Below are 131,373 nucleotides of genomic sequence, written 5' to 3' on the forward strand. Positions count from 1 at the left end.
GAAGAAGAAGAAGAAGAAGAAGAAGAAGAAGAAGAAGAAGAAGAAGAAATTGAGTGTTTTTAAAAAACAAAAATAAATTGAGTACAAGAGAAATCAGACATTCTGTGAATGAATTGAACCATTTGTGTTCTCAAATGGGAGCTACATTATCGAAAGAGGCATTTCCCCAAAAATGCCTCCCGAAGGAAATTTCAGGCATTGGGAGGAGAGATAAATGTATTAAAACTCAGTCAACCTACATGCCTCTTTTGGGTACTCAGGAGCAAGGCTGTCTACTCGGCGCAGGAGGGCACGAGCTGGACACTCACTCCACAAGGACTCCTCCCAGGCCCTTGCAGGCGGCCAGCCTTGGATATGAGTCAAAAACAGTGTCCTGAGGACCCAGAGCTGGATGTTGTCTCCATTGCAAGCCCTGTGCTGACTTGGGGCTCCCAGAGGCTGGCCCAGGCATGCCCCAGGAGCACACATGTGGGCCCAGCCCTGCCAAAGCAATGTCCAGTGCTGTCACTCAGGAATGCAGCTGCCCAGGGCCCATTCATGCCTCATCAGTGCCCGCTGGGTGAACGTGCAGGAGCACATCAGGATGGCGTTGCCCTAAGTTTTATGTGGATAGCAAAGCAAGGACAGGAGAGGCACCATCAAGCTCCCACTGCCTGGGGGTTTGCTCCCAACCCAAAAACATCCAGGGCAGCAGCCTGGCTTATGAAACATGGGAGCAGCTTTACATAATCATAGGAAACCAAGAGACAATGGGTGTTCACAAAAATGCAAACTGCCCCTAACTTCACTGGCTATTTTTTCAAGATAGAATTTTATTTTGCTTTTTTTCTTTTTCTTTTCTTTTTTTTTTTCTTTTTTTTCTCTTTTTTGATATGGAGTCTAGCTTTGTCTCCCAGGCTGGAGCACCATGGAGTGATTTTGGCTTACTGTAACCTCCACCTCCCAGGTTCAAGTGATTCTCCTGCCTCAGCCTCCCGAGTAACTGGGATTATAGGCTCCTGCCAACATGCCCAGCTAATTTTTGTATTTTTAGTGGAGACAGGGTTTCACCATGTTGGTCAGGCTGGTCTGGAACTCCTGACCTCAAGTGATCCACCTGCCTTGGCCTCCCACAGTGCTGAGATTATAGGTGTGAGCCACTGCGCCTGGCCTATTTTGCTTTTTTTCTGATCGGCCGGGTGTAGTCGCTCACGCCTGTAATCATAGCACTTTGGGGGGCCAAGATGGGCAGATCACCTGCAGCCATGAGTTCGAGACCAGCCTGGCCAACATGGCGAAACCCTGTCTCTACTAAAAATACAAAATTTAGCTGAATGTGGTGGCAGGCACCTGTAATCCCAGCTACTCGGGAAACTGAGACAGGAAAATTGCTTGAACCCAGGAAGCTGAGGTTGCAGTGAACCGAGATCGTGCCACTGCACTCCAGCCTGGATAACAGAGTGAGAGTTTGTCTCAAAAAAAAAAAAAAAAAAAAAAAAAAAAAAAAGTCAACCATGTGCATTGCCAATAAATTCCAACAAAAGAGAAAAGGCTAGATAAAAAACTGAAAGTCCCCAATTCCCACTCTCTAAGCCTGCCACGGTTTGTGAACCTGTCCCTGCAGACTCTGCATGCACATGTAAACTTACACACACCTACAAGCATGCGCACAAGTGCACAAAGGCACACGTGTGCTTTTATTTATTTTTGACAGAAATAGGATCACCCTCTATCTGCTGTTCTCTACCTTGCTTTTAACCCCATTAACAACATATTACGGGCCAGGTGCAGTGGCTCATGCCTGTAATCCCAGCACTTTGGGAGGCCGAGGCAAGAGCATCACTTGAGCCCAGGAGTTCAAAACTAGCCTGGGCAACACAGTGTGAGACCTTATTTCTTAACAGCAACAAACATGTGAGAGGATGTGTGAGCATCTTCTGTGAGTGTGAGTGTGTGTGCGTGTCAAACAGTTCCTGCAATCTGGGATTCCTCATGCCCGGCCCAAGTGCAGCCCCCTCTGAGTCCCCAAAGTACAGGGGACATGAAGAGGTGGGACATGACTTCCTGACACTGCCAGTCTCTTATGCAAGGTGCCCCTGCCCAGTATGGCTAGACCGGTCCTGGAATTTCAGGCTGAAGGGCAATTCAGAACTCTCTGCTCCACATTCCACTCTAGGCAGCCAGTACAATCCATCAGCACTGCCTTGGTGATCCAAGCCATTGCCCAGGAACAATACTGGGTGGTACAGCACCCCTCAGGACCCCGACCCCCCTCAGGTCCCTTTTAGTGATCCTGGAGATCCCCAGGGAGTGGCTGTAGGGGACTCTTATGTGGGGACTCACACTGTCCTGGCTCCTCTAAGGGTGACCTTCTCCCTAGTGCTGCACGGGTCCTGGGGGACAGCTCAGATTCCAGCATGTGGCTCTGCTCTCAGGTCACTGTGGCCTCTGCTGGCACCTGATGCCGGCAGTAGGACATTTCTGCCACTTCCTACCCCCTAACAGAGCACCTTTGTGTCTCGGTTTCTGGAAAGGCCGGAATGAAGGACACCAGTCTGAGTGGCCAGATTCCCTCCCCTGAGGCCTCCCTGATGCCCTCTCGGCTTGGGTGCAGCCCTGGCACTTGCTGACTCTGTGTCCTCGGGCACATCACTTGACATTCATGCTTTCATTCTGCAGGCACTCGCTGAGCACCTATTGTATATGAGACCTAGTTGTAGTCCCTGGGGATAGAGCCAGGGACAAAAGACTGTATCCTGGCTCTCCCGGAGCTGACAAAAGATCATGCAGATAGGCAGAGAGCCCTGCAGAGACCAAGACAGGCAGTGTGATGGGAAGCATGGCTCTAGATCCAGGCCATGTGAGGAGCCTCAGGAAAGGCTCTGCTGGCTCAGGGAGCAGCCTGTGCAAAACCTCTAGGAGGGAGTGGGCTTGGTATTTTTTAAGGAATGTGAGGTCAGTGTGTGGCTGAGATGGGTAGGGCTGGGGGGCCTGAATTATATCCAAAGGGTGGAGGAAGAACATGGGAGTTAAGCTGGGGAGGAAGAGTTCTCTGGCAGCCATGGGGAGGGTGAACAGGAGGCTGAGAGAGGATGGGGTGTGAGGTCAGCAGGGAGCCAGATGTTAGCTGGAAGCCAGACAGGATCCCAGGGCTTTCTTCCAAGTGCCATGTGACTTCTGAGGTGTGAGGGTTTGAATAAAGACCCTGGGACCTGGGGACAAGGGAACCACCCTGGACAAACTGGGTGCTAGCAACACCTTCAGCTAGCCTAGGATTCTGGTTCTGAAGCTGACCTTCGTTCGGGAAGACCAAGAGCTCTTGAAATAAGGCTGAACCCTTGGGCCCTGTGAAAGGGAAAACACTCAAACTCTGTTTTTCCTCTATTCTCACACCACAACAATTAACACAAAAGACTTCTGTGATCAAATGTGTGGGGGTTTCTCCCCATGCACCAAGCAAGCAAGCAATTCTGCAGCAACACCAGCTGGGTGTCCTCCAACTCTATTCCATTCTGATGCTAAGTACCTGGAGATAGCCTCAGAAACAACAGGTTAAGGATTCGGTCCCCCAAGAGCACCTCCTCCTTCCCATGAGTCGCAAGATCGGGACTGACCAGCTTCAAGTTGGGGTTCCCACCACTCCCTCTTTGGGTTCAATTAATTTGCTAGCGCAGCTCTCAAAACTCAGGAAAACACATTTATCCGTTAGTTACAAAGGATATTTTAAAGGAGACAAAGAAACAGCTAGGCAAAGAGATACATAGGCGGTGGCCTGGAAAGGTCTCTAGTGAAGGAGCCATTGTCTCCGTGGAGCTGGAACGTGCTATCCTCCCAGCACGTGGATGAGTTCTTGTTCACCTTCCTGTGAGCCTCTATGTGTTCTGCTGTCCAGAAGCTCCTGAACCCTGTCCTCTCAAGCCTTTCATGGACATTTCATTGGATAGACATGATTGACAACCTTGTGGAAATGTGATTAGACCAAAAGTATATGATCTAATACTAACTGACTGAGTGGGGAAACCCAGGAAGACCTGTGTGTCCTGACTTTTCTTGGCCTCTCTATGAAGCTCACTGTCTGGTAAAAGGGCAGACCCTTGAAACCTTTTGAAAGCTCTGTGACTTCCAACTCTGTGGCCCTTAGGACAGTGGCTCCCTAACGGAATGGCCTCAATTTCCCCATCTGCCTAACGGGACTCATCCTTATCACTCTGCACCCACTCTGGTCTTCCCTCCATGGGTATGGGACAGAACCCCTTCTCATGGGGGTCTAATGACTTACAATTACACGAGGTAGGTGAGAGAACTTACTTATGGCCAGCTCCAAGACAGACTGGCAGGAGAAGATGTGATGAAAGTCCCCTCCCTAATCCCACTCTAGGGAGCCTCATCCCTCTGGGAACCATGGGGTCTGATAACAGTAGTGGTGGGTGTCCCTGGCCCTACAGACCTGGAAGCAAACCCAATAATCTCTCTAAGAGTCAGCAGTGTTTCTAGGCCCTAATAATTTGTAAAGGGTCTTCCCCTAGTAATTTCTCAGTTATCATCACCTGGCATTGTCATGGCTACCACTATCCTATTCTCATTTTCAATAATCTCCATCCCCTGTGCAGGGCTCTAAAGCCCTGAGTGGCTGGGCATGGTGGCTCATGCCTATAATCCGGCACTTTGGGAGGCAGAGGAGGGCAGATGGCTTGAGCCTAGGAGTTCAAGACCTGCCTGGGTAAAGTGGCAAAACCCCATCTCTACAAAACATACAAAAATTAGCTGGGTGTGGTAGTGTGTACCTATGGTCCCAGCTACTTTTGAGGCTGAGGCAGAAGATCACTTGAGCCCAGGAGGCTGAGGCTGCAGGGAGCTGTAATCACTCCACTGCATTCCAGCCTGGATGACCGTGGGTGACCCCGTCTCAAAGAAAAAACAATTTTTTTAATTATTTTTTTTTTTTTTTTTTTTTTGAGACGGAGTCTTGTCTTGCTCTGTCACCCAGGCTGGAGTGCAGTGGCGCAATCTCGGCTCACTGCAAGCTCCGCCTCCCGGGTTCACGCCATTCTCCTGCCTCAGCCTCTCCGAGTAGCTGGGACTACAGGCGCCCGCCACCACGCCCGGCTAATTTTTTTGTGTGTTTTTTAGTAGAGACGGGGTTTCACCGTGGTCTCGATCTCCTGACCTCGTGATCCGCCCGCCTCGGCCTCCCAAAGTGCTGGGATTACAAGCGTGAGCCACCGCGCCCGGCCTTTTTTTAATTATTAAAAAAAAAATAGGGCCTGGTGCAGTGGCTTATGCCTGTAACCCCAGCACTTTGTGAGGCCGAGGCGGGAGGATCACCTGAGGTCGGGAGTTCGAGACCAGCCTGACCAATATGGAGAAACCTCGTCTCTACTAAAAATACAAAATTAGCCAGGCGTGGTGGCGCATTCTTGTAATCCCAGCTACTCGGAAGGCTGAGGCAGGAGAATTGCTTGAACTCGGGAGGCGGAGGTTGTGGTGAGCCGAGATTGCGCCATTGCACTCCAGCCTGGGTGACAGAGCGAGACTCCGCCTCAAAATTAAGTCCTGCAGTCTCTTGGGCCTGGGGTTGGTCGGCTGGGGCCAAGCCTGGCACCCACCAGCCTTGCGACCTTGATTGCCCTTGCCAAGCCTCAGTTTGTCCATCTCTAAAATGGGATTAGCTGTGACAATTCCACAGAGGACTGTGTGGAGGAGGGAGACTGAGAGGCCTTCCAGTCAGGAGCCAAGTCTCGAACCTTGAGTTGTTCGTTGTGTTACTATTATTGGTGTGTGTGGTTAACTGCTAACCTCGCAGTCCGCAGCAGCCCAGCGCCTAGGGGAGGGGAGCGGGCAGGCGGCGGCCCCAGGAGGGGCGGGGCTGATGGCCTGGGGTGATCCGAGCCCCGCCTCCTCCCCCTGCCCCGCCTCTCCCTTCCCCGCCCGGTTCCGCCCGGCGTCTTAACGTGCCTCCGCCCCGCGCTCGGCCTCGGCAGCCGCCTGTCGCCGCGGGAGCAGCCGCTATTTCTGTGTGTCCGCGTGTGCGCCCGGTCCCCGCCCGCCGCACCATGGAGGGCTACCACAAGCCTGACCAGCAGAAGCTGCAGGCCCTGAAGGACACGGCCAACCGCCTGCGCATCAGCTCCATCCAGGCCACCACGGCGGCGGGCTCTGGGTGAGTGCGCGGCGCCGGCCGGGGGCGCGGCTCAGGCGGGGCGGGGGGCATCTGCAGCGGCCAGAGTCGCCGCGGGCTCTGGGTCGCGCTGCGCGCTGCCTAGACGAGGAAGGTGGCCCGGGCGCCGTCGGAGGGCGGAGACGCGCGCCTCGCAGGGCCCCGGGCTGCAGGCGGCTTCCGCTGCGCAGTGCACTCGCCCTACTGCCCGGGTTCGGCCGCGTGGGCCTCTGGTCCTCCATGCGCCCCAGGCCGGCTCTTCCCCACGCGGATCGCCGGCCGCGCAGCTGCATGGTGGCGCTGGGGATGGGCTCGCAACTCGCCAAGTCTCCTCTAGGGCGATGCCGGGAAGGCCACCATTATTGCTGTTCTAGAGAACGCGGCCCTCTTAACCCTCTCCACCACCTGGCTGTGTGGGCGCCGCCGGGAGTGTTCCCCCTTCCAGATGAGGAAACGGAGGCTCCGAGTTAGTCAGCTACCCAAAGTTACACACAGGGAGATCCGGCATTTGAGGCCCAGCAGTCCGACTCTAGAGAGCCTGTTTTTAACTCCTCTTGCAGGAGACTCGGGGGCCTGGCCTTCTCCCCACCACAGACTACGCTCCCCCACCCCTGTCTCCTGCCACCCCTGGGTTGGGTCCGAGTTTGGAGCAGGGGGCTGCCGAGACTCCAGGCAGCGGCGCGGCTGATGGGGGGAAGAGGAGAGGAGGGCGGTGGCACGTGGATGCAGAACCCTGGCATCCATTGTGAAAAGGAGGTCTAAGATTTGACCTGGGGCTGGAGGAGGCGGAGGGGAAGGAGACTGAGAAGGCTGAGCGCCGGCAGGACGGAGTTCCAGGGCCCTAGCGCCGGGAGTGAAGTCCTGGGGCAGGGCCAGCCACCAGGTGCTATATCTCCGAGGCAGGAGCTGGCGTGCTTATGCCCCAAGATCCTTCCCCGGCCAGCCCTTTTGGCCCAGAAGGTGGACAAAGGCAGTTGCTGATCCCAAGGAGCCTCCTCTGTAGCGGAGACAGGGATAATTAATGAGGGCCACCGTGCATGCAGCTGGAGGTGTACAGTGGGGTGGGTGAGGGGGTCAGCCAGTGAATTACTTCAGAGCCTGCTTCCCACTCTGTAAAGCGGGGACAGTAATGGCACTTACGACGCTGGGTGGTTTCAAGGACTCCAGTGCTCTACTTGGAGGCTGCTTTGAGGCCACAGTGCCAGCAGTGCGCCAGGCTTATGACAGGGTTGTGAGGGCTGCGTGGTGGATGATTTCCCGGGACCTTCCCAAACAAGCTCTATGTTTCAGACAGACAAGATTCAGGCTTCTGGCCAGTTTCATTCAGGATGTATTATTAAGTAAATCTGTTAACCTTTCTGGGTGGATACGCATTCACCCTTTGTGCCTTTAAGACACCCTGTTCTCAGAAGGGATTAGATGTCTTTCAAAAGCCCTTCCCCCACCCACTCCCTTGCACACTTTGGACCTGTTAGCTCTCCTGGGTTTGTATCAGTCTTACCACTTATGTGGGGTATCCCCTGTCTGGGCAGGGACCTGGCTTACTCTCAGCTCCCCCTTTGCCAGCCTGGCACACGGTAGCTCTGCAGGCCTTGTGTTGCTTGTTTGGTACTGTTGGACCTGCTACCTTTGGCCGTTTCAGGGGATCTGAGGTCTAGCTGGAGAGAGGCAGCAATTAGCCAACTAAGTAGTATTGCACATCTGAGCATCTTTCAGGGCTAGATAAAACATGCAGATGTTTACAGGGTTCCTGAGCTGCCAAGTAGGTATCTGGTATAACACAGCATCATCATTCGTTGCATCCTGAGAATAACCCTGTGAGATAGATTGTGTTGTATTCACATTTTATAGATGAGGACACTGAGGCTAGTGTGTTAAGTTACTTGCCCAAGCTGGTAATTGGTGGCCATTCCATACTGTCTGGTTGGGGCTCATGCTTCTTGGCAGGGCATGGTGGTTCATGCCTGTAATCATAGCACTTCGGGAGGCCGAGGTGGGAGAATTGCTTGAGCCCAGGAGTTCCAGACCAACCTGGGCAACATAATGAGACCCCATAGCTTAAAAAAAAAATTTTTTTTTTTTTTTTTTTTTTTTTTTTTGAGATGGAGTCTTGCTCTATCGCCCAGGCTAGAGTGCAGTGGCGCGATCTTGGCTCACTGCAACCTCTGCCTCCTGGGTTCAAGTGATTCTCCTGCCCTACCCTCCTGAGTAGCTGGGGACTACAGGCATCCGCCACCGCACCGGCTAATTTTTGTATTTTTAGTAGAGACAGGATTTCACCATCTTGGCCAGGCTGGTCTCTTGACCTCAGGTGATCCACCCACCTTGGCCTCCCCGAAGTGCTGGGATTACGGGCGTCAGCCACTGCCCCCAGCCAAACATTTTTTTTTAATTGGCTAGGTGTGGTGATGTGTACCTGTAGTCTCAGCTATATGGGAGGCTGAGGCAGAGGATCACTTGAGCCCAGGAGGTTGAGGCTGTAGTGAGCCTTGAACGTGCCACACGCTCCAGCATGGGTAACAGCGAGACCGTGTCTCAAAAAAAAGAAAAGCCAAGAAAAGAAAAATAGTTGGGCATGGTGTTACATGGCTGTAATGCCAGCGCTTTGGGAGGCCAAGGCAGGAGGTTCGCTTGAGGCCAGGAGTTCAAGACCAGCCTGAGTAACATTAGCAAGACTCTGTCTCCAAAAATAAATAATGGTTCGGCCAGCTGCAGTGGCTCATCCCTGTAATCCCAGCACTTTGGGAGGCGTAGGCGAGTGGATCACCTGAAGGTCAGGAGATCCAGAGCAGCTTGGCCAACATGGTGAAACCCTGTCCCTACTAAAAATACAAAAAATTAGCTGGACGTGGTGGCAGGCGCCTGTAATCCCAGCTACCCAGGAGGCTGAGGCAGGAGAATCACTTGAACTCGGGAGGCAGAGGTTGCAGTGAGCTGAGATTGCACCATTGCACTCCAGCCTGGGCAACAAAAGTGAAACTTCTCAAAAAAAAAAAAAAAAAAAAAAAATGCCTCTTGGGCAAGTGGTCTGTGCCAGGCTGGAGAATGGTGAAAAAGGTGAAAGGGAAGGCCAGGTACAGCCGTGGTGGATATTAGTCAGTTTGAAAGGCACTTGGAGAGAAATAAGATTTACAAATGTAGGGTGCTCCAAAAGAGTGGAATGTCAAGTGGGTTTCCTAGTTCTTTGTTAGGCAAAGTCTGATTTCCTCACTGCCTTTACCCCTCCGGAAACATACTGTGGTGACTGAGAGTTACACCATATTTACATTGTAATGTCTTGGAGGGGGAAGCTCACTGAACTCAAAAAGTATCCACTTGCAAAAGAAAAAAAGGATATGTAAAATACAGTGACTGTGTGTGTATATGTATATGTTTAAAATATGCAAAAAAGTAGGGAAAACTTATTTTTCAGAAGGAAATAACATTGCTATGCAACCCATATTTTGAAAGGTGTGTGCCGAGAGTATGTGTGTGTTTGCACCCAAAAGCTAATCAAGGAAGACTTGAGACACAGGTAGTGTCCTGTTTCTGGTCTACTGTTCCCTCTCTGCAATGAGGCATAGAGTGAAGGCTCAGTCCGGAAGCGCTGGCCCAATCTGGGCTGTAGTCACAGCCAAAGTGACAGTTTGTCAGAATGTCCCCTTTTCTGGGGGAGCTCGCAGGATTTTGATCCAGTCCTTTTTCTTTTCTTTTTTTTTTTTTGAGACGGAGTTTCACTGTGGTTGCCCAGGCTGGAGTGCAATGGTGCAATCTTGGCTCACCACAACCTCTGCCTCCCAGGTTCAAGCAATTCTCCTGCCTCAGCCTCCCAAGTAGCTGGGATTACGGGCATGCACCACCACACCCGGCTAATTTTGTATTTTTAGTAGAGACGGGGTTTCTCCATGTTGAGGTTGGTCTCGAACTCCTGACCTCAGGTGATCCTCCCACCTTGGCCTCCCAAAGTGCTGGGATTATTATTGGCCCCTTTTCCTTTTTTCTTTTTTCTTTTTTTTTTTTTCTTTTTTTAAGACAGGGTCTTGCTCTGTCACCCACCAGGTCTGGAGTACAGAGGCACAGTCATGGCTCCCTGCAGTCTTGAACTCCTAGGCTATAGCAATCCTGCCTCACCCTCCTGGGTAGCTGGGACCACAGGCATGTGCTACCATGTCTAGCTTTGGTCCAGTCTTTCGCTGGCCACTTACTGAGACAGGATTCGTACATTTTGTCAGTGAGGACCCAGGCTCGTTTCTCGATAGCTTTCCCTTTCCTGTGCCATCGCTGACCCGTGTGCAGTGAACCTCACCAGGCCCGGGAAGCAGGGACGCTGGCCTCTGTCAGGAGTTGGGCCTGGAGGTGAAGGGACAGACCTCACAGAAGGCTCTTTGTTGAGGCAGCGCCCACAGTGGCTAGAGCTTCTCTGGGGTCATCTCCTTCCATGGGCTGAAGGAATTGTGGCAAGGGTCCAGCTCATCCTGGCTTTAAAAAAACAAAACCCCAATGGCCTTGTCAGAAGTGGCCTGGATGCTGAGGCCGGTGGCAAAGATTTCTCAGTACTCACCAGGGCCAGACTGTGGTGTTATCCAAACAGTACAGTGTCATCTGAGGACTCCATCACAGTCAGGCCTGATTCAAAAGGGAAGGTGGTCTGTGCTTTCAACAAGTCCCCCCAGGGTTTCTGACCCACAGCTTTGGGGAGGGTAATGTCTGGCCAGTCCTGGCTGGTGGACACGGGAGATGAGTCTAACCCTGGCTCTGTTCCTAGTGGCTTTGCCTTTGTCAGAAAGGCCCTTCCGGCCAGGTGCGGTGGCTCACGCCTGTAATCACAGCACTTTGGGAGGCCAGGGTGGGTGGATTGCTTGAGCCTGGGAGTTCAGGACCAAACTGGGCAACATAGTGAGATCTCATCTCTACAAAAAAAAGAAAAAGCTGTGCATGTGCCTGTAGTCCCAGCTACTTGGGAGGCTGAGGTGTGAGGATCACTTGAGCCCAGGAGTTCAAGGCTGCAGTGAGCTATGATCATGGCTCTGCACTCCAGCCTGGGCAACAGCGAAACCCTGGCTCTTAAAAAAACAAAACAAAACAAAACAAAAAAAACCTTTCTATCTCAGGGTCTCAGTTGCCCAGGCTGGAATGCTGTGGCGTGATCTCTGCTCACTGCAGCCTCCACCTCCTGGGCTCAAATGATCCCCTCATCTTAGTCTTACAAGTAGCTGGGACCACAGGCATGAGCCACCATGCCTTGGCTAATTTTTGTATTTTTTGCAGAGTTGAGGTTTTGCCATCTTGCCCAGGCTGGTCTCAAACTCCTGGGCTTAAGCGATCCACCTGCCTCAGCTTCCCTAGAGTACTGGGATTACAGGCCATTTTCTCCATCTTGAAAGGAGAGGTTCATGGATAGGTGGTTTCAAACTGGGTGCCTCAGGAGTAGGGCTGGGGATGGAGTGAGTGGGCTCCGGGGTTCCACCACCCGCTGTTGCTGATTTTACATCTTGGTGCTCTCTGTGCCCTTGGAGTGGCTGGGATTGTATCCCAGTTTACCCAGCTCTGACATCCGAGGTGCTTTGGCTGAAGGCTTGAGGGCCTCCTGGGGTCTCTGGCCCCATGTGGCCCCGCCTCTCTGGGCCTGCTTCTGTTTTTGGGCTGCCTCAGGACCCATCCTGGCCCTGACTGAGGCAAGAGCATGGCCGTTGAGATTGCCCCAGCAGCAGCATTTCCCCACTCTGTGAAGACACTGGCCGTCCTGGGGTGGCTTGGTTCTCTGCCCGAGTGACCTCTCCTCTGCAGGGCTGGTGGTCGGTGTTTTAAGAAACTGGAAGTGAAGTACAGCACCTGGTTAGGATCTGACTGAGACTTTCTCGTGGCTTCGTATGGACTCTAACTGATGTCCGGCCCCTGTTGTGGCTCTGACCCCTCAACATTCATTGTTTCTTGAGGCAGGCTTGTTATCACTGTCACCTAGTTCCACAAAATCAGGAACTCCCTTCTTGCCACAGACCAGTTTGCCCTGGGTGCTGGGGACACTCCTAGAGGTCAGGGACCTGCACAGAGCTGGGTCCTCAGGCAGGCTCTGTTCCTGCCCTGAATGGAGAGGCAAGGTAGAGGAGAGAGGATGTGCTGGGAGCTGGGGTGAGCCCACCTGCAGATGGGGGTTGCTCCGAAGTCAGTTGCATTTGTGCACTGGGTGGCATCTCCGAGGACTACACAGCTGAAAGGGAAGTGTGGACGCCAAAGAGCTTCCTCTGCTGAGCTCTCCTAGCACCTTTTTCTTCCGTTTATTTGTTTGTTTGGCAGAGTCTCGCTCTGTCACCCAGGCTGGAATGCAGTGGGGCAGCAATCTTGGCTCACGGCAACCTCCACGTCCCAGGTTCAAGCGATTCTCTGCCTCAGTCTCCCAAGTAGCTGGGATTGCAGGTGCATGCCACTACCACCCAGCTAAATTTTGCATTTTCAGTAGGGACGTTTTCACCATGTTGGCCAGGCCGGTCTCGAATTCCTGACCTCAGGTGATCTTCCCGCCAGCCTTGGCCTCCCAAAGTGTTGGGATTACAGGCGTGAGCCACCGCTGCAGGCCCCTTTTCTTTTAAAACAAATTTTTAGGCCAGGTGTGATGGCTCATACCTGTAATCCCAGCACTTTGGGAGGCCAAGGTGGGTGGATCATTTGAGGTCAGGAGTTCGAGACCAGCCTGGCCAACATGGTGAAAGCCCATCTCTACTAAAAAATACAAAAAAAATGAGTCGGGCATGGTAGCAGGTACCTGTAATCCCAGCTACTGGGGAGGCTGAGGCACGAGAATCGCTTGAACCCGGGAGGCGGAGGTTGCGGTGAGCCACGATTGCACCACTGCACTCCAGCCTGGGTGACAGAGTGAGAACTTGTCTCAAATAAATAAATAAATAAAAACAAATTTCTAGCAGCTTGATTAAGGTATAATTGGCGTATCATAACATTGTAAGTGATTTTAATGAATTTGCAGAGATTACTACAAAAATTTACCACATCTCCTAAAAGATCTCTTCTGGACATTTGCTGTCACTCCCCATTTCCACCCCCAGTCCTGGGCAACCGCTAATCTAATTTTCTGTCTCTAAATTTAACTCTTCTAGAGTTAAATTTCATATAAATGCAATTATACAGAATGAGTTCTTTTGGGTCTGGCCTCTTAGCATAATTTTTAGAGGGTCATCCATGTTGTAACATGAATCAGTACTTTGTTCCTTTTTTGGGGGGTGGCGGGGCAGGGTCTCCACTGTGTCCCCAAGCTGGAGTGCAATGGCACAGTCATGGCACACTGCAGCCTCAACCTCCCGGGATCGAGCAGTCTTCCCACCTCAGCCTCCTAAGTAGCTGGGAGGCACTCACCACCATACACAGCTAATTTGAAAAATTATTTGTAGAGACAGGGTATGTTGCTGAGCCTGGTCTCAAATTCTGGGCTCAAGTCATCTTCCTGCCTTGGCCTCTCAAAGTGCTGGAATTAACAGGCATGAGCCACCACGCCCAGCCCTTCATTTCTTTTTATGGCAGAATATTCCGTTGTGTGGACACAGTGCATTTTGTTTATCCATTCATCAGTTTTTCTTAGCATTTTGCTCTTAACCTAGCTCTGCTGCTGGCAGGCTGTGTGACTTTGGGCAAGTCACTTACTTTCTGTGGACCTTAGCGGCCCCATCCTCCGAATGAAGCATAGTCTAATATTTACTGAGCAATTGCTAATTTCTATGCACGGTGCCACCTTCTATACATACACACTACATCATTCAGTCAGATTCTTCTTTTACCTCAGTTTTATAGTGAGGAAACTGGCTCAGAGAGGTTACAGCCCCAAGGTTACTAGGATACATCATGTATTCATTTGTGCACTCAGTTTGTGCCTGGTACTGTTCAAGCCTGTGGATACAACAGTGAAAGGCCCAAAGCTCTGTCCTCAAGGAGCTTGTATTGCAGTAGGGTAGACAGTCAATAACCACCTAATGTCAGGTGGCAAGCATGAGTGAGGGGAAGAAGAGCTATTTTAGATAGTGTGGTCAGGGAGGGCTTCTTGGAGGAGGTGACATGGGGCAGAGATCTGAAGAAACAACCTGAGGTCTGGAGCCAGAGGTTCTTTCCGGGCAGAAGCCAGCTCAGGTAGTTCAGGGCACAGGAAGAGCAAGAACTGCTTCTGATGTTCAGTTCCACCCTGACATCCTGGGATTCTCTCTTGAGTTTTTTTTTTTTTTTTTTTTTTCTGAGGTGGAGTCTGTTGCCCAGGCTGGAGTGCAGTGGTGTGATCTCGGCTCACTGCAGCCTCTGCCTCCCAGGTTCAAGCAATTCTCCTGCCTTAGCCTCCCGTGTAAAGTAGCTGGGACTACTGGCCCGCACCACCACACCCAGCTAATTTTTGTATTTTTAGTAGAGGCGGGGTTTTGCCATGTCGGCCAGGCCGGTCTTGAACTCCTGACCTCAGGTGCCTCAGGTGAGCCACTGCCCCTGGCCTCTTCTAAATTTTTTTTTTTTTTTTTTTTTTTTTTTTGAGGCTTTTGAGTTTCACTCTTGTCTCCCCGGCTGGAGTGCAATGGTGAGATCTCGGCTCACTGCAACCTCTGCCTCCCAGGTTCAAGCGATTCTCCTGCCTCAGTCTCCCGAGCAGCTAGGATTACAGGCACCCACCACCATGCCCAGCTAATTATTGTATTTTTAGTAGAGACGGGGTTTTACCTTGTTGGCCAAGCTGGTCTCAAACTCCTGACCTCAGGTGATCCACCTGTCTCGGTCTCCCAAAGTGCTGAGATTATAGGCGTGAGCCACCTGAATATTAAAAAAAAAAAAAAAGTATATGCATAAAGAAGAAGATAAATGATATACGCCTGTCATAAATAATGAACCTGTGTGTGGCTACTCCCAGGATTAAGAACCAGTACATTACAGTGATTTTTGGAACTACAGTGGGTCCCTCCCTCCTCATCTTCCCTTCCCCTGAGAAAGAACTATACCCTGAATTTTTTGTTCATTATCATTCTATTGCTTTCCTTTTTTTTTTTTTTTCTTTTTTTTTTGAGACAGAGTTTCGCTCTTGTTGTCGCAGGCTGGAGTGCAGTGGTGCCATCTCGGCTCACTTCAACTTCCGCCTCCCGGGTTCAAACGATTCTCCTGTCTCAGCCTCCTGAGTAGCTGGGATTACAGGCGTGCGCCACTATGCCCGGCTAATTTTGTATTTTTAGTAGAGATGGGGTTTCTCCATGTTGGTCAAGCTGATCTCAAACTCATGACCTCAGGTGATCCGCCCACCTTGGCCTCCCAAAGTGCTGGGATTACAGGCTTGAGCCACCGCGCCCGGCCTGTTTTCCTTGTAGTATATACAAAAAGACTTGTACATAAATCAATATGGTGTTATTTGTTAAACAGATCCTTCTGCACTGTGCTTTTTTCACACTATATTTGGGAGAGAATATTGATACCGGATTTGTGAAGTGTAGCTCATTCTTACTGCTGTATTGTATCCCATTATATTAATATATTCCAGTTAACCTCGTCTATTGATAGACGTATAAGTGAGTTCCAGGTCTTGCAATTGCAAACAATGTGGGGCAGCCCTGTTTGTGTTTCCTTTGTTTTTTTGTTTTTTGTTTTTTGTTTTTTCCTGAGATGGAGTCTCACTCTGTCACCGAGACTGGAGTGCAATGGTGCAATCTTGGTTCACTGCAACCTCCGCCTCCTGGGTTCATGTGGTTCTCCTGCCTCAGCTTCCCAAGTAGCTGGGATTACAGGTGCCTGCCACCAATGCCCAGCTAATTTTTGTATTTGTAGTAGATACAGGGTTTCACCATGTTGGCCAGGCTGGTCTCGAACTCCTGACCTCAGTTGATCCACCCACCTCAGCTTCCCAGAGCACTGGGATTACAGGTGTGAGCCACTGTGCCCGGCCTGTTTGTGTTTCCTGTAGAATGTGTGGAACATGTGTGTACATTTCACTGTATGTTCCTACTGGTGAAGTTGCTGGGAGTTAAGGAATGTGCATCTTCGGCTACTGATCTGGTTTATTTTTAATGCTTAAAAGATTACTTAGGTTCTCTATTTCTTCTTGAGTCAGTTTTGGTAAATTATTATCATTATTTTTTTTTTAGACAGAGTCTCACTCTGTTGCCCAGGCTGGAGTGCAGTGGCATGATCTCGGCTCATTGCAACCCACGCCTCCCGGGTTCAAGCTATTCTCCTGCCTCAGCCTCCCAAGTAGCTGGGATTATAAGCATGTGCCACCACGCCTGGCTAATTTTTGTATTTTTAGTAGAGACGGGGTTTCACCATGTTAGCAAGGCTGGTCTTTGAGCCGCTGACCTCAGGTGATCTGCCTGCCTTGGCCTCCCAAAGTGCTGGAATTACAGGTGTGAGCCACCGTGCCGAACCTGACATCCATTATCTCTTGAAGGAGCCCACCCGGAGGGTGAGGGAGCCTCTCTGGCCTTTTCTTGCATAGAAGCCTGTGAGCAGGTGGAGTGAGCACTAAAGCGATGACAGATTCTCCTGGCTAGGGGGCATCTGGAAGAATATATGTTATCCTGGAGGGGAGTGGAGAGGGGCCTTTTTTTTTTTTTTTTTTTTTTTGAGGTGGAGTTTTACTCTTGTTGCTCAGGCTGGAGTGCAATGGTGCAATCTTGGCTCACTGAAACCTCTGGCTCCCAGGTTCAAGTGATTCTCCTGCCTCAGCCTCCCGAGTAGCTGGGATTACAGGCGTCCACCACCACGCCTGGCTAATTTTTTGGTATTTTTAGTAGAGATGGGGTTTTACCATATTGGCCAGGCTGATCTTGAACTCCTGACCTCAGGTGATCCGCCCGCCTTGACCTCCCAAAGTGCTGGGATTACAGGCATGAGCCACCGCCCCCAGCCTGGAGGGGGCTTTAAGAGACTTTCTTTGGGCCTAGCTCTAAGCTTGCCACACCACTGTCACAGGTTGAACTAATTGGGGTTATAAGTGGACTGTTTTGGTCAAGGCAGGGTTTCTTAGTTTTTGTTTTTTTTTTTTCTTTTTGAAGAAACTGTCAAGTGTGCTTGTTAGCCATGTTTATCACAGAGTCAGGGTATACAGTAAGTACCCTGTAGCCCCTCCACCATGCTCCTCACCCCATCTCTTGCCAGTGTTCACCCAGAGTTGTCACACACAGCACCACGGGATGGGGCGTCCACCTGCAGTTGTGCAGGCAGTCTGGAATGGCAGGAAAAACTCTGGCCCTGAGGAGGCCATGGGCTTAAATGTATGCCTTTGGCCCCAAAGGCCATCTAGTAAGTTGAGCTTGAAAGTAACTGTCTCCTGTGTGCTCAGTACTTTACAGTGTGCAGAGCCCGGTCTCAATCCTTGGTTTATTTCTCCCCTCTTGCCTGCTTGTGGCCAGCAGGAGTGGGTGGTGTCACCATCCCTGCCTGTAGATAAGAGCTGCAGGTGCTGAGAGGGTTGTCAGTGGTCGCGGCTGCTAGAGACCTGGGGTACTGTGCGTGCGTTATCTCACTGTGTCTCCCAGACACTCTCCCAAGTGAAGAAGCTGAGCCCCGAGTTGACAAAGCACTTGCTCAACTCGGGAAGCCCAAGTGGCACAGCTCACCTCCCCAACCCAGGACGCTCTGCCGAGGGAGAGCCCCAAAAGCTCTGGGGAGGAGTGCGGGGACACCTGGCTCATAAGTGTTCTTCTTTTGTGCGTGTTTACTTGGTAGAAGTGAAGAGAGTGGCCGCAGCAGGCTGGATGCAGCCTTTGGAGGGAATGAAAGGCTGCAGGCCTAGCAAGGAAGGCTTAAGATCAGCTGCACGTTCTACTTCTCATCCTTGGTCACCTCGCAGCTGACCTTCCTCTCTCCACGTCTACTCTATCTGGGCCTGGGTGTGCCTCTGCCGCTCACAGAAAGAGCCTGTGCCACACCATTTCTCCCTGGAACCCCTTCTGGTGGCCAGTGGGACTGTCACCCCCGGGTGTCGACGTGGACGGGGCAGGTGGAGCCCTGCACTTACCGTCCTTATTCTTCCCCGGAACGGTTTGGCCCAGTGTCCACCCACATCCTTCTCCCACCAAGGATCCCTCCTAATGGGACCATGGCTTTAGAAACAGGACCCCTCAGGGCCGGGGCTGCCCTTGGAGGTGGGAAGGATGAGAGGTCAGCCTGACTGGGGTGGCCTCCAGTTGAAGCTGGCACTGGGAGCGTGGGATTAGGGTCCCTGCCAGGCAGAAAAGGTTTCTCGTTTACCATGTCCTCACCTCCCTCTTTCAGGTGTAGTGTCTTTTCCCATGACCAGGAGTTCATAGAAATAGTTAAGTATAAGATGATCGTGTGCGAGAATGTTGGTACTAAACCAGCATGGACAGTTTTCTGGATTTCTCTACTACTAACTTGTCTGCATTGAGCGTGACTCACCCCTAACCTGGTGGGAGCGCTGACTGGAGGGGGCGGGAGGCTGGCGGCGTGAGCTCCAGATGGTGCATGTGCCGTTGGGCTTGGCATGGGGCTTGTCTTCGTGTGAAGGACCTCTGGGAGCAGTGAGAGGGCTGAGCTGAGCTGCATGTGGAGGGGTCCTCCCGGGAGGCCTGTGCCCTGAGGCTGAACTTTTAACAAAACCCTGGGACCAGAGGGCTTCAGGGCTGACCAGGACCTGCAGCGCTTCCTGCTGGGAAGCAGGAAGCAATAGAAAGTTTACGCTTTCTATTGCTCAGTAGCCGCTCAGTGATTAAAACAAGTCTAAAAAGCCAAGGGGACTCTGTGGCCCCACCACTCCCAGGCTGGAAGGCAGGTTCTTGCTTTGTCAGCCCTTCCTCAGCCCTTGTCCATAGGCAGAAGGGGTTTTTATTAATACATGATTGTAGCCTTGTAGAAGATGAGATTGTGTGTCTTGCTTTGAAAATTCTACACAAAAGCCTGTTTCCTAGTTGCTACAGCAGCTCTCAAACTGCCCATTTCTAAAGCTTTCAAGTAGCCCAGTGATGCAATTGGAAAGCCCAAGGCCCAGTTTTTCGGGCTACCACACCCTGTGTGTGGAGGCTGCTGGGAGGTCTGTGGTAACTCCATGAGCCTCAGTCCGTTCCTCCCTGCCCCATGGGCTCAGAGGCCCAGCACCCCTGGGTGCTGAGAGGGCAGGGTGCCCTTCACAAGTGGGCAGTGTCCGGGCAGTCCTGTCAGGATGTGGGGTCAGTCGTAGGAATGCCGGCGCCCGTTGGCTGCTGAGTCCTTAGACTCCTGGGGACCACTAGGTGGGAACTGGGTTCTACCCGACAGCAGCTGCCCCCAGCCACGGTGCTAGCCTTGGGCTGAGTCTTCTGTGCTAGATCTCTCCTGGGCCCCTCCTTCTTACTCAAGTCCAACCCCAGATATTTTCAGTTGCCGTGATTCTGAGGATCTGGTGCCCCTGGAAAGGTGCAACAGTCCCCAGCACCCACTAGCTGGCCCAGGCCCCAAACTGCCAGGAGTGGCCTTCTTGAGACCATGTGTCACCCTCCCAGGGAACAAGAGCTCGTGGCTGTCTGATAAGCCAGGCCTGTGTGACTCCTCGGGACATGCACCCTTAGGTCCCTGTACAGCTGAGCACGATAGCTCAGGAGTGCAGGGCCATGATGTATGCGTCTGTCTTCTCTCCTGGGCCACAGCCACCCCACGTCATGCTGCAGTGCCGCAGAGATCATGGCTGTCCTCTTTTTCCACACCATGCGCTACAAGTCCCAGGACCCCCGGAACCCGCACAATGACCGCTTTGTGCTCTCCAAGGTAAGAGCTCAGCTGCCCACTGCCAGCCACACCTTGCCTGGGACTAGGGTCACACGGGCCCTGGAATGGTGAGTGGTCTTTGAGGAGGCCTGGCTGGGCCCACCTCTCCCAGGTGCCTTCTCCCTGCTCGTCCTGGCCTCTCCCTCAGTGTCCTGCTCTGTGCTGACCCAGCTGGCTAAGGAATACAGGACTGAATTGATGGGTTGCTCTGCCATGGAGCCCAGGTACATGAACAACGCTTTAACCCAAGGAAATGGAGTAGGGGACTATGGAAACGTCTGTTGTGTGTTCTGCCCAGTCTGGGTGTTGACAGGCAGGACTGGCATCTCGGTCTGGGTTGTGGCTCCCTGCCTGCTCTGTCTGCATTGTGCCGGCGCTCCCGAGGCCACGGCTTGTCCCCCTCAGGGGTGGTGGTGTGCTGTAGCAGGGTTTTGGATGGGGACCCCCCGACCCGCCCCTTCTGGGTGGAATCACAGCCACAGATCCCTGAAATCCACCTGTGCTCAGGCCTGCCCCTGTGGCGTTTGGTCTCTCGGGCAGGCTTTAGAGCTTAGAAGTCTGTCCAAGTTGTTCCCATGCCACAAACCAGGGATTAGGGCAGCCGGCTGCCTGCTGGGGTTTTGGCTTCGTCCAGCCTCACAGCTGTGCCCCCTGCACCTGTCTTAGTGCCTGCCCGGCCTTGGCAGTGGGAACTTTGGGCTGAAAACCAAGAGGCTGAAGAGGGCCGAAAGGGGAGAATTGGCCTTCACTTGCTTCCTCCCCTCAAATGGATGCTGCAGTTGGCCGGCTCGGCCGGGCCCCAGGGGTCAGTGTGCGGTAGGCACAGCCCGAAGTAGAACCGCTCCCCACCTGACCTCACCCCACTGTCCATCTCCCGGCAGGGCCATGCAGCTCCCATCCTTTACGCGGTCTGGGCTGAAGCTGGCTTCCTGCCCGAGGCGGAGCTGCTGAACCTGAGGAAGATCAGCTCCGACTTGGACGGGCACCCGGTCCCGGTAAGTGCTCCTGCCAGAGCCTCCCATGCCTCTGCCTCCACTTCCTGTTTCCCAGGCATGTGGGACGGGGGTAGGGGGTGCCCACTGAGAAGCCAAAGGTATTGAAAGGCGGAGGAGGCATTGAGATGAGGAAGGAAAGAAGCAGGTGTTTTGGGGACATGTATTCACCCCAAGCTGGTGCCAAAGGGGATGGCCTTCTGAGGCCTCAGCCAGGGTGCTCTGGGATGACTTCAGGGAGGGCCTCTCACCAAGCTACCCTTCTGCACTGGGCCTCCTTGGCTAGGTAGCTACAGCTCAGGAAGAGAGGGGACTCGATAAGGGAGTGGCTGCAGGATGCTGGCGAAATCCTGGGGAAGGGACCCAGTTTGTTCCTTGGGGTGCCAACTGGCATCCCTGCAAACGTTAAGACTTCATAGATTACCACAAAAACTGTCACATGGTCTGGGTCCCCATGAGGGCCAAATGTTCTGTGTCAATTTTTTCATGATTCTCTCTCCCAGCACTTTGTGAAGTGGGTGATGTGGGAACTGAGGCTCACAGAGGTTCAGTCCCTTGCCTGAGGCCTGAGGCCACATAGCTGGCTAGTGGGCAGGGCTGGGATTTGAACCTATAACTATAATTAGTTCATTAGGAGAAGAAGTCACATGCTAGGTAGAGGCCACCCTGGGGCCTGACCTTCTGCAGGGGAGGGGCTCGCTGGGCTGGGTGGGAGTGTGGCTCCCCAGGCGGGTGAGACCAGGATCCCTTCTCCTCTCAGATTAACTGTGGCCTTCTGTTATGACAGAAACAAGCTTTCACTGACGTGGCCACTGGCTCCCTGGGCCAGGGCCTCGGGGCCGCTTGTGGGATGGCCTATACCGGCAAATACTTCGACAAGGCCAGGTAACACGCCTACTCCCCACCCCCACCCTGGGTAGTTTTGGGGAGTGGTCCTTGGGTGACCCACCCTTCACTGCCACCCCCAGACTCTTCCTCTTTCCTGGCTAGGGCAGAGTAATACATATGCGTGGCCTCTTTTGCTCTTTAAACATCCGCTATGGCTGGTGCCATGACTGGCCCCCTTTACAAATGAGGAAGCACTCAGGAGTTAAGGGACCTGCCGTGGGTCCCTCAGCAGTGACTGGCAGGGCCGGGTTTGCACAGAGTGCGTGCTCCCAATCATGTGCTCTTCAGCCAGAGTGCCTAGGTGGAGGACTTCCTGTTTTGCCCCCAGCCCTGTGCCCAGACCCCAGAAGTCTCAGAAAGACCCACCCCCAGGCCCCTGTCTGACTAGGCACCAGGAGCCCAGGCCTGAGCCACTTGCCTTTATCTTGGTAAAGGGGAGGGTTGTATGTTCTGGGGGGTTCTGGGATACCTGTAAGCCACCTCGTATCAGCAGGGAAGAAACAAACATTTGAGAGATTGAGCCTTCAGAGGGTGGGTGATGAGCCTGACCAGAAAGGTGTGCTGCTCCAGCGCCCACCAGGTGATTTGTAGGAGTGGCCCCCCAGGCAGGTTCTAGCCAAAAGTTTGTCTGCGGGTGGTCAGATGTTGCCTGGGGGGATGAGGTTGTAAACTGTTAAGAATAATGGCCTGCTGAGGGAAGGATTTCTTGAGGCCAGGAGTTCCAGACCAGCCTAGGCAACAGAGCAAGACTCTCTCTACAAAAAATACAAAGCTTAGCCAGGCATGGTGGTGTACACCTGTGGTCCCAGCTACATAGGAGGCTGAGGTGGGAGGATGACTTGAGCCTAGGACGTCAAGATTATGGCTGTACACGATTGAGCCACTGCAGCCCAGCCTGGGCTACAGAGCGAGACTCTGCTTCTTTAAAAAAAAAAAATTTTTTTTTACTGTATTAGTCTGTTTTCACACTGCTGATAAAGGCATACCCGAGTCTGGTTAAGAAAAAGAGGTCTAATGGACTTACAGTTCCACATGACTAGGGAGGCCTCACAGTTATGGTGGAAGGCAAGGAGGAGCAAGTCACATCTTATGTGGATGGCAGCAGGCAGAGAGAGAGTTTGTGCAGGGAAACTCCCGTGTTTAAAACCATCAGATCTCGTGAGACTTATTCACCATCACAAGAACAGCATGGGAAAGACGTGTCCCCATGATTCAGTTATCTCCTGCTGGGCCCCTCCCACAACCAGTGGGAATTATGGGAGCTACAAGGTAAGATTTGGGTGGGGACCCAGAGCCTAACCATATCAATCACTCATCAGAAGGGTTCCTTTGCCCTTTGGGGGCTAGGCCCTGTGCTTAGTGCCTCATGTGCTGTATTGGGTTCCACCTTTAAAAGCCCCATGTGAGTTGGGTAGTGGTGTGAGAACCGTGGCCCGTCTTACAGGTGAGGAAGCTGAGGCAAGATGCTGACCTAGGCCATCTAGTCGGTGGTGGAGGTACCCAGAGTCAGTATTCAGCATTCCCAGGCTGCTCTTGGAGAGGCCGAGGGCACCACAGGAGCTGGGGGAGTCCTGTGGGCAGGAAGCCTCCTAGAGGAGGAAGGCCAGTGGGGCCAGCCCGCAGGGTGGGAGAAGGGCCCGGCTCTGCAGCTGGTGGCATCTCCACTGCCCTGTCCACCCCTGCAGCAGAAGTGCCATAGTGGGGTTCGGGATGACTGTGGGTCCTTGAAGGACAGGAGGCTGCAGGGAGCACCTTCTGTGAGCAGGCCCTTCCCCAGGACTGGCTCTCCAAGGAGGCCTCACAGTCCCTTCCAGACCCCCTCAGGCCAGTGTCACCTGACCACAGTTTGCTTTCAGTCCCTGGCTGAGCCTTGGGGCAGGCTTGGCTACACCCAGAAGTGATTCACCATGAAGTAAAGAGAGAGAGACACACAAAGAATGAGATGCATGTTTAAGAGCATTTTATTTGGCAGAGAACCAGAGATGTGAGTTAATTATTCCCTACAGTTGCTGGAAATAATTCCCTGTGAAGGGGCATTTCCTGACCCCTAACATAATGGAACAAGTCAGTGTAGGGAGAAGGAGTTTAGCTGGGTTCCCAGAAGCCAGGGTGGCTTGGGGCCAGGGTTGCCTGGAGCCTAGGCCCCCGACTGTACCTGGGGGAAGGGGCCAGGGCATCCAGGGATTATCATGTCAGGCCAGGCACCCAGAGGTAGCATCTTGATAGAGCAAACTGGTCGCTGCTCACTGTTTCTCCCTGCCCTCCTGTTTAAAAAGTACAGAATGATATTAAGAAATGAACGTTTTCCTTATTTTTTTATTTTTATTTTTTCTGAGATGGAGTCTCGCTCTGTCACCCAGGCTGGAGTGCAGTGGTACGATCTCGGCCCACTGCAACCTCCGCCTCCCGGGTTCAAGTGATTCTCCTCCTGCCTCAGCCTCCCAAGTAGCTGGGACTACAGGTAGGTGCCACCACGCCTGGCTAATTTTTTGTATTTTTAGTAGAGACGGGCTTTCACCGTGTTAGCCAGGATGGTCTCAATCTCCTGACCTTGTGATCTGCCCACCTCGGCCTCCCAAAGTGCTGGGATTACAGGCGTGAGCCACCACACCCAACCAACATTTTCCTTATTCTTAACACACTGCCTCCCACCCCCAATTTAAATCTAATGATGTATTTTGTCCATGTTATCATGAGAAAAGCTTACAAACCTGTCATCCCAGTGTGTGTGTGTGTGTGTGTATAATGTAAAACCTAGTATTACACTTTAAACCAAGCCTTCTATCATGAGCTTTTTCTCCTGACATTAACAGTGGAGAGCTGGGTTTTTTTTTTGTTTTTTTTTTTTTTGAGATGGAGTCTTGCTCTGTCACCCAGGCTGGAGTGCAGTGGTGCCATCTTAGCTCACTGTAACCTCCGCCTCCTGGGTTCAAGTAATTCTCCTGCCTCAGCTTCCCGAGTAGCTGGGATTACAGGCCCGCACCACCACACTCAGCTAACTAACTTTTATATATTTAGTAGAGACGGGGTTTCATGACATTGGCCAGGATGGTCAGTCTCAAACTCCTGACCTCAGGTCATCTGCCCACTTCAGCCTCCCAGAGTGCTGGGATTACAGGCGTGAGCCACTGCACCCATCCTGAGAGCTGGTTTTAATGATCACCTAATGTTCTGTTTTATGGAGATGCTATAATCCATCTAGCTAGTCCTCTGTTGTTGGACGCGTAAGGTAGTTTCCAAATCGTTCTGCAACAAATGTCGGCCTTCTGTTTAGGGTCCCCTCTCTTCAAATTAGTTCATGAATGGATGTTTGCAGCCCCCCACCCCTAACTCTAACAGCTCAGGCAATACCAAGCCTCAGGGTTAGCCCAGGCTCCTGTAGGCCCCTTCCCTGTTCACAACCCCTTCCTTGGCATCTCCTCGGGACCTCAGCACACCCTCTGACCTGAGCCTGATGGCCCCATAGGGCTTAGCCTTGTCCCTAGTCTCGAAGCCAAAGCTGTGCTGGGCCTCCAGTGCTAGCCTCGGTTCGACTTCCCTGGAAGTGGGTGTGGGCTTGGGGTGGCAGCCAGTTGGCTTCCCTGGAATCCTTTTCTGGGAAGTCGAGTTGGCTTCTCTGGCTCAGCCCCATCATGTGGCCCCTTTCTGTAGCTGCTGTACCAGACCAGAGCCCCTCCAGGGTCTCTGGGCCCCCTCAAAACCTACAGGGGAAAGAGGAGGCAAGGCTGGGACAGGATAGGGCCTCTGAAGTGTGTGCCTGAGGCTTTGTCCTTCAGGCCATGGTACCCCACAGGGGCACCACCTCCTGTGGTGGAGGCCGCAGAAGAGCAGCACGAGGCAGGAGAGGCTGCAGGGAGTGCTCCCAGCCTGCTGGCATGTGGAAGTGCTGAGTCATGCTGACAGCTCCGTGGCTGGCTGTCCCAGCCTCTTCCTGCTGCCCCTGCCTTGGCCTTGCAGCAGGGAGGCCTGGAGGCTTGGACTGCTGAGCATGCAGCGGGGTTGAGGGCCTTTTCCTGCAGGAGCAGAAGGGCAGCCGTGTCCCCTCTGAGCCCAACCAGGCACCAGCCTCATTTCCTGGGGCTACACAGCTAGACACTGGGCAGGGTAAGGGGAGGTCCCCAAGTCCTACCACTCCTCACCCTACATGCATGCTTACATGGCAAGGAGTGGACAGTCTAGGCTATAGTCAGACCTGCATTTGAATCCTGGCTCAGCAACTTCCTGACAGCGCGACCTTCAGACAAGTCCTGTGTCTGTTGCTGCCATCCCTCTGCTACCCCGATCCCCTCACGTCTCCCAGGCTGGGCTCAGAGTCCCTGAACTGGTCTCCCTTCCTCTAGCCTCACCCCCTCGCCCACCCTCCCCAGAGGCCTGGGAACGTTCTGAACTGGATAATTTATCCCAAGTTCACTGTTCTTTTTAACATGTCTCACTGTCTTGAAAAGATCACAGCTGCCTGTGTTGAGGGGAGGAGAGGGCCCCCGTGGTAGAGAAAGGGCCAGGTGCAGCTTCAGTCTTGGGGTCAAGAGCCAGTCTTGGAAGCTTGGGGAGAGCCTGTCCCATGAAGCGCCTGGTCCTCAAGGGCCCTCTGCTCCGTCCTCCCCTGAGCCCTCTTGCTCCAGGGTGTTGCCTAGAGTGCCTCAGGCCTCCCTGGCCCACCTCCCTCCTCCGGGCAGAAGCAGAGCTTGGTTCCCAAGGTTCACCTTTACCACTGGCCCACCCAGCCAGTCCCAAGGCCTCCTCCAACCTCTGGTTCAAAGCGGGGTCCGTCCCCTGCAGTAGGTGGCTCAAGCCTGTTCACCCACTGTTACTCACTTTCCTCTCGTTCCAACAACCCCCATTTTTCTAGATCTTATTAGGCAGATCCCTGTTGTCCTAGACCTCTGTTTCTTAACAACCAGTACTTTTTCCTGAGCTCCTGACGGCTTCCTTCATGGCCATTTTCTCTTGGGGTGTGGCTTGTGGTAGGCTGCAGGGACCTGGTGACACTGTTGCCCCTCGAGTGTAAATGCCGTCTGTTCTGCATATCCACACGTGGCTGCTCCTTTACCCAGAGTGCAGGCTTCTTGGATGGGTAGGGGTGGGAGCGGGGTGGGAGCCAGCTGGGTCCAGGTGAGGAGGACTGGCCTGACTCACTCTCTGTCCACAGCTACCGAGTCTATTGCTTGCTGGGAGACGGGGAGCTGTCAGAGGGCTCCGTATGGGAGGCCATGGCCTTTGCCAGCATCTATAAGCTGGACAACCTCGTGGCCATTCTAGACATCAATCGCCTGGGCCAGAGTGACCCGGCCCCGCTGCAGCACCAGATGGACATCTACCAGAAGCGGTGCGAGGCCTTCGGGTACGTACGAGGCTGTGGCCTGAGTCTGGTCACAGCACGGAGAGTGGTCTGTGATCGCAGCTTTGCAGGTGCAGGTGCAGGAGCTGAAGCTGGGACCTTAAGCACCATCTAAAGGTCCCTTTCTTTAGCATTTGACTCACAATTTCAAACTCTAGGCATTTGGACTTAGTGGCTCAGGATATGTGGGCCAGGCCCAGTTTTAAGTGAGTTTCCTTGTTCTTGTGGTTGTGGCATGGTGGCTCTCGGAGCTTCCACACACCATCTCACGTCAGCTCACTTTGTTCTTGAGGAGGGAGGGTTCTTGAGGGATGGGGGCTCGCTCGGTAAAGCTAAAGGACATATAGCTGTGGAGAGGTTTGAACCTCAGTTTGGTGGCCACGTCCTGTGCCCAGCCCAGCCAGCCTGGGGAGGAGGAACAGGCTCCTGGTGAAACGGGAGATAGGGTTTCCAGATGCCCCCTTCCGGCCTTGATTGGTTACGAATTCAGGGTCAGCGGGCACAAAGCAGGGAGGTCAATCTGCATGGGTGTCAGCCAGAGGGGCCCCACCTCAAAGCCTCCACCGGTGTTCCCAAACACAAGCTGTTCTGCACAGGGCCCAGCATTGGCTGAGGAGGCTGTGGAGGGGAGGGAGCAGGGCAGGCGCCGTGCAAGGCTTTGAGACTCAGGTCAGGCCTCCAGGGCTGCGTTTTGCAGATGAGCCCACGCCTGTGACTACACTAAGTAACAGGCTGCTTGGGGTTACCTTGCAGTAGCACAGCAGACGCAGGCCTGTGTTCCCTGTTGACTGACCTCAGAAAGGGAGAGGAGGAAGGGAGGAAATAATCTCTGTTGGACAGGCGAGGAAACTGAGCCACAGGGTCCTCACCCCACAGGCCTCCCCAAGGCCACATCTATCTGGGGACTCAGAGTACAACCCCAGCAGCACCCCCAGGACCTGTGTCCATAACCTCGTGACTCAAGCCAGATTCCTGAAGTCCTGGCTCCACCGCTAACTTGCTTTGTGGTGTGGGTCACGTTACTTAACTCCACCTTCAATGTCTCAGTTGATTTGTCTGTAAAATGGGGCCAACTCAACAACCAAGCATGGCGTGGTGAGGCTTCAGTGGGCTAATATGGGTAGTGATTGGCATGGCACTCAGTTTGAGAAGTGCCATTTTTATTCTTATTATGCCAAAGAGAATCCCTAAAAAAGATAGCTTTTCGAGAGAAAGGCTGCTCTGCCCCAGCTCTTTCCTGTATATTTGACAACATGGTTCATTTCAAAAACATTTCCAGCACCACATCCAGCATCTGTGGAGTGATCAAATGTGTTCCCCAAATAAAAACTGGGCCAAAAAATTCATCAAGAATCTAATAGCAGACAGATTCCAAACCCAGTGTGCTGACCCCAGAACAGATTTCAGGAGGAAATGAGCAGATCAGGAATGAAAGAGACAATAAAGGAACTGAGCTCTGGATTACTTAGGAAGAGGAGGAAAACCTGTTCAGAGGCAAACAAAAGGAAGTAAAATAATGTGAAAAAGAAAAGGATTTAAAAAACCCAAACTGGAAACAGGAATGTTGCAAGCTTCCTACTACTCCAGCTGAGGCCACAGTTGTGGGGTGGAGCCTGGGCAGACCCCCAGATGCCAAGGCAGACCTTTCCCTGGGAGGCTTCTCGGTGCTGTGGCCCCTGGGAATTGCCCCTTACTCTCTGCCCCCTGTCCCCAGTTGGCATGCCATCATCGTGGATGGACACAGCGTGGAGGAGCTGTGCAAGGCCTTTGGCCAGGCCAAGCACCAGCCAACAGCCATCATTGCCAAGACCTTCAAGGGCCGAGGGATCACGGGTCAGTATGCACAAGCCGCCCTCCCCACCTTCACCCCTGGCCCAGACCCTGTGGCTATATAGCTGTGACCCTCACATCCGGGGAAACACCAGCCCTTGCTGCTCACTGAGTGCACCAGGCTCCAGGGAAGGGGAGCGGGAGACGCTGTGACTCAGTGACCCCTGTGGCTGAGCCAGGATTTGAACTCAGATCCATCTGGCCTCTGCCGGTGGGGGCATGTACAGGCAGGAGAGGAGGAGGGACTTAGAGGGTCTGTGGGTGAGAGGAAGGTCTTGGAGAGAGGCAGCCCCCGTGCCCCGCCCTGGCTGGTGCCTTTCAGAGCCGCAGCTCTGTGTGCTCTGCCAGCTCCAGCCACCTGCTCCAGCTGAAGGGCCAACACAGAGCCAGGCAGGGCCTGGAGAGAACTGTTCCCTCTAGGAGGTGAGTGGGGTACTCCTCAAACAATGGCAGATGCTGAGCAAGGCCTGTGTGGGCCGAGAGCCTCGGGGGGTTTGGAACCTGGGTTCTGCCCCAGGCCGGAGAATGAGGCAGGCGTAAGTCACTCCCCGGCACCCAGGTGTGGGCTCCAGATTCCTAGGCCTGGGATGGCCTCACCCATTTTAAAGATGGGAAAATGAGGCTGCAAGTGGTCAGGGACTTGCCCGGGGACAGAGGAAGTCTGTGGCACTAGGGGGGTTGATCCCAGGGCCTGGGTCGGCTTCCCTGCCAAATGCCCCTGGCTGCCCACCTGCCTGCTCTCAGGGGTTGTGGCTTGTTCTGCCCATGTAGACTCAGGTATATGAGGGCGTTCTGAGTGGGGGTTTGGCAGTGCTGGGCAGTATCTGGGAGGGGGTGGATGTCGAGGAAAGGGCTCTGGGATATTGTCATGGCTTTGGTGCTGCTGCCTGGCACTGCCCTCAGGTGTTTGTTAATACCGGGCAGGATCTGGACCACTTGCAGCTTTTGGGGGGCTCTTGCTAGGCTTTGGGGCTGCTGGGTGCTACCTGGGAGTTCAGTCTGTTCTTGGCTCTGGCCAGACTCTAGTGACTAGTGAGGTGACCTCCAGGAAGACGGATATTCAGCCTTGCTGGCCCCACACAACAAGGTGCCATGGGGTGGGCACGCCTAGGTGCTTATAGACCCCTCTGCTCCTCACAGATGCATCGGGTGACCCTGGAAGCCCTGTTCTGGGCCTTGGGTTCCCCTTCTGATGGCCAGGGTCCCTTCCAACCCAGTCGACAAACTATTTCTGCAGCAGACACCTCCACTTGTGTGTGACCCTGCGGGCGGGGTTGCAGGGAGGAAGAGAATGGACACATTGGTGAAGGGATGGGGCAGCGGGCCCAGAAACACACACCTGCCCACGTCTGGCCCCTCCTTTCCCACTCAACTGTGAGCTCCCGGAGGACCAGGCAGTAGGCAGTGAGTGGTGGGCACATAGGAGTCCATCCTATTCACTGTGACCCTCCTTTCCTGGCCCCCGTGCCTGGCTGGGCTCTGCCTGGCTGGGATGATGCCATTCCTCCCTTGCCCTCGGCAGGTGGGGGGCCAGTCTCCTGGAGCAGCCTTCTGGCCCTCTGGGAGCTTCTGTCTTACCCATTCCTCTGTCCTCCCGTGTTGGGTCTGCAGGGGTAGAAGATAAGGAGTCTTGGCATGGGAAGCCCCTCCCCAAAAACATGGCTGAGCAGATCATCCAGGAGATCTACAGCCAGATCCAGAGCAAAAAGAAGATCCTGGCAACCCCTCCGCAGGAGGACGCACCCTCGGTGGACATTGCCAACATCCGCATGCCCAGCCTGCCCAGCTACAAAGTTGGGGACAAGGTACAAAGTGGGGCCTGTTTCTCTGGACCCGTAGTTCTCAGGTTCCCCAAGTCTGTGGCCCAGATACACCCTCTGGAGGGCGGGAAAGGGAGGAGAGCGATTCATTTAGGGCAAGGAGTGATCCCTGAGGTGTTGTTCCTGTCACTTCCCTCAGCAGGACAGACAGCTCTGGAGCTGACCTGTGGAGGCTCAGAACGGGCAAGGGAATTGCCCAGTTAGCAAGCTTAGCAAGCTACTGACAGAACTGGGATCAAAGCCAAGGACTCACTCCCAAGTCTTTGCATCGCTGGTCCACAAGGGACCCTTGGCCTGAGCTCAGGACCCCCCACATGACCTGGGAAAGGCTAGGCAGAGCTGTCCCGCTCCAGGTTTCTGTCCCAAGGGAACCCGTCCATGCAGCCTGCACCTGGCCTTGACTCTCAAGCCTTCTGTGTTCCCGTGCAAAGTGGAATAGGTTCATAGACCTGGTGCAGCAGGCGGGAAGTTGGGGCTGGTGGGTGTCTTCTGTAGCTTATACCTTTCACAGCCAGGCTAGGGGCGGGAGCTCCAGGGGCTCCCAAGACATTGACCGTAGTCGTTGGCAAGCTTTCAGCAGTTAAAAGCCTCTGCAGGACCTTGTGCTGCAGGGCTTCCATTTTTGGCCCCGTTTTAATCCTTCTCTGAAAGCAGGGCTGCAGGCTGCAAGTGTGCACTCACCCTCAGAGGGGTCCAGAGCCTTGCCACTATCTTCCTCACAGATAGCCACCCGCAAGGCCTACGGGCAGGCACTGGCCAAGCTGGGCCATGCCAGTGACCGCATCATCGCCCTGGATGGGGACACCAAAAATTCCACCTTCTCAGAGATCTTCAAAAAGGAGCACCCAGACCGCTTCATCGAGTGCTACATTGCCGAGCAGAACATGGTGGGTGCCGGGGCCGGCAGGGACAGGTCCACCCAAGGCTGAGGGCTGTGGTCTGAGGGCTGTGGGGCAGCCATGTTGGCAGAGCCAGGTGCCTGCTGTGGGCCAGCCCAGGGAGACGATAAGAAAAGCCAAGACCCAGCGTTAACCCCTGACCTTGAGTAGCCACAGTTTGGGAGGTTCTGCCCAGGTGCAAATGTCCTGGACAGGTGTGCACATGGGGGAGCCGAAGGGGACTGCAGGTGCTCTCAGGAGGAGCTGCGTGCAGGCCAGGCCTGATAGTGAATGGGGTCTCTTCCAGGTGGAGGACAGGCCCGGCCAGTAGGTGGGGCCGTGATGGGTTTAGCAGCCAGAGTCTGTTGAGCACCCGTAAGGCACACGGCTCTGGGCCCTGCCACCCTGAGGGATGCAGAGATGAGGGAACTCTGGGCCCCTGACATGTACCCATTTGGGGAAGCAGACCCTTGTCAGGAACGGAAGTTGTGAAGTAAAGAACAATGTTTTGTCCATTTTTTCAAAACATCTCCTCCTGGTGGTCCAGGAGCCCAGCCTGGCTTGCAGGCCCCTAGGGACAGGGAGCTTCCTCTCTCTGGAGGGCACTCACATCTCCAGAGTTCTTCCAACTGGACCTGAAATTCTCTCTGTGGTTTCCAGAGACTGCTCTGCAGGGTGTGGGGCTGGGGAGGCCCCAGGTACTGGGGAAGGAGGCCTCGTGTTGGCTGGCAGATTTTGGAGCCTTGAGGGGCAGCCGGTTTGGAACTGATGACTGTACTCAGTGCTGCTTCTGGATGGGTGATTTGGGGTCTGGAGCCTCAGCAGGCATGAGGCTACTGCCCTTGGACCCTAGGGAGGGGTTAGGAGGACCAGTCTCTGCAGAAGAAGGTGGTGGGGGACACATTCAGAAGCCCAGAAAGGATGGACAATCTATACACAAACTGTGGCCTTCTCCACGAAAGGGGTCCTAGGCTCCCCGACCACCCTCTGCCTTCCCCTTTGGGCTGACCCTGCCCCACCTGCCCCCAGGTGAGCATCGCGGTGGGCTGTGCCACCCGCAACAGGACGGTGCCCTTCTGCAGCACTTTTGCAGCCTTCTTCACACGGGCCTTTGACCAGATTCGCATGGCCGCCATCTCCGAGAGCAATATCAACCTCTGCGGCTCCCACTGCGGCGTTTCCATCGGTGAGTTTAGCCAGGGCATTTACACCTGGAGCTCCCTTGACTTTTGCACCAGGAGGTATGGGAGGGGGATGGGCCAGGATTCCAGCCCATGGATAGGGGGGGGTCTTATTTCTGCATATCCTTTCCCCACACCTCAGGGGAAGATGGGCCCTCCCAGATGGCCCTGGAAGATCTGGCTATGTTTCGGTCAGTCCCCACATCAACTGTCTTTTACCCAAGTGATGGCGTTGCTACAGAGAAGGCAGTGGAACTAGCCGCCAATACAAAGGTAGGTCGCATGGCTGCTGTTTCTCCTGCTGGTAGCCATCGCTTCCCAACGGAAACAGAAGAGGAGGCCAGAGCTGGTCACTGCTGCCCCAGGGTGTGTTTCCTGACCTTGCCCCTGGTGTTTGTGTAGCTTGCGGAAGTTAGACAAGAAAAAATGAAATACACGCCCCACTTACTGCCACGTGGCAGACACTGTCAACTGATTGCCACAGTATGTCTTTGCTGAGAATCCCGGCAGCCCAGGCTGGTCCGGCAGTTGACACCTGTCCACCCTCCTGAGTTGGGTTCTCTAAGACAGGCAAGGATGAGCTGAGCCCCGTGGTCCAGGCCCGGAGCTGCACACCACAGACCCAGTGCGTGTGGTTCCTGCCCCTCTGCCTGGTGCAGTCTGCGAGAGTAGCCCACCTGCAGCCAGTCTACCTGGTGGAAAGTTGCCTTCGGTCTGGGGCTGCAAGGTGGTGGGTAGTTCTCAGAGTGTTCAAGTGGGGTGCGGGTGGCAGAGGGCAGGCAAGGCCCTTTTCCCTGCTGGAGTAGCCAGGATGCAGTGACACTCCCATGGGAAGGGATGGCCTCTCTAGAAAGACCTTGTCTCTGAGGTTGAGTGTGCCACATCCTGTATCCTCAATTTATCTGTTTCGATCTCAGGGTATCTGCTTCATCCGGACCAGCCGCCCAGAAAATGCCATCATCTATAACAACAACGAGGACTTCCAGGTTGGACAAGCCAAGGTCAGTGCCTCGCATGCCCCAGGAGCCCACAGAGCTGCCTGGACCCTCCCTGCTGTGACTCCCAGCAGTCAGGACACAACCTGCCCCAAGGCCCTGAGCCTCACTCACCCTCTGTGTCACCCCCAGGTGGTCCTGAAGAGCAAGGATGACCAGGTGACCGTGATCGGGGCTGGGGTGACCCTGCACGAGGCCTTGGCCGCTGCCGAGCTGCTGAAGAAAGGTGAGGAGAAGGGGCCTCCAAAGTCATCAACTGAGCGGCCACTGCATGCTAGGTCTTGGGGTTCTTTCTTTTGTTCTTTCTGTTCTTTCTTGAAGAGCTAACAGCTAAAGAAAAAGAATTTCATTTCATTAAATAATGATGGCAATTAAAGCCATCCTTTGAGCACTTGTTCTGTCTGGCATGATGCTAAGTCCTGGGGCTGCAGTGCCCACAGTCCTTACCCTATGACTCTAAAGTCGAGACCCCCCCAGCATGGTGGTCAGATCAGTGGCCTGGAGCCTGCCAGCTGGGCCGGAATCACTCAGCCAGGCACTAGTTAAGGAAGTAAGTTATTCGCTATCACCATGCCTGTTTTCTATCTGTAAAATGGAGATATTAGCCCCTTGCCCGCAGGGCTCTCCTGAGGGTTACATGCATGTGACTTGGTATTCTATTATTACTGTGTTCTATTATTACTGCGAGCTCACGGTGTTGGCTAGAGGCATTGGCCTCTCCTGCAATAGAATCACACAACAGATGTCATGTTTTAGCACGAAAGAGGGGGCAGGTGTGGCATCTTCCAGAAAGTGGCTTCAGAATGGGTAGGAATTGATTAGCAGAGAGGAGAGTGAAGGGAGGCCGGAGCAGGGCCAGGCAGGAGCAAGATGGGGCTGGAGGAGCCAGAGGAGTCCATCCCCAGGCACGGGGAGACCCAGGGGGGTGAGCTTTAAGCAGGGGCTGGCAAGCATGGGTTTGTCCTTCTGAGAAGGTGCTTCTGCTGCTGGGGCCACACGTGGGCCTCTGATCACTCTGCGGGCTGCAGCTCCCCCATGTCACCGCATCAACGCTCACCTTCCATCAGGCCGGACACCTGGAGAGTTTTCTCACATTCCCTTATGTCTTCAAGGTTGTGGGAGGATGAGGGAAGGTGCTCAGGGCCTGCACACTCCACTCTGGGTTCTTGGATACTGCGGGCAACACAGCTGGACCAGATGCCCCAGTGCAAGGGATTGGCAAGCATGAGCTCAACCATGGGAACGAGGTGGCAAGTGGTTCTTCCTGGGACGCGGACAGGCCTGCAGGCTGAGCTCTTAGCTACACGCAGCCCTCAGGATGTCCCACCAGGCCTCCACCAGGGCAGACAGTGGTGCCCAGCCCTCCTTAGCCACGCCGTGTGCTCTCCCTCACAGAAAAGATCAACATCCGCGTGCTGGACCCCTTCACCATCAAGCCCCTGGACAGAAAACTTATTCTCGACAGCGCTCGTGCCACCAAGGGCAGGATCCTCACCGTGGAGGACCATTATTACGAAGGTAAGGAGGCCTGGGGCAGGCAGGCTGGGCAAGGGGCAGGGCCAGACAGCCCGAGCGTTGGATGTGCCTCTTCTATCTGAGCCCCAGGAGGGCAGCTGTGGCCCAGAACACCCAGAGCTGTCCCTCAGAGCAGCTGGGACGTGGTCTGTTAACAGGCCTCAGGGTTGGCCTGGGGACCCAGCTAACTCACAGCTGCTGATGAGCTCTGTGGAGCTCCTGCTGCCCAGGAAGCTGGTGAGGATTCCAACCTTGCTGCTAAATGGTGGATGGTGGTGTCCCTGAGGTAGCGTAGGGTAGAAGCTATGGTGCAGCTTGGAAAGCAATGCAGAATTTCTGGTATTTGTGAGTCCTTCACACAGCAGGCTCCCAAGTACACACCAGCCTCTCTAAGGAGGAGGCCCCAGTGGGAGAGATGGGCTTTGACTCTGGGGTCAAATGTAGATAATCAGACTGTGGGCGGTGGCTGGCCGGTCACCAACAATGGTGTTTGAAACATTTAGAGGCCATATTTGGGCTTATAAAAAGTTCTGAGCCATGCACGATGGCTCACGCCTGCAGTCCCAGCACTTTGGGAGGCTGAGGACGGTGGATTTCTTGAGCCCAGGAGTTGGAGACCAGCCTGGGCAACATGGCGATACCCGTCTCTTTAAAATAAAAAAAAACAATGAGTTATGTGATGGGCTCATGGCTACAGGTGGAGAAAGGCAGTGCGTATGCAGCCTCCTCCATCCTTGACTAAGGCTGACAGAGGGCTGGGCCCACCACTGCTCACCCTTAGGCCTCGTCTTCTGACTCCCCTCCTTTCATTTCTAGGTGGCATTGGTGAGGCTGTGTCCAGTGCAGTAGTGGGCGAGCCTGGCATCACTGTCACCCACCTGGCAGTTAACCGGGTACCAAGAAGTGGGAAGCCGGCTGAGCTGCTGAAGATGTTCGGTATTGACAAGGATGCCATTGCACAAGCTGTGAGGGGCCTCATCACCAAGGCCTAGGGCGGGTATGAAGTATGGGGCGGGGGTCTATACATTCCTGAGATTCTGGGAAAGGTGCTCAAAGATGTACTGAGAGGAGGGGTAAATATATGTTTTGAGAAAAATGAATTGGCCCTGAAATGTTTTCTTTGATGTGTTTGCAGCCAGTGCAGGTTCTGAGGAAGAAAGGGTGGAGGGTGCATTAGGGAGGCTGGTGTCCTTGGCCCTGGGCCAGGACCTGGGTGTCCCAAGTCCCCTTGGAATCACCTGCAACTGCCCTCAACCTCCAGAACTGTCGCTGCCTCCCATTCATCACCAGGTGACATTTGACTGCAACCTGCCTTCTAGCTGGGAGGCTGAGACCTACATCCCTCATTGTGACCTCAGTCCGCCTGGCCCTGAGCGGGCTGTGGAATTGCCTCGGTCTGGAAGCTGACCAGGCACTCTCAGGGCCGCCCCACCTCCCCCAAGTCCCCACAGCCTTGCAGTCAGGTCTCCTGGAGTAGGGAGGTTCACTTGCTTGTTGTCACTCGTCCTTGTCATATCCTTTTAACTAGGCATCTCAGAGAAGCAGAGACAGGGCAGCCTTCGTCCGTCCTGGGGGAAAAGGGACCCTCAGGATGGCATGAGAGGTCCTCAATCCCAAGTGTGGAACTGTCCCCCTCAACTTGTTAAAATGCAGATTTCTGGGTCTTGCCAATGGGGCCTGGGACTCCATGTGACAACTGGCCCAGGAGCTTCTGATGTCACACAGAATTCTGCAGTCCCAAGCTCCAGCCCCGGCCTGCTCTGCTGTTCCTGGGTGACTGCCCTCACACTGCTGACCACAGTGGATTTCTCCCCCTGCTGCTCGGGCTCAGCTGGGGTCAGCCCTGTTTATAAGGTCAACTGTGCAAAACCTTGTACTGGCCAAGAACAAACTAGTGCTGGGGGAGGAGGGCTGGGTGCCCCGGCCACTGGTGGAGTCCCCAGGAAATCCTCAGAGCTGTTGCGAGAATGAGACACATTTGTGGACATGTCCACCTGTCTTGACCGTCTGGAGAGAATAAACCTGTCAAAGCCAAGGTCAGGCAACTGCCCCCCACTTAGCTACCCAGCCAGGTCTAGCAGTGCCAGGGGCTGTGCCTGTGTTTGCCTCAACACCAATTCCAGAGGGAGCAGGCATGGGGTGATGTGGTTTGGTCCCAGGGAGGTGCCCTGGGCTGATGCCTGTTCACCAGTGTGTTGAGGGCAGACCTGGGATTGGAACCTGGGTCTTTGTGAGTCTAGAGATCCCACCTTCTGTACCCTACTGCCCCTAGGGCCCTCAAAAGAGGAATCATGCAGTAGGCTCCCTAGAAGGGCCCTGGTCCCACAGGATGATAGGAACAGCCCGGGGCTCAGGTCCTGTGCGTCTCCAGAGCCCACAGGCCCCTGCAGAGAATCTAAAGGCAAATACTGGGACAAGGACACCTGAGCCATAGGCACAGGCCCAGCCTGCAGCCTGGTGAGCCCATCTACACTGGCTAGCCATGCCCCAAGGACCTGGGAGGCCTGGCTAACCCAAAGCAGAGGGACAGGAGGGGCAGCTGCCCTCACCCCCAGCCTGCCCGGCCTCTCCCAGGCCCACACAGCTTGTGAAGAGGACGAGAGCCTGGGCAGCAGGCGCTGGGGCCTGAGCAGGATGAGGGAGGAGAGTCAAGACCCCTGACCCAGTCACCCAGACCCAGTCCTGGGACATCAAGACTACAGGAAGCTGGGACATTCAGGAATCCCAGGCCATAGTGAGCTCCTGAAAAACTCTGCCTCCTTTTTGGCGAGAAGACTTAGTGTTTAACGTGCTTAGTGTAGGGCGTGCTTGGTGCGGAGTGTGCTGGAAGCCATCACTGGGTCCTCATGGGAGCCTGACGAACTTGTCATTTCTCCCTCAGCCCCTGCTCAGGAAGTACAGGAAGCCAAGACAGTGCCGGAGGCCTGACTGGAGGCTGGTGTGGCCTGACCTGTCAGCTAGCAAGGCCTGGCGGGGCCTCATGGCATAGGCAGCTGAGCAGGAGGGCAGCATGGCGCCACAGCAGCCTAGGACAAACTTTCCTGGCACCAGGGAAAGCCCCTCCCACCCCTGCTGGTAAAGGGGAGGCTGAGGCTACAATCCACACAGCCACGAGCCGGGATGCAGCTGCAAGGAAGGCATGCTGGTGACCTCTCACGTCCCTACCCACTTGGGCAAAGGCTGTGGCAGCTGAGCCTGACAGGGGTGGGCAGGGCTGGGGGCAAACTCCCCAGACCAAAACTACCCCCACCACCCTCTGCTCAGTACATGGGGCAGTCCTCTCCCCAAGCCTCAGTTTCCTCATTTGTTCAGTGGGAATCATGACGGCCTCACAAGGCTGTTGTGAGAATGAAATAAGAGAAGTGTTAATGCCTTTAGAACACTGCTAGGCAGATACGGGCTCAGAAGAAGTTGGAATTCCTAACAGTTCACAGGCAGGGCCACTTGGCTGGGGGGCGCCTTTGTCACCGTGCATTGTGTGACTACAGACATTTAGGAAGCACAGACTTCTGCCCGTAGCAGGCCAGGCTGGGCAGTCGGGGCCTGGCTCTCAGGGGTGGTGGCCCAGCACACAGCTGTTCAACTGATCGTAACTGTCCTTGACACAGCCCTGACCTGTTGGTTATCAGCTTCATTGTGATATAATTCACATACCACACAATTCACCTATTTGAAGTATATTATTCAGGGGGTTTTAATATATTCACCAAGTTGTGCAACAATGCCACAGTCAATTCCAAAATATTTCCATCATCCCCAAAAGGAACCCTCTATCAGTCCTCTGCTGAGGGCTACACAGATGCCTCTTGCTGCAGAGCTGGGATCACAGCTGTCCCCCTGCTCCCACCAAAGGTCCCCTCCCAAGATGGGTGTGTGTAGGGCAGGATCTGGGTCCTGCCATGAAGGGAAAAAACCACTTCAAACAGCTTGTCCTGCTTTCCCGCCTCCAGGGCGAGGCTCTGCCTGCAGGACCTGGGGCCCATGTGTCCTCTCTGGTCCTCTTTGGGAGGAGGGTGAGGGCTGTTGGCCACCGCGCTGGGTGGGATTCCAGAAATCGACCCTCAGGGATTGGGTTTATACGGACACACGGATCTGCAGTATGAATCATGAAAACACCTACACACAGAAAGTGGGGAAAGGAACAGCACAGCAGAACAGAACGGTGCTGACTACAGGCTCCTTCCCCTGCTCAGGGAGGACCCAAAGCTAGGTCTCCTGCTGCAGTCTTCACTCCAGAGAAGGGGGGTTGCCCAGACATGGCCGTAAGGGCAAGATGAGGAAAGTTCCTGAGTTGGGCCCAGGGAGTGCTGGCAACCCAGGTTGGACACTCAGGGCCTGTATTCACGCTGGTTTTGGTGGTTTATTCTAGGTCAGGCACAACCTTGGGAAGAATGAGCCCTTTGTTCCTGGTTCAGCTGGCAAGACAGGAAAGGGCTGCCCTAGGGTCAGGGGTCCTGCCACTGCCCCATAGCCTGGACCTGAAAGCTGCTGAAGCCTCAGTCGGCTCAAGCTGCCATGAGACAGTACCATAGGCTGGGTGGCTCAAATAACCTAAGTGTGCTTCTCACTGTGCTGGAGGCTGGGAAGTCCAAAGTCAAGATGTTACCCCTTCAGTTTCCAGCAAGGCTCTCTGCTGGGCTTGCAGGTGGCCTTGCCTGTGTGGGGGCAGGAGGAGCGAGCCCTCTCCGGTGCCTCTTATAGTATAAGGACACTAATCCCATCAGATCAGGGCTTCACTGTTAGGACCTCGTTTAACCTTAGTTACCTTTTTACAGAACCTCTCTCCAAATATAGTCACATTAGGGGTTAGAGCTTCAAATTATGAATTTGGGTTTGGTTGGAGGCCATAGCTCAGTCCATAGCAGCCCTCAAATCTGCCAAGTTCACAGTTCACTTCTCTCCCAGGGGCACAGTATAAGAGAAAAATGAAACTATCTGAGATTTAAATGAGAAGAGGGGGCTGGGTGCAGTGGCTCATGTCTGTAATCCCAGCACTTTGGGAGGCCAAGGCAGGAGGATCACTTTTGCCCAGGAGTTCAAGACCAGCCTGGCATCATGGAGAAACCCCATCTCTACACAAAATCCGAAAATTAGCCAGGCAGCAGCATGTACCTGTGGTCTCAGCTACTCAGGAGGCTGAGGTAGGAGGATCACTTGAGCCTGGGAAATGGAGGTTGCAGGGAGCTGTGAGCACACTTCTACACTCCAGCCAGGGCAACAGAGCAAGATCCTGTCTCAATAAATAAATAAATAAATAAATAAATGCAAGCTAGAAAGAAGGAGGGTTCTTTGAAAAGGGAGCAGAGGCCGGGTGTGGTAGCTCACGCCCATAATCCCAACACTTTAGGAGGCCGAGGCAGGTGGATCACCTGAGGTCAGGAGTTTGGGACCAGCCTGACCAACATGGTGAAACCCCATCTCTACTAAAAATACAAAAATTAGCCAGGCATGGTGGCGTGCACCTGTAATCCCAGCTACTCGGGAGGCTGAGGCACAAGAATTGCTTGAACCTGGGAGGTGGAGGTTGCAGTGAACCAAGATGGCACCACTGCACTCCAGCCTAGCCGACAGAGTGAGACTCTGTCTTAAAAAAAAAAAAAAAAAAAAGCAGAAACCCATCAGCAGGCCACTGAGCACCCCTCCACACACGTCCAGGTCCAGGGCAGGAGAAAACCCCAATCCCCCTCCTTGATCTGGGTCTTACCTCCCAACCACAACAGTTTCCAACACTGGCAAATGCTTGCCCCCAAAATGTGGGTTTCTGCCTCAAGTCTTCATCAAAGTACCTCAGGTAGTCTTAATTAGTACAGCAAGTTGTACATGGTATGTTTTTATGTTTTTAGTGATTTCAGATCTGAACATTCTATACATATGTTTTACACATGTTTTCACAGGAGAAAGGGACAACCGGCCAGAGTGTTTTTGTTTTGTGTGTTTGAAGCAGGGTCTCACTTTGTGGCTCAGGCTGGAGGGCTGTGGTGTGATCTTGGCTCACTGCAGCCTCGGCTCCTGGGCTCAAGTGAACCTCCTACCTCAGCCCCGAGTAAGCTGGGTCTACAGGTGTGCACCACCACACCCAGCTAATTTTTGTATTCTTTGTATACACAGGGTCTCCCCATGTTGCTCAGGCTGGTCTCGAACTCGTGAGCTCAAGCAATCCACCAGCCTTGGCCTCCCAAAGTGCTGGGATTACAGGTGTGAGCTGCTGCGTCCGGCCTACTGATCAGAGTTTTAACAAAAACTTCCCATCCATACACCACACTTTAAATTCTGGAAGTTTCCATCTCCACTCCTGTATGTCCAAAAGACTGAGAAATCCCCACCCAATTCAGAACTGGATGAGGTGTTTTATCCCTTTAAGAGTTTAATTGGAGACAAGCAGAGACCTCTGCACATGCCTGAGCCCAGGTTCCCCAGCATTGTGGGGTAAAGGGCTTTGACATTTCCACCCCACCAGGAATTTCATTTGAGCTGATCTCTGCAACATAGATCTCAGCAATTGCCTGTCCATTCATCCTCACAGGCCCACATTGCATTGCTTTGCAGGCGGTAGTGGCCTGCATGGAAGAGGAGCCTGCAGCGCCACCTGTAGGGCTGGGGAGGGATGGTCTCATGGACCAGAGATCCTGGCTGCAGCAGTGCCTCCTGGTTGTTGTCACACAGAACTGAAACTGCAGGGTGCATGCTGGGACAAAGATATCAGGCAATGATTCACTCCCTGTGAGACTAGGCAGGGCTCTCTTCCAATAACACCGGAGTCCATTGGTTTTACTTTTTCCTTATTTTATTTTTTCTAAATTTTATTTTATTTTTTGAGATAGGGTCTCACTCTGCTGCCCAGGCTGGAGTGCAGTGGCACGATCTCACTGCAGCCTCGACCTCCTGGGCTCAGGTGATTCTCCCACCTCAGCCTCCTGAGTAGCTGGAACTACAGGCACATGCCATCAAACTTAGTTACTTTTTGCATTTTTTGTAGAGATAGAGTTTCACCATATTGCCCAGGCTAGTTAAATTTTACTTTTTAAAAGGCTAAACTCGAACTCCTGGGGTCAAGCAATCCTCCCACCTCAGCCTTTCCAGTAGCTGAGACTACAAACGTGCGCCACTGCACCCAGTTTGCTTTTTTTTTTTTTTTTTGAGACAGAGTCTCGTTCTGTCACCCAGGCTGGAGGGCAGTGGTGCGATCTCGGCTCACTGCAAGCTCTGCCTCCCGGGCTCATGCCATTCTCGTGCCTCAGCCTCTCCGAGTAGCTGGGACTACAGGCGCCCGCCACCACGCCCGGCTAATTTTTTTTTGTATTTTTAGTAGAGACGGGGTTTCACCGTGGTCTTGATCTCCTGACCTCGTGATCCGCCCGCCTCGGCCTCCCAAAGTGCTGGGATTACAGGCGTGAGCCACCGCGCCCGGCCTGCTTTTATTTTTTATTGACACATAATAACTGTATATATTTATGGGTTACAGTGTGATATTTTAATACATATATACAATGTTTAGTGATCAAATCAGGGTAATTAACATATCCATCACCTCAAATACTTATCATTTCTTTGTGTTGGAAAGATTCAAAATCCACTCTTTGGCTGCGTACGATGGCTCACGCCTGTAATCCCAGGCGTGAATTTGGGAGGCCGAGGCGGGCAGATCATGAGGTCAGGAGTTCAAGACCAGCCTGACCAACATGGTGAAACCCTGTCTCTACTAAAAATATAAAAAAAATTAGCCAGGCATGGTGGTGGGCACCTGTAATCCCAGCTACTCAGGAGGCTGAGGCAGGAGAATCACTTGAACCAGGGAGGCGGAGGTTGCAGTGAGCCAAGATCGTGCCACTGCACTCCAGCCTGGCCAACAGAGCAAGAATTCATTTCAAAAAAAAAAAAAAAATCCATTCTTCTAGCTATTTTAAAATATAATTCAATAACAATAAGTTGTTAATTATGGTCAGCCTATGGTGCTGTGTAACACTAGGACTTATTCCTCTGACCTAGCTGTACTTTCATGTCTGTTAACCAGCCTTTGGTGGTTTTACTTCCTAAATGATCCCAAACGTGCCACCTTCTGCCCTCATCCTGGTCCAGACCTCCATCACCTCTCCCGAGAGGGAGCAGTCAGTGGCCTCCCAGTTGCCTCTTGATCTCCCTGCTCTCTTATTCTCTACACAGCAGCCCAAGGGAAACTTCTAGAACCTGACACAATGGCTCTTCTGCTCCCACATCCCCACTCACACATGGCTGCCAGTGGATGAAGCCTTTTCCAACCCTTTCCAGTCTCATCTCAAATCTTCTCCTCCTCACTTCCCAGACCCCAGCTCTGGCCCAGCTCCTCTTAGTTCTTCAGTGGTCTCTCTCACTCCCTCTTCTGCCTACCCACCACCCCCCAGTCTGAGTTGGTGCCTGAATGCTTAGGACTGAGGAAAATAAAAGTTGGTTTGGCAATAGGAACAATGGTGACCCAAGATGGGAAAGAGAGGGCTGGACGGTATGGTGGGAAGGGGGCTCAGGAAAGGCTCCTGGGAGAGAGGGCATCCAAGCCAAGGCTTCAGGTGTGGACTGGGGGTCTGAGAGTGAGCTGTGGGGGGCTGGGGATGGAGTTGGGGTGCCCATTCCAGGAGGAGTCCTATTTGGGTAACAGCAAACATCTGGTTTGACTAAAAGGCAGGTGTAGGGGACAATGAAATGAGTGTGGGAGACGGAGCCTTGAATGCCAGGGGACTAGAACGTGGTCAGTCACAGGGAATCAGATTCCAACCCCCGGTGGCCTCAGGAAAATCTCCCACCCATCAGAAGGGCCTCTGCTTCCTCACTGATAAGACAAGATATTGTTGGCAGGGCACTGTGGCTCATGTCTGCAATACCAATACTTTGGGAGGCTAAGGTGGGAGGATCGCTTGAGCCTGGGAGTTCAAGATCAGCCTGGGTGACCTGTTTCTACAAAAAATACAAAAATTAGCTGGATGTGGTGACACACACCTGTGGTCCCAGCTACTCAGGAGGAGAGCTTGAGGTTAGGAGGTCAAGGCTGCAATGAGCCATGATTGAGCCACTGCACTCCAGCCTGGGCAACAGAGTGAGATCCTGTCTCCAAAAAAAAAAAAAAAAAAAAAAAAAGGCAGGCTATTGTCACAGTCCCTACCTTACAGAAGATTGCACACTTTATAGCTCAAATAATACTCAGGCCAGATCTCAAGGTACTAAACACACATTTGGGATAGGGGTGATGGACGGGCAGAGACTTGAGCCAGGGCTGCCTGGTTAGCCACCCCGAGGGCCAGTCCCAGCTTCCTCACCAACCACTGAGAGATCCCAAGCATGTCCTGCCCTCTTTTGTCCTGGTGTCCCCAAGAGAGAGAAGAAACAGAGTCCCCAGGCATCTGGTAAGAGCCCAAAGCTGCCTGTCCCAGCTCAAGATATCTCCAAGGAATCCTCCAAGGATTTTAAGGGTAAACTTAAAATTCCTGCAGATTTTGCCCTCTGCTCTATAACATCCAGTTGTACTATAAAAATAATATTTTGCATCACTTATTCATAGATTTGGCATTATTCCTCCCTTAAATGTTCAATAGAATTCTCCAGTGAAGCCATCTAGGTCTGGAGTTTTCTTTGTGGGAAGGTTTTTAACTTCAAATTCAATTCCTTTCATGGACATGGGCTGATACAGTTTGGCTCTGGGTACCCAAATCTCATTTCAAGTTGTAATCCCCACATGTCAGAGGAAGGACCAGGTGGGAGGTAATTGGATCATAGGGGCAGTTTCCCCCATGCTGTTCTCATGATAGTGAGTGAGGTCGCAGAGAGCTGATGGTTTTAAAGTGTGGCACTTCTTTGTTCTCGCACTCACTCTCTCCTGCTGCCTTGTGAAGAAGGTGCCTGCTTCCCCTTCCCCTTCTGCCATGATTGTAAGTTTCATGAGCCTCCCATAGCCATGCAGAACTGCAAGTCAATTGAACCTCTTTCTTTTATAAATTACCCAGTCTCAGGCTTTTTTTTTTTGAGACGGAGTCTTGCTCTGTTGCCCAGCTGGAGTGCGGCGGCATGATCTTGGCTCACTGCAGCCTCTGCCTCCCAGGTTCAATCAATTCTCCTCCCTCAGCCTCCTGAGTAGCTGGGACTATAGGTGCGTAACACCACGCCCGGCTAATTTTTTTTATTTTTAGTAGAGACAGGGTTTCACTATGTTGGCCAGGCTGGTCTCGAACTCCTGACTTCAAGTGATCTGCCCTCCTTGGCCTTCCAAAGTGCTGGAATTATAGGTGCACACCATCATGCCTGGCTAATTTTTTTATTTTTAGTGGAGACGGGGTTTCATCATGTTGGCCAGGCTGGTCTCAAACTCCTGACCTCAGGTGATCCACCTGACTCAGCCTCCCAAAGTGCTGGGATTACAGGCGTGAGCCACCGCGCCCAGCCTAGGTTGTCTGTTTCTTGAGTGAGTTTTTGAAGTTTGTATCTTTCAAGGAATTTGTTCATTTCATCTAATCTGTACTGAGCATCCCACAAATTCTGAAATGTCGTATTTTCATTCTTTTCAAAATGATTTCTAATCTATTTGATTTCCTCTTTGATCCAAGGATTATTTAGAAGTATATTGTTTAGTTTTCAAATATTTGGGGACTTTCCAGAGATCTTTCTATACTGACTACTAATTCAATTCCATTGCGGTTAGAAAACATACTTTGTGTGTCTTGAATTCATTTAAATGTATTGAGAATTGTTTTGTGACCCAGAGTATGTGTACTAGAAAAGAATGTGGATTCTGCTGTTATTGAGTCAACTCAGTGATAGTGTTGTTCAAATCTTCTCTATCCTTACTGATTTCTGTCTACTTGTTTTATTAATTATTGAGAGAGGGGTGCTGAAATTTTCAATGTTAATTGTGAATTTGTCTATTTCTTCTTGTAGTTCCATTCATTTTTGCTTCATGTATTTTGAAGCTGTTATTAGGTTTTAGGATTGCTAGATATATATTTTTTTTAAGTGAAAGCAAGTTTATTAAGAAAGTAAAGGAGGCTGGGTGCGGTGGCTCACGCCTGTAATCCCAGCACTTTGGCAGGCCGAGGCAGGCAGATCACGAGGTCAGGAGTTCAAGACCAGCCTGACAAACATAATGAAACCTCATCTCTACTAAAAATACAAAAATTAGCCAGGCGTGGTGGCTCACGCCCATAATCCCAGCTACTCAGGAGGCTGAGGCAGGAAAATCGCTTGAACCCGGGAGGTGGAGGTTGCAGTGAGCCGAGATCGTGCCATTGCACTCCAGCCTGGACGACAGAGCAAGACTCCGTCTCAAAAAAAAAAAGAAAGTAAAGGAATAAAGAATGGCTACTCTGCAGGCAGAGCAGCCGGATTGCTAGATTATTAGGATTATTGGGTTTTTAGAATTGTTATTTGTTATGTTCTCTTGATGAATTGACATATTATTTTGAAATGACCCTCTTTATCCCTGGTACCATTCTCTGTCCTGAAATCTACTTTGTTTGATATTAATATAGCCACTTCAGTTTTTTTAGATTGGTGTTGGTATGGTGCATAATTTTCTGTTCCTTCAGCTTTACACTATTTGTATATTTATTTTATTTCTTTAAAAAAGTGATGAGGTCTCACTCATGCTCAGGCTGGAGTGCGGTGGCACAATCATGGCTCGTTGCAGCCTTGAATACTGGGGCTCAAGTGATCCCCCTGCCTCAGCCTCCTCAGTAGCTGGGACTACAGGCACATGCCACCATGCCTAGTATTTTTTATTTATTTTTCATTTGTATTTATTTATTTTTGAGACAGGATCTGGCTCTGTCACCGGGCACGAGTACAGTGGTGTGATACTGGCTCACTGCAACCTCTGCCTTCTGGGTTCAAGCGATCCTCCCACCTCAGCCTCCTGAATAGCTGGGACTATAGCCTCATGCCACCATGACTGGCTATTTTTTTTTTTTTTTTTTTGAGATGGAGTTTCGCTCTTGTTGCCCAGGCTGGAGTGCAATGGAGTGATCTCAGCTCACCGCAACCTCCACCGTCCCAGGTTCAAGCGATTCTCCTGCCTCAGCCTCCCGAGTAGCTGGGATTACAGGCATGTGCCACCATGCCCAGCTAATTTTTGTATTTTTAGTAGAGATGGGATTTTTCCATATTACCCAGGCTGGTCTCAAACTCCCGACCTCAGGTGATCTGCCCACCTCAGCCTCCCAAAGTGCTGGGATTATAGGCACAAGCCATTGTGCCCAGCTTTATATTTAATGCAGATTTCTTACAGTCAGCATACAGTTGGGTCTTGCTTTTTAAATGCAGTCTAATGGTCTCTTCCTTTTAACTGGGTGTTTTGACCAATTACCTTTAATGTGATTACTGGTATTGTTGGGTTTAAATCTACCATCTTGCTATTTGGGTTCTATTTGTCCCATCTGTTTTTTTGTTCCCCTTTCCTTTTTTTTTTTTTTTTTTTTTGCTTTCTTTTGAATTGAGTATTTTTGTGATTCTTTTCACTCCTTTGTTGGCTTATTAGTCACAACACTTTGCTGTGTTATTTTTGTGGCTGCTTCAGAGTTTATAGCACACATCTTTACTTTGTCAGTCTACCTTCAAGTGATGTTACTACCACATCATGCATAGTATAAGATCCTTACAATAGCACACTTCCATTTCTCCCCTTCTGGTCCTGGGGCTATTGTTGTCATTTTAGTTCTATTCATGTTATAAACTCAACAAACTCTTGTGGGATTTGGATTTTGCTTTAAACCATTTATTATCATTTTTTTTTGAGAAGTCACACTCTGTTGGAACTGCAACCTCTGCCTCCCAGGTTCAAGCGATTCTCCTGCCTCAGCCTCCTGAGTAGCTAGAATTACAGGTGCACGCCCCCACGCCCATCTAATATTTTGTATTTTTAGTAGAGACAGGGTTTCACCATGTTGGCCAGGCTGGTCTCAAACTCCTGACCCTCAAGTGATCCGCCCGCCTCAGCCTCCCAAAGTGCTGGGATTACAGGCGTGAGCCATCGCATCCAGCCTATTGTTATTATTATTATTATTGACAGCAGACCAGTAGAATATTTGTTAGAAAAACAGAGATTGTTGGCAAGTATCCCAATAAAAATTTGTTTACTCTTTTGTTTCATGTTATTTTCAGCTTCAATGAATCCTGTCCTAGTGTATCACAAAATATTTTTAAACTCACAATTATAAACACAAGTTGAGTATTCCTAATCCAAAAAAATCCAAAATCCGATGTGCTCCAAATTTCAGGCCAGGAGCAGTGACTCATGCCTATAATCCCAGCACTTTGGGAGGCCGAGGTGGGCAGATCACCTGAGGTCAGGAGTTCAAGACCAGCTTGGCCAACATGGTGAAACCCCGTCTCTACTAAAAATACAAAAAATTAGCAGGGTGTGGTGGCACGCACATGCAGTCCCAGCTACTTGGGAGGCTGAGGTGGGAGAATTACTTGAACCTGGGAGGTGGAGTTGCAATGAGCCGGGATCATGCCATTGCACTCTAGCCTGGGTGACAGAGCAAGACTTTGTCTCAAAACAAACAAAAAAACCCCACAAATTTCAAAGTTTTTTGAGTGCAGACATGATACTCAAAGGAAAATGTCACTGGAACATTTAAGATCAGAGATTTTCAGATGAGGGCTGCTCAACCAGTAAATATAATGCAAATATTCCAACATCCAAAAAGATTCTAAATCCAAGACACTTCTGGTCCCAAGTGTTTTGGATAAGGGATACTCAATCTGTATTACATTTATCTCATTCATTCAGACTGTTTGACTTGCCAATTTAAATCAAAATAAACAGAGTCTTCCACTTAACAGTTCGTTTGAATTCATCTGATGGCCACTAAGCACATGAAGAGATGTTCAACATCACTAGTCATTAGGGAAATGCAAATCAAAACCACAAGATACTACTTCACACTCACCAGGGTGGCTACAATTTTATTTATTTATTTATTTTGAGACAGGGTTTCACTCCTATCACCCAGGCTGGAGTGCAGTGGAGCGATCTCAGCTCACTGCAACCTCTGCCTCCTGGGTTCAAGTGATTCTCCTGCCTCAGCCTCCCCAAGTAGCTGAGACTACCGGCACAGACCACTGTGCCCAGCTAATTTTTGTATTTTTTGTAGAGATCGGCTTTCGCCATGTTGCCCAGGCTGGTCTTGAACTCCTGAGCTCAAGCAATCCACCTGCCTCGGCCTCCCAAAATTCTGAGATTATAGGAATGAGCCATCATGCGATGGCTATAATTTTTTTAAAAAAAACAACAGAAAATAACAAGTGTTAGGGAGGATGTGGAGAAACTGGAACCTGTGTACACTGCACAAATGTAAAATGTAAATGAAAAAGCCTGCACCCGCTGTGGAAAACAGTGTTTCAGTTCCTCAAAAAGTTAAATATAGAATTACCATATGACCTAGCAATTCCACTCCTAGGAATATACCCAAATGAACTGAAAACAGGAACTTAAATAGGTCCTTGTACACCTATGTCCACAGCAGCATCATTCACAATAACCAAAAGGTGAAAGCAATCCAGGAGTCCATCAATGGGTAAACAAAACGTGGTACATACACACAATGGGATATTATTCAGCCTTAAAGAGGGAAGAAATTCTGGCACATATTACAAAGATAAGCCTCAAAGACATTGCGCTAAGTGAAATAAGCCAGCCACGAAAGGACATATACTGTGTGATTTCACTTATTTGAAGTACCTAGAATAGTCAAATCATAGAGACAGAAAGTAGAATGTTGGTTGCCAAGGTCGTGGGGAGGGGAGAATAGAGAATTATTATTTAATAGAGTTTCAGTTTGGGCATATGAAAAGTTCTGGAGGATGAATGGTAGTTGATAGAGTTTGGATATTTGCCCCCTCCAAATCTCATGTCAAATTGGAATCTCCAGTGTTGGAGGTGGGGCCTGGTGGGAGGTGTTTGGGTCATGGAGGCAGATCCCTCATGAATGGCTTGGGCCATCCGCTTGTTGATGAGTGAACTCACACTCTGAGTTCACAGGAGATCTAGTCATTTAAAAGTGTGTGACCCCTCTCCTCACCCCACACATGCTCTCTTGGCTCCTGCTCTGGCCACATGATGTGCCTGCTCCCTCTTTGCCTTCCACCATGATTGTAAGCTTCCTGAGGCCTCCCCAGAGGCAGATCCAGGTACTATGCCTCCTGTATAGCCTGCAGAACTGTAAGCTAATTAAACCTCTTTTTTTTTATAAATCATGTTGCCCAGTCTCACTGGGCAATGTAAATTGCCCAGTCTCACTGGGCAATGTAAATTGCCCAGTGCCATTTCTTTCTTTTTTTCTTTTTTCTTTTTGAGCCAAGGTCTTGTTCTGTCATCCGGGCTGGAGTGCAGTGGTGTGATCACGGCTCACTGCAGCTTCGACCTCCGCAACTCAAGTGATCCTCCCACCTCAGCCTCCCGAGTAGCTGGGACTATAGGTGTGTGTCACCATGCCCAGCTAATTTCTGTATTTTTTGTAGAGATAAGCTTTTGCCACGTTGCCCAGACTGGTCTTGAACTCCTGGGCTCAAATGACCCTCCTGCCTCAGCCTCCCAAAGTGCTAGGATTGGTTGCACAATGAAATATACTTAATGCCACTGAATTGGACACTTACAAATGTTTAAAATGGTAAATTTTATATTTTGTACATTTTACCTCACAAAAAATTCATTTGAAATTACTTATTTGGAATCAAAATTTTTTATTCTTTCATATATATATATATATATAAAATCATACATGAACTTGCATAGAACAAGTGGTTGTTTAGTGAATGAACAAATATTTGTTAAATTTCAGCTAACCAAAGCTAACTTCATTAATTTAGTCTCTAACTATGTCTGAAAAGACTGAAGAGACTTTTAATTTCACCTTTGCAGAAGAGGAATTGTTTCTTCTCCAACTTTATATTGAATAATTTCCATTGCCAAAGTCTTGTGCTGAGGGGAATGGAAAGATGAACAAGCCCTAGTTCATGTCCTCTAGGCCAGCAATTCCCCAAGCCTGGCTCATGAACAGAATGGAGAATCTTTATTTTGTTGTTTTTTTTGTTTTTTTTAGATGGAGTCTCACTCTGTTGACCAGGCTGGAGTGCAGTGGTAAGATCTTGGCTCACGGCAACCTCTGCCTCCCAGATTCAAGTGATTCTCCTGCCTCAGCCTCCCGAGTAGCTGGAATTACAGGTGCCCGCCACCATGCCTGGCTAATTTTTGTATTTTTAGTAGAGATGGGGTTTCATCACATTGGCCAGGCTGGTCTCAAACTCCTGACCTCAAGTGATCCACCGCCTTGGCCTCCCAAAGTGCTGGGATTACAGGCGTGAGCCACCACGCCCAGTCAGAATGGGGAATCTCCACATGTAGCAAGTCCTAGGTCCAAGACAAAACCTTTCTGTGGCTTTCTTTAGCATAGAAAAGACAGGCTGAAATTCTCAAAAAACGGTTTACTAAACCAAAAGAAAACAAGCAAAGAAAATAAACTTACAGAGTACCCAAAGTACAACATTAATCAGACTTTCCACCAATTTCTAAACTTCCCAAACCAAAACATTGTCTTTCTGTTCACATCTCGCATAAACCTGAAAAATCCGCATGCAAGCCTAAAGCAGAGTCTCAATTTCCAAGGCTACATTGAAACTGCCCTTTGCAGAAATTATAACAGCGAGAAAATTATGACAGCAAAATCTGATCTAACCAACTCCATCTTGCTTTTAACCTCCAAACTGCCCTTGGTCATTCCTGGGCATGGGACTCGCTAACCTTGGGAGAAATTTGGTTTGTGGTTTAAATGATAATAGCCCTTCCCAAAACTAAACCACCTTTGTAAAACTAATGAAAGGCCACCAAGTTAGGAGGATGAAAGGGGCCTGGATTCTGCTAAGAAAAGTATTACGTTGGTGCAAAAATAATTGTGGTTTTTGCAGTTAAAAGTAATGGCAAAAACCGCAATTACTTTTGCACCAACCTACTAATTAAATGACTACCAGCCATTATTCTGGAGGTCACAACATTTAAAACTTCCCCCAGTTACTCCTGTACATAACATCACCATTGTAAAACCCCAAATTGGCCCTTTGAGATATCTTTTCAGGTTTTTTTTTTTTTTTTTTTCCAGACAGAGTCTTGTTCTGTCACCCAGGCTAGAGTGGAGTGGCACGATCTCTGCTCACTACAACCTCTGCTTCCCGGGTTCAAGTGATTCTCCCACCTCAGCTTGGAGGTGGAGTAGCCGAGTAGCTAGGATTACAGGTGCCTGCCACCATGCCCAACTAATTTTTTTGTATTTTTAGTAGAGACAGGGTTTTACCATGTTGGCCGGGCTGGTCTTGAACTCCTGACCTCAAGTGATCCTCCCACCTCAGCCTCCAAAAATGCTGGGATTACAGGTGTGAGCCACTGCACCTGGCCTGGTCTCAAACTCCTGACCTCAAATGATCCACCAGCCTTGGCGTCCCGAAGTGCTGGGATTACAGGTGTGAGCCACTGTGCCTGGCCTGGTCTTGAACTCCTGACCTCAAGTGATCCTCCAGCTTTGGCCTCCCAAAGTGCTGGGATTGCAGGTGTGAGCCACCATGCCCTGCCTCTTTTCAGGCTTTTGCATTTCTGACAACCAGATGGCCCCTACCCAGACTAGCAACTCCTCTAGTGGTACCCACCCGGAAGTGGACTCAGTGCAGGAGGACTGCTTTTCCACACCCCTATGATTACATCCCCAACCAATCAGCATCACACATTCCCTAGCCTCTTGCCCACCAAACTATCTTAAAACACTGAATTTTGGGGGTGGCTGATTTGAGTAATAATAAAAAACTGTCTCCCATTTAGCTGGCTCTATTAAACTCTTTTGAGGTGGAGTCTCACTCTGATGCACAGGCTGGAATGCAATGGTGTGATCTCAGCTGACTGCAACCTCTGCCTCTCAAGTTCCAGTGATTCTCCTGCCTCAGCCTCCTGAGTAGCTGGGACTACAGGTGCCTGCCACCACACCTGGCTAATTTTTGTATTTTTAGTAGAAGCAGAGTTAAACTCTTTCTCTATTGCAATTCCCCTGTCTTGATAAATTAGCTGTATCTGGGCAGTGGGCAAAATAAACCCATTGGGTGGTTACAACACATCTTATTATCAACCCTCTGGAAACAGTTAATCTAGATATTGGTGGTAAAAACTACCTTCCTCCACTCTGCTCTTTCTCTTTCTCTCTCTCTCTCTCTCTCTCTCTCTGTCTCCAGTTTCAAGGACAGTAGAGTGACAGAAGGCAGGGAGATGAAACAGAAGGAGACATTTTAATATTTTAACCAGAAATTTACTATTTTAATCAGAAGTTGCCAAAAAACAAGATGCAGCCTTTCTTAACTAAATATTTCTAAATTCTCATGCTTCAGGAGGTTACCTAGGTAATGGTCTTTTTCACATCTCTGGTTGGGAGAAATATCTCCATCCCTCCTCTGTATTTATTCCCTCCTATGATGGCAATTTGTTATGGATTGTGAAATTCTTAAAGCCTGGGTAATTTTCTGGTCATCTTTATTTTATTATTTATTTATTTATTTATTTATTTATTTATTTATTTATTTTTGAGACAGTCCTGCTCTGTCACCCAGGCTGGAGTGCAATGGCATGATCTTGGCTCACTGCAACCTCTGTCTCCTGGGTTCAAGCAATTCTCCTCAGCCTCCTGAGTAGCTGGGATTACAGGCACATGCCATCACACCTGGCTTTTTTTTTTTTTTTTATTTCTAGTAGAGACAGGGCTTCGCCATATTGGCCAGACTGGTCTTGAACTCCTGACCTCAGGTGATCCACCTGCCTCAGCCTCCCAAAGTCCTGGGATTACAGGCTCATCTTTATTTTCTTCCCATAGCCAGGCACAGTGTTTTGTATGGGGCAGGTGCCACAGGAATGGCTGTTCGATAAAGTGGGTAACTGGAAAAATGAGTTGCAAATGATAATACATTAACCCAAGACAACTGCATTATTGTGGTTGAGAAAGTTTCATGCACAGATGCACTGCTGAAGGTTTCCTGCATTTCATGATTTATACAGAATCAGTTTTATTGCCTTCTGTATACTCTTATAACAGTAATAACATTTACTTTTATAATGGAATGTTAAGTCTTGTGACCTCTGGAACAAATTTGCCTGCCTTTGCAATTTCAGATAAGACTTTGCTGAAGCTTCATTACTTCATTAATACACCAGTCATGCATGTAGTTACTGTTTGGGTCTCCTTTGTTCCTTTGTATAGATCTTTATTTCCATTGGGAATAACTTTTCCTCTGCCCGGGAACTTCCTTTAACATTTTTAACAGATACTGGAGATGAATGATTTCAGCTTTGGCTGTCTGAAAAACCCTTTATGAGATCCTTGTTTCTGAAAGATATTTTTGTTAGCCATAGAATTCTGGGTTCTGTGCCTGGCCTCTGAAAGGTATTTTTGTTAGCTATAGAATTCTGTGTTGACAGGTGTTTTGGTTTCTGTGTTAGTACTTTAAAGATGTTACTCCATTATCTTCAGCTTGCATTGTTTCCAAAGAGAAACCTATTGTAATGTTGTAATCTTTATTTTTGTTCTGTATGTAGCATGATTTTTTTTTTTTTTTTTACTGGGTGCTGGCTGCTTTTAAGGTTTCCTTTGTGTTTTTTTGTTGTTTTGAGACAGGGTCTTACTCTGTCACCCAGGCTGGAGTGCAGTGGTGCAACCATAACTCACTGCAGCCTCAACTCCCCGGGCTCAAGTAATCCTCCTGCCTCAGCCTCTTGAGTAGCTAGAACTACAGGCATATGCCACCGTGCTTGGCTAATTTTTAAATTTTTCGTAGAAATAGGGTTTTCCTATATTGTTCAGTCTGGTCTTGAATTCCTGGCCTCAAGTGATCCTCCTGCCTTAGCTTCCCACAGTGCTGGGATAACAGGGGTGAGCCACTGCACCTGGCCTCAAGATTTTCTCTTTATCATAGCAATTTAATTTTGATATACTTTGATATAGTTTCCCTTGTGTTTATTGTGCTTGGGACTTATTGAGCTTCTTGAATCTGTGGATTTACAGTTTTAATCAAATTAGGAAAATTGTCTGCCATTATTTCTTCAAATTTTCTGTACCATCCCTTCCTCCTTCAGTGATTCCAATTACAAATATATTTGATTGCTCGAAATTGTATCACCACTCACTGGTGGCTCTGTTCATTTTTAAAAATTCTTTTTTCCTGCCAGGCACGGTGGCTCATGCCTATAATCCTAGCACTTTGGGAGGCCAAGGCAGATATATCACAAGGTCAGGAGTTCGAGACCAGCCTGGCCAATATGGTGAAACCCCATCTCTACTAAAAAAAAAAAAAAAAAAAATACAAAAATTAGCTGGGCACACGCCTGTAATCCCAGCTACAAAGGAGGCTGAGGCAGGAGAATCGCTTCAGCCCAGGAGGTGGAGGTTGCAGTGAGCTGAGATTGCGCCACTGCACCCCAGCCTGGGTGACACAGTAAGACTCCACTCTGTCAAAAAAATATATATATATATATTCTTTTTTTCCTAGATTTCATTTTGGATAGTATTTATTACTATGTACTCAAGTTGACTCATCTTTTCATCTATAATGTCTAATCTGCTATTGATCCCATCCAGCATATTTTTTATCTCAGATATCACAGATTTTATCTCTACAAGTGTGATCTGGGTCTTTTTTATATCCTCCATTTCTCAACTTTTTGACATATGGAATATAGTTATAATTGTTTTAATGCCTTTTTAATTTTATTTTTATTTTTTAGTTATTTATTTTTTTGAGACAGAGTCTTGCTCTGTCGCCCAGGATGGAGTGCAGTGGCGCGATCTCGGCTCACTGCAAGCTCCGCCTCCCAGGTTCATGCCACTCTCCTGCCTCAGCCTCCCAAGTAGCTGGGACTACAGGCCCCCACCACCATGCCTGGCTAATTCTTTTGTATTTTTAGTAGAGACGGGGTTTCACCATGTTAGCCAGGATGGTCTCGATCTCCTGACCTCATGATCCGCCCACCTTGGCCTCCCAAAGTGCTGGGATTACAGGCGTGAGCCACCGTGCCCGGCCAGCCTTTGTCTGTTAATTCTATTATTGGTGTTGTTTCCATGTCAGTTTTAATTGATTACTATTTCTTTTTCTTTTTTTTTTTTTTTTGAGACAGAGTCTTGCTCTGTCACCCAGGCTGGGGTGCACTGGCGCGATCTCGGCTCACTGCAAGCTCCGCCTCCTGGGTTCACACCATTCTCCTGCCTCAGCCTCCTGAGTAGCTGGGACTACAGGCACCCACCACCACGCCTGGCTAATTTTTTTGTATTTTTAGTAAAGACGGGGTTTCACTGTGTTAGCCAGGATGGTCTCGAAATCCTGACCTTGTGATCTGCCTGCCTCGGCCTTCCAAAGTGCTGGGATTACAGGTGTGAGCCACCACGCCCAGCCTATTTCTCCTATTTCTTTTAATGCCTGGTAATTTTTTTTTTTGAGATGGAGTCTCATTCTGTCACCCAGGCTGGAGTGCAGTGGTGTGATCTCAGCCCATTGCAACCTCCGCCTCCTTGGTTCAAGCAAATTCTCCTGCCTCAGCCTTCTGAGTAGCCAGGACTACAGGCATGTGTCACCAGGCCTGGCTAATTTTTGTATTTTTAACGGAGGTGGGGTTTCACCATGTTGGCCAGGTTGGTCTTGAACGCCTGACTCCAAGTGATCTGCCCGCCTTGTCCTTCCGAAGTGCTGGGATTATAGGCATGAGCCACTGTGCCTGGCCAATGCCTGGCAATTTTTGATTGGGTGCCAGACATTGTGAATTTTGCCTTATTGGGTGCTGGATATTTTTTGTGTTCTCATAAATATTCTTAGGCTTAGTTCTACAATGATTTCTTGGAAATAGTTTAATACTTTTGGGTCTTGCTTCTAAGCTTTGTTAGGCAAGACCAGAACAGTGTTTAGTCTAGGGTTAATTTTAATTTTTTTCCATGTTTGAGATAGGATCTTGCTCTGTTGCCCAGGCTAGAGTACAGAAGCAATCAGAGCTCACTGCAGCCTTGGACTCCTGGAATCAAGTGATCCTCCTGCCTCAGCCTCCTGAGTAGCTGGGACTACAGGTATACACTACCACACCCAGCTAATTTTGTAATTTGTGTAGAGACAGGATCTTGCTATGTTGCCTAGGCTGCGGATTAATTTTTATCTGGTACTGAGGCAAAACCTCTCTAGGTGCTCTGCACAGTGATACCTTAATTATGCGGTTTCCAGTCTGGCATTGTTCCTAACCCTGTGTGAGTTCTGAGGATTGTTCACTTTAATTCATTCAGAGGGCTTTCTCCCCAGCCTTGGGTGGTTTCCTCAGATGCAAGCAATGATCAGTACTCAGTGAAGACTTGAGGAGGTGCCTCTGCAGGTTCCAGGTTCCAGGCTTCTTTCTCTCTCTCTCTCTCTCTCTCTCTCTCCCTCTCTCTCTCTCGCTCGCTCTCTCTCACTGTCGCTCTCTTGTCCCCAGTAGGATGCACTGTGAATTCTAGCCACCTTGGCTTGCCTGGACTGCCAGCTTCATCTACTCAACTTGGGAGACCACCGGCCTCCACCTGGATCCCCCTCCCTGTCCCACAGCCTGGAGACCCTCTGCAGTCAGTAGAGCTGGGGCAGTCAGGGCTCAGCTCCCTCGTTTCCCATCTCTCAGATCACTGTCCTTTGTTCCTGATGCCCAGCATCTTCAGAACTGCTGTTTCATCCATTTTGTCTGGAGTTTTAGTTTTTCAGGCAGGAAGGAAAATACAGTCCCCTTTACTCCATCTCGACTGAAAGCAAAATTCCACATCATTTATTTGGATAAATTGTGGTAAATTTATATGATGGAATGCCATTCAATCATTAAAAGAAATGCACTTGACCAGTCCACAAAAGACCACGTATTACATGATTCCATTTACTTGTTGTTTTGTGATGCAGTCTTGCTCTGTTGCACAGGCTGGAGTGCAGTGGCATAATCTCGGCTCACTGCAACCTCTGCCTACCAGGCTCAAGCGATTCTCCCGCCTCAGCCTCCCAGGTAGCTGGGACTACAGGTGCCCGCCCATTACCGTGCCCAGCTATTTTTTCTTTTTCTTTTCCTTTTTATTTTTTTGAGACGGAGTGTTGCTCTGTGGCCCAGGCTGGAGTGCAGTGGTGCAATCTTGGCTCACTGCAACCTCCACCTCCTGGGTTCAAGCGATTCTCCTGCCTCAGCCTCCCAATTAGCTGGGATTACAGGCACGTGCCACCATGCCCAACTAATTTTTGTATTTTTAGTAGAGACAGAGTTTCACCACGTTGACCAGAATGGTCTTGAATTCCTGACCTCAGGTGATCCACCCGCCTTGGCCTCCCAAACTGCTGGGATTACAGGAGTGAGCCACCTCACCCAGCCTAGGGACTGCAATTTTATCTCTACTTGTTTCTTCATCTGGAACAGAATCACTATATTTCTTAAAGGTCTGAATGTTTTCTGATATTTTTTTCCTCTTCTGAGACAGAGTCCAGGCTGGAGTGCAGTGGCACGAGCTCAGCTCACTGCAACCTCCACCTCCCGGGTTCAAGCAATTTTCTTGCCTCAGCCTCCTGAGTAGCTAGGACTACAGGCATGCGCCACCACGCCCAGCTAATTTTTGTATTTTTAGTAGAGATGAGGTTTCACCATGTTGGCCAAGCTGGTCTCAAACTCCTGACCTCGTGATCTGCCTGCCTTGGCCTCCCAAAGTGCTGGCATTACAGGTGTGAGCCACCGCACCCAGCCTTTTTTTTTTTTTTTTTTTTTTTTTTTTTTTTTTTTTTTGACACGGTCTCACTCTGTCACCCAGGCTAGAGTGCAGTGGCACAATCACAGCTCATTGCAAACTTGACCTCCCAGGCTCGAGTGATCCTCCCGCCTCAGCTTCCCAAGCAGCTGGGACCAAGGTGCACCACCATGCCTGGCTAATTTTCTAAGAGATAGAGTCTCACTCTTTTGCCCAGGCTGATCTCGAACTCCTGGGCTCAAGTGATCGTCCCACCTGGAAATCATATCACAACTCACAAAATGCTAGGATTAGAGGGGTGAGCCACCATGTTTTCCTAATAAGACAGCTTGTTAGATAAATCACTCATTTTCCCTCATGCCAGCTGCCCTTCCATACCCTGCAGGTGCAGCACCCTGCTGAGGCCACCAGCCCAGTGCTTTGGTTTGACTTCCCATCGCCAATGCAGAAAACCACTAGAGTTTAAGAAACAACTTTTCCTCTTCTCTTGAAGTTTGTCTTTTGCTTCCACTGAAAAAACTCAACTTTCCTGCCACCCCTGCCTGTATTCCATCTCCTCCAACCTTCTAAAAGCCCCCGGAAAAGCCTGTGGAGCTGGTTGGGGAGCCATCAGCAGTACCCCTGTGGGCACAGCTGCCCCCATGCCTCCACCGGTGGCCGCTGCTCTGCCCTCTCTCCCCAGCCAGGTTGTTAAGCTGCCGCTGCCATGAATTCTCCCATCAGCACAGCCACTGCCTGCCGCCTCCAACAAGAAATTCCAGGCTCATTATAACCTTCACCTGCTGGCCACAGCAACCGCCTCTTAGCGCACCAAGTGGCAGTGGTTAAACTACTTTATTAAACCCATCATCTCACCTCTACTGGCTCCCCCTCACTGAGAGCTCACTTTTGATCCAGCCTCACACAGGCTGAAATAGGACTAAATTAGCCTTGGCCTCGGCAGTACCGGTGCTGCACCAATGGCTGGCCAGAGGTGGGAGCAGAGAGGCTGTTCCTCAGGGGACTGCACGTCCTTGGGCCAGGGTGCCTGGTTGTTGGGCCAGGATTCCCAGGGTCATGCACACCCCCTGCCTTTGCCCAGCTCCCCGGGCTTTGCTCAGGCTGGTTCCTCTGCCTGGGACTGCCTGACCCCAGCATCTCGCCTACTCATTCTTTCTAACTTTTAAAAACTGTGAAATGTCATATCCATAAAGAAAAGCACATAGAACAAAAGAACAGTATAACAAATTATTATAAAAGGACACCTGGGTAACCAGCCATCAGATCAAGAGTCAGAACACCTACATGTTCTTTAAAAGACACTTTAAAAAACTGTGGCTCATTTGGAACACAGAGACAAGCACAGAGACTAAAACAGACAACGAGCATCCTCATCTGTGTGTCTCCTGAGGCCACCAAGGCTGTCCCCAGCGGGGACACTGCTGGTCTTCAGTGCTCACAGAGTGCCAAATGACTTTCCAGGAGAATGGGGCCAACTTGCATTCCCACTGCTGCGAAATAGCGCCTCCCTCCTACCCCCGCTCTGCCCAACACCTACACCTACCACCAGCACTGGGTATTATCAGACTTGAAAAGTTTTGCCAGACTGACTGTGAGAGCTACTCATTCTTTGGGTCTCAGGATTACATGTTCCTCCTGATGCAGGGCAGGTGAGCCTCAAAACTGGGGCTTAGCCTGGGAGGGTTCTTGGCTTTACCCAAGAAAGAATCCAAGGCCAAGCAGTGGTGTTGGACAGCAATTTCTTTTTTTTGAGACAGTCTCCCTTTGTTGCCCAGGCTGGAGTGTAGTGGCACAATCTTGGCTCACTGCAACCTCTGCCTCCTGGGTTCAAGTGGTTCTCCTGCCTCAGCCTCCCGAGTAGCTGGGATTACAGGTGCCCACCACCATGCCTGGCTAATTTTTGTATTTTTGTATTTTTAGTAGAGACAGAGTTTCACCATGTTGGCAGGCTGGTCTTGAACTCCTGACCTCAGGTGATCCACCCACCTCTGCCTCCCAAAGTGCCGGGATTACGGGTGTGAGCCACTGCACCCGGCGGACAGCTATTTCTATGGAAGCAGCAGCAGAGGCACTGCTCCTTGCAGGGCAGGGGTACCCCACAGGCACTGTGCCCTGAGTAGCCACTCAGAGGCCGTTCTGCAGTCAAATTTATACCTACTTTTAATTACATGCAAATTAAGAGGTGGATTATGCAGAAAACTTTAGGAAACGAGTGGTAACTTCCAGCTCATTGGATCACTGCCGTGGAAAAGGGTGGTAACATCTGGGTGTTGTCGTGGCAACAGTAAACTGACATGGCACACCAGCAGTTGCATATTACAGAAAACTGCTTGCCCCCTCCCTTTTAGCTAGTCCTCAATTTGGTCCAGTGTCCGAGTCCCACCTCCAGAGTTGAGTCCCACCTCCTACTTTACCCACTTCCAGGAGACCTTCCCTGGTTGCCATGGCCCACCCAGGAAGAGCCAGCACCTCCTCTGTATGCCCACAGCCTGGGTGGGCACTCCTCATCCCCACACACTGTGATCGTCTTTACGCACCTGCCTCCCTGCTGAGGGCATGAGTTCTGTTTCTTGACTGTGTCAGCTTCCCACCATCCTGCAGAGCCCCCAACATGCCATCACAGAGTGAATTAATGAGTCCAGCCTTCATTTCAAGGTCAAGACCACTAATGCACTAAAGCCTCCAGTACCAGATCTGCTCTTAGTAGCTGCTCAAGAAACATCAGCTCAACCTGCACATTCATGCCCCAGATGCTACCAGTAGGGGGTACATTTGGGGGTCTCCAAGTTGCTCTGCAGCTGAGCCTCCGGAATAGGCTGGGGAAGATCATGAGGGTGGAGGCAAGGGAGCTCAGCATGGGCTGTAAGACCAAACAGGGGCAGAGAAGGGGGCCATGTCGCAGGTGTCAGCTGCTCTTTCTACTGCTGCTGCAACTTTCCATGGAATTTTGTGACAGTGGTAATTACCGCCTTTCCTAGGGTTTGATTTTAATTTGTGCTAAGAACTGGGGTATTTGACATTCAAATTTTCTTTCTCGCAATTTAAACTCACATGAGGCCCACTTGCTATTCCTACCAATCTTAGACACATTTTCTGCTGTGGAGCTGGCTGCTGGCCCAAAGCGCATAGTGAGAGGAGGAGTGAAGGCCCCTGTTTCAGGGACTGGAGCGCACTGCTGACTCATGACTCAGGGCTCTGTACCCCACTCTCATGCTAGGAAAAGCGTGTCCCCTTCCTACAGAATTCCTTACGCTTACAGCACTGTTATGAAGAGATAACGTATGACGACATGTGAAATGTTCATGGAGTTAAGAATCACATTCTTACGTTTCTGGGTGCTTGGCTGCAGTGTGAGTTTTCCATGCATTGACCTCTTAACAACCATATACTATTATGCACATGCTGCAGATGAGGAAACTGAGGCTAAGAGAGGCTGAACAGCCTGCTCAGGGCCACACAACTGGGATGGGGCAGGCAGGTGTAGACCCAGATCTGACTCTGAGCCCTCGTCCTATGGTTTGGCCATCAGCACTGCCACCTCCTGCCACATGCCAGGCAGAGTATGCCTATGGGTCCATTATAAACAGGTGCATTTGATATCAAGCAATTCACAAACCAGAGCTAGGGTTTAAAGACTTTTTTTTCAAAACATGCCTTTTTTTCCGCACAGAGTATTCAAGAACAATTAAGCTAACAAAATCCATTTTTGATTCAATGCAAATATTTTGTGAAGCATATTATTTTTAACTTATTATTCATGCAAAGTGTGTCTAAACTGGCTTAACTGTTTCTCAACTCATGATTTACAACACAAAGTGGCTTGGAGAGGCCTTGCCAATGCTACTGATGGCAATGGGCTGCCTAATGGGCTGGGTCCTGCTGCCGCTGCCCTTTTTGAGACAGAGTCTCACTCTGTCGCCCAGGCTGGAGTGCAGTAACACGATCTCGGCTCACTGCAATCTCCACCTCCTGGGTTCAAAGGATTCTCCTGCCTCAGCCTCCCAAGTAGCTGGGATTACAGGCGCCTGCCACCATGCCTGGCTAATTTTTTTTTGTATTTTTAGTAGAGATGGGGTTTTGCCATATTGGCCAGGCTGGTTTAAAACTCCCGACCTCAGTGATCCGCCCGCCTCGGCCTCCCAAAGTGCTGGGATTACAGGCATGAGCCACTGTGCCCGGCCGCTGCCCTGCTCTTGATCCGGGTCCCCACCCTCGGCTGGGGCAGCTGGCCTCCACCACCCACCTGCTGGAGAACGTGAACTCTAAGGCCCTGGGCTTTGGTCATCTGCCACCGTTAGTGCCACAGGCAGCACTAGAGGCCACTCCTAACCTTACCTACTTCTTATCCTTGTCCCTCCTCATACCAGAGCAGCTGAGGGGAAAAGAGAATGAGAGGCAGGTTGTGCTGGGGTGGAGCGAGCACTCAGTGGACACTCAGTATTCATTCACTCACCTGTGCTCACTCCTCAACATTGACTGGTCACACACCACATGCTGGCCTCACTGTGGGCTTGCAGTGGGTAGAAGGGATACTGAGTCAGGATTCTGCCCTCTAGGAGGTAGCGTGTTAGGGACACAGCTGGCTGTTCTCTTTGAGGGTCTCCCTGCATCCCTGCCACTACCTTCCTGTGCAACACTGGCCCAACCCCTTCTCCTCTCTGGCCTCAGCTTCCCCACTGTGAATCCATGGAGATCCTCACTAGAGATCCATAATCTCCAAGGGTCCTTCCAGCTCCAAGTCAGCCTGCCGGTGCCCATCGTTGCTGCCCTCTGCTGTCCCTGCCTGCCACTGGCTCACTCCTCTCTTATTGGACCCTCTGAGGACAGGACCAGGGTAGGGAGCCCTCGTGTTCTCTGACAGTTCCTGAGCAAGCCCAGGAAAAGAAGAACGTCCTGTTGTCTCTACAGGAAACATGACAAGGGAACCAACTCGCGGACAGAAGGAGCCCCCATTCCAGAGCTGTAGGCCACATCACTGAACCTCTCAGAGCCTTGGTTTACTCACCGGTAAAAGGGGAGAGTCCCAGCCGTTTCCTCACGGGGCTGTTGTGAGGATGAACTGCAGGCAACCATGCAGGAAAAGCATCAAGCACAGTGCTTGTCCCAGGGTGTTCTGACACGGGCTCTCAGGCCACACACCATGAGTGCCAGGCACAGTCATGCCTGTTGAGTGATGATCGTCAAGGTCCTGGCGCACAGCAGCCACCTGTTCCATGAAGGAATATACAAATTTGGGAACAGAGCGCAGCACTGCCCACCCTACTCACAGCTCCTGCGTCCACCACCCCAGGTGAAACTGATAGAAAGCTAAACTCCCCTCTCCTAAGAAGAAAAAGGAAAAATAACTTCCCCAAAGCTCTGAGCTTTGTCCAGTACTTAATGTGGGCTGAGCAGCAAATGTCAGGGCCTTCGGAGTTATGTATTTCAGGACAGAGACAGAGAAGAAATTAGGAGTCTTTGTATTAGTCTGTTCTCACACTGCTAATAAAGACATATCGGCCAGGTTCAGTGGCTCATGCCTGTAATCCCAGCACTTTGGGAGGCCGAGGCAGGCAGATCACCTGAGGTCAGGAATTCGTGCCCAGCCTGGCCAACATAGTGAAACCCCATCTCTACTAAAAATACAAAAATTAGCCAGACGTGCTGGCAGGTGCCTGTAATCCCATCTACTTGGGAGGCTGAGGCAGGAGAATCGCTTGAACCTGGGAGGAGGAGGTTGCAGTGAGCCAAGATTGCACCACTGCACTCCAGCCTAGGCGACAGAGCAAGACTCTGTCTCTAAATAAATAAATAAGGCTGGGCACAGTGGCTCACGCCTGTAATCCCAGCACTTTGGGAGGCCATGGCGTGAGGATCACCTGAGGCCAGGAGTTCAAGACCAGCCTGGCCAATATGGTGAAACCCCATCTCTACAAAAATACAAAAATTAGCCGGGCATGGTGGCAGATGCCTGTAATCCCAGCTACTCGGGAAGCTGAGGCAGGAGAATCGCTTGAACCTGGGAGGTGGAGGTTGCAGTGAGCCAAGATCGTGCCATTGCACTCCAGCCTTGGTGACAGTGAGACTCCATCTCAAAAAAAAAATAAATAAAAAATAAAATAAAGACATACCTGAAACTGGATAATTTATAAAGGAAAGCGTTTTAATTGACTCACAGTTCTACATGGCTGGGGAGGCCTCAGGAAACTTACAATTGTGGCAGAAGGTGAAGCAAACACGTTCTCCACGTGGCGGCAGCAAGGAGAAGTGCAGAACGAAGTGCGGGTGGTGGGGATGCCCCTTATAAAACCATCCAATCTCGTGAGAACTCACTGACTATCATGAGAACAGCATGGAGGTAACCGCCCCCATGATTCAATTACCTCCCACTGGGTCCCTCCCACGATACCTGGGGATTATGGGAACTACAGTTCAGGATGAGATTTAGGTAAGGACACAGCCAAACCATATCAATCTTCTAAGGCCCACTTAAGAAGCCTGATTTAGGAACTGGCGTTCAAGTTCTGAAGACTTAAATCACTGAGGCTATGTGAAGGGCTGATTCAATCTGACGACCAGACCCAAGGAGTGCCCCAAACCTTACATGTCTTGGCCTGATCTGGGCTGTGCTGACTCAGGCCTGGCTCTCACCTTTGGGGGCCTTTCTTTGTCCCCACTCCTTTTCTTTGCTGTCGGGTCCTGTATTTTCAGCTGCATGTATCTCCCCCTGCCCCAGCTTAAGGAGATAAAGTGCCTGGGAGGATGGTCAGCACTCAGGAAACCACAACCAGCTCCCCAGCCTCTGACATCACAGTCGTCCGGGACCACGTGCTGGGCACAGTCAGGGTGCAGGAGGGAGCTGAAGATCCCATCCAGCTTTGAGGGAGGCCGAGGAAGAGGCAGGTGCATGATGAGTTCATGGGCACAGTGGCTCACGCCTGTAATCCCAGCACTTTGGGAGGTTGAGGTGGGAGGATTGCTTGAGCTCAGGAATTTGAGACCAGTCTGGGTAACATGGTGAAACCCCAACTCTACCAAAAATACAAAATTAGCCAGGCAGGGTGGCACATGCCTGTGGTCCTAGCTACTCCGGAGGCTGAGGGTAGGAGGATTGCTTGACAAGCCCAGGAGGTCGAGGCTGCAGTGAGCTGTGATGGCACCACTGCACCCCAGCCTGGGTGACAGGTCAAGACCCTGTCTCTAAGTAAATTAATTAATAATAAATGGGGGGATATGGCTGTGACGTCGGAATGGTTGAATTTAGGGCCGTCCGGAGATTCTAAAAATACCAGGGAGCTGTCTAGCTGTAACCTCCACGTCTCTGAGCCTCTCCAAAATGGTCACCCAGTACCTCTTTGTTGAAATATTTCCCCAGGGAGTAGTGACATGAAGTGGGAAAGCCAGCGCTCCCTTCCTCGGGGGTCCTCCCCTCCTGGGGTCTGCGGCCTCAGCGCCCGCGAGCTGGCCGCCAGAGGGCGCTGTAGCCCAGCTGGGGCTGCGTGCTTTCCGCACCGTTCTTCCCTGGCCACCAATCCTCCGCCCGTGGTCCTTGCGCAGGCGGGGCGCAGGTTGCGGAGGGCTGCTCGGGCCTCTGCGGGCCACGGCTGGGCCATACAGGCAGGTGACTTCGCCTTCCAGGGTGTGGCCTGTTCAGAGTAGCACTTTCTGGCTTCACCAGGATGACTGGGCAAAATGCAGATTCCCCAACTGGCTCTGAATCTTGGCGCAGGTGGGACCGCAGGGGTAGCTTTCAAAGTACTGATGCCCGGCCCTCCACAGATCACCACGTAAGCAAACCAGGGCAGCCTGGCATCGGCTTCCAGTGATAGCCAGGGCTGAGACCCGCTGGTTAGAACTTGACGTAGGACCAGCACACGCTGAATTTGGGAGCCACTGCCTTAAAGGGACTTGGGGTCTGGGCAGTCCATTCATTCATTCATTCATTCACCCATTCATTCATCCATCCATCCTTCCATCCATCCTTCATCTCTGCAGCCCTTCCCTGTGCCTGAGACCTTGGGTGCCCTCTGAGCTGGCCCGTGGAACCACAGGGTAGAATCTGGCTGCATCTTTGATTCCCTCAATGGCTCTTTTTGCCGATCACTTGGCCCTGAACCACTTTCCACACCAGGAGAAACCAGTTCCCTGGCTGCTGGGCCTTCTGCTTGCTTCCAGTTTTTCCATTAATCCATGCAGTGGTGGGCTTCCTGGCAAGCCTCCTGGGGCCCTTGGGTGAAGTTCCCAGGTAGCTCTGCCTGAAAGGCACCACTGGGTCATGAGGTGGGTGCATTTAACTGCCCACCTGCAGTCCAGTTAGAAGGCTTGCACTCGAAGTGCAGTGTGCAGTGGACAGGCCTGCTCTTCTGAGCATGTTTCATCCCACCGGGGCACGGGGTCACAGTGGCTGCTGTTTCCTATGCACCTAGTGCATGCTGAGCTCATGCCCTGCACTTAGAGACATCATCACAGTCCACAGCAGCCATCGTGGTAATCCCCATTTTACAGTAGAAGTTAGGGCGCTGGGAGGTTAAGTCATTTACTGAGGTCACACAACCAGGGATATGCACAGTTCGAACCCAGGGCTGTCTAGTAGCCGAGCCCGTGCTCCTGCCTCCAGGCCCTCCTGCACCTATGCTGCTCGGCCCAGCACTGATGGGGCACTCAGCTCTGTTTGGCCCTTGCAGGGCGGGGGGCAGGCTGGCTGCTGCTCGAATACCTACTTGGCAGGTAGGAGGCAGAGGGCAGTCTGCCTGCTTCAGGGTACCCAGGTCCCAGCAAAAGTGTGGTTCAGGGCCCAGCCTTAAGAGGCATTTCCTGAGGCTGCTGGGTCAGGACTGGCACCCACCCAATGGCTGGGAATGGGCCTGGAATGGTGTAGCCTCCCAGGCGGTTTGGCAGTGTCCCCAGCAGCTGCTTCCTGTCCTGGGCTGCTTGAGGTGGACCTCACGGGCCCAGCCCCTGTCCTTTCCTGGGCTCTGCCTCGCACCACTGAGTATCAGCAACAGTCCTATAGGGGCCCGCCAGAGTCAGTTCCATGAGGCAGCGGGATTAATGGTCTGGTTTTACAGATGAGGAAACTGAGGCCCATGAAGGAATTCATCAAGTGCATGTTATGTAGGTAGCAGAGCGGATTTCAAACCCCAGGCTTCTGATTCCAGGCACCATGTTCTTCCCACCAGCCTCCACTGCCTCTGGCTGATAAACAAGCTATTCCCCGGTTCCACATAGGAGGAAACTGGGCTCGAGGTGCAAGGCTCCGCTTTGGTGCTTCAGGAGGACTCTGGGAGGCTCTGAGTTCAGACACCAACCACGTTTTTGTTCTAACCTCCCTCTGAATGGCTCCATGGGGGTTCTTGGGGAATGTGTGTGTTGTGGCAGAGGCAGGGAACAGGGGGCCCCCAGGCACCTCCTCTGGGCTCCTACAGCCCCACTGTCCCAGAACAGAGCCTATGCCATGCTGCCAGTTCCTCCACCTGTGTGCTGACAGGATGAGCACTTCTGAGGTTTTCCCTGCTGTCCTGGACACCCAGGCTGGCCCAAGGCAGAGCAGGAATTCAAGAGGAAGTTTCCTTGAGAAGACAGGTGGGGAGGAGAAGGGGACATTTGGTCTCTTTGGGGAGAGTTTGGCCCCCATCCCTGCAGCCCCCTCCCTGGGCCAGCACCAGCCCCATACCATCCCACCCTCTCCGGTTGTGGAAACTTGTACCTCAGCCCAGAAAAATGAACTTGCTGGAAGTCAGCTGCTTGCCTGCCCAGGCCAGCCAATCCGATGCTTGGAGTGCCTCGCCCCCCTCTAGGGACAGAGGGCCAGGGCTGGACCAGAGGAGCTGAAGAGCAGGCTCTGCCTGAGACCGGTGCCCCAGAAAGCAGGGCGGGAACAGAAAAAGGGAGAGGTAGCGAGGGAGGCGGAAGCAACGAAAAGCCAGGAGAGGGGGAGACATGGAGACGGTGGGGAGGAGGGCAGAGCAGACGCACTGTCTCCAGCTGCGCACACTTCGGGGGTGCCAGCGCCTTCTGGTCTCCTGGAGCCATTCCTCACCTGCACGACAGGCACACTGGAGCACGTCTGTCAACCTTGGCCCAGTCACTCAGCATTTTTCCACCTTTCTCTCCCACCCTGCCTGTCTCTCCTTCCCCAGGTAGGCAAAAGCTGCTATGATATAGATTCTAGAACTTAGATACAGACTCCTCTGCGGCAAAGGCAGGGATAAATGGTAATGAGATGAGGAGTTACAGCTATGGTCTCCTTGCCTTGTCCCCATTTTAGAGGAAACTGAGACTTTTTCTCCCTCTTCTTCTTTTTTTTTTTTTTAAAGAGACAGGGTCTCGCTATGTTGTCCAGGTTGGTCTCAAACTCCTGGGCTCAGGCAGTCCTCCCACCTCAGCCTCCCAAAGGGCTAGGATTATAGGTGTAAGCCACCACGCCCACCCAATACTGAGGCTTAAAATGATCAAGTGACGTGCCCGCATCCTTTGGCTACTCTGTGATTTAAATCCAGATATGCCTGAAGCCTGAGCTGTATTTTCTTCCTCTCCCTTGTCCTCCTCCCTCATCTGGGGCCAGCCTCAAAGCCTCTGCTCATGCCTTCTACTTCTCTGCCCTTCCAGAGACAGCTACAGCGGGTCCCATCACCCCACAGAGACATCTGGGGCTCCCTGTCGCCACCCAGAAAAGCTGTCTGCCTTAGGCCCAGGGTCCTGGGGCCAGAGGAAACCCATAAATACAAACACATTTGCATGAAGGCCCAGCAGTTAGCTTCCGGGCCAGTGCTGCCAAAAGTGGGAGTGGCCGCCACCAGCTTCCTGGGACAAATCTGTCCTGACAACCAGGTTGGTACCATTTGGTGTTTATTTAGACACACAAATAAAAGAACCTGGTGGTTCAAACAGCTTGTGCTCCTTTTTTTTTTTTTTGTCATATATATATTTTTTTGAAAAAGATCAACATATCACCAGTCCCCCATAGTTTTTCTCTACTAAGCAATATATACAGCCTATTATATATATGTCTATATATATAATATATATTTTCAATAGATAACTACATTCAAGTAATGAAACACAGGATTTACAATTTCCCTCCGAGGGCAGAGGAAAAGCAGATTCACACACAGTTCACAGAGGAAGTACCATGACAGCCCGGCCAGACAGGAGCCAAGGATGCTCTGGGGGCAGGGGCGGGGCCAGCAGCAGAAGTCACCACAGTCCCACTGGTGCTTATCGTGGGAAGCGGGCAGGTGTGGGTGGAGGGCGGGGCTAGCCTGCTCTGTCCAGGAACCTCAATCTTCCAGGAGGTGCTCGAATTTGGGGTTCACAAAGGAGAAGCCGGCGAATGCAGACTGGTCCATGGAGTCGATGAGGTTCTTGTCGCTGTAGGAGAGGCGCGCCTTCTCGTTCAGGAACTCCTGGTCGAAGTTGCTGTAGTCTCTGGGGGACTTCTACAAGCAGAGGGCGGGGTGAGCGAACAGGACCTAGGGAATGGCCCTCCGGACACCCCAGGCTGGAGTCCCTGCAGGGCTGGGCCAGGCCAGAGCTGTCCTCACCCAGAACAGAAGATGGAGCCTCCCCTAGCAGCCTGAAAGGAGCCCCATGGGAAGGGGGCTGCCATTTCCCCAAGAGGATGAGGAAAGTGACCAGGGAGCTCTGGGCCTGGGTTAGGAGAGGTGGTAGCCTCCTGCTCAGGGGCCACCAAATCACAGCCCAGGGAGGCTCACTCACCACTTGTTTTTGTGGGGACCACAAGCTAAGAATGGCTTTCACATTTTTAAATGGTTGGAAAAAAAAAATCAAAAGAAAAATATTTCATGACATGAAAATTAAGTGAAATTCAAAATTTCACTTTCCATAAATAAAGCTGTTGTAATACACAACCATGCCCATTTGTTGACGTACTGTCTATGCCTGCTTTGAGACCATCAAGCCTGAAAAGCCCAAAATATATACTATCAGGCTGTTTACAGGAGAAATTTGCTGATTCTCTGCTCCTGAGGATATGATGGGATGGTAATACAGAGAGATCACAAGCTGGTGGCCCTTCAGCCAAACTGAACTGGCAAGTACAATCATTTTGGCTTGTACTGGGTTTTAATGGAATTTGAACCTATATTTTATTTATTTATTTATATTTATTTATTTATTTATTTAGAGATGGAGTCTCACTCTCTTGCCCAGGCTGGAGTGCAGTGGCACGCTCTCGGCTCACTGCAACCTCTGCCTCCTGGGTTCAAGCGATTCTCCTGCCTCAGCCTCCTGAGTAGCTGGGATTACAGGCATGCGCCACTGTACCCGGCTAATTTTTATTTTTATTTTTTGTAGTAGAGGTGGGGTTTCACCATGTTGGCCAGGCTAGTCTCGAACTCCTGACCTCAGGTGATCTGCCTGCCTCAGCCTCCCAAAGTGCCGGTGTGGGCCACTGTGCCCGGCCTGAACCTGTATTTTAAAATTGAGCAATACAGCATAAAAATCCAGATTTCCAGCTTCTTCTGAAAACTGGCAGATTAAAGCAGCCCTGGGCCCACTTCCTGCCCACTCTTGGTGCTGAGAGCCCCCTGGATAGCCCCTGCCCCACTGACAAGGGGTACATCACACCTGCTTTGTGTTTCTTAGTGCAGAGAAGGAAATCTATCAAAAGCGAGACCGAAAGCAGGCTGTGTGATTTTCTCGCAGCTGGCCTAGCCTGTCAGTTACATGCTTAGCCAGGACACGTCTGAGTTTGAGGTCCCTGGTGTAGGGGAAGTGCTCTGTAGCCTCAAAGTACAAATGTGGGGCGCATTACACAGGCTGCCCAGTGGGAACTGTGTGCCCTGGTGGAGGAGGGGAACCAAAGGAGATAAACGGAGTGGGAAGGAAGAACTGTGGTCACAGAGGGGCCACACAGCCCCAACTATCTTAGTGGCCCCACCTGCCTCTTCTCTCAGGCTGGTTCCTTGGTGGCCCTGTAGCTTCTGGGCCTGTGAGTGAACCATCCCCTCTTCCACCTGGAATGCCTCCCAGCTGTCCCTTGTCTCACTTCTTCCAAGGGGGCCTCTCAGACCCACCCTCTTCTCTGCCACCTGGGCTCCTGCTGACAGACCCACTCAATAGCAACTGATCATGTGTCCTGGGGCATCTCTTATACTGTCATCTCATATCACAAATTGTCATCGGTGTGCAAGTTTCTTATCTCTCCAACTAGCTGAGACCTCCTCCAGTTCTGGGACTGCGTCTCCCACTCTGCTGTGCAGCCCAGCACTGTGCTCTGCATTCAACAGGGACTCAGGATTCCCCATATGTATTGGAAAATGGATTGAATGGAGCGATAAAGTGAGGTCTTAACTCTATTTCCCAAAACAGCGTCCTCTGCATACAGTGGGATCCACAGTCCCCAGTGTGTGCTGAATGACTGAGTCAGGAGGGAGAGGATGAGAATACAAGGGCAGCGGCTGTGACTGAACATGCTGTGGAGATCGGGGAAGTAGACTTGCTGGAAGAAGGGAGAGGTGGAAAGCGTGTGAATGATGCAGGAGAGAGGGAGGGCAGGGGAGGAGCAGCCCAGGCCGAAGGCAGCGCAGGGCAGGATCACATACCACTTTGGGCCTGAAGGGTGGCTCCAACCTCCGCTTTTCCAGCAGAGTCCAGTTTATGGTCTTGAAGAAGGGGTGGATTTTGATGTTTCCAGTCACTCCCAGCCTCTTGGTTGGTTCCCTTTCAAAGAGCTGCAACCCAGCAGGGACCCTGGTTAGCACCCGAGGGCTATGGGAAATTGGAGCTTCAGCAAATCCCCAGCAGGCCCAGGGATGCAAAGCCAGGCTTGCCCCAGCCCCAGTCAGCCTGGGGAATGGTGGGGCTGAGGGAGGCCACTCTGGCCTGCAGTGCTCCCAGTTCCCCCAGAGATCACAGGCTCTGGGCTGGACATCCGCGACTCTGCTGGTGGGACTTTTTATTGAGTATTTACTATCTGCCTGGCCCACAGCTGAGCATCATATGTTTCTATTTTCTTCCCAACAACTCTGTGAGGCAAGTCTGCTCATAGCCCCATTTTACAGATAAGGAGACAAACTCTGAGAGGTTAAGTGACCAGCTAGTCCCAGGCAGAGCCAGCGTTTGGCCTCGGGTCTGTCTGTCTCCTGACCCTGGGCCCTTAGTCACCATGTCAGGCTGATTCTATGCACAGGACTCAGACAGGAGTTCCTGGGAACATGGTGAGAGAGCAATACCCCTTATGTTAGGACTGTGGCACCACTGAGGCTGCCATTCCAGAGACAGGAAGCTCCTCACCCGAAGCCCAGTGTCTACCAGCCCCTGCCCCAGCCCAGCCCCCGCCCCAGCCCAGCCCAGCCCAGCCCAGCCCAGGGCCTCTACCTTCTCCAGGATGTCCTTGGACTCCTTGGTGATCCAGCGGGGATAATGTGGCGTGTCCACACGGATGGACTCGAAGAGTTCATCCTCATCATCACCATGGAAGGGGGACTGGCCAATGAGCATCTCGTACAGAAGGACCCCGAAAGACCACCAGTCCACAGAGAATGTGTACTTCAGGCCCTGTAGGATCTTAGGGGGGAGCAGCAGGTCAGCAGGAGCTGAGGTGCTGGGGCTGAGAGGGGCCCCTGGGCACGAACCCTAGCCAGGCCGCCTCAGCCTATGGGCTTTGGCTTGGACATCACTGCCCTTGGGAAGCCTTCCCTGGCCACCGTGGGGAGGCAAGGTGCCTGACTGAGCGGGGGGCTGGAAGGGCATCGGCTCACCTCAGGGGCGATATAGTCAGGGGTGCCGCAGAAGGTGCTGGCCCGGTTCTCCCCGAATATGTTCTCTTTGCACATCCCAAAGTCGGCAATCTTGATGTGGCCATCCCGGTCCAGCAGCACATTGTCCAGTTTGAGGTCCCTAAGGACAGGGGACAGGTAAGAGTCAGCAGGGGACATTTCTTCTCCTTCCCAACCCTGCCCCCCATGTCCTAATTTTCAGCCATATTAGTCCAGGACTGTCCCCAAGGGTACAAGGGAATGAGAAACAGAAGAGGAAGCAGAAGGAGAAAGAGATCCTAAAAACAGGTGCTTCTTGCAAGTCCCCTACTGTGTGCTAAACGCTGGGCGTACACTGCCCTACTTCCTGAAGCCCAAATGGGGCTCAAACAGGTGATGTCACTTGCCGAGGGTCCCCTAGCAGTCAGCAGCAGAAGTGACCCCCAGGTTCAGGTTTGTCTACTTCCCAAAGGCAGAGACCATGTCTATATTTAGTAATTAGTCATTTGAGTAGATACTTAATGCATATGGGCACTAGAAATGGCAAACAGTACGAAGTCTGCCTTCCACTGAGCTCAATCATGAGGCTCTCCTTAGAGCAATTCTAGGCATGGACAAGCATATGGCAGCATGCAGCTCGCTCCCACCTTTTTTTTTTTTTTTTTTTTGAGACACAGTCTCATTCTGTCACACAGGCTGGAGTGCGGTGGCATGATCTCAGCTCACTGCAACCTCCGCCTCCCGGGTTCAAGCAATTCTCCTGCCTCAGCCTTCTGAGTAGCTGAGATTACAGGCATCCACCACCATGCCCAGCTAACTTTTGTATTTTTTAGTAGAGACAGGGTTTCACCATGTTGGTCAGGCTGGTCTTGAACTCCTGACCTCAGGTGATCTGCCCACCTTGGCCTCCCAAAGTGCTGGGATTACAGGCGTGAGCCATCGTGCTCAGCCTCCCTCCCACATTTTAAAGCCTGAATGCTAATATTCGATATACACTCTCCCACAGGTTGTTTTTCCACTTAACAACATATCTTGGCATTATCCCACATCAGTACACAGAGCCTGACCTCAGCCTTTTTGGTGGGTGTACAGTTCCCACCATAGGATGGAATCATAACTTATTAGATGAGACTTTATGGAACCAGTCCCTTCTGGCAGAAGCTTAGATGACTCGATGGGGCTTCAGAGCGAGACTGATGGCTCCAAGGATGGGTGGGACGATGGTGTCAAATATGGGCAGTGAGTTCCTAGTCCCTGGAGCTGAGCCAGCCTCAAATGGTGGCCACAGGAATGCTAAGACCAGGGTGGAAGGCATAGGCAAATACCCAGCTAAAAATTGATTTCCAGCAGAGAAGGAACTGGAATTGGGGGGATCCTGCTTGGAGCATTTCAGAAGATATGATGGGGCTGGAGCCTCCCCTCCCAAGAGCCCCCGCTGCCCTAACCCCCGCACCTGTAAATGATGCCCTTGCTGTGTAGAAACTGCAGTCCACACATTATCTCAGCGGCATAAAACCTGGGCAAGAGAGAAGGACAAAGTGTTCCGGGATCTCTGCCAAGCAGCCTCTGCTTCTCCTCGGGCCTTCAACCCCACTTCCAGGGGCAAGAAATGCTGCAAATAACTCCATGGACAACCTGAGCATGATCAAGTACATCTTGCATCAGGCAAGTGGGGGCTGGCAGCCCAGGCAGAAAGTTCTGAAGGGAAAGCTCTCAGTGAGCCAGTTCTCTAAGAGTGTATGCATTTATATGCACGTACGTATGTGTTTGCATGCATACACACACACACACATGGTTAGTTTGGGGTAAGGGGCATGTGAATGGGGAAAAGCAGGTCTGGGGGCCACGCACCAGGGTCCTGTGTCCTGTGTCATGCAGGACCACCATTTGCAAGGCTGCCCTGGCTGTGGCCCACAGAGGGGCCAGGACCCAGAGTATTTGCGCTGTGCCCCCAGCCGCAGCTCACTTGCCACTCATGGCTTCCTGTGTGGTGTGGACCCAGGCTACCCCCACATCTCCCCAGCTGCTGCTCTAGCCCAGGCTGGCTTTTCTAGGGAGAGGGAAGAAGGCATGGAGGGCAGACTGGCAGTGGGCTCTGAGCCAGTGGCCCTTCCTGCACACTGGGCCCTTCCCCACCATGGCCCTTACGTACGTGGCACGGTAGAGTTCAAAGCGGCCTTTGTCCTGGATGTGGTACATCAGGTCCCCCCCGTTGAGGAACTCCATCACAAAGAACAGGTGGTCCTGGGGTGGGGAGGGTGGTGAGCAGGGGTGAGGAATAGGCATGAGGCTCCCTCACTGAGGGCCACTGGGGCCAAGACCCAACAGGAAACAGCAGGGACAGGCCCTGGCTGAGGGGGACAACTCTGCCCTGGGAGGCATGAGGGGGGAAAGCATGGTCCTGCCTCAAGTGGCCTGAGGGGGAGACACAGCCCTGACTGAGGGGGGCTGAGGGGCTGTGGGACATGGCTGTGGCATGGGGCGGTGATGGCGGGAGGCCCAGGCACCTTGGTCTGGAAGGTGCAGATGAGGTGGGTGAGAAAGGGATTCTCTGCGGCGAGTGTCAGCACCCGCTTCTCCACCAGGGTGCATTCCACATCGTCGTCGATCAGGACCACATCCTTCTTGAGGGCCTTGATGGCAAAGTACTCTCCTCTGCCCTTCAGCTCTCCAAGCAGCACCTGATGGGGAGACACGGGTGCTGAGCAGGTGAGGACGGGGCGGGGGCCACAGCCTGATTCACAGACTCCCGCCTCAGCCACCTAAGCAGGAAGAAGCCAGGGTGGGGTGGGAAGCAGGTGCCCGGCTCACAGCCCTCACCTTCCCGAAGCTGCCTTTGCCCAGGACCTTGTGGAAGATGAAGTTGTTGATGTTGCATTTGCTGCTGCCCTCCCAGATCTTGCCGTAGGTCCCACTGTTGTCTGCCCGAGAGATGGCACCTCCTCAGATCGGGGTCTCAGTCTACACAACTCCCCTCCCCCGGAGCCTGGGGTAGGCTGGGGGAAGGGGCCTCAGAGAGGAAGGGGCTCGCTCCCCAGGGCCGGTGGTTCCTTCCATGTCTCACTTGACAATGGAAGGGAGGACTGTCCCCTTTCTTTGGCCTCAGGGGGAATAAAAACTGTAAGAGGGGCAATGGACCTAGCTTCACCTTGCGAGTCCTCCCCGGCAACTCCGGTCTTCTTCTCGAAACCCTGATATATCCCAACAGGCTCTGAGGAGGCCGAGTCTGATCTCCGGGAGGCTCTCTGGGGAGGGAGCAGAGGTGGGGGGCCAGATGATCAGACCATTATCAGAACTCCCAGCCCAGAAGGAAGACCCTCAAGCATAACTCCACCCTTAACACCAAGAGTAGACAACAGGGGCACAGCCCAGGCCCCCTACTCGGGCTGCGTGTACACACACACACTCTTCCAGGAGCCCAGAGAAGCCTCGGTGGTCTGAAAGGCTCTGATTACAAACAGAAGTTTTGTAAACGGAACCCTACCTTCCCAACCACTCACTCGATAGATTTTATTTGACTATTTAGCTTCATTTCTGATTGATTCTAAAATTTTACCTTTAGGTTTTGTGGCATCCCTCAAGCCCCACCCACATACAAACGTCCACACCCAAAGTCTTAGTTCAAAGTGTTCCAACACCCAATCCTGTGGTCCCCAGGTTCACCCTCAAGTAAAGAACTGCCTGAATAATGAATTTCTCATGAAAAAAAGCCCCCCTCCCTCTGCTGCCTAAATTCTTGAGTTGGATCTTCCCGAAGTAGAGTCCTGGGTCTAAATATATCCTGGCTGTCTGTGGCTCCCAGCAGTGGCTGTAAGCCTTGACTGTCCCTGACCCCACTGCCCTGTGTCCAGGGTCCCCATGGCACCTGCCCACCTGGGTGACTTGGTTCAAGGCCTCAGCCAAGAGCTTCTGGTTGATGCCGCAGAGGTTGGCCACCTTCTCCCGGCATTTATGGTGCACATTCATGCCGCAGTCTGGGGTGAGGGAGAAGCGGGGCTGTCAGTCTCGGAGCTCAGCCAAGGGCAGGGGGCAGTGTAGGACAGGGGCAGGAGAGCAAGAGAAAGGAGGGCTTTAGTGGGGTCTGCTGGGCTCCAGTTTCTAGGAAAACATTGATCTGAAGCCATCATAAATACTTCAATCTCTCTCTCTTTTTTTTTTTTTTTGAGATGGAGTTTCCCTCTTGTTGCCCAGGCTGGAGTGCAATGGTACAATCTCGGCTCACCGCAACCTCTGCCTCCTGGGTTCAAGTGATTCTTCTGCCTCAGCCCCTGAATAGCTGGGATTACAGGCATGCGCCACCATATCCGGCTAATTTTGTATTTTTAGTAGAGATGGGGCTTCTCCATGATAGCCAGGCTGGTCTCGAACTCCCGACCTCAGGTGATCCACCCGCCTCGGCCTCCCAAAGTGCTGGGATTACAGGTGTGAGCCACCACACCTGGCCAAGCACTTCAATCCTTCATGATTTGTTGTTGTTGTTGTTGTTGTTTTTGAGACGGAGTCTCGCTCTGTCAGCCAGGCTGGAATACAGTGGCACGATTTTGGCTCACTGCAAGCTCCGCCTCCTGGGTTCACGCCATTCTCCTGCCTCAGCCTCCCGAGCAGCTGGGACTACAGGTGCCCGCCACCACACCCGGCTAATTTTTTTGTATTTTTTTAGTAGAGACAGGGTTTCACCATGTTAGCCAGGATGGTCTCGATCTCCTGACCTCATGATCTGCCCGCCTCGGCCTCCCAAAGTGCTGGGATTACAGGCGTGAGCCACCATGCCCAGCCAATCTTTCATGATTTAAAGAAAAAGGAAAAACCAGAAGACATGGGAAGGGACCTAATTCGAAACCCTTTAAAGAACATCTGGGTCAACTTAAGCTGCTTTCCCTCCAGGGTCTTCTGTTCCATCTCTAAGTGAAGCAGAGGGCAGGGGAGGCCTGTCTGGGCACCTGTCGGTGTGCATCAGGCCTGGCTTCAGCACTCTCTGCCCACTGGCCCCTCACAGGGACTCTCTAGGTCCTGCTTTTCTCCTCCAAATGGCTCAGAGGGGTGGAGCTGCCCACCTGTGGTCACACAGCAGGTAAGTGGCAGAGCCAGTCAGGCCAGTGGGGAGGGTCCACCAAGGCCTCACCCTCATCAGGTCCCTGAATGAGGTGCCCGTCTCCATGTGAGGAGGCGAGGGTGGCGTGAGGTGGCTGGAATTCACAGCAGCACTAGCTGGGAGTGCCCCTCCTGCAGCCCAGGGGTGGGGTGGCACGCACCTTCACACTTTAATCCCTGCTTCACCAGTCCCCAAAGCAGGCTGCCGCAGTGGTCACAGAAGGTGGGGCTCATGTAGTTGTGAACCTTGAAGCGGTGTGGCATGTCGATGTTGAAGCGTTCTTTCTGGAACTGGAGGTGGGGGTATCACAGGCTGAGGGTCACGTGCCAGCTCCAGCCCCTTCTTCAACCCCTAGCTCTCCCCCAACCCCGGGCACAACAACACCCCAAGAGAGCTCCACTGGGAGAGGCAAGGAAAGACTAAGAAAAATGGGGAGGGAGGGTAAGCTCCCCAGGGAGGGTGGGGAGAGGGTGCAAATCCCTCCCATCTGGCCAAGCCCCCAGATCCCCAGCCCTGCCCCGGACCCAGGCTCACTATAGTGTCCCGGCTGTTGGCCGCGGTGCCAGTGCATCTGCCGATGATCTTGTCGATGCATTTCTTGTGGATGGCAGCGTTACATTCTTGAAGAGGCACAGGCCCAGGAGGGGGAAGGGAAAGCACCGGGAGGGGCAGAGTCTATGAGCTGGTGCCTGCCGACCAGTCCAGCCCTCTACACAAAGCCACCGTTCTCCTGACCGCCCACACCCTCACCCCGCAGAGGCCCAGCGCTTGAGTCTTCCTCCCGCCAGCCCTCGAAGGAGGAGCCTGGAGAGGACGGGGCGGAGAGGACAGGCCAATCTGCAGGGGCTTAGAAAGAAGGAGTCCTAGTGGGCAGGGAGGTGGGCAGAAGTTAGGGGGCACAGGGCATCGCAATATGAGAAGCGGGGGCAGTTCTTCCAAGCCCTGGGATAGCAAACAGCTCCTAAATGCCCTCTCTTACACATGCACACGGACACGCCTCAAAACAGACACCTGTACATACACACAAAGCATGTGTAATAATGATAACAGACTTCTTACACAGAACGGCTACCAGTGCAAGGCACTTAAAATACAGCTTTACATATCTTATTCCATTTGATCTTCAAAATGACCCTATTATACATTATAGTTATATCTAATTTATAGATGAGGGCCAGGCACGATGGCTCACGCCTATAATCCTAGCACTTTGGGAGGCTGAGGTGGGTGAGTCACTTGAGGTCAGGAGTTTGAGACCAGCCTGGCCAACATGACAAAGCCCCCATTTCTACTAAAAATACAAAAATTAGCCAGGCATGGTGGTGCACACCTGTAATCCCAGCTACTCAGGAGGCTAAGGCAAGAGAATCACTTGAACCTTGGAGAGGGGAGGTTACAATGAGCTGAGATCGCACAACTGCACTCTAGCTTGGGCAACGGAATAAGACTCAGTCTCAAAAAAAAATTATAGATGAGGAAACTGAGGCACAGAGAGGTTAAGTAACTTTGCCTAAGGCCCTATAGCTAGGAAGTGGTAGAGCTGGGATTCAAACCCAGGCAGTCTGGCTCCAGCCTGCGGGGCCTCGTGTATGCACCCTCAGGGACAGAGTGTGCTCACACCTGTGTACTCAGAGACACCCACATCTACACAGAAGCACATGCAGCCACTGTGTGCTAGTAAAGGACCTATCACTGCCTCTCCGGGGAAAAGAGGCCTGGTGCATGGCCTGGGCTGGTTTCTGCGTGAATATTCTACTGTGCCCAATTGCCATCCACCAACTCCCTGTCACTGAATGCGGAGCTGGGAAGAGACGCGCAGAACTGGTTTTCCAGAGCAGCAGCAAGCCAGCCCCAGCACTCACTGAACTCAACTGCTATATCTACACTGGGAAAACTCACATGCATACACTCTCTGAGCGCACACAGGCACTGGCGCACGTGAGCACACACGGGTACATACGTACAAACTGGCCTGTGGAGACACTTACGCCTGCATTTGTAGCCTTGCTTGTTGAGGCCCCTGAAAGGCAAAACCCAGGCAAAGTGAGTGAGGGAGGACCAGGATGGGCCCCCACTACCCTGCACCACCACCAGCGGGCATGGCCAGTTCTCACCAGACAAAGTCTTTGCACACAGAACAGAAGGTGGGTTGCCCAAAGAAGGTGGCGATAAACTCATGGTTCTTGATGTAGTGGATTTTGGCCTGTTTGATGGCTCCGCGGCGGTTCATCGTTGGGAACTTGGCCTCGTCCTCACTGCGCATAGACTGTTTGCAATCTGGTGACCATGGAGTAGGAAAATCAGCCCTGGTATCTGGGAGGGGTGGCACCCCTGCAGTCCCTCCCAGGGTGGTCCTGGACAGCTCCGTCGAAGGGAGCAGCTTCCCTACACCTCAGTGCTGGCTCTGCCTCTGAACCCGGCAAGGCAGCCCTCCACCCCCAGGGAGTTCTTACCCACGTCCTCCAGGAAATACTGAACAGACATCAACACCTTGGCCTGAGGCTGCAGGTCCAGCTGTTGGGGGCCAGAGGCCGGGGGAGAACAAGGTCAGTGAGGGCGGCCTGGGCCAGGCCAAACTCAGAACCCGCCCCCATGGCTGGTCCCCCAAGGCCAAGGCAGCCCCCCAAGGCCTAGCCAGATACTTGTCTGCCCAATGTGGGCAGGGCCCTGCCTGAGCCCCACCCCCACCCTGTACCCAGGGGTATTATTACATTTAGGGAAGTGAAAGGGTCCAGCCCACACCCAGCCCAGACACATAGCTGGGGAACAGAGCGGGAAGGGAAATTCCCCACCCCTACCCACTGCAGCCCCCTTAGCAAGGATCTTAGAATGGAGGCCCCTACCTGTGTGCACATCGGGAGAGAGACAGACACACTCATCCTCGTGCACACACGCTGCTCCTCCCTCTGTGCCGAGGGCCTGAGCCTCTATCCCCTCACCTCCCCCAAGACCTAGACCTGGTGACTGATATCCTCCCTTGGGGCAGTGGAGACAGCACAGCCAGAGGCCCCTCTGTGTCCCTGCCTGACTGGCCAAGGGTCAGTACAGCCCTGTGTCAACCTCTCTCCCATCCCAGCCCCCTCACCCCTTGCAGGAGGTTGATCAGAGCCTCCAATGGTCACAGGGCCTTTCCTAGTGGAGACATCTTGGTTATATCCCACATGTAACCCCAGGGAACTTCTGCCAGCACTGGCATCCTGTGGCCACCCAGAACACACAGCTGCACATGGCCAGGTGGCCACATGCTTGTGCAGAGGCTCCATTTCAGCAGGTAACTAGATGAGACCGTCAGCCTCCCCTTCTCCCACACCTCCTTGCTGTTAAAGATCACTATGTTGCCCCCTCAATGGCTGCCAAGGCCTAGAATATAAGGGAGGATTCCAAAAAGAACTGGAATAACGGGTGCCTCTGGCAAGGAGGCCTGGTGGCCTGGTGTTGGGGCAGGGACACACCCTTTCATGCAGTTAAAAATGTTTTACTATGTGCATATCCTAGCTTTCCAAAATTAAAAAGGAAAAAGCAGTCACAATAAGGAAGTTGGCCATCTTTAGCACCTGCTATGTGTCAGGTTCTGCAATAAGCCCTGTACATCCAGCTGCTCCTTTCATTTGATCAACTGACCCTGAGGTAGGCACATTTAGTAGCGTCTTCCCTTAACAGATGCGGAAGCAGAAGCTCAGAGAGGCTGGGAATCTGGTGAATTGCAGAGCCAGGATTCACACCCAGGCCACGTTGGCCGCGGGGCTGGACTGGTGGCCAGCACAGGGCCCAGTGCCCTTCAGCTGTGCTCAATGACCAAGCCCACGTGTGCATGCACGCGCGCACACACACACACACACTCTCACACAGCATGGCTTGTGCGCCCCTCACCCAGAACTCAGCCTTGCCGTTGTTCTTCTTGCAGCGCTCGGCCAGCACTGACACACCCACGGTCACCTCAGACACCGGCTCCTCTGCTGCCCGCATTAGCACGATCTGGATGACGCGCCCCTCGTAGATGTGGGCATCGAACGTAGACTTCCACTCAGGATACATGGTTGGCTTCTTCTGCACCAGTGTTTTCCCACGCTCTGCAACGAGGCCAGGCAGGGAAGGTTGGGCCATGGCCCCTCTGTCCCTCCCTCCTAGACCTCCACGGCCTTCCCCTGGCAGAATCTGCCCGACTCTCCTGCCTTGAGGGCGTGCTGTGGTCCCCCAGTGTCCTCTAGAGCACAGAACTACCTCGGGAACCCTGCTAGGTCCTCCCTCCAGGCCTTTGTTCCTGCTGTTCCCTCTTCCTCTGACCCTCTTGCTCCAGCTCCATTTAAATGTCGCCTGCCCTTATGCATTCACTCAGGGAACATGGGCTGACAGCTCCTGCATGCCAGCCATAATATTCGAGGCACAGAACACAGCTGAAAGAAAAGCTACATCCAGGGCCTGTCCTCCTGGATCCCCAGGTCCGGGTGGTGAATACACCAACTCCTTCCTCAAGTAACTGTTAAGTCACAGCTGTGATGAGACTGAAGTGGGCAAGGCTGGTAGTGCTAGACTTGCCTATGGTCAAGTGGCCACAGGGTCAAGCCTAAGGGTCAGGGAAGATTTCCTAGAGGAAGGAACAGTTCAGCTGAGACCTGAGGAACAACTAGGGGTTCACCAGGCCAGGGCAAAAGCAAGAGGGAATGATGTGAGGTATGTGCTTCCTCCAGGAAGTCCTCCCTGACCTCAGGTTCAGAGGGTGCCTTCTCTGGGCTTCCCTATTGCAGGACTCACTGCTTTTTGATGTGCCTGGTTTCCCCACCTGACTATGAACCCCATGAGGGCAGGGCCAGGTTAGTCCTGGAGCATGACAGTATCCTCAGTGCCCAGAACAGGCCCTGGCACAGATGGACATGTAAAAATTGCTGGGTAAAACAACCAGTGAAGGAGGAACCAGAAACTCCAAGCCTTCCAAGGAGGGCTCAATTTGGCCAGTGTTTGCAGCCCTATAGAGACTCAGTGGCCTCTGCCTTCATAGCTGAGTGGGGCAGGGAGTCAAGGATGAGGAAGAGCAGAATCCTTCAGAGGTTGCAGGGAACAAGGCCAGGCCCCCTCCAGTCCCTCCAGCTGGGCCCAGATTCCCAGCCCCTCTCCAGGGACCAGCCTCCAGGCCTACCTGTGCTGAGCGCCTCCTTCATCTTCACAGCACAGAAGGGCTGGTTCGCCTCGTCCTCAGCCTGCAGGGAGCCCAGCTCATAGGAGTTGAAGGCGATGCGCAGGAACGGCGCCATGGTGGGGCCTGCAGTGGGGCTGTGCACACAGAGGGGTGATGCCAGGCGGCCGGGTAGGACTAGCGGGAACAGTCACGGGCAGCACTCAGGGACCCACTCCCCCAGGGCTCTCCCATGATTGGGCTTGGCCCACATGATGCATACACACACTAGTCTCAGTTACCAGTGTTAAAAACTGAGAGGTTTGCCAGGCACGGTGGCTCACGCCTGTAATCCCAGCACTTTGGGAGGCCAAGGTAGGCAGATGGCCTGAGGTCAGGAGTTTGAGACCAGCCTGACCGACATGGTGAAAAGCCATCTCTACTAAAAATTAGCTGGGTGTGGTGGTGCATGCCTATAATTCCAGCTACTCGGGAGGCTGAGGCAGGAGAATCACTTGAACCCGGGAGGCGGAGGTTGCAGTGAGCCGAGATCGCACCACTACACTCCAGCCTGGGTGACAAGAGCCAAACTCTGTCTCAAAAAAAAAAGAAAAAGAAAAAAATTGAGAGGTTTATGTAAGTCTGGATTTGCGGCGTCTCTGGTAAAACTGGAAAATGTGATGTTGGGCCCACTGGGCAACAGCCAGCTAGCACTGGGATGGCTGCCCTCCATCAGTCTACCCCAGGCCAGGGACACTCTCTTCACTCCTCCTCAAAACCTACCTGGGCCCTGGTGGCATTTGCATCTGTCAATCCAAGATATTCATTTAGGGAGTCACTAAGTCACTAAGTGACTCCCTAAGTACCCTATTGCTGGGCACCTGCTCCATGCCAGACACCTGGTATGTGCCATTGTCACCTGGTAAGGGGACAGGACAGTATTGCCTCTTTCTCCCATTCTGCCCCATGCAGCCCTTCATAATTTTCTAAGTTTGGGTTTTTTTCTTCATAACTACCCAGGCAGACAAGCAGTGCCAAGATAAACACCCCCACTTTTCAGATGGGGAAACTAAAACCCTAAGGCAGAATCAGAACCAAAAGCTGACATTCCACTAACTTGGCATCCACTTTGTTCAGGGATCAGGGCAGTGAGAGGCTCTGCCTACATCAGTGTGCCTGACCCTGCTAACTTGACCCCTTGGGGTCAAGTGCCTCTTGCTTGCCTGGAAGGTTGCCTGCATCTTCAAACTAATTATTTCCCCAAATATAAAACAGGTGGGCATGGTGGCTCACTCCCATAATCTCGATACTTCAGGAGGCCAAGGTAAGAGGATCGCTTGAAGCTAAGAGTTCAAGGCACCGGTGTGCCATGATTGTGCCAGTGCACTCCAGCATGGGCGGCAGAGTGAGACCCTGTCTCTTAAAAAAAAAAAAAACTCAAACTGCCCAGGCACCGTGGCTCATGCCTGTAATCTCAGCACTTTGGGAGGCCAAGGCGGGCGAGTCACCTGAGGTCAGGAGTTCGAGACCAGCCTGGCCAACATAGTGAAACTGCATCTCTACTAAAGATACAAAAACTAGCCAGGCGTGGTGGCACATGCCTATAATCCCAGCTACTTGGGAGGCTGAGGGCAGGAGAATGGCTGGAACCTGGGAGGCAGAGGTTGCAGTGAGCTGAGACTGCGCCATTGCACTCCAGCCTGGACAACAGAGCGAGACTCTGCCTCAGAAAAAAACAAACAAACAAAAAAACCCAAATTGTATTTTAATGTTGAATGTAATGCTGAATGTGCCTTGCAGATTCATACACAGCAGCTTCCCACACTCCTGGGTTTCTCACCATTCTCTAAGTTAATGTTCACTACAGTAAGTGACCCCAAGGGGCTCCTCAGGTTGCCACTTGTGAAGAACACTCAGGTGTGCAAGCACCTATGTGCACACTGGCTCCTGCCCAGGCCCCACAAGGCTGCTCCATAGCCTTGGTTGAGGGAGCACTCACTCGATTTTGTGCACATGCACGTGTATTCACTCCATCCTGAACATAAGCCAGCACACAGGGGCACACTCAGACACACATGTGTGCATGCACACACAACAGCTGCCCAGCCCCAGATGACTTCCTCCAGCTCCTGCACAAGGTGGCCAGAGCAGCGGCCAGCTCTGCTGGGAGCTCCTAGCTCAGACCAGCTCACAGCAAATGCTGACCTCACCCTGCAGCCCAGCCCAGTGAGTCCAGGCAGCCCTGAGGCCAGTAGCTGCCAGAGCGGAGAGCAGGACCCAGGTAGGGCAGACCCCACCACATTCCCTGCCCGGCCCTGGCTCCTACTCAGTGATGTGAGAGTGGGTGTGCAAGCTCACACCTGAGCCCAAGTCCAGCAGCCTTCAGCCTGACACCAGCAGGTGGCCTGTGTGCCAGGCCAGCTGCCCTTGACCTCTTGGTGGGCCAGGGAGAGAGGGCCAGCTGGTGGCTGCTGCTGGCTGCTCCCCAGGCTGCAGCATGCATGAATCGGTGTGTGTGAGGTTGCACGAGTCTACAGGAATGTGATTATATGCAGCCATGGGAGTGGGTGGCACATGGTGGGCACTCAGTTAATACTGGAGTGAATAGCAAGCTGCGTGGGCCTGGCCTTGCACATGTGCAGGAGTCTGGGTGAGCAACCCAAACCCGTAAGCAAGATGGACACCTTGCCCCTCTTGCTGCCTGGCTTGGCCCTGAGGGTCCAAGAGATCCAGCACCCAGGTGAGTGCTCCCTGGGTCTGGAATGATTGGCAGGTCTGGGTCCACACTTCCAGGGCCTGATCCCAGCAGATGCAGCTCTGCTGTTAGGAAAACCTGGAGACCCAGCTGGGGCAGTAAGCAACTTCTGAGTGCCTCGGAGGATGATGAGGGTTGAGGGGACAGGGGCGCAGGGATAAAGGAGGAGCAAGTGTGTTGCAGGTGGCCTGGGCTCCTAGGGGAGAGAGGCTCAGGGCAGCATATGTGGCAAAATGATGGCCAGGCCGCCTGGGTGCTGCACCCTGACATCAACATTGCCTTGGCTGTGGACTCTGTGCAGGTCACTTGGCCTTTCTGAACCTCAGCCCCATTTCCTGATGAGGAATAGTCTCTTGGCTAAGGGTTGTGGTGATAATGAGAACTCATGTAGGATGAGGGCCACAATCAACACAACAGGCCACGGGGAGGGGGGTCCTCTTACCACTATCGCCCCCTCTCACTGCAGTATCCATCCCTCACTGTGCACCTCCCTTCACAGTTTACAAAGCACACTCGCATCCCCCACCACATCCATTCCCCCTGCCCAGCAGCCTGGGAAGACAGTCCTGGTTACAGACCCCACTGCTCAGAAAGGGAAACCAGGTCTCCATGAACATACAACTCAGTCAGGAGCACCAGATGCTCCAACACTGGCCAGCCAGGTCCTCCTCCCAGCAACCGACCCTTGGGGCCCAGCCCTGACAGCCTGCAGGCTCCATGGCTTCCCCTACCCCTGGCCTGCCCAGCAGGAGGTATGCGTGGGGACCACCCCAGGACTGCATGGAAGGTGGAGGAGATAGTGGGTCAGAGAAGCCCCAGGAAGGTGAGGCAGAGCCCAGGACCTGCCCACCCGAGGGTGGCCCTCCAGCTCTCTCAGGCCACACTCAGAGCAGCTGCTGCTCACAGTTAGAAGCCACTGGCGGGAAAACCACAACCACAGCAGGACCCAGCCCTAAACCTGCACTGCCAGGCTGCAGTGCCATGAAAACTGGGGAGCCATGGTCTTCGTGGGCTGCCCCAAGATTAACCAGCAGTAACCATAGGGTCAGACCCAGCCTCCTAGGACTAAAACCAGGGCATGGGATCTGGCCAGGTTCTGCCACCTCCTCTGTCCCTATTTGTACTACCCAGAGCCCCACATCTTCTTCCATCACTGCGTGACCCTGAGAGAGGTCCTGGGCCTCTCTGGGCCACAAGTCCCTGCCCTGCACAGCAGAGTCAGAGTCTGCCCCCTACCTCTCAGAGTGTATGGCAGGGAGGAGGGGGTGAAGCAGCAGCACAAAAGCAAGGTGTGCTGGCTATTTATAGCCCCCATGCAAATAGGACCTGGGCCATGGGGGCCCCAGAGGAAGGCCGCTGGCTCAGCCCCAGACTCATGGCCACTCTGCAGGGCCAGGGGGTGCCAGGGGCTCGACCCCACACAGCCTCCACGGGACAAGTTCCTTGGAGCCAGCTGAGGCCAGCCAGGCCTTTCCCAGCTGCCTAAGGGCTCCTAGTCTCTATTCTGCTTCTCCAGCCTACAGCAGAGGCAGCTTTATGAAGCAGAAAGCACCAGACTAAGGGTCAGTGTCTAGGTATGAATCTTGGCTCCTCCACTTAGAAGAAGGACAGTCCTTTTCTGAGGCCGACAATGTCGCAGATTACCTCTGTAATTACATTAGCTCACTTTATCCCTATGCGGGTCCAGAAGGGATTTTACTGATGAAGAAACCGAAGCTCAGAGAAGCAAAGTGACTTTCCAAAAGGTCACACAGCCAGTAAGTGGTGGAAGAATAAATCCAGGCCTGCCTGATGTTGCAGCCCAGGTCCTTTCCAGTATGCCATGTTGGGAAAAAGAGACAAAGAGAGAGAAAAGGGTAGAGGTGGACAGAAGAGGGTAGAGGTGGAGATGGATAAATGTGCCAGGATCAGCACACACAAACACACATGAAGACAGAGAAAACAGGGAGGTAAGGGCTCCAAGAGACAGGTACCCCATGCTTGACCAGTGGTCTTCCCCCCTGACCTCGCCACTTGGACTAGCCTCCATTTCCAAAACCCAGGGAAGGGCCAGGCACAGTGGCTCATGCCTGTAATCTCAACACTTTGGGAGGCCGAGGTGGGCAGATCACCTGAGGTCAGGAGTTCAAGACCAGCCTGGCCAACAAGTGAAACCCCGTTTCTACTAAAATACAAAAATTAGCTAGGTGTGGTGGCGGGCACCTGTAATCCCACCTACTTGGGAGGCTGAGGCAGAAGAATCGTTTGAACCCGGGAGGTAGAGGTTGCAGTGAGCTGAGATCATGCCACTGCACTCCAGCCTGGGCAGTAAAGTGACACTCTGTCTCAAAAAAAATAAAAACAAATAAAACAAAACAAAAACAAAACCTAGGGAAGGCTTGGCCACACTGGATCCCAGCCCCAGGGAATGTGAGCCCCAGATCAGCAGCCCAGAGGCAAGGAAAGGCAGTAGCTAGGTCAGGCCAGAGAAGGCAGGTCACCTCCTCTGGGACAAATGGAAACCTGTTCCCAGCCAGTACCCGGCAGTGGGCAAGGCTGGCCTCAAGGTGATCAGAGCGACCTTGGGTTTGGAGCTCCCGGGCACAGAACTCCTGGTTGTCTCCAGCAGACAAGTATGTGTGCTGCACATCCACACGTGTGCTGGTGTATACCAGCACAGGAGGCTGGGGTGAGGGACATGGCCTGAGGAGTGCCAGCAGGAACAGGAATGCATTTGCTAATTTTTCTACATCACATGTCACTTGTTGGATAATGGTTTTGTCAAAGGTGAAAAACCCCAACAAGCCAATCTCTCCACAAGAGATAGGTCTTCAGAGACCGACATGCCCATCTCCTCATTGTACAGAGGAGGAAACTAAGGCCAAGGTCCTGCAGTGAGGTCCCCTGGCTCCCAGATCCGGCCTGGTCCCCTCCACCCCATCCCTTCCCTGGTGTTCGATTCTGCCTCACAGACCACAGGACGATGCCTGTTGGTCAGAGGAGTAAGCTGGGCTGGAGGAAAGAGGCTTGATCAAGCTGCTGGGGGAAGGTGTGTGAGAGCAGAGGGAGGCTGCCTCAGAAATGTCAATGGGAGAAACGAGGTGGCAGGCTGAGGTCAGGACAATGAAAGACCAGTTGCAGCCCCTGGTGGGTATGGGGGGTCTGGTTCCCTTGAACAGACCCCCGGGGAGCAGAGGATGTCCCCCATGCCACCTACTGCAGCCCTCTCCCACACACACCTGACACCTGCCACGGAAGTCACAACTGCATGGCAGGTGGCACAAAGTGGGGGCCCTCCTAAGGATGCAGACTCTGCCTGGGGTAGTCCATAGTGCAGCCTGCCACAGCCTTGTGGATGAATAAAGGAGGGCGGAGGAGACCAAGGCCCAGGCAGGGGCAGGAAGGACAGTGAGAGGAAGTGTGATCAGCAGGAGGGTGCAGGACTGGTCCCGGCAATCATGGCAGTGCAAGGGGGCCGGGCATGGTGGACCTGCCAGGTTGGGTAGGCAGGTGGGTGGTAGCTGGGCTGGGAGGCTGGCTGCCTAGATGGCCTTCCCAGCGGAAACAAGGCAAGGAGGCCATGTGGGTTTCACAACCCAGGAAGTGGGCTCAGCAAGAGGAACAGGAGGTGGGAGAGGAAGGGCTAGCAAGACCCTTTAGGGTTCCTCCACCAGGGCCCATCCCCCAGCCTCCACATGCTCAGCCCTGTGCTAAGAACCAGATCTATGGACTCAGCTCACAGCCAAGTCCCAGAGCAAGGGATACTCCCCATACCTGCTCCTCCCAGGACAGGTGCCTCATCCCCCAGCCAGGGCTCCTCCTGGGCCCCTCCCTCACCCCACACAGACCAACCAGTGCCTGTGGCCTCTCCTCCCTTTACTCAGCTCCCTCCCGGTTGTCACCATATCTGGTCCCTCCCCTACCCATTCTTCCCACAGCTGGGAACCTCCTAGGCTCTCACTGCCCCTGGAGAAAGCCCAGACCTCTCCACGTCTTCCAGGCTACCCACACCCTGGCCCTGTCCTGCTCTCTACCTCAATCCCTGCTCTGGCTACTCTGTGAACATGTGTCTCATTTCCCAGCCCCCATGTTTTTGCAGATGCTGTGCCCTCAGCTGGAACGGCCTTCTGAATTCCCACAGATCCTTCCAGGCAGCTCAGAAGGCTGGCCCTGGGGGACCCTTCCCACCTCTCAGGAAGCTAGCTGCTTTCCCACTGGTAACCTCTGCCACACCAGGCCCATGGAACTTACAGCCTGGTGGGAGCCAGTCACATAAATATGTGGTTACAAAGGATGGTAAGACCTCTGTAGGATGCGCCACGCAGGCAGTGAGTAGTAGGGAGTGAGGGGGGCTGGAGGAGAATGGAGGCTGCAGGGACCTGTTGGCTGGGGGCCTTCGATCCGAGGGGTCAGCAGGAGCATAATGGCCTGCCCTGCCAGAGGGTCTGGAAGGGTCAGAGGGGCAGGACTTGGGAGCCTGGCTGTCATCGGCTCACATCCACCCCTGCCAGTTTGTGTGGGGTAGGGCCTCCCTGGAAGAAGGCCAACAGGCACAGGCCTCCAGTCACCAGCCAGCCCTAGGATATGAGGAGTCCTGGGCTCAGTCAGAGGGGCGTGCCCCAGGTACCCCTGAGAGAGGAACAAAGGCCCCTTCATGGCAGGAGCCAGAGAGCCAGATCCTGTGAGGACAAGGGGCCTCTGTGAAGAGCCAGGGTGGGGGATGCAGCTGGGCCTCTCCACGAATAACCACACATGTGTGCACACAGGCACACTCACCAACCCAAACAGCACATAGGGAGCCCCACTCGACATCAGACATACACGCACACAGTTGGAGCCACAGGTACGTGCACACAGTTGGAGCCACAGGTACGTACACACACTGCTATGATGACTCAGGGGCACACACACACACAGAAACACACCCCCACTCACCGGCTCTCACATCTCAACAGACACCCAGGCCCACACAGACCACACCCGACCACATAGGCTCCACATGCACGTGGGGTGCCACAAGCTGTAATGTACACACTGGCACAGAGATGCTCCAGGCAGACAAGAAACAAACATACAGGCCTGGAAGGACCCCACATCCCTGACTAGAGTCTGGCACCATGAAGTCCAAATGCAGCTTTTTCCACAGCAGCCCCCAGGCACAATGGCTGGGGAATGGAGGAGGGGCAGAAGGGCAGCTGGTGTCAGGCTAGGCTGGGCCTTTCCACCCAGGGAGGCAAAGAAAGTCCTTCTTGATCCAGAGCAAAGTCTAAAGTGTGTAAGGGAAGGAGTGGGCTGGTCAGGCACATCACTGGGCAGGCCTCCGCCTGCCCGCCCACCTGCCTGCAGGACCTTGAGGCTGTGGTGGAGGTTGAAGGTCACAGGTGGCAGTCACAGGCCTGGCACACAGGGGGAGGGGAGGGCTTGAACCTGTCCTGGTAGGGCAGCAAGCCGGGCACCCCAGGCACAAGTTCCATGAGCTCCAGGCTCACTGTGCAGAAACCAAAAGAGAGGTTGAGCAATTCAACCAAAGCCACAAAGCCAATGGGGCAGACCCAGGGGGAAGTGGGGAGAGAACCTCCAGCTGTAGTCCTAGAACTGCCCATCTGGCCTCCAACGGGGTGAAGGTATGTGTTTGGAGGTGGGAACAGCTCCTCCATCAGCCCCCAGTACAAGAGCCTTACTCCTTAGCCCTTCTTTCTCCCACAGAGTTCCCATGATTTTCCAGATGGTTTACCATTGGAAACAATCGTTTTGTGTTTGGGAGAAGGCAAGATGGCCACCTAAGCCTTTTGTCAGTCATCCCCAGGATCTGGGCAGGACCCACATGATGCTTCCCCACTTTGGGGATCTTGAGAAAGCTGGGAGAGAGGCAGGACCATCCCCATGGTGCACCATCCCACAGCAGGCAGCGGACAGAGGAACCGGCGAGCTTGGACCTAGACAGGCCTAGCTCAGATCTGCTGCCTGGGTGCTCCGTGATCTTGGCCCAAGTGCTCTGGTGTCTTCCAGACTTCCTTGGATCAGTGGGAAAAGAGGTTCTGTTAAACCCCCCAGCTGCAGGGTGCCCTGTTCTGGCCTGAGGCTCTGGGCAGAACTGGGCTGAGACAGGCAGCATGAGTCCACTGGCAGAGGCTGGCCAGCTAGCTGTCCCTCCCCGGGCTCCAGCCTCCCTGTCTCAACAATGGAGACCTCTAAGCTTTCTCCAGCCCTGACACTGGAGGACCCTGAGATCCTCCTCCCGCCCCAACAACCCCAGCCCACAACCTACACCACGCAGACATCTGATCCAGCCTCAGGCCTTGGCCACTGCCTGCTCTGCTCCGCCTGTTTACCCAACACGGCCATAGACATGATCCAAAGCTTCCGGAGCTGTTGTGAAAACAGCGGCTCAGCCACCACAAGCCTGCCCTCCTGGGTGCCTTGGCAGAGACCTTTGAGGGACAGCCATCCCAGTCCTGTTCCTGGGCCTCTCAAATGCTCCCCCACCCCTTAGAAGGCCTGTTGAGCCCTCTCCTCCCCAATCCTGACTTTAGGCTCCCTGTCTCTGGGCCCAGACCCTCCTGAACTTCAGCCTTGTGGCCCCACCTGCCTCCCTGGCTTCACCACATGAATGACTCCAGAAGAGCTCAAGCCTGCCCACACCAGTCCCCCGCCGTTCCCCTCCCAGCGCTCCTCATCCACTAAGAGTGCACGAGCTCAAGCAGTGGCTCAGGCCAGACAGCTCCCCCTGCTCCCCACACAATAAGACCATCCCGTCTGCCATTGCAGCCTGTCCTCAAGTCTCAAATCCTCTCCTCCCACCACCACCATCCCCAGGCTCTGCACCTGCCTTCTGACTGCTCTCCATCCTCTACCCTGGCCCCAATGGTCCCCCCGCTCCAGCCACCAGACAGGGCTTTTCAGACAGATTTTGTCACCCCCTGCCCAAGCCCCCAGTGCCTCCCATTGCCCCTCTGACAAGCCCAGACTCCTCCCCTCAGCCTGCTCCATGCAGTCTGCCCCCCGCCACCCCCCTCCCCATCGCCGTTACCTCCCCGACCTCTCGGGCGGCTGCCTTTCCCTCACTCCAGTGCCCCAGCCACGCTGACCCTTTTCAGTTCCTGAAGCAGCCAGTTCCTTCCCGCTTAGGAGCCTCTGGGCTTGCTGTTCCGTCTTCCTGCTCCACCCCACCCCACACAGTGGCTCTTTCCCATCGTTCAAGTCTCACAGGAGACCACACCCCCTGATCTGCCCATTTCACAGATGAGGCAAGTGGGGAGCAGTCCAGTCCCTGGCTCAAGGATGCACAGCCAGTAAATACTGAGCAAGAATTCAACCAGGGTCTGTCTGATGCCCGCAGAAGTCCTGCTCCTAAGCCTTCAGGATACCCTCAACCACACTTCCCGCCCAGGCCCATCCATCTTTTGCTCTCCAGCCCTCAGGCCCCTGCTGTTTGCATCACTGTCCTTACCACTCCTCAACACTCCTCACCCCCAGCCTCTGGGCCCCACACAGTGAAGGCCAGTGCTTAGCCCAAACATAACTGTGCTGACCTTCTTCGTGTCCCTGTGACAGGCTGGGCCCTGCCCCCAGCTGCCATGGGTGTAGGGGGTTTTCTAGCTCCCCCTACTCTTCTAGCCTCCATCAGTCCCAGATGCCCACTCCCTGCCCCAGACCAAAGGCTGACTCCAGGGGTCTGAAGGGTAAGCAGGCTGGCAGGAGGACTTACGTCCACCCCCTCGTTCCCAGCCAATTCTCCCAGCCTAGTGTCCTGCAGGAGGCCAGAGCCGGAGAGGGCCAAGGGGAGCCCTGAGGGGGCAGCAGGCAGCTGCAGACTGCCTTTCCCCTCCCTGCATCCATTTGTCATGAGATCTATTTTCTCCCTATGAAAGGGAGTGAGGGGGAGAAGAGCAGGCAGGGGCTGGACTGCTGAGTGGGTGGAGCTGCCACTGGAGGCAGAATTGAGGGGGATGAGGGAGTCAGAGACCTGGTTCCTCAGCCAGGCTCCATAGCCACCTGGCCATGTAACACTGGGCCAGTGCCCAGCCCATTAGATAATAATACCCCCTCATCAGTCCCACTTGCTATTTTTTGAATAGTTCCCATGAACTGGGCTCTAAATGCTTTACATAACTACAGTTTCTACTCATTCAACTCTGACAATGCGCTAAGCACGATGCTAGCTACTTTGCATATGTTTTCTGTCATTTCCGCACAACCTCATCAAGATGGATGCTATCATTATCTCATCTGTCAGGGGGAAACTGAGGCACTGAGTGGCAAAGCCACTTGCCCACGTTCATTCATAGAGCTGCTGGGAGCTGCCTAGTCACTGAGATGCAGCCCAGCCATCACCTCTCTCAAGGGGGCCATGCCTACCAGAGTTGATGCTCTTGAGCCTCGGCTTACAGGCTCAGAACAAGAAAGGAGCCACGGTTGTGGGGACTGCAGGGGACTTTGTGACCTGCCCCCTTGCCCTTCTCCTAGAGCCCCCCAAAAAGGCCTGTGCAGCCCTGGCAGTGAAAAGCCTGGTCAGTCAGCCTAACCCGGTGGCCAGACGCTGCTCCCCTGGGCAGGCAAGGCAGGGGTGGAGCAAGGCGTAGAGCCGCGGACGGAGGGCTGGTCAGTCCCACTCCAAAACCACTTCCTGGGCAGCTCAGAGGAAGTGAGCCTCCGGAAACGCCTTGGACAGATGAGCCTCTCCCCTAGGCCCAGGCTTTGGGAAGTGAACAGACAGCCCCTGCCAACCTCTCAGTCCCTAGAGCCCAGCAACTCCACTCCCTCTAGGCATGGACGCTGTGGGGGACACAGGAGTTGATAGGACCCCCACTCACTGTGAGCACCTTGGCCCCGTGGCCAGACAGCCTACTTCCTCTGCTGTAGCAGCCGGCACACGGTGCTGGCACAGCTGACACAGCCTCTCCCCGGCATTCATGCCTCCCATCTCCCATGCCAATCCCTGGTCGGCCTGGAGCCTGGGGCCAGGTGGGCAGGGTGGCTGCTGAATGCATGGGCAGAGCCCACCTACCAGGGTGGCCCAGCCTCCCTTACTGAGATCACAGCCACACCTGGAACTTCCCCCTCAGGTGCCAGATGCAGGCGACCTGGCTGGGCTGTAACTCTGACGAGGGCCCCCCTTCCTGACCCCAGAATGGGCACAGTGTGGTATGTGTGGGCAGGCATTTGAGTGCATGGATGCCAACGGTAACTGGGAGAGCATTTGTGTGTGTGTGAGTGTGCCATGGGTGGCTGCATGTGAGCACCTGTGTACCTGCATGCCCACATGTGTGGTGCATGTACAGGAACTCATGAGTCTGTGGGTGTGCGTGCCCACTGCAGCACACCAGGTTTAGGGATAGGTCCAATACACAGAAGGCCCAGTGAAGACTGCTCCTGTTCTGCCCCAACTCCCACCCCGGAGTGAAGGCCCTGACCTACTTTCTGCCCCCTAACCCAGAGTCAGGCCCCGGAAGGCCAGCCTTTATGGCTCTACTCACAGACCTATAGGTGCGTAACAGCCAGTGGGGTTGGCTGTGGGGGTCTGCTCAGGGAGCACTCCTGGAGGAAAGACGGTCTTTGCTATCCCCCCACTGTTACTCCCAGGCTCCAGCTTCATTAGCACCCATACTCACCACCAGAACCCTGCTCACTGGGGCCCGGTCACCCAGTCACCAGCCTGGAATGAGTGTGGAGTCACCCACAGCGATGTTTTCATGGTAATAGGGCTGAAGGAGGCAAGGCTCGCCCCAAAACAAGGAATTTCTAGCTTTCTGAGGGGCTTCAGAGAGACTGCAGCCTTCCCGGCATTGTTCCAGACTCTGCCTAGCTCCCCTTGAATCTGGAAGCTGAAGAGAGGGGCTGAGCCCTGCTCGGGCTCCAGAGAAGCTGGGGAAAATGGAGGGGCCTGGGGTGTGGAAGACAGCTCAGCTGTACCTGGAGCTGGAGACCCCATTCCATCCCCATGCAGTGTCCAACCCACTGTGGGGCCCACGGGGAATCTCAGTGTCTTTGTGTGATGATGAGGACAGTTTGAGGCAGATACAGGGCCACGGAAAAGCTGATACATCCACCCTCAATCCTTGGCCCACGAGCCACCCTCTCTCTAACTGACCAAAAAAGTGTTACTACTTTTTGCCCCAAATTAATGGTAGGCCCCAGGCCTCTGAGCTCCAAGGCGAGAACATTCTGGGGCCAGAGCCAGGTTCCAGGCAGGAAGTTCCTCATGAGCAGAGAGCCCCTAATAGGGCAAACAGCTGCAGCCCCTGGGCACACAGGGCCCACAGCCAGATCAAGGACTCTGCACGCCTGCCCAACCCCATCCAGTCCCACAGCAAAGGACAAGCAGGCCAGAGAGGAAGGCTACATCGGCGCACCATCCACCATCCATCTGCCTAAAAGAACTCAGTCCTACCTGGGGCTCCCAGCTCCCGCTTGTCTTTACTCCTGGATCCCACTGCTGCTGCAACGCACCAACCACCAGGAGAAAAGGGCCTGCCCCCTGGCCTGGCCAGTTCCCTGCAGACCTGTAGGAACAGGAGGAAACAGCTGAGCCGGTAGGCACCGCCAAAGAGGCTCTCCCCATCCGCCAGTCCCAGCATGGCTGACAGGCCCAGTTCAGTCTCTCCTGGCCCTAAAACCTCGGGTCTCTCTGGATGTGGCTTTCCCTTCCTTGAAACATGGTGCTGGGCCCAACTTTTCCTGAGCACCGCTATTTGTCCACTCCATGTTAGGGGCTGGAACACTGTGTCCCTGCCCTCAGCACATTTCCAGCCTGGTGAGGAGGCCAATAACACAGCAAAAACCTGTTCCTGACCCTCCTGTCTGCGGGAGGTTGCCCCGCAGGTTTAGGAGTCCTAGGGTGCAACAAAGTACCACCACTTTATGTCCTGGGGCAATTCCCCTGAGCCTCAGTTTTTTTAATGGGGAAACTACTAGCCCCCTCTCCCCAGGTTGTTCTGAGGTTCCAATGATGTGGCGTGCCAGCTCCTGTGCTGGACTCACGTTGAGAATGCCAAATGAATAGTGACTTTTTTTTTTTTTATGTGGCAGGGTCTCGCTCTATTGCCCAGGCTGGAGTGCAGTGGCATGATCTTGGCTCACTGCAACCTCTGCCTCCTGGTCTCAAGTGATTCTCATGCCTCAGCCTCCTGAGCAGCTGAGATTACAGGGGCGCACCACCACGCCCAGCTAATTTTTGTATTTTTGGTAGAGACGGGGTTTCACCATGTTGGCCAGGCTGGTCTCAAATTCCTGACCAAGTGATCCACCTGCCTTGGCTTCCCAAAATGCTGGGATTACAGGTGTGAGCCACCGTGCCCAGCCTGAAGAGTGACATTTTTTAATCTCTTGTTTTGTGCCTTATAGTTCAGGTGATTCTCACATTACTATTGTGCCCATTACACAGCTGAAAAAACTGAGGCCTGGAGATATCCTGGGAGGAAGAAATGGCAAAGGTAGCAAGGTACTCTGTCTCGTGGCTGAAAGGCCTAAGCATTTTTCTCTGAAGGCCAGCTCAAGCCTCTAAGAAAGATTCTGCTCCCCAGATGTGAACCCCTCCCCCAACTAGAGATCCCCATCACCATTCCCTGGGGGCGGAGGCATCCTTGGCTTTATCTTTTTGTCTGTACTTTAAATTATTTCTAATTTTAATCTAAACTGTGCCAGCTAAATGGTGTCAGCGCCCTGCAGTTACAGCTCTGAATCACCCCCCACCCCTGTCTCCCCCATCGCTACTACTGACACTAAGGGCTGGTGAGGGAGAGGCTGTCATGCAGGCTGAACAGGGCTAGGTACTGGGGGGTCTGTCGGGGCATCCCCCTCCCTCAAGCTGCTTGGTCAAGGAGATGGGAAGAGGCAACAGACAGGCAGGAAATTGGGTTGGATACTGTCTGGGCTTTCTTTAGCCCCAGCTCCAAGGAGAATGGGAACCATATAGCTGGGGGTGGGGACAACAAAAGACTTCGCATGTGCTGTGTTCTCACTATGGGCCAAGACTGTGTTAAAGGACCTTTAACATAGGAACTTTTGTCCTCACAGCTTTCTCCATTCTGCAGATAAGAACACTCAGCCTTGAGAGGCCTAGCTTGGGTCTCTTGCTCTTAACAGGCACAAGCAAGTATTGGAGCCCAAATCATTCTTGGGTACAGAGCCCGAGGTCTTGGTCACAACACTACAAACCCCAAGACTTGCCCTCTAGCCCTCTCCATGTGCACACCCACATCCTCATGGTCTCCCACACACTCACACACACCCCCACACTGGGCTCTCACCTTCCTTCCCAGCACTGTCACCACACACCTTGTCACACCCCCTCCTGCCGCTAACACCCACGCCCAGGCACTCTCGGTTCCCCACAGTCACAGTCATTCCCCAAGCATACACCGGCAGTTTCATAGACTGTGTCCCACCAGTCACACACTCCTACCGTGGCCACACACTGCCAGGCTTACCCCAGCACTGTCCCATCACATAGCCCTCACACCACCCATCAGCCAGGTACAGCTGCCCAGACACCTCACACCTCCCTGTCTCACACACGCACGCACACACACAACCACACACATCACACATGCACCATACAGCCTCCCTCTGCTGGCCTGCTCACCACGCCCCAGCTCACTCCACAGCAGGAACGAGGAAACCCCAGGGATCAGTCCCCTCCCTTAGTGACCAGGTGAGCCTGGTCACAGAAGCTCAGTGGCAGAGGGAGAGCCACACGTGAGTACACACACATACACACACTTATACAGACACACACATGAGCCTGGTGGGTAGGCACCCAACACCAGGGGCTTCCACAATTAACAGATCTAACGTACTCATGGCCAGTTGGTCACCATGATATACCCAGTGTGCAACACTGAAGCCTCCAGACACACAGGGACACACACACTAGCAGGCAAGGACACACAACACACAAGAGTCTGGTGACAACAAACACACCAAGAATGGTACACACAGTTGCAAAAGACACACACAGAGCCTCAGGACACAAACAGACATACACACATACACACAAGCAAGTCACACAAGCGAAAAAGGACACACATGCACAGGCAAGTCCCACAGTGACAGCACAGAAGCTGACACAGACACACAACATACCCACACACCCAGATACCAGTGACTTAGCACAAGAAGACAGCGTCCAAACATACAGGGTAGGCGTCAGAGAAGGGGACCCCCCCGCCCACTCACAGCAGATCCTTCTGACCAGGTTTAAGGCGGGGCTCGGTGGGGCTCTCCCCTGTCCCAAGAGAGAGGGAATTGGGGAAGTGGGAGCAGTTCCGATGGTGCTTTCCTTCTGCCTCTCCATCACCAGCCAGGAGGACCCCCCCCACCTCCTCCCCTCACCTGGCGGATCCCCCACAACGGGAGTGGCATCTGGGTTGGGGGCGAGTACAGACCGCACCGGGCAGGGGCCACCCTGGGAGGGGTCTCAGAGGGGCGGAGGGGTGGGGTGGGAAGGGCGATGGTGGAGACTGGAGCCACGCCCAGCCCAGAGACGGATGAAGGGACCGAGAAAGACTCTTGAGACTGAAAGAAGAGACAGCGAGGAGGAGGCGACGCGCGGGTCGGGCCTCCAGGGACCCAGGGGCGGGAGGCGAGGCCCGGCGGGCGGCCTGGCCTGGGCCCCGCGGTAGAGCGGAGAGGCGGCTGGACCGGCAGGGGGCGGCGAGCGTGGGCCGGGGGCGCGGCTCCGGGAGGACGGGATCGAGGGGGCGGCGGGCGGGGGTAGGGGTGGGGTGGGGCGATGGAGCACGCGGAGGGCAAGGGACGGACGGATCGGGTGGCGAGAGACGGAAGGATCGGGTCTCGGAGAGGCGCGCAGGGGGAGAACACAGAGTAGGTGGCGACGGACGGACGGACACAGGGCCCGGGAGAGAGTCGGGAGGGACGGACGGGCCCCTCGGAGGAGCGGGAGACACACGGGCGGGTGGAGGGGCCGGGAGCGGGCAGACAGAAGGACCTCAGCCCCCACTGTCTAGCGGAGGGACAGACAGACGGACAGGGGGACGGAGTCACCGGCAGGTCTCGGCGCGGCGGGACTTTCGCTGACCGCGGCTCAGTTTCTCAGTTTCAGAAACGGGAACTGGGGCGGGAAGGGGGAAGGAAAGGCGCCGCGCCCTCGGCGTAGCCCCGATCCCGCGCCCGGACCCGGCCCTCACTTACCTCCTGGTGCAGGGGCAGGCGCCAAGGGTCGCGGCGGCAGCGGCGGAGGCGCTGCTCCCCGGCGCGCGGACGGGGTTCGGCGCGGGGCTGACTGGGATGGGCCCAGCGGCAAGTGAGGTGTGGCCCGGGCCTCGGCGCGGCGAGCGGGCGCCGGGGGTCGCTCCGGGAATCTGGGCTGCAGCCGCCTAGGGCTCCGGCGCCTCGGCACACGGAAGTGCGAGGGGGCGGGGCCGAGAGACCTCACCCAGGTGCCGCCAGCCCCGCCCCCGTCAGGCCCCGCCCCCGTCAGGCCCCGCCCCGCCAGCTGCAACCGGGGACAGCGTCCCTCCGCCTCTGTCTGCGCGGGACACCGAGTCTCCCGGCCCCTCTGCCCTCCCTGGCCTGCTTCGCATCCTCCCGCCATTAGCGCGCAGCCAGCCCTCAGAAGGGGCCCATTTTACAGAGGAGGACCCTGAGGCCCGGTGGGGAAGCGCCCCCCGCCCGCTGGGGCCTGGGAGGGGCCGGCGGGGGTTCCCCCGCTCCCCACACCCACGCCCGGGACTCCCCACTGGCCAGCTGGCCCGCCTCTCCTGGCCCCACTCCTGCTCTTCCTGTTGGCTGGAGCTCGGACGCGGCCGGGCTCGGTGCCCGCCGCCAAGCCCGCTGTCCCGGCTCTGCCCCAAAGACTGAGCTGGTTAGTCTCCACGGTCGGAGGTTCTCGCTGGTCGGGCGCTGCACTGCTCCTCAGGCGGTTCTGGGAGCTGCCCCTACCCCGACTGGCAGTTGCCCCTATCCCGATTGGCAGTCTTCTGCTTTCCTGCCCCCACCTTCGAGACGTCTCTATTGCTCCTGGCAGGCGCCTGAGCCTCCTTTCCAGACGTGGAGCTTGGTTGTCAGCCATAACTCATTCATTCATTCATTCACTCATTCATCTATTCACCGAGTGTCCCCTAGGCTCAAAGTCTAGGGACCAGTTGGGGTTCTAGGGAGTCCATTCCCCTGTCCCCAGAGCTCAGAAAACCAAGACATTAGCCTTATACTCATCCAAAGAAGTATCACTTCCCAGGAGACAAAAAAGAAGGTTCCAGGTCCTGGGGAACCACCTAGAAGGGATAGGGAAAGTCTAGACAGCTCTTCCCAGCTGAGACACAAGGGATGGAAGTGGGGGACAATCCCTGAGGTGGCCTGAGCTGAGAAAGGGGCTTGTGACAGAGACAGGCCATTGGACTTTGGTCTTCTCACGGAGCAATGAGAAGGTGGTGAAAGCTATTACAACCAGGCAGGACGACAGGCTCAAGGGGGCTCCTGCGGGATAGATGGGGCAGAGGGACAGCAGGGCAGAGGAGAGGCTGGATGGGGGACAGAAGGGCTGCCACGTTGTTCAGGTGGGAAGACTCTGGGTTGAGATTGCGGAAGATGGATGGGGAGAAAAGGCCGGACCAGGTGGGTTCAAGGACTGTCCTTTGGGAAAGACATTTTCTCTTCACACCCAGGCCTTGGGCATGCTGTTCTCTGGGCCTGAATGCCATTTCCCACCCCACCCCCAAACCTCTACCTGCCCTGGTTGTGTCCATTCAAATGTCCCTCCTCCCTGATGCCCAGTTGTAATGCCCAGCACTTCCCTGAGCGAAGGACCATATTCATTAGCATGTTCTGTGTCCTGATCCCATCCCACCCCACCCATCATGCCCCATGGCTTCCCTGGGGTTGGACTGGAGGAAAGGGTGCACAAGGTGAGCCTCAAGTGACCTTTGCCCACTTGGGATCGGGTTTCCTTCTGGCTTCTCCTTCAGGTCCACAGTAAGCCAACCCAGCCTCTCCCTCAACATAAACAATAGGCCCACCCTGTGCCAGGGACTGCAGCCAGAGGGAGGACTGACCCTTGAGGAGCTCCTGGTCCAGCCACCAGACCTTTGTTCCCACTCCGTGTGGTTCACCATGGAAGAAGGAAATGAATAATCATGGCTATCGCTGATAGGGGCTACCCAGCACCAGGCTGTGTGCTGGGTGCTGGATGTGGGCAGTCTGAACAGTTCTCAAGAGGTGAGGGTTGCTGTTAGTGCCAGTTTTGGTAATGAGCAAACTGAGACTCAGAGAAAGGAGAAGCGACTTGCCCCAGAGTACACAGTTAGTCAGTGGCAGAGGCAGATTCAGACCGAGGTCTGTCTGGCTCCAAAGCCCATAGTTTACCTCAGGGATCTCAATTTCAACACCACTGACCTTTGGGACAGATGATTCTTTGCTGTGGGGGCTGCCCTGTGCACTGTAAGGATGTTTAGCAGCATCCCTGGCCTCTGCCTACTGGATGCCAGTAGTACCTCCCTGCTTTAACTTGTGACAGACAAAAATGTCTCCAAACATTGCCAAATGTCCGCTGCAGGGCAAAATTACCCCTTGTTGAGAATCACTGCTTTGACATATACTGGTGTTACAGGAACAAGATTTACATTAGACAACAGGAAGCACTTTCCTGATCCTCAGGATAGGCAGACTTGTGAGCTCAGGGGCTGCAAGCATACACTGGCTTCAGCCAATCTTTCTCCTCTGGAGAAGGGGGAAGTGCGATGTACTCAGAGAGGGGCAGAGGGGCTAAGGCTGTGCTAGCTATGCTGTGGCGAGGGCAGAGAAGGGATGAAGGTGGGCTTCCCTCCAGGCCTTAGGTCCAAGGGTTCCAGGGAGAACAGGTTTGCATGAGGTCCAGAGAATCCAGGCCAAGCTTGACTAGAACCACCCTGCATCTTGGAGCTGCTTCTGGGTGCCACACCGGTGGGCCAGGGCAGGTCCAGATGAGCTGGTATCTGTGTCCCCATGATCTGCCTTGCATCAACGAGAAGGGCCTGCTGAAGCCTGAAAGCAAACCTTGGCTGCGTCGCATGCTAACTGTATGTCCCTGAGTAGGTGACCATGCCTCTCCCAGCTTCAGAGTTCTCACCTATGAAAAGCGCTGATGACAGACTCATGTCAGGAGTTGAATGAGATGATAAGAATTAAATGAGATGACATATACAGAGCCTCGGCCAGGCTAGACACATTGCCCAGGGTTACAGCCTGTGACTTGGCAAGGTCATGTGCCAAGTCACAGGCTGTCAGCCTTGAAAGAGGCTTCAATGGCCTCTCCTGACATGGGGTGTAAATCCCTGAGCACGGCTAGACTCATAGCAGCTGCCTAGAGGTGATACTTTCCTCCTCCTCCAGGTTTGCAGCCAAGGAGATGGGCTAGGGGTGGTGCCAGGCAGCTTCCAGACTCCCACCCACAGCATCCACCCAGGGCTGTTCCCTCTGTGGGCCTCCTGGAGGATTTATCCAGAGGAGAAGCAGCTTGACCCCTGCCACCTCTGCCTCCAGCAAAGGCCATCAACCCTGGGAGGCCTCCAGACTCCTCCACTCCTGAAGTCCAAGACTCGGCCAAGCAACCTGGAAAAGGCCTCCCTCTGTCCCTGAGGCCCACACAGCTGAAGGCAAATGGGGTCCCTCACTTGATCCCTGCCAAGAGTTGGTCCTTGTCCTGGCGTTTCTGCCTTTTGCACCGTCTCTCTGTTTCCATCTCTCTGTGTCACCATCCTTGTCCCTGAAGCTTTGGTTGCCATGGCAATCCCCATCACACCCAGAGCACTGGCCTGGCCGAGAGAGTGGGCTTGTGTTTCTGGAGCAGGAGACACAGTCAACAGCGACAGTGTACCTGGGCAATTGCTGGGGCCAGCAGAGCCTGGGAGGTTCCCACTGGCGACAGTGTAGTAGGAAGGACACTTGGGACATGCCCATGCCTCCGGCCACCAAGACTGTCATCAACAGGAGTGTCAGCCTCAGGCACTAGGTTAAGGACAAGCAAGGACAGGCTGAGGGGGACAGTGGCTTTGTGGGTAGTGCTGCACAGCAGGGAAGTGCCAGGCCAGGGGCTGGTTCACATCCTGGCTCTGCCCTGCACTGCAACTTAAATGTGCCACAGCTTCCGCATCTGCGGAGTGGTGCTTGGTAAGATCAACCTCCTGAGGCTGAGAGGATGGAAGAGTTCAAGTTCATCCCACGTTGGTGTTACCTGCCAGGCAGAAAGTTGGTGAGGCTGGGCTAATCGCCTCCATGTTCCTTCCTCAACACATTTGTGTTTGGGTGAAACCTGAGACATACTTGGAGGTAGACAAGGGGAAGGTGCGTCCTGGGAGTGCAGAACACAGGGCTTTCCTGTGGCTGTCCCAGGGGTGTGTACCCTGGACTGTCCCTTCTCTGTACTGACCATGGCACAGCCCCTGCCAGCCTGAGTCCCCCTTCCTGGCTCCTCTGCTCCTGCCCCCAAATATGTGTGTAGGTGGGGAGAAGGGGCACTGGTGTTGGGACAGTCATCAGCAAGAGCTATCCCCTCGCACGGAGTCCAGGGGACCTCCCAGCTCTCCTCCACCGCCCCCATCCCCGGCACCCATTTAGCTCTAATCTACCGGGTCCCTACTGGGAGGCTCATGGGGCTTAGCAGGGCAGGGAGGGCTATGAGCCTCACCTGCCTTTCCTTTCGCTCCCTGGCCTAAGGGTGCCTCAGCTCCCCGCCCCCACCTCTCACCCCCCCATCCCCCACATCCTCAGAGGACAGCTCACCAAACCCAGCTTGGCCCATGGGAAACAGTGTGGGGGGTGGCCCTGAGCTGAAAGGCGGCCGCGCGAGGTGGGCAGGCTGGGAAGGACTGACTGCAGGCACAGCAGGGTCCCCCGCGCCGTGCACACACCTCCAAACCCACCGCACACCACGCACACGCCGGTCGGCGCGACTCCGGTGCACACAGAGAAGTCCCCCAGGCCCCACCCTCCCCGTGCCCGCCCCGCCCCAGGGAAGCCTTTCAGAGCCGGGGGCGGAGACGCCCTCCCAGCCGCGTGACGCAAGCCCCGCTATAAAACACCCGGCTCTATTCCCGGGTCCGGCAGCCACCTGGCTCCAGACGCCGGGAGGCGCCTTCGCCTCCTCACCGTCTTTGTTCTCCAGGAAAGTCAGGAAGACCTGAGCTCGCCCATTCCCTCGATAGAGCAACTGAGGTCCTAGGTGTGAGGGTCGTCGAGTGCACTGCAGCCGGCCTCCTAGTGGGAACCTCTGAGAAGACCTTGAGGACTGGGGGCTGGATATGGGATGAGAGGTGAAGGGGTAGAGTCACCGAAACCTAGAAAAGTAGCCACACACATTGGTTGTTCTGATAAAAATAAATAAATAAATAAATAAAAAGTAATACATTTCTATTAAAGCAAGGAAGACAGAGACAAGTTTACCGAGGAAAGTAGGAATCTCCCGTAATCGCACAGGTCATTTCATCTCCCCAGACAGACCTGCCCTCCATACTGTCATTGCATGCTACAAATTGTCTATTGAGGACACATCGGGCAGGCTTTGTGAAGGGGGTTGCTGTGAAGCCTTCCGAGACTGAGCAGAGCAGCCTGGGGCTCAGGACTCCCTAATCCTTGCCCTGGGACAGGGATTGGGGGAATCCTAGGCCCCTGACCCAGACTTCACCCAGGGTTTGCCAACAACTCTTGACAGAACTGTGAGCAGGGACAGTGGGCAGTGCCAGAGAGAAGTGGTTGGGCCAGTTGGACCGGCAGAGCCTGAGCAGCCAGCACCCTCCACCCCAGGTCCTCCAGTGATATGAGAGGCCCTGGGCATGAGGGCACTTCTGCCACCCGCCTACACTCCCCCCGCCACTGTCCATCGAAGCCTCCCCACCAAGCCTCTGCTCAGGTTGTGCTTTGCCTTGGAATGCCTTTCCATTAAGCTCTAGCCATTTGATGAGGTCCCATGCAAATGGTCCTCCTGCAAACTGTCCTCCTCCAGGGAGGCTCCCAGATCCCTGCCCCTAACCAGAGGCATCCTCTGCTTCCTGTAAGCCCCCCAACTCCACACTGTCTAGGGCAGAGGCTTCAGAGTGGGAAGAACTAGCATGCAGCCCCCATGCTGACTGGCTGTGTGACCTGGAGCAAGTGCCAGCCCTCTCTCAGCCTCAGTTTCTTCATCTGTAAAATCTCCAGCCCTTGGGGCTGCTCTGAAGATAAATTAAAATGTTGGAAGCAGAGTGCCCATTTCTGTGCCCAGTACTAGAAAGAGGCAGCTGGGCTGTTCATGTCCATCTCCCCCAGACCATGAGCTCCCCTGGCAGAGACATGCCAGGGGAGCTCCTCCCCCGATGCCCAGCAGCCTGCAGTGGGCAGAGGCAGAAATTGGTAGGGGAGGAGCCTCCCCAGGGAGATGAGTCTCTCCCTCAGGCTCTGCCCACCCCACCACCTTCACATGCCTGGGCCCTGCCTCTGCCTGCAGGCTTCTGCGGGCACAGGCTGTGGCCATCTTGGCCACGGTGGCTAGGCAGGCGGCCAGGCCACTGGGCAGTCCTGGGCAGCAGTAATGGTGAGGCCTTGGGGCCAGAAACACAGCCAGTTCCCAGGGCAGCCCCGCAGGGCCCGTGGGTACTGGGCAGGCATCCCAGGGCAGTAGGGGGCAGGGAGAAGGCTGGGATTTCTGAGTGAGCGGTGGAACTTGGGTCAAGGGCTGGGGTACTGAATCTAAGTCCTCAGGTGGGTCCCATGCGGGGCCTCTTACACCTCCACTCTAGGCCAGGGGAGTGGGGATTCCTGCCAGCTTTTGACGTTTATTAATAGTTGTGCCAGGGTGGGCACTGGAACTGAGGCCTCAGCTTCAGGTACCAGGCCTAGGATCACAGGGGTCTCCAGGTGTGGAAGAGGTCTGGGACCCTGCCGGGGGGCCTTGTGAAAATGATGAACTAGAATTTCAACTTGCCCTCATGTTTTACAACCTGGATATCTGGGAAGTTCATGCTGACATCTGTCCTAGCACCCTCATGTTGCTGGAGAAGACCTGCTGGTCTGTCTGCTGTAGGGCAAGGGTGGCTCCCTGGTGTGTGGGCTGCTCCAACCCTAGGGTACCTCTCTGGAGGGAGAGCTGGAGGGCTGCATGGGGAGATTTAGGGGAAGTGCCAGTGGGTTTGAGTGCTGGGCTGTAGGGGCTGTGGCGGGAATGCTCTGTGGAATCTGACTTTGGGTTCAGGTGTGTGCTCCTAGGTGCCAGCTGACGTGTATGTGTGTCAGTGGTAGGGGATGCTTGGAGAGAAGGGGGGTAATGGAAATGCCAAGTCTTCCCTCCTGTTCCTCAAGCACCCTCCTCCCACGCCACCCACACCAAGCCACTGGAATCCGGAGGAGAAGGCCCCAAGGAAGCTTCCCCCACTCCCCAGACTCCGGAGAAGGCAGGCAGCAGCAGAACCACAGCCTCCGTGGGTGTGCTCTGTGGGTGTGCACAGCATAGCCATGGTGCAAAGGAAGAAAAAATGAACTTTCTTCCCTCGGGCTGAAGCCTTTCTCCGAGACACGGTGAGAGGGGAAAGGATTCCCAGCCCCTCGGCGGGATCCCAGTGGGCCTGCACTGGGCAGCCTTCTGCCCTGGACCCACTATCAACCTTCTGCACACACGATGTTCTGCACCCCAGCCAGGCCCCAGTTCACTGCAGAACCTTGCACAGATCTCTCTCCCCTTGGTGCCTCACGCTCCCCATCCTGACTTCTGAATTCATTTGTTTGTCCCCAGGCCATCCCTTGGCCTGGGCTACCAGTGTCTCTTGTCTGGCCATCTGTGATGGTCTCCTCTGTTCAGAATACCACCTCCCCACCTCCAGCAATTCTTTTCCTTCACAGCAGCCACACAATCCTCCTAAAGTGTCAAGGACTACTCAGTCCCCAGCCCTGAGGCTGACCATGGGTCTCCCGGAATAAAGGTCAAACTTCTACTGTGGCCACCTGGCCCAGTGTGACTTAGCCTCTGCCTCCTGTCCACCTGCAAGCCCAGAGCTCCAGGAATAGGAATGTCTTCCAGTTCCTACCAGACAACATCCTTCAACTTCTCACCCCTGGGCCTTTGCCCATGCCCTTCCCTCTGCTTAGCCCACCATGCCTAGCTAATTCCTCTCAGTCTTCTGGTAGATTCTAGCTTAGTTACCTCCTCCTCCAGGAAGCCTCCCTGGCTAACCTCTTAAGCCAGGTTAGGTAGTGCTCAGACATGACGGCAATATGTGCCTTTCATCCCACAACACAATCCCAGACCTCCTTCCTCCCTCTGCCTCCCCACCCATCCATGTGCGGCTGCCAAGCCACAGTCTGATGCTCCATTTCATCTTCCAGTTCACTGAGGAAGAGAGAATAGGGTGACCAGGAGGAAGTGAGGGCAGGGGATGACCGGGGGCATCGGGATGCCTCCTACCGCCCTGTCCTTCACGTGGGAGCTGGTACCACTGACTGTCCCCCAAATCTGCCTCCCCTGAATTGCCTCGACCCCACACCATCACTGATCCAGGTCTCCTGTCTATCCCCAGCTTTGAGGGAACCCTAGAAGCTGAGAGGGAGGCCAGCTTCCCGGGTCTTGTCTGACGGGGGGCCCAGGTGGGTGTAGGGTGAAGCTTCTGGAAGAAGGCTAAGCGCTGAAGTGCCTACCAGGCTAGGGTAGGCCTGGGCAAACATTAGTGAGTGAATTTGTGTCCAGGTAGTGAGTTGTGGCAACACTGAGGCTTCCACGGGCCCTCGGTGGACACACACAATGCCAGTGAGCCTGAGGAGACGCTGGACCCGCAGGTAGAGGCCTGCTCAACCATGACTCTGACTGGCTGCAGGATCCTGGCAGGGCCTTGCCCCTCTCGATCTCTGTGGCTGCAGCTACCCAGAAAAGGTGATGGGACAGTAGATACTAATTTATCCCTGCTACCAGGAAGAGGCTGAGTGATTAAAAACCACCTATCAGGACAACCTGCAGAGTAAGAGCAACCCCAGTTTACAGGTGAGGAAGTCAAGGCTCAGGGAGGCGAGCCCAAGGCCAGGTGGCAGGGTCAGGCCCCACGTCTGTGCGAGGCTGGACGAAGGTCAGGACGAAAACCTGGTGGCTTCAGAGGCAGGTGTGCCCAGGCTGCAGGCTTCTCCTCCTGTCTCAGCCCACTCTAACTGTGTGACCTCAGGCAGGTGGCTCAGCTTCTCTGAAACACGATGGGTGGATGATGAAAGACCCAACGGTCAGTGGTCACGTGGACTGACTGATGGAGCAAGGGAGAGGAGGAAGAAGATGCCTGGCTTCCTTGCCGGTTGAGCACAGGGTCTGATGGGAGGATGGACAGGAGTGGGCAGCCACCTCATTGCTGTCTAATTGCCTACACCTGGGGTAAAGCAGGGATTCTCATCCATCCCAGAGATGAGGAAACTGAGGCTCAGGTGAAGCCCGGCCCAAGGCTACACAGGTTGTTGCAGGGCACCGAGGCAGGAGTCCAAGACCTGGTGTGTTCACATGTCCTGCGGAGGGTCTCAGCCCCTTCCCTAGTCGAAGATGGATGCTGCCCTGGAGTCAGCTCTGCTGCCTGGTAGTCAGTTCTGACAGGGACGTGGCCAGGACAACGTCTCAGGAAACTGGAGCAGGGGCGGACATTCTGCAAGATCTGCTTGCGGGGGACCAGATGGTGGCCTGGACTTCGGCCCATGGCCCACCAGAGGAAGGGAGAGAGTCCCACAAGTATCTGTTTTCCTCTGCCACAGAGGTTCTGGGCTGGAGCCTCCCTGCTGTTGCATGCCTGTGTGACTGCCCTCCAGGGTCCCCTCTTCCTCTCCTCATGCCTGAGGGGCAGCCCAAGCCCCTGAGCCTGAGTCCGCTGAGGGAGTCAGAATGCATGAGTTAAAGGGCCTATTCTTACTGGAGGTGTTGAAAGTGGTGGCCAAGGTCAGGAGTGTCCTGGGGCTACTGGGGGCTGGTCTTCTGGCAGGGAGGTCAGCCACTCAGGTATGTGGCCCTGGGCACATCACCTTCCCTCTCTGGCTTCCACTCACTGCTAACAGAGGCTCATAGAGAGTAAACAAGAGGAGGGCCTAGCACCGTGCCTGGATCAGAGCGAGTGCTCAGTGGATTATTGCCAGCTTTGTTATTATGATTTAATTTGTTATCCTCACGGTGTATTTTAGGGTAGGACAGGAAAGCTTGCATGCCTCAAGCCCTCTGTATAAAATCTAAGGCATGGCTTCAAGCAGTGGCTCACGCCTGTATTCCCAGCACTTTGGGAGGCCGAAGAGGGCAGATCATTTGAGGTCAGGAGTCCGAGATCAGCCCGGCCAACATGATGGAACCCCACCTCTACTAAATACAAAAAATTAGCTGGGCGTGGTGCCACATGCCTGTAATCTCAGCTACTCGGGAGGCTGAGGCACGAGAATCGCTAGAGCCCGGGAGGCAGAGGTTGCAGTGAGCCAATATCATGCCACTGCATTCCAGCCTGGGTGAAAGAGCGAGACTCCGCCTAAAAAAAAAATTTCTGTGCGAGGGCCAACAAAGCAGGGAAGGCTTCACCAAAAAGGTGTCCTTGGTGCTGGGCCAGGAAGAGCAAGAAGGAATTCCTTAGTGGGCAGTGGTGGGAAGGCAGAGAAAGCACTCCAGGCAGAAGGAACAGCCTGAGCAAAGGCTTGAAGGTAATGAGCCCGCTGCATCCAAGGCTGACTCTAGGGAAAGCTGAGGGGCTGCAGGGTGGGATTCACAGGGCACTGGTTACTGCTGGCAGGTGCCCCAGGGGCCAGTTGAAGATTCACACTCACAGTGGCCTTGGGTGCCATACAAAAGGCTAGGTTTGTGGTGAAGATCATGGGAAATGAAGCTTGGAAAGAGGGCTTTCCAGGCAGAAACTGGAGGGGAGAAGATCTGGAGGAAGGTCACTCAAGGCAGAGGAAACAGTAAGAGCAAAGGCTGGAGGCAGGTGTGAGTGCACCAGGCACCTTTAAACGAGTGGAAAAATGAAGCCATGACCTATATGATTCATATGAATGCTTCCTGGGTCTCGGGAGCCAATCGGGTAGGAACCAGAGTGCTGGCCATGCCCAAGCCCAATGTAGGGGTGGGAATTCAGAGCCCAAGACTTCCACCACCCCACATGCCCAGCTTCCCTGTCCCAAGGAAGTACCCAAGACCAACTGCAGTCTGCTCCAGGAGCATAAAATGTCCCCACATGAAAGGGCACTCATGCGTATGAGTGCAAGGAGACTTTCCAATAAATCTTTGCCCTTCTGACCTTTGCTCTGCAAACTTGGCTGGCTCAGCCCTTATATGATGAGCTGCTGGGACACTGGCCAGCCTACTCAGGGGTGAGTATAGGGTGCTTCTGAGCCGCCTTGAACCCTTCCTTTCCTTCACTGTCAATTCTAAAACCTGAGTCTACAGGTCTCTGGGCTTCCAGGAGCTATCCTTTTTGGCAATTGAGCCTTAGATCCTGTATGTTTTTGTTCCTTCCCTAGCTGCAAGGTCACCCCTTGAGTGCCATGTCCTCTCCTCCTGATCACTCCCCACTGCCAGCACACACATGACTCCCACCCTGTGAGGGCCAGGTACACAGCAGGTACTCAGTGAAGACCAGGTTTCCTGTGTTGACATCGCCGTGCCCAGAGACAGCACTCAGCAACCTTAGTGACTGCATGTTTCTTGGCTTCCTCAGCCCCCCGCCTCCATACGGCATGGGCTGAAAGTTAAGCTGCGTGGGGTTGGCCTGGACTTCTGGGGCTCCCTGCACCCAGGAGCACTGTCAGGCCCTGCCCTGGAAGCCTCTATGGGATCCAGAGAAATATGGGCTCTGCCATGGGGGTCAGACGCAGCAGGCAAGAATGTGTCCAAGAGAAGAGGGAGCAGCAGTGCATGATTAAGCACCATGGGGCAGGCCTGCCATGCTAATGGCCGTGGGGTCTGTAGGTACTCAGGCACACACGGGGTTGTTTCTCCTACCTGGAGCCTGACTTCCTTCTCTCCCTGCTTCAGGTTGAGGGAGTTTTGGGTGGGAAGCTACCATCACTTCCTTTATCATCACCCTGGTTGCTGTTGGGGGAGTGTGCAAGGACACATATGTGCATGCATTCTTATGCTTAAGAGGCATGGCGTGGGGGCAGCAGGGTAGGAGGTGCCAGGTGCAAGCAGGCAAGAGTGTGTGGCCTCCAGAGATGGCTCAGGCTCAGGATCCGCCCCCGAGACACCCTCATTCCACACCACCCCAGCGGAAGTTTTGACAACCTCTTTCCACATAAGACCAAGGCCTTCCCTCCTGAGGGGAGGAGGGAAGGGGGACAGAGCAGAGGAGACCAAGGAAAAGAGTCCCCTGTGCCTTCCCTGCCTGGATCCTCCTGCGTGCTCTACTCCGTGTCCCAGAGGGCCTGCATTGCTTCCCATTGACTCTCCCAGCTACTCAGGCTCCCCGGCGCAGCTCCTGCCCCCAGGGACTGGGCAAAAGGCAGTCTGTGGGCCGGGCACAGTGGCTCATGCCTGTAATCCCAGTACTTAGGGAGGCTGAGGTGGATGGATCACTTAAGGCCAGGAGTTTGAGACCAGCCTGGAAACGTGGTAAAACCCTGCCTCCAATAAAAATACAAAAAATTAGCTGGGCATGGTGGCACATGCCTGTAATCCCAGCTACTCGGGAGGCTGGGAGGCAGAGGTTGTAGTGAGCCCCAAGATCATGCCACTGCACTTCAGCCTGCCGAGACTCCATCTCAAAAAAAAAAAAAAGGTTGGGGGTGTCTGTGGAGACCATGGGCATGGGATCTTTTTGTTCTTTCTTTTTTTTTTTTTTTTTTTTTGAGATAGAGTCTCGCTCTGTCGCCTAGGCTGGAGTGCAGTGGCGTGATCTCAGCTGACTGCAACCTCTGCCTTCTGGGTTCAAGCAATTCTCCTGCCTCAGCCTCTTGGGTAGCTGGAACCACAGGCACGTGCCACCACACCCGGCTAATTTTTATATTTTTAAATGGAGATGGAGTTTCACCATGTTGGCCAGTCTGGTCAAAAACTCCTGACCTCAGGTGATCCGCCCACCTTGGCCTCCCAAAGTGCTGGGATTACAGGCGTGATTACAGGATACAGGGATTATTACCGTGTCTGGTGGAGACCATGGGATCTTGAACCCTAGACCCTGTACTCAGAGGTCAGCCTCCTTGGAAGGGCCTCCCCCCTGAAGAACTCAATTTTTGTCCCTGTCTGGCAGCAACTGGTGCTAGGCTGCCCAAAGGCACTGTCTGGGCATCAAAATAAAACCTGAAAATTGCTACCCCGCCCAGTACTGCAGAGCTCTGCCAAAAGGTAATTATAGGTGGCCTGGGGTGACCAGCTCTGCCTATAGCCCTAAGCTCAGCATGCCCAGGGCCACAGGCTGCAGGGAGCCCTACCCCTGCCCCTCTTGTTCTGCACCAGGCCTAGTGCAGAGTGTTCCAAGTCCCAGCTCCAGGGCCCTCCATCAGCCTACAGGCCTCCGGATCTTGGTTGTGGTCCCCTGGGAGTCTGGGTGGATTCCAGACTCTGCAGAGGGTGTGAAGAGAGCTTGGTCTCAGCTTCACATCATAACAAGAACAGTAATTCCAGCCCCCACATATCAAGCACTCACTACCTACCAGGCCCTGAACTAACACTTGATGTTCCCTAATTCACAAGCCTCCCACAAAGCCCCTATGATGTGGGTACCATCATTAGTCCCGTTTTACAGGAGGGGATACTGAGGCCGGAGGAATCTAAGTGACATGCCTATGGTTACCCACAGTACCTGGATTCTGGGCCAGACTTCACAACCACTAGTCCAGCTTGTCCCTAAAGCCACAGAGGCGAGAGTGAGACAGTGGGTAACCGGCCTGGGTGGAGTGAGACAAGTGACTGGCGTGGAGGCGTCAGCAGCTGGCAGGTGAAGGACAGAGTTTCCCTTCTGAAAGCTCATTTGCCAACTGTGAAGGCTGTGCAGTCAGCCTGTGTGGCCTCACGGGTGGGTGTCTGGGGGGAAACAAGAGACTGGGGAAGGCAAGGGTAGGCACACAGTCTGGCTGCCTCACAGCCGGCACTCTTGGCCATGCCATCTCCCCTGCAGCCTGCTCAGATCTTCTCAGCCTAGAGGGAACCTGTGTGTCCCTGCCTGCTCTTCACCACCTACAGCGTGGGAAGTGGTGTGAGGGCAGGGGCTCCACCCAGGACCCCTTTGTGCCCCTCGCACTGTCCTGGGCCCAGTGGGGATGTGTGAGTCTAATGCGCCCCATCTCCTGCCACACTAGACTCACTGCCTGGGCCTAGCCAAGTTTGCTGTCTGGAATTTGCCTTAAAAAACTCCCAGTCTCTGCTGACTCGTGAGGGCTGAGCTGCAACTTCCCTTGTCCCTGGGCTAAGGTCTCAGTCCATACTACTAGGAAGTTCTAACTGACTTCTCACTTGCATCTAACTGGCTTCTCACTTGCTGTCTGTCATTTTCTCTTCTCACTGGTTCCCTTTCTGGTTCTTGCAGACAATAGTAAATAGGCCATGTGTTCGTATTTCTCATCTACACAGAAAATGGTAACTCCAAATGACTTCTGCGCTGACCTTGTTAGTCAACAATGAATCTACAAACCTTTATTAAATCCCTACTCTGCTGAGAGCTGAGGAAAGGTAGAAGGAGGGGGTGGCAAATTCCTAGGTGAGCTACTGTGCCCACTTCTGTGCTTGAGGCAGATATTGCTAAGTGATCACAGAGCTTCTTGCTGAGCCTGGTGGGATATAGTTCAGAATCCTTGTCAACACAGCTCCAGGGAGCCATTGGCAATCAGCTGGAATTTATACATCAGTTGAAATCCATTGGCCCTCCCTTTGCAGCCCACCTCCTGCCAAGGATTGAGGCCAGGGTCAGGCCAGGGCTTCTTGTGCAAAGCTGTCCTTGTCCTGTCCCCCCCTTGCACTGCCCATGCCCTGATTTCTTTGTCCTCGTTCTCAGTGCCTGACACAGGATGGGGAGAAGGCAGACAGTATCATCTGTCTTCTGTCTCAGGTTTTGCAAGGCTGCGATAGCCTAGTTAGGGACGTGGCCCCACAGCGGCGTAGTGCCTTTGGATGGAAGGCCTCTGGGCTGCTGCATCAGAGCACCTTTCACACCCGCCTCCATCCAAGACTTGAGACCCTCCCCAGACACACATCTTCTCAGAACTGCTCTGGGGCCCAGGGATCACAGGTCCCCTTGCCCAGCCTTCTGCTCCCAAGGTGCTCATTGTGCATTCCTTCCCAGGTCAAAGACAAAAGTGTGACTTCTCCCTTGCCCTTTCCAGCCATTCAAACACATGGATTGGCACCCACTGGGTAACAGAGCCCAAGGGAGGGGTCAGGAGCTTCCCTGAGCAGAAACGGAGGGTCCCTGACTCAAGGAACTTGGGGTCCTCAGGGTAAAGAGTCAAGTTCCCAGATGGGCTATTGAGGAAGCATTAGACTTAGGGCCAGACAGACTGAGGTCAGTCCCAGTACTGCCACTTGGGCCTGTTTTCTTGTCTGTAAAATAAGGATAATAGAAATAATACACATAATAATGCCTCTACCACAGACTTATTTAAGGATTAAGCAAGATAATTTATTCTGTCCTTCAACATTATTTGTTGAGCACCTGCTGTACACCAACCTCTGCCCTCAGCTCTAGGGATATGATTGCTGTCTTGGAGCTGACAGTCAGAGGGAGGGCAGACTAGTCACCAGGAATCGTAATAGGAGCCAAGAAATGATCACACAGAGTGAGCAGGGCCCAGATGGGGAAGCCTAGGGACTGAGAGCCAGAGGAACCCTTGACCCCACTCAGGAAATCAAAGAAAGCTTCCAGGAGAAGGTGACTCCTGAAGGAGGAGGGAGAAAGTTGTTCCACGCCCGAGCAAAGGCTAATCAGTGAAGATGTGCATGTGAAAATGTCCAGCACTGGGCCACAGCATTTGTTTTAAAAACACAAGGTAAGAGAGAGGCCCAGACAGATTGTCCTGGGTGCTGGATGTGGGACAGATGAACTGGGCGGGGCGTGTCCAGGGAGCTGCATTATTTACTGTCCCAGCTATAAAATATTTACACAGGCATCCTGATGATTTATGGTGTTTGCTTTCCTACCTCTGGGCTCCTGGCAGGTAAATTATGTGCCCTGCAGCTCACCCCAGGGAGGTGTCCTGGGGTGCTGGCACCATGCTCCTAACTGGGCCAGGAGGAGGGCTCTGGTCAGGCAGCAGGTCAGGCAGTTCACTGTCCTAGAGAGACTTGAGCCCCACGGGCCTGAAGTCCCTGGCCCAGTCAGCCCAGGGCAGAGCCAGGAACTGGAGGGGTGGCAGGGAGGCACTGACAGACATCAGGCTAAGGGAGAGGCCTGCCAGGGCAGAGGAAGAGCAGCCAGTGCCCATGCCACCATGCCCCTAGCTGTGTGGCCTTCAACAAAGTGCTGGACCTCTTGCATCTTGTTTTCTCCCTGGTAAAATGGGGTTAATAATAATACAATTTTGAAGAATAGATTGAGATGACACAGGACAAGGCCTGAGCTGAGCTCAGTCACAGGAAGCTTGAAATTCCTGCATGTTTAATTAAATATCTGCAAAATATAATATTAGGACAACCGGTCAACTGTAGCACGCCTTAACTCATACAAAGTAATTCAAAAGTGTTATAATGTGGGAAGTGGGTGCATTTTAACTTACTTGAGTTGAGAGCTGAGAGTCTGCAGAAGCTTTGGGAGGGTCTGACCTCTGCTTCTGTGGAGGGCGACCAGTTGTCTCTTATGGTCTACACCTCTTTCGGAGTCTTTCTAGAAACTTTTCTAGAAACTGGTCCATTCTTCTTTTCTGGAGAGGAAGAAAGGAGGAGTCCTGGACAGATGGGGCAGGGCTCAAGGGGATTCCTGCCCAAGGCCAGGAGGTGCCTCCTAGTCCTCTAAGGGGGAAAGGGCTCCTTATCCCCAGGCAGAAGGCGGAGCCTGGACATCTGGAGTCACTCCTGGCCTCACAGGGTTGGCAGATTTGGGCCCATGGCTGATGGGCTCACAGCTATGGAGAGAAGTGGGCACATGGCAGGGCGCGGTGGCTTACGCCTATAATCCCAGCACTTTGGGAGGCTGAGGTGGGCGGATCATTTCAGGTCAGGAGTTTGCGACCAGCTTGGCCAACACGGCAAAACCCCGTCTCTACTAAAAATACAAATATTAGCCGGGTTTGGTGGCGCATGCTGGTAATCCCAGCTACTAGGGAGGCTGAGGCAGGAGAATCGCTTGAACCCGGGAGGTGGAGGTTGCAGTGAGCTGAGATCACACCACTGCACTCCAGCCTAAGTGACAGAGCAAGACTCTGTAAAAAAAAAAAAAAAAAAAGAGAGAGAGAGAGAGAGATAGAGAGAAGCGGGCACAGGACTATAGTCTGGGACAGCAGAATGGAGAAGGCATCAGTGGTCAGGGATGGTGAGTGCAGCGGATTCCTTGGAGAAGCGTGGATAAGCAATCAGCTTACACACCTGGGTCTTTTTCCAGGGCCCTCTTGGACCAGGCTGGCCAACTCCTCCACGGAGCAAATAGGCATACTGAGGCCAGAGAGAGGAGGGATCAGAAGGCCACATGAGATCAGAGTTGAGACAGAATCCAGGGAAATTGTGTCCTTGCCCTAAGGGTCCTAGATCTGTAGACTTTCAGAGAACAAGGTCCTCAAAAACCATCTGGTCCAATCCCCTGCCACAGTACACAGAAGGGGAATGTGCCCATCCTGGGCCTGTTTGCCTCAAATCCTTCTTCATCCTTCCCCTGCTCTAATCTTCGCCTATGGCAGAGAGGCCCAACCTCTTCAGTATTCCCATGCTGTGTGGCCTAGTTTGGCCTGTAGGGGAAAATGGAAGGAGGCAGGAAGAGAGACACCTTAGGCAGTATTTCCAGCTGTGGCTGCATCTCCTCTGTGGCCTTAGACTCCCCTGGACAGGCCCCGTGATGTTCTGGTTTCTTCCACATGACCCAAGTATCAGTCTGTAATACTTTAGTGACAATCAGTTGATGAGGTTCCTTAGGCTTACTGTATTCTCAGACAGAACTCCACAAAGGATATGGCAGCTGGCAAAAAGGTTAGCACAGAGCCAGGGTGAGGGCGGCAGATCTCCAAAGGAACAGGGGGCCGACTTCACTTCTCTGGACTTCAAGGTCCAATAGCAAAAGAAGCCATTCTAGGTATTTCAAATAGAGGGAATTGAATGTAGGGAATCCATTATACAAGTGATGAAAAAGTGGAGAAGCAATCAAGGGAATGGAAAGGCAGTCCAGAGGGTAGCACCAGCAGGAAGCTACCACCACCCCCAGGCTAGAGGGACAAAGGAAGGAGGCAGTCGTTTGCATGAGCCACCCGGAGATCAGCAGCCTGCTGGATTTTCCCCACCATGTTTCTCAACCGGGTGTTTGTGGCAGAAACTTCCCCATTGAGCACATACTTCCCTCCCTGACTGCAGGCCTGGGAGCACAGCTGGCTAGAAAACCCGCTGCTTCCCCTGCCCAGTTTGTCTGCAAGCTGGAGAGGTTGGGGCCTGTGCTGCTGCCCCTCCACCTCTACAGTGTCCAGAGGGAGAGCCCAGTGCCTGCTGAGCCCAATTACCAGGTGATTGGGAAGAGAGCTGAGGACAGAGGTCCTCCAAGCAATGCCCAGAAACCCAGGAAATTGAAATCTCCATCCCATTGTCCAGACTCCAAATAGCGCCAACCCCTCAGGGACTTGAGGCCAATTTTCAACAAACTGATGGACCCTTACTGAGCATCTGCTGTGTGCCAGACACCATTATGTTATGTTGGTTTTACCGGACTCTGAATCTAGGAGGCGGGCATTGTTGTATAACCCCATTTTATAGATGGGGAAACAGGCTCTGCAGGGTCAAGTCACTTGCCCAGGGTCCCTATTCTAAGATGAGGCTGTGCTCTTTTAGATGTATTCTCTCACTGCCCTGAAGTGTAGACATGGACAAGCTTCGGCATTTACTGTCTCAATATTTGGGGTTACAAGTGTTCGAGACTGACCTCAAAGATCGGGGATTTTCTGTCATTTGTAGCATTGCTGAGGCATGAATTTGAGCTCTGCGTAGGTCAAGGCTGGTGGCAGGAGGGAGTGACTGATGTGGGGGCTTAAGCAAGGTGAAGCAGGCTGAGCCCTTGGCCAGCACCCCCAGGGGAAGGCATGGGGCACTCTGAGGTTGTGGCGTCAGATTACCTGATCCCCTCGTATGGTTGCATGACCTTCGGCCAGTTCCTTTACCTTCTCGCCTGTAAGATGAGACACATAAGCCTGACCTTGGAGGGTTCTCTTGAAGAATGAGATCGTGCATGTAAAGGTCCCGATGCTCCTGGGGCGCAGTAGGTGCTGTTAGGACACTGATGTTGATCACGGCCTTTGGAAAGGGAGGCATATTCAGGGTTTGTGGCAGGTCATGAGGCTGAGTTGGTAGGAGCTCCAAGGGCAGGCAGGGTGATCAGTGAGGGCAAGCGTAGCCAGGAGTGTCCATATCAGTGAGACATGAAGTCAGGTAGGCAGGAGGGGCTGGGTATGTGCTCAGAGGCTCTGGTCTTTGGGGTCACAAACGCCCTGAGGGTCTGCTCCTTCCTGGTGGTATGACCTCATGCAAGTTACTTCAGCAGGGCCTCACTTTCCTCATCTATAAAATGGGGGTGATGTCTGCTCATTTCCTAAGGTATACTGAGGAGATTAAAAACAATAATGCTTCTGAAGCCCCTAGCCCATGTCTGAGACAAGCTACAGGCTTCACTAACATCAGCAGTTACAATTATTTAACATCAGTGGTGTCTATGATTTTCATGAGGGTGGGACCAGAGCTCCAGAGCATGAGTTGAAGGTGACACTTTCCCCACGTCCCCAGCAGCCTCAGGACCCACTTGCTTCCCAGCTTTGGCCTTCTCTGAAGGAGGATTCTTATAGCACCCACAAGGAAGAGGCTTTTCTCCATCACTTCCCGTCACAATTGGGAAATGGCAGAGGCCTCCTGACCTGGGGCACTTCTGACTGCTCCATCAGCTCCTACAAGGCTGATTAGGAAATGGGTCTAGTTACCTGGTTGTGAGGTGCTGGCTCCATCCACCTGGCTTCAGCCGCAGTGTCACTCTGCAGAGGCCCTCCCTGACCCCCAGCTGAAGCAGGCCTTGACATCACATCACCCTGCCTTCCTGTCTTCAGAGTACTTATCGGGATCTAGAATTCTCAGCCCACCTCCCTGCACTGAGAAGAAAGCTCCTTGAGGCACGGTTTGTACCCTGGAGCCCAGCACTTAATAGGGACTGGTAAACATTTGCTGAATGAATGAATGAATGAATGAATGATGGCCAGGGAGGCAGAAAGTTTATGTTGGTGGGAGGCACGAGCACACTAGACAGAAGGCCTGAGTTCCAAGCCTAGCTCTGCCCTCAACAGCTATGTGACCCTGGGTCTCAGTTTCCCCACCTATAACATGAGGTCTTTGGGGAGATGAGCTTCAAGACCCTCTGAGTTCCAACATTCTGTGCCTCTGAGAGGTCCCTGACAAGCTGCAACTCTAGGAAGCCTTCTGGCCACTGGGTAGCAGGAAGTTGCCATGATAAATGCAAGCAAGTATATTTTGAAATATTTTCTGATTGGCTGTGCCTGAGCCATAGTGAGTAATCCTAGAGATTTCTCCCTTCTCCCTTCCCTTGGGGCCACCTACCCTGGCACGTGACTCAGGGCACACATACACACAGTACCACAACCACTCACAGGAACACATGCACATGCATGCTCAGTTCATGCACACACACTCATACTCTCTCTAACTCACACACAGAGAGAGTTATACCTGCATGCACACCCTCCGCACACAGTTGCCCATATATGGTCACACAAGCACACCACACAACACAGGTGAACACACACACAGAGGTACTCCTATACATCCTCACTCACACACATTCTCACACATGCACACACTTACACACTCATGAACACAGGCATATGATCACACACATTTGTACTCATACACACACACTCATTTGCACACTGCCATATATGCACTAACTTGTGTCACTCACACCCACACAATGCTTACACAATCACTCACGCTGGCACATGCTCACACACTTTCACCTCACAAATGCACTAGCACAGTCTCTCACACACATGCTCACATGCTCAACCAGCATACACACCCTCCTACAGGCACACACACCCTCACACACGTACACATACCCACTCACTCACACTCATCTACATACTTACATTTGCCGTCCCACCTGCACACTCATGTAGTCATGCAAACTCATTTGACCACACATGCACACATGCACACTCACGTACCCCCTTCTGTTGCACAAACTCAACACCCACCCATGGGCAGATTGCCCTTCCAGGCTATCCAGGCCTGGCCTTCTCTGATGGCTGCTCCCTGCTTTCTTTTCCCTCTTGGTTCTATTTATTTTTCTTAGCCATGATGAGCATATTTGGAGAAGGATCTATTTTCATCTTATCTGGAAACATATTTCCTCTCAGTCATGAGCTCGGCAGATCAGTGAGAAGACTCCTGGCTGGGAGGGCTGAGGCCAAGTCAGGATGGAGGCCAGAAAGCCACAGAGGCGGCAGGGCTTCCCAAGATGGTCTGGTAGCCCGAGCCAGGGCCACTGCCTCTGAAGTCCTTTTTGGGTAACTCTGGAGTTCAGGGCAGCTGCTCCCCATAAACGTGACTGTGTCTCAGGGAGTCTGACCTCCCTCTTTGCTTCTTCCATCTGACCTGGGGGTGCCCCTGGCTCCTTATTGCTGCTCTTTTCTATAAAAGAGTAGAGCCTTTATAGATCATCTTGTCGCTCTCAGTTTTTACGTGACAAGAAAAATAATGCGTTCTATTCAGTGAACATTTCCATTGCATGCAAGATGTCATTGCAGCCTCATAACTACCTTATGCGTTGTGCTATTCACTTCATAAATAAGAAAACCAAGGCTCAAAGAGGTCAAGGGACACGCATAAGGCACAGAGCAGTGGGGGCAGAACAGGGTCCTTCTGTCTTCCTGTCGCTCAGGCCACAGCAGCCTCACTGTCTCTAGTACTCACCCTGCAGAGTTGCCTGCAGGTGACCAGAGACTAAGAGGCTGGCCTTGGCTGGGTGGTGGGTTTAAACTGGGACTCCCAAGGGTGCATACCCAGGGGGTGCCTGCTCTGTTGGTGGCCTGGGTGGCTGCTATGTGTGTTTAGCTTCTAGCTGCCAGGTATTGATCACACTGGTGTTGGGTATGGCAGGGCAGGCCTCTGGGAGGGTGGATTGCACAGACAGAGACTCTGAAACCTGAAGCCTTTGTCCCAGGTCGTACCTCCTCCCCTTAAGGACAAGTGTCCCTTCCTTTATGCACATGCTCCCATGTGACAACCCTGGGAGGCAGAGCAGGGGAGGGTAGGCCTTCATGCCCCAGGCAGAGTCCCTGGCTTTGTGTGCCCCTTCCTATCCCCCTGTATGTTGGCACACGCGAGATGCTCAGTAAATGTTAGCTAAAATCAAAAGAATAAAAAAGTAGGCTGAAGATTTAAACAGACATATCTCCAAAAAAGATACAGAAACATCCAATACGCTCATTAAAAGATGTTCAACATCACTAGTCATTAGGGAAATGCAAATCAAAACCACAATGAGATACCACTCCATACCCAGTAAGATGGCTATAACCAAAAAGATGGACAATAATAAGTATTGGTGAGGACATGGAGAAATTGGAGCCCTTATACACTGCTAGTGGGAATGTAAAGTGGTACAGCCACTGTGGAAAACAGCCTGTTTAACATAGAGTTACCACAAGACCCAGCAATCCCACTCCTAGAGAATTAAAAACACATGTCCACACAAAACCCTGTATACAAATGTTCACAGCAGCATTATTCATAAAAGTCAACCCAAATGTCCATCAACTGATGAATGGAAAAACAAAATACAGTATATCCATACAGTGGAATATTATACAGCCTTAAGAAAGGAATGAAGTACTGATATATGCTTCTACATAGATAACCTTGAAAAGCACGCTAAGTGAAAGAATCCAGATGGAGACAACCCCATTCTGTATGATGCCTTTTATATAAAATGTCCAGAATAGGCAAATCCAAATAGACACAAAGTAGATTAGTGGTTGCCAGAAGTTGGAAAGAAGAGAGTTTGGGGAGTGACTCCTAATGAGTATGGGGTTTCTTTTGGGGGTGATGAAAAATGTTCTGGAGTTAGATAGTAGTAATAGTCATACAACTCTGTAAATACACTAAAACTCACTAAATTGTCTATTTTTAAAAAGTGAACGAAAGAAAGAAGAAAGAAAAGAAAGAAAGAAAGAAAGAAAGAAAGAAAAGAAAGAAAGAAAGAAAGAAAGAAAGAAAGAAAGAAAGAAAGAAAGAAAGAAAGAGAAAGAAAGAAAGAAGGGAGGGAGAAAAGAAAGAGAAAGAAAGAAAGAGAAAAGAAAAAAGAAAAGAAAAGGAAGGAAGGAAGGAGGAGGGAGGGAAGAAATAAGGGAGAAAGGAAGGATTGAAGGTCAAAAGAATCTCTGTGGGGATGGAGATGGAGGTCCAGAAATATTAACTGCTTTTCCAAGGTCTCGCGGAGAAATGATGTCAGCCCTGATGATGCAAATACTATAAAAATGACACTAACAGATCCTGTTTGTTAAGCACACTCACTCCATGTGCCCAATGGTGTGGATGCCTCCACATGCATTATCTCATTCATTTCTCACCACAACCCATGTGGTATTATTATTATCCTTATTTTTACAGATGAGGAAGTGGAAGCTCAGAGAGGTGAAGTGACTTGCCCAAGAGGCATTTGAGCTTAGATTAGTCCATCTCCAAATGGTAGGGAAAATGGTTCTGAGTGACCCAGTGGTGGTTGTTGTTGTTTTGAGACAAGGTCTGGCTCTGTCACCCAGGCTGGAATGCAGTGGTGCCATCTCGGCTCACTGTAACCTCTGTTTCCTGGGCTCAAGCCATCCTCCCACCCCAGCCCCCTAAGTAGCTGGGACTGCAGGTGCACAACACCACGCCCGGCTAATTTTTGTATTTTTTATAGAGATGAGGTTTCCCCATGTTGTCCAGGCTGGTCTCAAAGTCGTGAGCTCATGCGATCTGCCCACCTTGGCTTCCCAGTGTTGGGATTACAGGCATGAGCCACTCAGCCAGCCATTGTTTTTGTTTTGTTTTGTTTTGTTTTTTACATGGCAACCCACATCCTCAATACAAAAGGAAAGCTGGTGGTGCCGCTGCATCTGACAGGTGCTCAGGACTCAGGGAGGGACATCCTGGTTCCCAGCAATATGCAGGTCTCCAGGCTGGGACCCCAGCCCTCTTCAGGAGCAGGTGCTTGTGAGTAGCTTTTGAGAAACTGGCCCAGGAGAATCTGGGACAAATCTCCAAGCTGAGCTGTTGTTTTAAGGGGCAGGAAACAAAACAGGTGCTCATGCAGGGGGCCTCAGCTGGCTCTGGCCCAAATTCTTTGGGTGTTTGGATAAATAAGGGCTACCTCGTTTCACCTCTGTGTGACCTTTCTATGTGTGTAGCTCTGGGTCCCAAGATCCAGGCCCCAGGGAATGTCCGTTCCCACCCAGCGCATGAAAACCCCTGATCCAGGCCAGCCCTGAGTACGCCAGGGGCACTTCCTCACCAGGAGCTTTTTCAATTGCTGAGGAGCAGCTTGTAAAAAATGGCAAAGAGGGCCTCTGAATGCCAACAGTATATTACTGTAATCCCACCTCATAAGATCAACGAGATTAATTGGAGTGATACATGGAAGGTGGAGGCCTGACTCAGGGGAAAAGACTCTACGATATCAACCACGATTACCGTTATGGGGCCCACAGACCCAGAATCAGACAGCCTGAAGGCTGACCCTAAACCAGCACACATATTTGTGTACTTGCAGCCATGCACACCTTCATACCCACCCCCCACACTACATGTGCTGCACGTGACCTTGCATTCCTGCTTTCACATCCACGCTTGCAGGTAAACTCACAAGCATGTCCATTCATATGCAGGTAGACATGCACCCACACATGGACACTGTCTATCTGAAAGCAGACTGGCGAATGGGCCTGTACACACAAGCAAATGCACACTCACTTTCCCCCATGCGCGGGGGAACATATGCACCTGAATTTGTATTCATTCACATACACACATCCACACCCATGAGCCTGCTCCTCTCAGGACCACCAGCTCACCACTGGCCACTGACTGGTGAGTGGAAGAACCTCTGCACTCCGGAGCAGCCACAGCCAACTCCTGGGTCCTCCAACAGGCTCGGAAAGTTCCCACCTGTGAGCCTTCATCGTTACTGTGCTCTCAGCCTGGCATGTCCCTCTTTTTGACTAAGCCCTTTTGCCCTTCAAGATTCACTTCAAAAACATCCCCTCCAGGAAAGCTTCCCTGATTCCCCAGCCAAAAATATCTGTCCCCTGACTCCTGAGTTCCCCTTGCCAGTTTTTATCACCTCAACACACCTGGTATCACTCTTGTGTTCCTCTCAGGAGGAGAAAGCACTGCTGCCTGAGAGAGCAGTGACTGTGGCTTACTCGCCCGTGTGCCCCCTTCCGACGCCCAGCACAGAGTGCTGAATGGAATGAAACATACTGATGTGTGAGTTTTGCAGGTTACTCTCTTCCCTGTGCCCAAATCAATGCCCAGAGGAGCAGGCAAAGCCAAAGCCCCATGACTGCTCATTGCAACCCATGGGCAGACCCCGGGTCCCAGGGGCTGCCCTGTATAGTCTTCCTGGCACCGAATTCTCCCAAGGCCCTCATGTACGCACTGCCTCCAGCCCCTACTGCTCTGACCTCTGGCCCTGGGCCCAGTGCTAAGGCTTGTCCAGCCTGGAGGCAGATCTCAGAACTTGCTTTGCTTTTTGAGGCAGAGAGACTTTTCTAGTTCACTGAAGGAGGCAGCTTTTCCAAGGTGCCTGAAGATCCGCCCTCAGGCAGTGCTTCTCAGAGCCTAGGTCATTGTATCAGAACCCCCAGAGGCTGGGCATGGTGGCTGGCCGGGCACAGTGGCTCATGCCTGTAATCCCAGCACTTTGGGAGGCCGAGGCAGGTGGGTCACTTGGGGTCAGAATTCAAGACCAGCCTGACCAACATAGTAAAAACCTGTCTCTACCAAAAATACAAAATTAGCTGGGAGTGGTGGCACACGCCTGTAATCCCAGCTACTTGGGAGGCTGAGGCAGGAGAATCACTTGAACCTGGGAGGCAGAGGTTGCAATGAGCCGAGATTGAGAGGTGACAGCATGCTGGCAGTCCTCACAGCCCTCGCTCGCTGTTGGCGCCTCCTCTGCCTGGGCTCCCACTTTGGTGGCACTTGAGGAGCCCTTCAGCCCACCGCTGCATTGTGGGAGCCCCTTTCTGGGCTGGCCAAGGCCAGAGCTGGCTCCCTCAGCTTGCAGGGAGGTGTGGAGGGAGAGGCACAAGTGGGAACCGGGGCTGCGCGCAGTGCTTGCGGGTCAGTGCGGAATTCCGGGTGTGCGTGGGCTTGGCAGGCCCCGCACTCAGAGCAGCCAGCTGGCCCCGACGGCCCTGGGAAATAAGGGGCTTAGCACCCAGGCCAGTGGCTGTGGAGGGTGTACCGGGTCCCCCAGCAGTGCCAGCCCACTGGCGCTGCGCTCGATTTCTCACCGGGTTTTAGCTGCCTTCCCACGGGGCAGGGCTCGGGACCTGCAGCCCGCCATGCCTGAGCCTCCCACCCCCTCCATGGGCTCCTGTGCCGCCCCAGCCTCCCCAACGATCGCCACCCCCTGCTCCACGGCGCCCAGTCCCATCGACCACCCAAGGACTGAGGAGTGTGAGCACACGGCGCAGGACTGGCAGGCAGCTCCACCTGCAGCCCCAGTGTGGGATCCACTGGGTGAAGCCAGCTGGGCTCCTGAGTCTGGTGGGGCCTTGGAGAACCTTTATGTCTAGCTCAGGGATTGTAAATACACCAATCGGCACTCTGTATCTAGCTCAAGGTTTGTAAACACACCAATCAGCACCCTGTGTCTAGCTCAGGGTTTGTGAGTGCACCAATGGACACTCTGTATCTGGCTGCTCCAGTGGGGCCTTGGAGAACCTTTGTGTCGATACTCTGTATCTAACTGATCTGATGGGGACGTGGAGAACCTTTATGTCTAGCTCAGGGATTGTAAACGCACCAATCAGTGCCCTGTCAAAACAGACCACTCGGCTCTACCAATCAGCAGGACGTGGGTGGGGCCAGATAAGAGAATAAAAGCAGGCTGCCCGAGCCAGCAGTGGCAACCCGCTCGGTTCCCCTTCCACACTGTGGAAGGTTTGTTCTTTTGCTCTTTGCAATAAATCTTGCTACTGCTCACTCTTTGGGTCCACACTGCTTTTATGAGCTGTAACACTCACTGCAAAGGTCTGCAGCTTCACTCCTGAGCCAGCGAGACCACGAGCCCACCGGGAGGAACGAACAACTCCAGACATGCCGCCTTACGAGCTGTAACACTCACCACGAAGGTCTGCAGCTTCACTCCTGAGCCAGCAAGACCACGAACCCACCAGAAGGAAGAAACTCCAAACACATCTGAACATCAGAAGGAACGAACAACTCCAGACGTGCCACCTTAAGATCTGTAACACTCACTGCAAGGGTCCGCGGCTTCATTCTTGAAGTCAGTGAGACCAAGAACCCACCAATTCCGGACACAAGATCACACCATTGCACTCCAGCCTGGGCAACAAGAGTGAAACTGTCTCAAAAAAAAAAAAAAAGGAAGAAGGAGAAGGAGAAAACGAAGAAAAAGAAGAAGCCCCCAGAGTGTTGGTAAATGCAGATTCCTGAGCTTACCCCAGAATTGCTGAGGTGGAGCCCAGGAATCAGCATTAACAATAAACTCTCTGGGTTAGGTCTGGTTAAGGGACTGAAAGCCACACTGCCCAGTTCAAATTTTGGCACTACCATTCACTAGTATTTAGGCAAGTCTCTTAACTGCCAAGCCTCAGTTTCTTGGCCTGTAAAATGGGGATAATAATGGTGCCTACACTGTAGGGCTGCTATGGGAATTAAATGAGATCATGAAAGTGAGGTGTCCAGCACAGTGCTTACATAGACAGATGTGGACAACTAGTATCACAGCCGCATTCTCATGCCCTGGGACTTTGAGAGAGGCAGAGCCTTGAGGTCCTGCTTCTGGAAGGGGCCCTGATAGAGGTGCTCTGGGACGCAGAAGCCTTGGCCAGGCAGTGCCCTCATCCAGGACCATCTGCCACCTAGTGGCTGGTGTGTGGGACCATGCCCAATTCTCCTGCCTCCACCTAGCTGAGATCCATGGCCCAGCTGGCCAGAGGTTCCACCCTGTCTCCTGGCCCACCGGCAGCCTCCCTCCCTGCTCCTCTGCCCTGGGAGCCTAATTGGCTTGGCACCAGCTCTGGCACTTCCCTCCAGCTTTGTAATAAAATAGGTGGCTTGGGTCAGATTTCCCTGGCAGGGAGGCTACCTAGCACAGACGCAGGAGGCGGGGAGGAAGACTGGGGAAAACGGCTCCTTCAATGACCACCAATTACAGCCTGGTATTCTCAAGGGGTCACTTCCTCTCCAAGAGGAACAAGAGTACAAGAGCCCTGTGTGCTTGTCTTTCTTCCTTTCCTAGTCCTTCATCATTCATTTATTCCAATGCACTTACACATGCACTCATTCATTCAATATTGAAATGTTTACTATATCCCAGGTGCTCAATGGTGATCACCAGGAATTGGCAAAGTGTTTCTGTAAAGGGCTGGCTAGCAAATATTTTCAGCTTTGTGGACCAACCTATTCTGCTGTTGTAGCAAGAAAGTAGCTATTGATAATATGTAAACAAGTGGGTATGTGTGCTGTGTTCCAGTGAAACTTTATTTGTGGACACTGAATTTTTTTTTTTTTTTTGAGACAAGGGTCTCACCCTGTTGCCTAGGCTGGAGTGCAGTGGCACGATCATAGCCCACTGCAGCCTTGATCTCTCCAAACTCAAATGATCCTCCCACCTCAGCCTCCTCAGTAGCTGGGTCTACAGGCACGCACCACCATGCCTGGCTAATTTTTTTTTTTTTTTTTTTTTTTTTTTTTTTTTTTTTGAGACGGAGTCTTTCTCTGTCCCCCAGGCTAGAGTGCACTGGCGCAATCTCGGCTCACTGCAAGCTCCGCCTCCCGGGTTCACGCCATTCTCCTGCCTCAGCCTCCCGAGTAGCTGGGATTACAGGCGCCCGCCACCACGCCCGGCTAAGCCTGGCTAATTTTTGTATTTTTTTGTAGAGATGGGGTTTCACCATGTTGCCCAAGCTGGTCTTGAGCTCCTGACCTCAAGCAATCCACTCACCTTGGCCTCCCAAAGTGCTGGGATTACAGGTGTGAGCCACTGTACCCGGTGGACACTGAAATTTGAATTTTATACCATTTTCATGTGTCATGAAATATTCTTTTGATTTTTTTCCAACCATTTACAAATGTAAAAACTATTCTTAGCTTGTAGGCCATACAAAATGCAACGTCCAGTGGGCCATTACTTGCCAGCCCTAAGCTGAGTACTCTGTGGGCAAGACCATGGAGTATGCAACTCCCAGTGGAGCGTGCAGGCCAGTATCTCCAACAGGGTCAAGACCTTCGGAGAGCCTCACTGGGGAGAGGGGATGCCTCCAAGCCTACCACAGCTTGACCACTGCAGCCCTCCCAGACTCTACTCTCTCAATGCCACATATGTTCTCTGTGGCTTACATATAGGGACTCTTAGGTCTCCTTTACAATCATAAACTTTTTTTGAGGGGAGGAACATTACTGTTCACACATTTGGAATCAGAAGGGACCCGAGTTCAAATACCTCCTTGACCATTCCTTTGCTGAATGACCTTGGATGAGTTACTTCACATCCCTGTGCTTCAGTTTCCTGATCTGCAGTCCTTCTCTCATAGGTTATTGAGAGGATGGAGTACACGCATGTACAGTGCTCAGACAGGTGCCTGACATGGAGTCAGTTGTCAATGTTTGTGGATTCTCCTCACAGTTCCTTTTTCCCCACCCACCCCAGAACCCAGCATGGCTCTGGGCTCTGCTCAGTCCCTCCTTGCCAAGTGTTAACTTCCAGAATAAGAGAAAAAGTCCCTGGATTCCTCACCCAGGAGCCCCACAGAGTCCATACCTTGGGGTCCTAGAATGCTTTGCCCTTTAGACTTAGCTTGGAGCATTTCCCCTGTGGCTTCTTTGCTCCTAGCAAAATGATCACTTCTTCCCTCCCAAAGCAGCTTACATGGATGCCAGGCTTAGGAGTGTGTGCACCTGATGAACTCTTGGCTGGTTCTTCTCTGGGGATGAGCTGTGGAGAGGAGACCGCTTAGCTGGGAATAAAGGAAGTGGGAGGCCATCTCACCTGCTGGCCCACAGTCCATGGGGGTGGGAAGGCTGCCCAGGTCAAGGTCTTTAGCATCTCAGCCATTATGCCAGATACCTGGACCCTCCAGCACTTTCTCTATTCTCCAAGTACACTCCTCCCCAGGTGGGTGCCCGACTCATCCTAAAACAGCACCCCTCTCTCTCTTCCAAAGCCTCTATGATCTTACCTGGTTTCATTCTTTCGTAGCACTTAGCCCTATGTGAAATTTTATTTGTTTGAGTTTTTTTCAGTTTCCCTTTCACTAGAATTTAAGCTCTCTGAGGGCCAGACTTGCCTGATATAATCCTTATGACTATTTTTACAGGACAGATGATATCCCTATTTAGTAGCTGAGCATACTGAGGTCACCCAGTCAGTGAGTGGCAGAATGAGGATTCAAGGCCAGTTCTCTCT

General features: G+C 53.0%; 2 protein-coding genes and 1 long non-coding RNA gene across 6 annotated transcripts; 1 reads left to right on the forward strand and 2 right to left on the reverse strand.

Annotated features, from left to right (window-relative positions):
* The first annotated feature begins 5,878 nt into the window (after nt 1-5,878).
* Nucleotides 5,879-36,374, forward strand: TKT (transketolase). Of its 2 annotated transcripts, XM_055274364.2 has the most exons (15): nt 5,933-6,139; nt 19,720-19,837; nt 20,719-20,832; nt 21,617-21,714; nt 24,155-24,178; nt 26,867-27,058; nt 28,770-28,888; nt 30,497-30,690; nt 31,428-31,592; nt 32,613-32,769; nt 32,907-33,037; nt 33,682-33,765; nt 33,892-33,985; nt 35,155-35,277; nt 36,091-36,374. In XM_055274364.2, the coding sequence occupies exons 1-15, from the start codon at nt 6,033-6,035 to the stop codon at nt 36,264-36,266; spliced, it is 1,896 nt and encodes a 631-aa protein (XP_055130339.1). In that variant the 5' UTR covers nt 5,933-6,032; the 3' UTR covers nt 36,267-36,374. The 2 variants fall into 2 exon arrangements, with proteins under 2 accessions (XP_055130350.1, XP_055130339.1); XM_055274375.2 differs by lacking the exon at nt 24,155-24,178 and having other exon boundaries at nt 5,879-6,139.
* Nucleotides 23,661-65,288, reverse strand: LOC129480604 (uncharacterized). The gene is made up of 3 exons (XR_010122439.1): nt 65,222-65,288; nt 64,036-64,236; nt 23,661-34,089 (listed from the first exon to the last, which is right to left on the reverse strand). It is a non-coding gene; the product is annotated as an uncharacterized lncRNA (long non-coding RNA).
* A 4,552-nt stretch (nt 65,289-69,840) lies between these two features.
* On the reverse strand, nt 69,841-101,033 carry PRKCD (protein kinase C delta). 3 transcript variants are annotated; one of them, XM_055274339.2, is made up of 18 exons: nt 100,817-101,033; nt 83,956-84,089; nt 82,692-82,891; nt 81,275-81,335; nt 80,936-81,098; nt 80,810-80,841; nt 79,356-79,441; nt 78,982-79,111; nt 77,603-77,703; nt 76,878-76,974; nt 76,550-76,650; nt 76,237-76,410; nt 75,882-75,973; nt 75,183-75,245; nt 73,733-73,871; nt 73,350-73,538; nt 72,575-72,703; nt 69,841-70,447 (listed from the first exon to the last, which is right to left on the reverse strand). In XM_055274339.2, the coding sequence occupies exons 2-18, from the start codon at nt 84,068-84,070 to the stop codon at nt 70,289-70,291; spliced, it is 2,031 nt and encodes a 676-aa protein (XP_055130314.1). In that variant the 5' UTR covers nt 84,071-84,089; nt 100,817-101,033; the 3' UTR covers nt 69,841-70,288. The 3 variants fall into 3 exon arrangements, with proteins under 3 accessions (XP_055130314.1, XP_055130321.1, XP_055130329.1); XM_055274346.2 differs by lacking the exon at nt 100,817-101,033 and adding an exon at nt 93,696-93,840; XM_055274354.2 differs by lacking the exon at nt 100,817-101,033 and adding an exon at nt 93,705-93,811.
* Nucleotides 101,034-131,373: the final 30,340 nt, after the last annotated feature.

The sequence above is a fragment of the Symphalangus syndactylus genome, chromosome 1 (genome assembly GCF_028878055.3).
Source record: "Symphalangus syndactylus isolate Jambi chromosome 1, NHGRI_mSymSyn1-v2.1_pri, whole genome shotgun sequence".
NCBI lineage: Eukaryota > Metazoa > Chordata > Mammalia > Primates > Hylobatidae > Symphalangus > Symphalangus syndactylus.

Coding starts and splice junctions, on each gene's coding strand:
- TKT (XM_055274364.2), top strand. CDS start 6,033: ATGGAGGGCTACCACAAGCCTGACCAGCAGAAGCTGCAGGCCCTGAAG. Junction 31,593..32,612: donor ACATTGCCGAGCAGAACATG/GTGGGTGCCGGG, acceptor ACCTGCCCCCAG/GTGAGCATCGCGGTGGGCTG. Junction 33,038..33,681: donor AACTAGCCGCCAATACAAAG/GTAGGTCGCATG, acceptor TTTCGATCTCAG/GGTATCTGCTTCATCCGGAC.
- PRKCD (XM_055274339.2), bottom strand. CDS start 84,070: ATGGCGCCGTTCCTGCGCATCGCCTTCAACTCCTATGAGCTGGGCTCC. Junction 82,892..83,955: donor GAAGGAGGCGCTCAGCACAG/GTAGGCCTGGAG, acceptor GCCTCGTTGCAG/AGCGTGGGAAAACACTGGTG. Junction 70,448..72,574: donor CACCCTTCAGGCCCAAAGTG/GTATGTGATCCT, acceptor CTCTGCTTGTAG/AAGTCCCCCAGAGACTACAG.